The 118,224-nt window shown below is 31.3% G+C and overlaps 5 protein-coding genes, 5 long non-coding RNA genes and 1 other non-coding gene across 16 annotated transcripts in view; 9 read left to right on the top strand and 2 right to left on the bottom strand.

The window, feature by feature from the left end:
• LOC105324629 (PRKC apoptosis WT1 regulator protein) overlaps positions 1-1,244 on the bottom strand; it is an 11,076-nt gene extending 9,832 nt beyond the window's left edge. The window contains exon 1 of one of the 2 annotated variants that reach the window (XM_011423752.4): positions 665-1,244. In XM_011423752.4, the coding sequence (XP_011422054.3) occupies positions 665-988 (324 nt within the window). In that variant the 5' untranslated portion in view covers positions 989-1,244. The remainder of the gene's footprint in view (positions 1-664) is intronic. The other variant, XM_011423751.4, reaches the window with a different exon arrangement.
• Positions 1,245-3,736: 2,492 nt separating this feature from the next.
• On the top strand, positions 3,737-8,043 carry LOC117692149 (placenta-specific gene 8 protein). 2 transcript variants are annotated; one of them, XM_034479240.2, is made up of 4 exons: positions 3,737-3,877; positions 6,408-6,556; positions 7,208-7,347; positions 7,779-8,043. In XM_034479240.2, the coding sequence occupies exons 2-4, from the start codon at positions 6,427-6,429 to the stop codon at positions 7,872-7,874; spliced, it is 366 nt and encodes a 121-aa protein (XP_034335131.2). In that variant the 5' UTR covers positions 3,737-3,877; positions 6,408-6,426; the 3' UTR covers positions 7,875-8,043. The 2 variants fall into 2 exon arrangements, with proteins under 2 accessions (XP_034335131.2, XP_034335132.2); XM_034479241.2 differs by having other exon boundaries at positions 3,737-3,872.
• A 7,347-nt stretch (positions 8,044-15,390) lies between these two features.
• LOC105324041 (kinesin-like protein KIFC1) lies at positions 15,391-26,303 on the top strand. 4 transcript variants are annotated; one of them, XM_034479248.2, is made up of 17 exons: positions 15,391-15,447; positions 15,920-16,083; positions 16,571-16,775; positions 19,174-19,290; positions 19,458-19,587; positions 19,909-20,054; positions 20,544-20,579; positions 20,702-20,773; positions 20,898-21,049; positions 21,269-21,370; positions 21,527-21,607; positions 21,831-22,010; positions 22,309-22,470; positions 22,635-22,785; positions 24,524-24,660; positions 24,784-24,930; positions 25,025-26,303. In XM_034479248.2, the coding sequence occupies exons 2-17, from the start codon at positions 16,009-16,011 to the stop codon at positions 25,067-25,069; spliced, it is 1,938 nt and encodes a 645-aa protein (XP_034335139.2). In that variant the 5' UTR covers positions 15,391-15,447; positions 15,920-16,008; the 3' UTR covers positions 25,070-26,303. The 4 variants fall into 4 exon arrangements, with proteins under 4 accessions (XP_034335139.2, XP_034335137.2, XP_034335138.2 ...); XM_034479246.2 differs by having other exon boundaries at positions 15,422-15,456; XM_034479247.2 differs by having other exon boundaries at positions 15,447-15,579.
• A 1,981-nt stretch (positions 26,304-28,284) lies between these two features.
• LOC105343959 (uncharacterized) lies at positions 28,285-32,137 on the top strand. Its single transcript, XR_010709792.1, has 4 exons — positions 28,285-28,389; positions 28,515-28,573; positions 30,503-30,643; positions 31,696-32,137. It is a non-coding gene; the product is annotated as an uncharacterized protein (transcript).
• Positions 32,138-33,825: 1,688 nt separating this feature from the next.
• Positions 33,826-35,027, top strand: LOC117685376 (uncharacterized). Its single transcript, XR_010709711.1, has 3 exons — positions 33,826-33,943; positions 34,389-34,538; positions 34,684-35,027. It is a non-coding gene; the product is annotated as an uncharacterized lncRNA (long non-coding RNA).
• Positions 35,028-35,685: 658 nt separating this feature from the next.
• LOC105326405 (uncharacterized) lies at positions 35,686-37,002 on the bottom strand. Its single transcript, XR_010709712.1, has 3 exons — positions 36,706-37,002; positions 36,051-36,182; positions 35,686-35,844 (listed from the first exon to the last, which is right to left on the bottom strand). It is a non-coding gene; the product is annotated as an uncharacterized lncRNA (long non-coding RNA).
• A 22,654-nt stretch (positions 37,003-59,656) lies between these two features.
• On the top strand, positions 59,657-61,567 carry LOC117692152 (uncharacterized). Its single transcript, XR_010709880.1, has 5 exons — positions 59,657-59,738; positions 59,815-59,876; positions 60,564-60,732; positions 60,917-61,084; positions 61,160-61,567. It is a non-coding gene; the product is annotated as an uncharacterized lncRNA (long non-coding RNA).
• A 1,456-nt stretch (positions 61,568-63,023) lies between these two features.
• On the top strand, positions 63,024-69,651 carry LOC117692153 (uncharacterized). The gene is made up of 4 exons (XM_034479252.2): positions 63,024-63,162; positions 63,283-63,353; positions 67,208-67,348; positions 69,129-69,651. Exons 1-4 carry the CDS (start codon positions 63,098-63,100, stop codon positions 69,413-69,415), a joined length of 564 nt encoding a protein of 187 aa, XP_034335143.2. The 5' UTR covers positions 63,024-63,097; the 3' UTR covers positions 69,416-69,651.
• An 11,415-nt stretch (positions 69,652-81,066) lies between these two features.
• Positions 81,067-84,441, top strand: LOC136271585 (uncharacterized). Its single transcript, XM_066071904.1, has 4 exons — positions 81,067-81,214; positions 81,820-81,878; positions 82,548-82,688; positions 83,669-84,441. The coding sequence occupies exons 1-4, from the start codon at positions 81,144-81,146 to the stop codon at positions 83,962-83,964; spliced, it is 567 nt and encodes a 188-aa protein (XP_065927976.1). The 5' UTR covers positions 81,067-81,143; the 3' UTR covers positions 83,965-84,441.
• An 11,447-nt stretch (positions 84,442-95,888) lies between these two features.
• LOC117692154 (uncharacterized) lies at positions 95,889-97,301 on the top strand. The gene is made up of 3 exons (XR_010709143.1): positions 95,889-95,973; positions 96,784-96,933; positions 97,079-97,301. It is a non-coding gene; the product is annotated as an uncharacterized lncRNA (long non-coding RNA).
• A 16,725-nt stretch (positions 97,302-114,026) lies between these two features.
• LOC117685360 (uncharacterized) lies at positions 114,027-115,728 on the top strand. Its single transcript, XR_010709062.1, has 3 exons — positions 114,027-114,228; positions 114,373-114,431; positions 115,395-115,728. It is a non-coding gene; the product is annotated as an uncharacterized lncRNA (long non-coding RNA).
• Positions 115,729-118,224: the final 2,496 nt, after the last annotated feature.

Raw genomic sequence — 118,224 nt, forward strand, 5'->3', positions numbered from 1 at the left:
TGAGGTATTAAACTCCACGAGATGTGCTTCTTGCGATTTTATGTGGACATTAATTCCTCACGTTTAATTATATATAGGAATCTATGGTACATCAGTGCGTTGGCCATGATCATGATGATAAGTAAATGTAAGCGTTAACTGAGACTATCATTTGATATTTATTCTAAGATGTCCAGAACAATATGCTCAGTTGACTTTGTTCAAACTTCTCTATGTCTTTAAACTCAAGAGAAAATCAACTAAGGTTCTATATACCCCCTTTGAAGGACATTCAATTTCAAGTCTAAAGTCTTCATTGATCATGTTAATGCTTAATCTCACTTTAACGGCATAAAATGTTATCAAGGAAAGGAAAAGTCTTTGAGTGGACTTACTGGACAGGGGATGAAATCAAAACACAGGTATCATGTACATGATGTATGCACAGTGATAGCATGAACTTCAGTCCACTTCATATAAAGTCAAACTACATAATTATTACATGTAGGTGCTAATTGTAGTTGTAAACAACAAAAGACTAAGCTCTCTTAATGGTCTTGACTAAAATATCATTTATGGGTCATATGCTATCAAAGCTAGATCATAGCTGACCATGAGTTAAACTGCACTGTACTGTGTTAACATGTGACAGATGACATAGTGTGATTATTTCCAATACATGTACCTCTGTGGATTGTAGATTGACAACACCAGTGCTTCGTCTTTTTTCTCTCAGTTTACGTTTATCTTTAGGGAGTTTTCCTTTATGCAAGTGGTTTGGTCTTCTTTTATCTCGGGCTCGAGATGCAGCAGTTGTGGATCGGGAGGGGGACTCGTGTTCAGGAATTACATCACAGTCACTATCCCCATCCCCGTTCCGTGGGGTTTCCCGATCTTCGATGGGTTTTGGCATCATGGCTCGGGCACGCCTTACTCTGCTTTGACGTGAACTTATCGCTTCATAATCTTCAATATCCAAACTTTCTTGACTGACAGAACTTGACGCCATCTTTTAAAAATACTCCACAAAAAAATCGCGATCGCGGTGAATAAGTCCTTCGGTGTTTATTATGAGCCGGTCATTATGTCGTTGTCTTCCCTCTGTTGCCACCTATTTAAGACAATTCACACAAAACACAGTCTATTGTATAAAGTTCTAATCCGACATAATTATCCCATATATATATAAAAACACCGGCAGTATCAATACAAATTAAGCCTCGTTCTGAGATTGCACCTTTCGAAAATCAATATTACGTCATCCCTGCAGTTATTTTTACTTTCACTTTCTCAGAGAGAGAGAGAGAGAGAGAAACGAGTTTTAAACTTCAACTTTTTTGCAGTGAAAAAACTTGAACAATTTTTTACCTTAATGTATATTTCTGGTCATCTGTTTTCGGTCCATTTAAAGTGGACCGAAAACCCTTGGCTAGCGAAGATGATTTCTGGTGCATGATCTATAGAGGGGGTCCAACCCCGGCACCATCCCCCTGGTAAAATCAAAATTCATAGCAAAAAAGGCATCGGAACCTCCCCCTCCCTCCTGGCAAAGAACATTTTTCCTCCACCCCCCCCCCCCCCCCCGCATTTCCTTAAATATACATGTATACAAGTTTCAGAAGTTAGCCGAACATATTGAAGTTGCGGTTTTTAAATAAATCTTAAATAAATCTTAAATTCTAAAATAAATGAATAAACAATTAAAAATAATATTTTAAAAAAAACCCCAAAAATCGTGCATATGAGGACACATTGAACTTAAATTTCACGTACTTGTATAAAATTGGAGGAGTCGGTCAATAATATCGCTCTATAATATTCAGAATGAAAATAAATATATACATGTGCATGTACCTATGGTACGCCAAATTCACAAAAATGAGATAATCATAGCTTCACAGTCGATAAACTAGGTTTAACGGTTGTAATTAAACTATAGTTTACGGACAGAAAACTGTAGTTAACGTCGTTAATCTATATTTCACATCTGTAAACCAATTTAAGGTTAACGCGATCATCTATGTTGTAAAACTATCAGGCACGTAGCATCGGGGGGGGGGGGGGGGGGGCAGGGGGGGCCTGCCCCCCCCCCCCCTTTTTTTCGCAGCAAGAAATTTTTTAAAATTTACATATAAAAAAATGAATTATAATGGAGTTGCCCCCCCCCCCCACTTTTTTGGAAGTAAGTAAAAAAATTGATATGAAAATAAGGAAACGAGGAGTCAAATTGAAGTTACCTGTCTCCCCCCCCCCCCCCCCCCGGATTAGGAATTTCATGATTTGGAGGAAAAATAATTTTGGTAGGGAAGAATTTTTTGGAAGTATAGTTTAGTCTACCCCCTCCCACGGATTAGGATTTTGAAGATTTTTGGAAACTTTAAATTTCCTGGGTTTTTTATTTTTTATTTTTGCTTGTCAAGATATTTTTGATGGGTCTGCCCCCCCCCCCCCACTTTCAAAAACGATGCTACGTGCCTGACTATAGCTATATTTAACACTGAAAACAACCATTTGCGATTGCAAAACGTAGTTTATCAGATAAATACCGGTATAGATTAACGAATAATTGTGAAACTGTGATTAACAACTCTAAACTATATGTATAGTTGACGAATGTTAACTATATGTTACAGACATGAATCTATATTTATCAGCAAAATTTATCGTTTACATTATTTGCAGACACATAATCTTAGAGTATCATTCGTGTACAACCGTTAAATACAGTTTGTTGTTCGTAAACTATAGTACCAGTCGATAAACCCAATTTATCAATTTAATGTGAAACCATGTTTAGCTCATTTTTGTCTGTGATATGTGATGGAATTTGAGTTCTCACGTGTACACATTGTGGATAACTTGAAAGTTAATTCGGGCAGTAAAATAATTTGCCAGCATAGGGTAGAACATCTAGATCTGTCTACACTTAATTTTTAGACTGAAATAAAATACTACGATGAAAACAAAAATGTTAAAAAAAAAAAATGTGAAAAATAAGAAAATAAAATACTGAATACAAAATGATGTATATTTTTTTTTTGCCGTGAATAGAAAACACGCACTTTTAAAATTAATGTGTTATAAACTTATTACTATTAAGGGCGCAGAGTAGTAACTTAATTGCAATCGTTTTAAAATTTATTCTCTTTAGAGAAGTTGACAGGCATAGCCTACATCCACGTAGGATATGCCCGTCCACTTCTTTAAAGAAAATATAGTTATAATCGAACATTACATGTATATATGACTCTCTAAACAAATTTTCGCTAAAAGTTTACGCGCTGAGTCAAATTGAAGATTCTTTTGAAGAAAAGAGAGGGAGGTTAAATATTACGTATTATATGCTTAAATATCACCAACAGGAAACCGTGTCTTGATAATCTCGCGATGTCTATGTATACTCTATTTAACTACTTGACCTTCAAAGCTGTGTGTAAATGGGGACGAAGGGGGTTATAGAGTTACTATATAGACTTATGTAAAACGTCTGATAAAAGCTCTTGTTGCTCTACGCTACAATAGATATGAAGTGTTGTCGTTTAATTTCTCCTGATTAATAAACACTGTATATTCATATCACAGCAGTAAAAGCCCCCAAATAAAACCACACAGTTAATTTTATTCAACAAATTTAGCTAATGAATGAACTCTTATATTATAATTTTTTTAAATCAGTGTTTGTTGCGGAAATGTCAATTCAAATCTACACCGTGTACATTTCACAATACAGGATTGAAACATGAAACGTAATGTGCATCACATTTATATTTCGGAAAAACCTTTCTTTTTTCACGTGACCATGCATATACACTCCCTCCTGTAACTGCGTAAGCAGTGCATATAAAAAGCACTTGTTTTGCAGTTAGTCCTTTTGTTTAATTTCCAGAAAAGAGGTAAGGTATGTACATACGTTTATTAATTTTCAGGCATGCATCCAAATCAAAACATATAAATGGTAGATAACATTTTAAATCAATTATAATTAATTCTTGTCATGGCTGTGTTTTATACGATCACGTGAAGGTTTTTTTTTTTCATTTGTTATAACTTTGTTTATGTTTATGCATAAATACATATTCTACTTATACGAAATGGTGCTGTTTTAACACGCGATCGATTATGATTGTACATGTACCATCATGGGTAGATATCAAGTTAAAGTTATACCAGGATGAAAAATCGTGAAACTGGAGACATATTTCGTACAAAATCAGCTAGCAATTCAAAGGTCCTCGCCTATTGTATACCTGTGGCATTAATTTTGGTCCTTTTTATAACATCTTATAATATTTTTGAAATATTTTTCTTCGCCGAAGTTATATATTTGAGGCAACTTTCCCCCTAAAGGATTGAGAGAGAATCACCCCGCCCCTCAAGCTTATCTTATTTCCATGTAACAGTGATCATTTTTATGAAAATAATTTGAACATACGTATTGATTAAAGTACATCTCTACAAAATTGTTGTGCAGACGTTATTGTCCAAACCTTATTTCTAAACACCGTCCACATGCAACGACTTAAGTTTTTAACCTCTCCGACCCGCCATTGCGGTATTTGTATGTAAAGTTTATTTATAGTCGAACGCTATTGGGTCACATAATTATGCACATACTGTTCTTAATATACATAACGACGTAAGTATTGATGCATGCAGTCGTATGCTCATGTATTTAAAATGTAAATGGTCCCCTTCTTCTATATAAATATAATTGGTTACTATGTACAAACAGGTATGTTAAGGAAAAACAGATAGGAACAAATAAAAAAAAATTGAAAGGATAATCATGAGCCGGATACTTTTCATGATAAATGCAGTTTACCTCCTTTAATATTTACAATCTAAAGTCTATTCGTCTGTGATAACACTACAGATCGATTTTGTACTATGCAGTCCGATAAATTCAAATGACACATTTTTGGGGCGCAAGCGGGGTTTGCATAATTAAAAGAAATGAGAATCACATATATATTCTAATATCCAATCGTACACTTTGCGAAAATCATATAAATATGAGTAATATTAAAATGAAAGAATCATTCTTAAGATATTAAATTATATCGGGCTTTATAGGACTTGACAATGCAAGCCCCGACTAAAACTATCACTTCATAATATTCAAAGAATGATTTCACATTTCTTAAACGCCTAATATTTAGACTATTTACACACAGACGCATGAACTACACCAACTCAACCCATGCGTTACGTCAGAGAACAGAAGTTAAATATATCGGCCAGTATTTTTTTAAAATGGTCTCCTATTGATAAATCATTTACGCTTTGCAATTTTATTTTTTGGCGTAACAAGTTATGCATTTTCAACAAAAACAAGAAAAAAACCTCCCCACCATATAGTAGGTTGGTTAATAACTGTTTGGTCATGCATGCTTAAAACGTTGTAGCACGTACTCCTTATTCGAGATGTGATAATGAATGCATAATTTCCATAATTAAAAGCAAACCTTCCCCAGAACTAACTATAATTTAAGTTTGCATGTAAACTTCTAAACTTTGCAAGAGGTATAAGGGTCGAGGTACATGTTAAGGTGCAAAGCTTATTCCACCGCACTTCCTTGAGGGATCGATAAAAATATATATATTTTTTCCTTTTGAAACGACCTTAACCTTCTGGGGTACGGATGTAGCTTGACACGATTATTTTAGTGGTGGTTGTGTTGGAAGGTGGGTGCTTATCTATTTTAAAACAATTTTTGCATTTGTTTGACACATCATCGAAAATCACGATCAAAATACAAGGGGGGGGGGGGGGGTTTGGTTATTCCGTGAGTTTTTATTTTCGTGTGAATACGACTACACATAACGATTATTAAAATTTACAAAATTAATTAATACGAATCACTGATCTTTATAGTGTTTTATTTTTCAAAGAATTGTGTGATATTGCCACTATTCATTTTAGCATTGAATGCTTATTTTTCGATACAAATGTCTTTCCCTTACCCCTGTAACACCTTAAAATTAGAAAGGGGCTACAACAAGTAAATACATATAAGATACAGTTCGTTTATCGCTGCTGTACTTGCACTTGGCCACACTGACATTAATAAGGCCTATATAACTTTAACCCTTCTCTCGCCTACTTGATATGAACCAGTTATGAAAACACTTACTTTTAATAGGTTCCCCAAACCAACCCTTTAACTACATGTACTTCAAATCATAGTACTGTTACATTTTTCATGCCCATTAACATCTTCAATATTTCAAATCCCACTATGTCCTGGCCTATATACGTTAACATTTTTCACACACCCAATCAAGGATGCTGTGTGTTCAACAATTAAATTACACATCAGATCAACTTTTAAAAATGATAAATATTTTTGGTCATAAACTCTTATTAAGAAGAGAAAAAAAATCAACATATTTTAGCTTTAAAATTTGAAAATCTTCGTCTATAAAAGGAGGTAGATACACTTCGACATGGCCACCACTGTGATCGTTCAGCAGCCGACAGCAGGGGGTACTGGGAACCCCCTGATGGTCTCAACGATTGAGGGCCACAGAAACTGGACCACTGGACTATTTGACTGCTTCACCGACATCAAGTCATGTAAGTGACTTATATTCCTGAATTTCCCGTACACGTGAGTTAAATATGACATACAATGGTTTTTTTACCAATCGGATCAATGTACTTTAACATTTAAGATATTTGTCATAAAATATAATTACGGAAACAAAGAATCTGAGTATCTTAGCTTTATAATTTAAGGATATTTTCATGTATATTCTTTATACAGAGCTCTTCTTATTAAGGAGATTAATATAGTGTTAAAATGGTCACGACCTCGGGACCCCTAAAGAATTATCATTAATTATTTTGTAAATTTTTAACTAAGAGTTTAGATATAAAATTATCAAAAATATTGCAATTTTACGTATCATATCAGGCACGTAGCATCGTTTTTGAAAGTGTGGGAGGGGGGGGGGCAGACTCAAGGGTGTGAGAAGTTGGGGGGGGGGGGGCTGGCGTAGTATAGAACTTCAATTTCACTCCTCATTTCCTCATTTTCATATCAATTTTTTACATACTCCCCAAAAAGTGGGGGGGGGGGGGGCAACTCCATTATAATTCAATTTTTTATATGTAAATTTGTTGCTGCGAGAAAAAGGGGGGGGGGCAGGCCCCCCTGCCCCCCCCCCCCCCCCTCTGATGCTACGTGCCTGCCATATAGTATTATACATGTTCTAACACATGCAGGTATCCTGGGATATTTCTGCCTGCCCTGCACTGTCTGTAACGTGGCCACCAGGACAGGGGAGTGCTGCTGTATGCCTTTCTGTGTCCCCGGGGGCACGGTGGTAATGAGGACCAGAATCAGGACTCTCGGAGGCATCCAGGTATACTATTTATAGAACTGTCGTCAATTCCAAAATCACTGATTAGCATACCGACCATTTAATTGCATTTCTTTTACCATTTTTGATGGTTATTTTTAAAGTTTGGAATTATTGAAAAAGATATTGACAACTTACACTTTGTAACGAAAAATAGTCGTAGATAATACAAAGGTTTAAAATCTGTATTATTAAGTTTAGGTTTTCAGTTTCTTAAGTTTTGGTGGAGTCATTTTGTGTAAACGTGTATACGTACAGGTATAATAGTACACATCTTCACAATGTCAAGGCTTTGGTGACTATACGGAACTCCACAATCTTGTGACGTTGTGAAGATGAATAGTACAGTGCATTCACAATTATATTGATGCATTGTTTCATATTCGTCTGAAAAAGAGTAACTAAAAAAAAAATCAAATTTGCTCTCATTACAGGGCTCAGCCTGTAACGACTTCTGTGCGTTAGCATGCTGTGGTCCATGTGCAGTTTGCCAGATGCAAAGAGAGTTGGATAACATGGGGGTCCCCTGAACCTGGTGTCTGCAGATAACGGTAGAAGGGACCAAACAACCTGCCAACGATGATGCTTTCTCTATATGCTTTCATGTAGCTACAAAGTATAAACTCTTGCATGCAATATTATTGAACCCTGTTGAAATGTATGGACAAAGACATTCAATAAAATTTATATGCAACCACATATGTATCTTGTTAATTTAGATTTACGCTTAAGGTACAAAATAAAACAAAACTTGAGTGACGAGCTATTTGAAGAAATAATTATTTTGCAAAACCGGGACCATAGTAAATGTTCAAATGGATAATTCAAATGAGTGCTTACCCGCTATGTTGATACAGTGAACTACGTATAGAAGCTTTTAATCGGCGTTAACTCCAGAAAGTTTCAATGAAATGTTTTGACGGACCCTTCTCCAGGCATATCGTAGAAGGCGTGTAACTTAAATGAGAGAGAGAGAGAAAGAGAGAGAGAGAGAGAGAGAGAGAGAGAGAGAGAGAGAGAGAGAGAGAGATAATGGAGTAAATTATAGATGACGCAGCTCTAGTGAGCAAATTATCTATCAATAGGTATAACGTGACAAATCAAGGTCTAGTATATACTATAAAGTTATGTATATTAAGTTAAGTTTTTTTTTTTAAATTTCTTCTAACGGGAACGATGTCTATATACATAAAGACAGTGGCAGATCGGGGGGGGGGGGGGGGGGGGGGGATAAAGTTTGTCCTTCTGGTAGATGAAATGTGAAACTTGCGAGTCTAAATTATCAACTTTTTGAAATTCATGGGATTCCTCTAAATTAGACTAATTTCATGGGAGTAATAGTACGAAGAAAACCTGTTGGATCAATGGTGTAACGTACATAGGAAGCACATTCTAGTTACATTGTAAGTCTCCATGGGTTCAAATGTGACCAGTCACCCACCTTTAACTTTGGGATTTCTGTAGGTAAAAATCTACAAACATTTCAAATCATAATTCATAATTGTATTACTTTTAAGTACAGTAAATAAATGTAAAACGAAAAAATTTGGCGCATGCGTATCTTAGCGCAAACGCAAGTACGAATACATTGGCGCAAATAAACTTTAGCGCATGCAACTTTTATTTAAAATTTATTTATCATTAATAAATAATAAAAAAAAATGTTCTTGATTGATCAACATCCAAATTATATATTTTGTTCATCCAAGCACGTGAACACAAAGGTTTTGATTTTAACTCACGTACACAGGTAATCTGTCGATGTAGACAATAAACTTAATTTTGTCCAAAAAGTCGGTAGACTTTATTAATTCTCGGCAATACTGTTTTTGTTGTTGGTAAACAAGTTTGAGTTATCGGACTTTAAATTTAACATAGCGATAGTGATTAAATGCGAGGAAAATCGAATGACAATAGTTTCGATCACCACGAACAAATAACAGTACACATTATTTGTTGTAACTGTGCATTTAAAAACACACACAGAGTGGTATAGTTTTATTGTTAGAATGCTTTTTTAAAAATGTATTTTCATGGTTTGTCAGCGTGGATGGTCGCCACGTACGCTTGATCACATTTTCACCTCGAGGCGCTACAATGAAGTGGCACGGGGAGAAGGTTATAATGTAGTAGTAGTAGTTTATTGGCGTATACATTACATACATTGCCATAGCATACAATTTAACAGTACTTTACAATAATTGTGGGTACAGGTGGAAGGCAGGTTATATAAATATATATAAAAGGTATAAAGTGGATGAAATAATATCAAAAAGATCAACAAAGCAGTAGTTATATACAAACTTGATTTACGCTTATTCACGTCTGATGGTAAAGTTGTCCCTCTTATTAAAAGATTCGTACACATATTTACCCAGTTTTTTTTAACATAAATATAGAATCAGAATTGAGTAAATCAATAAATTTTGCCATACTTGGTCGTACATAGAAGTATTTCTTAATATATAATTTCCTTAACTCCGTGTAAAAATCACACACCAAAACAAAATGGTATTCATCTTCAACATCGTTTGATTTACAATATATACATTTCCTTTCATTTATAGGACATTTTTTATCATATCTACCAGATTCGATTCGTAGACAATGTGAAGATAATCTAAGTCTACTTAAGGCTTTCCTATGTTTATCATATAATATGTGATTTAGATACTCTGCCTGGTGTACAGGCAAGTTTAGATATTTATATAGACGTAAAGGGTGAGCATTTTCAATTTCTACCCTTAAATTTTGGTAAAAACAATCTGACAATCTTTGCTCAAAATATACATAAAACATTTTTTCATTTACCGACTCAGGGTAATACCACACATCACCGAAACCATTTGACAATAGGGTGTTCTTGACAAAAATAATCCAGCTTGATAACATGTTTTTCAGATCATAATCATAAATTGATTTCATAAGACAATTTTGGGAGCGTAAAACTTTAAACCAATACTTAATTATGCGTAATGTTCTAGTTAATAACAATGGTTTTCTTCCTAATTCACAATATACTGCAGGGGTACATGTAGAAGTTTTCACCCCGAGCAGTCTTTTACAGAATTTTAAATGAACACGTTCAAGGTCTTTCGCATTTGTATATCCCCACACTTCTGCTCCGTAGTTCATTTTCGAGGAACAGGCCACGTCAAATAGTTCCATCATTGTCTTGCAATCAAGAGACAATTTTTGAGTTTTGTACATAAACGTATTATATAATTGTAGTGTTTTTTCCGCAGTTATTTTCACATGTTTAATGACAGGTGCCATAATAAGCAATAAAATGAATAAAAATTAATTAATACTTTTTTCAGAACTTAATCGATTACCTGGTTACACTATTTAATTGTGTGACTGTGTACATACACACAGAATCGACCGTCTGATATTACGTAAAATCACACTAAAACGGACTGTAAAACATAAAAAAAATAAATACATATGGAAAATTGTTGGCGCACTATTAATTTAAGCGTTTAAGGGCTGTTGCGTCAAAGGCGCTAAAATTTGTAGTGCGTCATATCTTCTCGTTTTACAGACAGTATATAATCACGAGAAGAAATATCACAACAAATTTAAATTTAACATGAAAACCTCAGTTTTACCCTAAAAAATCTCTAGAATCCAGAAGCTTCAGGGAGGCTTCGCCCCCTGGTTTCCCATAGATATAAATAGTTTGATTGTTTGTTCTATTCAAATTATATGACATATACCATGTATACATTGATTCAAGTAAGCCCTGCATGGTGTATAGGAAACTTAACTCTTTGATATACAAGTTTAATTTAAATTTGTTTTGGATATAAATTTTTTTCTCTACTAAAATAGATATATAAATTGATTCTTTTATTTAGAGCCAATAAGAGGTGTTTACCAAAACCATTAATTAATAAGACCATGAAATAAATTTGAAAATGGTTACACAGACAAATGTGGCAGATTTCATGCCTTATAAAAAGAGAGTCCTCATTGTTGTGAAAAACTGCCTCCTTGAAACAATATTATTTAATCTTAGCTATTACATGTACTCGTAGAGTCAGACAATTCCTCAAAACTACCATAAGATTCCAGATTTTTGTTTTGTGGAGGCATATTTCTTAAAAAATTGAACTTTTGGAATAATCATTGATACCTTTGAAATCCAAGAACGCCGTGTTTTTAACACAATATAAAAATCATATCTAGGATATTCTAGTGGTTACTATTTAAGAATAAATAAAATATTAAACTACGTTAGAATAGAGTGTAACAAACTCCGACTTTTTTGGTTGGGTTCGAATCCTCAGAGGCGGATCCAGCAATTTGGAAAAGGGGGGGGGGGGGGGGTGTTCCATTTGATTAAAATCAGTATGTGCAAAATTCATCATTTGTCAATAAACAAGGACGTTTTGAACGTTTTCCTTGCGTATATATACAACTGTATTTAATAAACATTTATCTCATCACTGAGAAAGTGCGTCTATGCTTGATAGAAAAGAAACACCAAGAAACAAAAAATAGCTAATTACGACAAACTATTATAAAAATGGATATTTTAGTAATTTGTTTGTCTCTGAGGCTTTTAAATTCTGAACAATTTCTCGATTTTAATTTCTATGGATTGCCTTCTTGAATAAAGGTCTAAATGATAGGATATGACAAAAGAATGGGAATAATTTATCTGCTGAAAAGATGGTTCGTGTGTAAACAATGGTAAAAGCAATTGTCGTCCTAGTGAACTTGATGTGATCTCTTTAATGGGTGCGCTACATCATCCGGACTAGTACAGATGCGATCATATTTGGAATATTGAAGTTTTGAAAAGTTGTGCATTTTCATAATGGTTAACATATAAACCCTTTACATGGATTTTTTGTAACAGAATTTCCGATTCTTGGAAACAAAACAAAAAAGGCTTCTTCTTTTTTTGTGTTTCATGTGGGTATGAAGGTAGCTAACATTCCAGAAAAATAGCATTACCCGCATAAGTTGGTAATGTGATTTTCTTTGTTTTTTCCCTATGAAACGAAGTAAAACTCATCTATTATAATTATCTAAGTTAATTAACTAAAAAATACACTTTAAAGTAAAACGAATGCGTGTACTCATACTTGAACGTCGTTTTACTCAATGGCTTGTCAGTTCAAAACTGTATGAACTATAATCGATTTTTTTTAAAGAAACAAAGTAGAAAATACATTGTAGATGTTATTATAAATCTGTGAACTGCTAAATTTTATGTATTTATTCTTAAATTTTCCACATGTTTACTCGGTGTAGTAAACACCGGATGCTAAAGGGGAGTACAATGTACTTTATTTCGATAAAAAAATCGATAGGGTTTTTTCATATAAGAACAAAATCATGGGACGTAGTACAAAATTCTTTAAATAAGCAATTTTAAAAGCATTTATTTGAGACAATTACAGTATTTCTATTACAAATGGGAAAAATTGCCTATAAATAGGCATTAAACGTTTTCCAAAAAATTCATAAGTCCCAGAGAAAGGGGGGTTCCGATCCCCGCCCCCCCCCCCCCTGGATCCGCCAATGATCCTGGAACAGCTGGTTTTTTAAATACATATTTCTATTAATCGCTCAAAAAGTTAATGCATATATTTAATTCGAGAATGTCAGAATATAGTTTCCTAGGCCCTTGCACATTTAATATTCTCTATGCGTGTTTAGTTTTTCCCCCGAACATTTCTTACTGTGTAAAGTTCCCGTTATAAGCTTATAATTATAAACATTTCCTTAAATCTGAACAAGGAATTTTTTGAAAAACAATGTACGTAACAATATGGAATGTTTTCCCCCGCTTTTTATGAAATAACGGGATATGCCGTTTTTAAAGATACATGTATAGATTGTTAAAAGGAAAAAAAAATGAATTGGTGATGAAGAAATAGGTAAATGAAATTATGTACATTGTACTACGGATAAATTTGTTCCACCTTTTTATCCAGACTAGGCGTCTATCTAGGTACTGTAGAAACATGCGGTTATTATAATAATAACTCTGACTGTTTTGAAGATTATTAGATTATTATAAGATATGATATTTTAAACACACTGGACGGAAGAAATCAAACTGATATTAATATCTATACTACTATTAATATTAAAATAATAGACTCGAATTTTGGGCTTTATTACTGAGAAATCGGAAAACTTCTGCATGTCTTTTGTATTGTATATTTTAAACATTATTGGTACTTAAAGATTAATGATTTGCTTTTAATTTTTCTTACTCAACCCTCGCTAATTAAAAATCAACGAAAATTCCTTTAAAAAATCCGCAAAGCATCTGGATTTTTTGGGATTTTACAATCTTGCGCATGCTTATTACATTCACGCTAAATTACGAAAGACTAGATTTAATTTATGTCTGCACAATATCACATTTGCATGGAGAAACTCAGAAACGATAATACAAATACGTGTAAATTTTCATTGAAAATTTGCTATATATTCGTTCATCAAAGAAAATATGGGAGATAACTCTAACTTATTGCATTTAATATGAAAAATCCCGACAGTTACGAATATGAACATGGTGTATAAATTTGAAGTGAGTAAAAACCATTGGTAAAAAAGTGTTGAATTTTTCATTTACATTAATTAAATTTTTAGATGAAAGGTATATGTACAGCCACAAAATCGTGTGTTATGAATGATTTGACTGTTAATTTCAACACAACTTCATTAATTTTCTCCAAAATCGTTTCGGAGCGATTCTGCAAATTTTTTGCTACATTACGGGTATATGGGAGGCATTTTAACTGTGGTGAAGGCCTGTCCCGAGTCACAGTTAGATTATTCTAACTAATCAGAGTGTAGTGAAACTAATAGCAGTATTGTAGGCTTAAAGCTTGGTTATGTAAATGTCAACAAAACGGTGTGTCGATGAATCTATTTCGTAAATGTCCGATATCTTATGCAATGTCAACCCGTGCACGCACGGGTCACCCAAGTCTAGTGTTAACATTAAAATACAGAAAATAGGACCATTTTGCTAACTGTATTTATGAAAATCAAAGGGTGGTTGCCGTGTTCGATGTAAAAGCGCGTAAAATGTTAGTGTATTTTACATGCATCGAGAACATTATCTGCTATGTAAATAGAGTGACTGTCCTCTACGTAATGTGCCTACATCTAGATATTACTCTATTTTTAAAGTTTTCTTTCCACTTTAGGTAATAAATGTAACCGAGCAGTCAAGGAAAATGAAGATGGTGTACTGTGTATCTCATGACTTATTTTTATTTTGAATATAGAGGCATTGACCTACAAAGTAATACATTATATGAGAACACATACAAAATGAAAGAAATACATTAGCTATAAGTTACCACAAATACATTATACGTTTCATAAAAACATCAATAACAGTGCGTACTGTAAAGAAAGCTAACCTTTGAACTGTACAGACACATTCCAAGTATTGTCACTTCAATTACAAAAATACACTTTAGTATTGACAATGCAATTAAAATAAAACCAGAGACTAAGCATTTACACTGATAAGTAAAACATAAGTTCATATGAAATTTACATACCATACGATGCCACAGATATCAACCGGATGGTATTTTCTTGAAACGGTATACTGCTCTAACTTAATTAGAATTATAGGTAACTTATTTATACACCTAGCTTCATAATAATTGGTTAATGTTATGAACCAATGAAATTACAGATAGGGAGAACACAATTTACTTGCGCAGTAAAACTTTGACTGATATAATTTTAAGATTCTATTGAACAAAACTAAAAATAGAAAATACAAAACGAATAAATACACATAGACATATTACTCTACTATCACATAAACCTGCTCTTTTTTTATAGACATATTACCCTACTATCACATAAACCTGCTCTTTTTTTTTCCGACACCCTCATTTAGGAAAGTATGATTTTCTTCGTGCTTGTAAAAATATTCTTCAAGACTATAGTGAGAAACGTTCTTGGGAAATCATCCTAAATAATAAAAAAGACTGTTTCCCCCCCCCAAATACTTGATTCACATTTAGCAATTTAAAAAGCATCGTATTTAATCAGGTACGGGTATCGGTAGTTTCGGTTTCGTATTGATTAATGGCGAAGCTATTCAAGGTAATTTAAGTAAGTCACCACGGAGTGCCATAGTTTAAAAGAAATAATGCTTTGTAATGATTTACATTTATTACGAATGATAAAATTCTCTTGAAAATGGTACATTAACAATTTGCTGAAGGTAGAGAAAAGGTAGACATAAGGAGGAACTTGTTGTTTTTATCTCTTTATTACTCATATGTTGAGGTATAAAACAAAAGTAGATTTTTCATAGACAGGATTTTTGTATATATATTCGTCAGTATCCATTTATCGTATTCTTATAAAATACCTTGTTAGAGAAGTTGTCTTAGTTTTTTTCAATTGCCTTTAAAAAATATAGACTAGCAAGGCAAAAAATGAAAGTAAAAAAGACGAATGACGTAATAGATTTTTTAAGCCGTAGTATATAGAACATTGTGTTTTTTACCATTGGATATTGCAATAACGGTAGATACTTCATGAGACTCTATTTTTGTTACATTTGTTTCAGTAAATACGAAGCTGCAGTTTAATAAAGACATGTACGTGAACATTGTCAGCAAAATGAGAAAGCAGTGAACTGGGTCGTAGATATAAAGGATGAGATTTTGGAGGCTCATTCGACAAGTTAAGAGTATGAAGAAACTTGTCGTTATTTTTAGCTTCCTATGGCAGGTGAGTTTAATATATTACACTGTTTGTCCATATTTATCTTTGGTGGTATACAATTAATATTAGAGTACTACAGATTATTTACATTGTACAGAATATTTACATTGTACTAATCGCATCAAATTTGCTATTATTATTTTTTCTGTGTGTGTGTGTGTGTGTGTGTGCTTTTTTTGTGTGTGAAAGTCTTTCTTTCTGATTACATTCAAAAGTATTATTTTTAATCTTTCAATCAAAACTCATTAAGATTCCCTTTTGAATCTACAAATAATTTAAGCTTTATTTGAAATCTATTTCTATAATAACAGCATTGAATTGATAAGCATAAATATATATTTTATAAACACTTCTATATGTAATTGAATCATAGGAAGATATTGTAAAAATTATTAATTTTTGTTAGCAATATGAGATAAAAAAATGTTACTGCACTATAACCACATGTTTTGGAATTTGAAATTTTGTACTGACATAAATATTTATACCATAGTTCTCCACTTGTATTGGAGGATGCTACGACATGAAACAAACCATTCAAACTGTTTCGGATTGTCCCCGCACGGAGGCTGAATGGAATGTTAGGGCAGTGATGAAGAACTGTGCTGCAATGTGTTCAGATTTTAGTTATCATTGTCTGATAACTAAAGAAATGAATGCAACGATAGAAGTATGCGCGGAGCCAAAATATATTCAAGGTAAAAACCTTTAGAATGCGTGACCTTAAGGAAGGAGTGTTCTCGTTATCAAACATACTTCTTATAAAAAGAATTCCATAAAATTTTGGCACAAACAGATCATATAACCAAATGATTTATCAGTTAAATCAAATTTTACCTCCTTGTTTTCGCATTAAGGTCAGGTCAAGGTCATTACCTATTTCCTCAACTTAAAGAATGATTAAAATAAATTAAAATAAATGTAGTTATAAAAATCTGCAGTTATGTAGACACCTGTTTAAAATATGAAGATTCTATTTTTCAATGAAATTATAGAATATCAGAATGTTTATCAGACTATACTTCTAAATTGGAATAAATATTTAAACTAAAATTGATATTTTTCAGCCTGCATTTACTATAATTTTCTTAAATTTTGAAGATATTTTAATTAATTTTTTTATGCTTCCAATATTAAAATTGCATTATACAGACTGTACATAATGATATAAATTGATAGAGAAGCTAATATATTGACCATTTTATTAAAGAGAAAAACTGATTTTTCACGCTCATCAATATATAGAATTATCGCTTTAAAAATCTTATAAAAATGTAATTTGATAGGCAAATCATGTTTTCTAAATATATTTTGAAACCCAAGTATCATATTATTAGTTAACGGTAATAAAAAAAATTCAGCATTAATGTTATTGTTTAAAAATGCTAAAACAGACTCATTAATCTACAGCTATTATAAATATCGAAACATCTGATATTTTCCTACGCCAATATTCTGCCAAAAACATAGCCCTTGTTAGATTCTAAACATTGATTACTATTTCTATGCCAAGTTGTATCCCCGAATACCCAAACTCCGTCACCATAAGCAGAAAACCTCCCGCGTTTCTCTGTAAATTATTTTTTGTGTTTTTATCATTTGCAACCACTAAATATAATCTGAAACAATATAATTTATAAAATTATTAACAAAAATATTTTTATTTTTATTCAAATAAGCTCTCTGAATACGATGTTTATCATGCATGCTTATAATATCTTATGAACCTAACTCCGTCACCCACATGCTCTATGATATGGCAGGAAATGAAGACACATTAACGATTTAGTTAAAACTCCATTTGTATCTAGTCCAAGTTAAAATAAGTAAAAATGGTGCATACAATTTAAATTGTATTTAATTTCATCGAAATGAAATGATCGCCAGAATAAAAAATGGGTCCATGTAACAACAATCACAATGGCCTTTTCAGAATGTATGGATGCCGTTTGATTTATGTCCTTATATATTTAAAATATCTTATCTCATTAATTTATATATTATTTATTATATTATTTATTTATTACATTTTTAGAAATGTAGCATATTCTAAATAGCGATATACCGGAGATATCTATACCCTGTATAAGGCAAAAGTATCGGCATGAGCGATTTGACGTTATCATCAAGAGTAGTACATGGCTATTGCGGACTGAAAAAAAATGTATTAATTACCTTAATCAAAAATGTATCACATGTAAAATGTTTCATCTTGACCTCTCTAAAAATGGCTGACCACCGTAAATGGTCGAATGGGCCCGCATGTCAGAAATATCGATATTTTAGTGCACCTGTGAAAAAGTTTGAGCTGATTTCACACAATTAATGGTGCATGAAATGAACAAGGTTTAATTCTGTTATTTTTTGACACATTCTTAAATTTAACCGTTGCAAATTGTTGCAAATTGATTAAAAAAATTTGACATGTAAAAAATGACGTCATAATCGTACTTGATTTCAAACGGCGAGGAGTTTCCAGAAAGTGACGGAGTTAGGGTAGTGACGGAGTTAGGGGGCTATGCGATATAATTAATATAGTAAAAAAAAGAAAAATATACTATTTTAATTTCCTTTCATCTTGATTTAATGAACAATGAAATTTACGTTTGAAAAGTCAAAAACCAGAAAATATTCCTTCCTTAAATGTAACTATCATTTTGCTTAACAACTTTTCAAATTGAAAAACAAAATGTGTATTTAGGGCACAGAAATATTTCACAATAATAATTTAGTTAGTATCAAAACAATATCATAGCTGCTATTTTCTTTGCATACATGTACCTCTTACCATTGATTTAAAATTAATTTCTTTTAAATTTTCATTTACATGCGCATTAAAACCGGATAAGATACTGTTTGTCACTGTTTACTATTTTCGCACTGTCAACTGTAAAATGGATACAAATGGAACTTTTTACCTAAAAACACTAAAAATAATATTTTTCAGCATCAGCAACTGTATTCAGCCGAAAATAAATTGAATAAATTTGAGACATTATGTAATTAAAACACATCACCTCAAGATATACAAAAATCAAAGAGCGTAATGCAGTATGCCACATAATATTGACTATGCTCTGTTTACACCTGTTACAGGATACTGTACATACTTTGATACCGCCGACGAGAGAATCAAAGGCCTTTATGCTGCTGACTGTTCCAAGTACCAAAACCCATGTCCAACAAGATACCATTCCACAGAAGCATTTCTATGTGTGTCGACTTTTTTCATATTTGTATTGAATATATATATAAGAAAACGAATACATATATTAGTGATTAAATCCTTGAATGAAAAAAAGCATTGATATATAAAAACATAGAAAAGACATATTAGACATTTGTATGATTTAAAAAAAATGAATATTCCTTTTTCTCAGATCAAGATTGTTATGATATGGTGAGAGCATACGTCGCTGTTCATCCATCATCTACAAGCTCTACACCAGTCAATACCAACACATTAACAAATTCGACAGGAAACAGTTTAAATAACACTTCTGAAGACATGTAAGTGGTAAACCATCTTGGCTGCATTCTTGCAGCATGTAGCTTAGTTTTCTCTTGTTCAATTTACTCTCAATTAAGGTAAAGCCCCTTTTGAGTTGTGAAACAGAAAAATAAAATAAAATATTAGAAATACAAAATTTGAAATATGAATACGATTAAATGCTAGTATTGAATAACACGTCGAATATTTTAAATGATTATCTACCTTGCACTGTGTATTATGATTCTTTTTACTACCATAAAACAAGTTATTGAAATGTGATAATTGCAAAACGTGTTTAACGTCACATAATTCCCATATTTATTATATTTTATACTCAGGTCCATAACAATAATTGTTATAGCGATTGTGGTAGTACTGGTAGTCATTACAGTGATTGGGGTGATAATATTCATCAGACTAGGAAAATGTTCACTTCTGAAGAGGGACGCTGAAGCAGGAAACTTTCTTGATATAAAAATCACAGGTTGCTTTTTATGTCTTTCTTTCTTTCTTTGGCCTGTCTTTGTAGTAATAACAAATTAAAGAATAATAAAGTTTAGAAAAACTTTTACCTAAAATATTTTAGATTCCTTATTAAACGCGAAGAATTAATATCCGCGTTAATCGCGAGAATCAGCTATCGCCAACTTTAAAATCTCTTGTTTTTTTAGACTGTTTTGAACTTTATGAAATTAAAACAAAAATTGTTGTTCGTGATTTTATATCTCGCGGTTTGATGCAAAACAGAGAACTTGCGGAGTTAAGTACTTGCGTATAATAAAGAATTTACAGTAATTATACGCAACTGACAATTGATTATAGCATTTAAATAGAAAGTGAAATCATTCACGCTTTTTTGACCTGGATGCATTGCTTGCTTATTGGACACATAAATCTTAAATAGACGTTTAATGCATGGTGTATAATTAAAAACAAAATCGAGGGAATCAATTTTTATTTGTATTTTGATTAGAAGGAGGAGATTTGAAGGAAAGGGAAATTCTATTAGGTAGGTATCAAACAATAAATAATAAAAGAATAAGATTATTGAATAACTGTAAACTTTAAAGTATTCGATAAGGTTACTTGATGTATACATGTAGTTACATTGAATTTATTTTTGCATCTCAGACGGCAACGCATCGAAAGTCGAAGATGAGGCGCCTGACTTCACTGAAGAAATAAGAAGACTTAAAGAAGAATGTTAGACTATAAATAATGCATCTTTATTTTATTTCTAGATGAAATAGAGTTTGACTTTTTATTTGACAAAACAAATCTTTATATTGGTTGGAATGTGTTTAGTGTTCTGACATCTCTATTCTAGATGAAGCAAAAATAGCAGAATTTAATAGGGAAATTGAAATTTTGAAATGTCAAACTGAGAAGGATATGGACGATAAAGAAAAGTTAAAGCGACAAGTTTTGGAGAAAAACAAAGAATGCAAAACTCTTAACAATAGGTTACAAGAAGCAAAGGTAAAAAAATTTAATTTATCCAAAGCGCCTTTTTCACAAAAGTTACAAGAAGCAAAGGTTAATATTTAAATTTATTCAGACAGAAACACTTTCGATAATTTTTGCAGACTTACCATATAAAAAGTACAAATGTACTTAGTCATTAAAAGCTGAGAATTCTTAAAACTAAACTTTTTGATATATTTCAATAAAATGATGACGAAAAATTGTTTTGTTAAGGGAAACATTCGAGTACTTTGCCGCATTAGGAAAAGTGAAAGCACCAATTGTCTATCAGCCACAAAAACGACTGTTATAATTGACAGAAATACAGACCCACCGGTACTTTTATTATCAATGCTATTTAAAATGTTATTTTAACAATACTATTATCATAATAAATTTTAACAATAGTTACTCATTAAAAATTCCTTCGTTTTGTTGAATTATAATAATACGTCATACGTAACATATGATTACGTCTGTACACTGTTGTAGAAAAAATTCCCATTTGAAAGAGTCTTCGATGCAAACAGTACCCAGGAAGTAGTTTATGAAGAAATCAGCGAATTAATAAGAGTAAGTTCTAATTGATGCATGTATGTCAAATTATACATAATCACAAAAACCTTCATTTTTATATTAACGTGTTAAACAATTTGCATGTCATATTTTGATTGCCTGCATATTTAAGATAAATCTCAGGCAAACAGAAAGACAAAAAGTTAATAAAATTTTGGTGTCTTGGTGTGGCAAACATGCTTGATTAGAAAAGTTTAGTTGTTTTAAATATACTTTGTAGAGTTTCCTGGATGGATACAATTTATGCATCTTTGCCTATGGTCAAACAGGGTCTGGTAAAACATACACTATGGAGGGACCTCAAGAAAAGAATAAGGAAATGAAACATCAAGGGATAATACCCAGGGCAATGAAGCAAGTGTTTAAGAGTGTTGAAGACTTAGAAGTGTGTGGATGGACGGTACGTAAATGTTTAAATGGACTCAGTTCCTTCAGTAAATATTAAATGCTAAATTGATATTCTATTTTCAATCATTTTTGTGCAAATTAATTTTATTAACGGAAGAAAAAATTGTTCTTAAATTTGACAACGCTTCATGACTTAAAGATGGAATAACATGGAGGCAGTTTACCTCTGGTACTCAAATAAACGACAGTTTGATTGATATGACGATAGATAACATTGCATTCTTTTTAAACAGGAAATGTATACATTTGTTGTATATCAATATTGATTTTTCTGCGTTTATACAAAACAGTATCAATTTTGTGCATCATATTTTGAACTCTACAATGAGGATATACGAGACTTGGCAAAGGGTTCGAATGATGAAGGAAAGAAAGTGACTAAAGGCGTAACTGAAAATGCTAGAACATCAAAACCAATTATTACTGAAAAGGAAGTGAAAACCACGGAAGAGGTGAGGGAAAATATCATCATTGGAAATTGAAGACTCTCTGACCTGAACAATATTTTCTATGTCAGAAGTACATGTGGTATGGTTATTCTGACCAAATTGACCTAATTCCACGCCATAATTACTATTTTTTGCAAATGAAATCCTATAATGTTGTCATGATTCAGGTAATGAAGTTCTACGAAGAATCGTCGAGACATAGAACATCTGCTAAAACTGCACGCAATGAGAGATCATCTAGAAGTCATGCAATTTTTCGGCTCAATATGAGTGGAAGAGTTATTAAAAATGACGAAGGACAACAAGACACATGTTCTGGTATAAATAATGATATGCATCAAATTAACAAAGTATAAAGCCGTAGCTACGGGCATTTATATTAATGGGTTTTTCAACACAGAAAACTAAACAGCGCCTCCACAACTACATTGAGAAAACAGACAAATTTTATTATATCTGTAGTACTGAAAAGGGTCATAAACATTAACATTTTCGCCATGAAAGTTCTTGTAACAATGTAATGTCAATTATAAAAGAGCTACATTTACTTACAATTTAGATAATTTTTTAAATAAATGTAGTTTTAAAGACAAAGCTATACCTACAGGTATATAACTATCAAAATGTTTCTTACATTTTATAAGGTCACTGAATTACTCATGTGACCTATTGATATCTGTTTTTGTCCGTCGTCGCTAGTCGCCGGTGTACGTTGGTCCTATAAACATTTAAGCTTCTTCTCTGAAATCATTTAAACCAAATGTAGCATATAACATCAATGGATGGGGGGGGGGGGTAAAATTGTGAAATTTATGTGGTCACTAATGATTTTATTGTGAAAATACATCAATTATTTGAAAATCTTCTCCTCCGTTCCTGGGTATTATTAAGCACATAAAGTAAGTACATAGTTATTATGAGGAAGAACGCCTCTTCCAAAATTGTGAATTTCAAGGTCCCAAGATCAGAGGTATTGGTTTTTGGGCAGGGCTCTAATGATTATGTTGAGAAAATGCATTAACTCATCAAAAAGTCTTCTCCTCTGCTCCTGGATATTAAGCAGATAAACTGAGTACATAATGTGATGAAGAAGAATGCCTCTTCCAAAATTGTGAATTTCATGGACCCTGGGTCAGGGATTCTTGTGTTAGGGCGATGCTCTAATGATTACATAGTGAAAATTCATTAATTCTTTGAAAATCTTCTTCTATGCTAATTAGTAATATCTCAATAAATGCCTCTTTAAAAATGAGAATTTCATGGTCCCTGGGTCAGGGTTCTAGTGTGAGGATGGGGGCTGTTAATAAATTCTGTACAAGTTATTTGAAAATCTTTTCTGCTCCTGGGTTCTATTCTGATGAATTAGGTACATACTTAGGATGAGGAAGAATTTCTATTCTAAAACTATGAATTCAATGGCTTCTGGGTCAGGGGTTCTTGTGTTACGACAGGACTCTAATGATTATATAGGGTAGGATGGTGTAATTTAAAAGTTTGTTCAATTATGGCACTCTATACTATACAACAATTTTTTATAATTTAGAAAGGTTATTGGATTAAACAATACTGGAATTTTAAAAATGATTTCAGTAGCCCTGCAATTGTAATGTACATGAATATACATTGCAAAAGCCACACTGCAGTTACTCAGGTGACCAATAAGGCTTACGGGCCTCTTGTGTCAAAATAATAACTGTTATGTTGCAGATATATCGGGTTTCCATTAATTGAGTCTCCTTTTTTTGCACAGCAAGTTTCAACCCATTTAATTAATTTTTGAGATCTGATATTCAGTTTTATCCCATTAATGTGAAATATTGATATATGTTTTTAAATGTCAACATTGATATTTCTTTATCCATTTTAGAATTTAATTATTGCAAACAATGATTACAAACATACACATTATTTGTTATGACGGCCACAATACTCTATAATTTTGTTTAATCTTTTTTCTATTTAGAGTACTCTTCAGTCGTCTGTAATCAACTGAAATATTATTTACTGAATATAAGCATTCATTGAATTTATAGTATTGAATGGACATTTTTTGTAGGGACAATGACTCTGGTAGATTTGGCCGGAAGTGAACGATTGGACGATTCTGCGAACATTAGTACAAATACAGAAACAAAAAAGATAAACTTGAGTTTGCTGGAACTGACGAAAGTTCTTCGCTCTCTTCGGAGAAAGGCAATTATATTTAAAAACAAATGGACTCTACTACTGCATTAAATAAGATGGCTTACGCCCCCAATTCATATTACTAATAAAACTACTCTTTCATTATTTATTAAAATATTTATAATTTTCCAGGAAAAACCAGTATATCGCAATTCAAAACTGACACACTTGCTACAAGATTCTTTAGGAGGAAACAGTAAAACACTTATGATTGTGAATGTTTCTCCGTCAGAAGATTGTCTAAAGGAAACGGAGAGGACTTTGGAGTTTGGAAGAGAGGTTCATTAAAATTATCAATTTTATCTGTTTTTATTAAATTGGCTGCAATATTCCACCTATTCGTATATTACATTTTCATTATCTTTTTTTACAGGTCAGCAAAGTAGTGCTTGAAAACGTTGCACGAAAAAATAAATAATGCCATGTTATTTAAGAAGATTTTACAATGCTATTCTATTGTGTCCTCTGCTAATTTTTAAACTCATTATTTGTTGTATATTGATTTGTTAATTGATACAATGTGTACGATATCAGGACTAAACAAGAGATAATTCTGTTGAATTCAACTATATGCAAGTTCGTAAGTATTTCTAGTTTACCTATTATGTAATCGGTTTGTCAATATTTTATACATTGTATTCAGTTAAGTGAAAGTGAATACTATTGAAATATGTAATTGTCATTTACTTAGTATTCTAAATTTTTTTTGTCAACTTTTAGATAATACTCTCTCTCTTATTCTTCTTTAAAATATGATAAAACGCTTTTTTTTCCAACTAAAAATCATACAGATTAACATATTGTTTAATGCAATTACGATATTGTCTTATTGAGTGCAAAAACACTTCTAATGATCGATATGTTTACCTTTTCGTTGTAAAAGTGATGTACATTTATAATCACTATATATGCATTGCTGATTAAAACAATTTCATTCTAGGAAATCGAAATAAGTTTTTAAAATGAATAACTTTATTATACGCCCTCCCCAAAGGAGAAGGGGTATACTATTTTACCATTGTCTGTCTGTCTGTCCGTCCTTCCTTCTGTTTGTCCGTCTGTCTGTCTGTCCAAAACAAAAATTTGTTGAATTGTTCTCAGCAACTATTTATCGCAAATGCTTGAAATTTTAACACATTATTTTTAAGGCATATCTTATCGTGGGATATATTTTTGTACCAATCGAACGTCAACTTCCTGTTTTATGACGACTTTATTTATTTTTAGCCAATAGCTCAAACAAATTTTCCTCAAAGATTTCTCAGCAACTATATATTGCAGATGCTTGAAATTTTAACACACTATTTATTTATGCATGCCATATTGTGGGATATATTTTTGTACTAATCGGACGTCAACTTCCTGTTTAATGTCGACTTTGCTTATTTTGCATATTCACGTCAGAGCGGGGTTATTACTAGTGAGTATTAGCTCACAGAAATCTTGTTTAAATCTAGATTTTCCTAACAATGGCAATTTCATGTTCATAATTTTTTTTAAATATTTTGATAAGTATACGTACATTCGTGTATTTTTGTACTGGATCAAACCAGTTTCAAGACTTCTTCGTCTAATATTTTGGTCTATTTGTGTTCTATGTGGCAATGCTTTGAAAGTAGATTAACTCGAAATAAATTTCGTTTTTTGTTTGACTTATGTCTTGTTCTTGGATCTCCTTTTGTATAGTACATGTATAACATTCATTTTATCATCATCATCATCATCATCATCATCATCATCATCATCGTCTGATTGTGTCTTTCTTATAAACTGATTTTTCTTTACTCTTATTTCATATATAAGGAAAACATCTTTATAAGGTTGTTTTGCAAGAATATTAAAATCACAACAAACACCCATCTAAGTTTATTTTGTTTTTCCTTTAAAATATAAAAAAAAATCTTTTGTTTTTTGATAAAATGCAATAAAATGCAATCAATACAGAGGTTATTATACACATGATGATTAAAAAGAGGTCATTTCATAATTATTGAAAGCAAATGCATATAACAATAATTTTGTTATTGACAGTCATTATTTTCCATTAGTTGATTAGTATTGATTGCCCGTATGTGACCAAATTCTTATTTTCTTCATAATTATCCGTTCAAAGTATACATTGCATAGCTGCTCAGGTGTCATGCACAAATATGTTCATGATATATTAAATAAACACTCAACAAAACTTCTAGGTGATCACCCTGATAAATATAATAGTTTGAAAATCACGAAATCAAATAATGTAAAAATTTCAAAATTTTATAATTGATATGACCCTCCATCAATAGTACAGATAAAATAATACATAATCAACAATTGATATCAATTAACCGTGACGAACCATTGAATTTGTTTTTATCTACTTGAGATTATTATGATTGGCAATTTCATGAAATTAGTAGTAGTCTTAAGTGATAGATTAAAATATACTTAACATGATCAAAGTGGTCATTGAGAAAACGGCCAGAGCAGTTGAAATGTTTTTGTCTTCCTTGTTTCTACGAAAGATGGTACTCACTTCACATTTGCTCTTTATTTTTTCCTCGATATTGTTTTTAACAAAATTAAGCAATCCGAAGAAAATGTTATTTTGAAATAATTGCTCTCATCCATAAGTGTAACGTCATTTCAAACGTTAATTAAAAAACTGCCCAAATGATCTCAGCAAAAATCAATCAACCGGAAGTGTTTGTGATATTTAGCTTATATTCAAGTTCTCAGGTTGCAACCAGAGGACAAGGACAATGCATTGTTCTTAACTATTTGAAAGTTTAGTGGAAATCAGTCACCCCGACGAAAAATCAAATAAATGTGCTTATTTTGTATAGTAAATCAATTATAATTGGTGAACACTTACAGCTTTGGTTCAGTGTATATCAAAGTAAAACAATACTTGAGAAAGCATACGCTCTATGTTTCCTTGTCGAAAAGCAATCAAGAAACACTTAATTTTTATTCAAAACATACTTTTTTAAAAACAAAACGTCATGATGATACTTTGTCGTCATTAGGATAATTTTTTTTTTTACATAATTCCTCTCTAAATTTTTAAACTATTTAATCTTATGTTTAGAACCCTCGTTAGAACTTTCATAATTTGGACGAAAACCTAATAATTATACGGGCATATAGTCTTTTTTAAACTTTTAACCTTCTAAAATAAATCGAGAGTATGCTGGTAATATTACTGACTCTCTTATGTTACAAATTGACTATGCTTATCAATTTTATATAAACTTGGAAATATGGTTTATTATTTTTTAAAAATCTCTATGAACAAAAACTTGAATACACATGTAGGATGAAATGTATTATGATTAAATAATAAGTGTGATTATGTTGCGAAACATCAAAAAAGGCTTTTAACAAAATGTTTCCCAAGTCAAACATAAATTGTTTGATTATTAGGGAAGTAATAAAAGATGAAAATATAACTATCTGGCTATTCATACATCAATTAAATTGATTTAGATAGTGAAGTTCAACTGCTTGAGATGAATACGTTTAAGGAAATATTGATAAAACCCGTTCCATTTCCTTCCTAGAACCACTTTGCCGCATATCTTTTGCATGTACAAATATAAAAGTACTTTTAATAGCATTGGACTTTTTGGCAATTGTCAATTCAATTCAATTTCAATCACCCCGTGCATAACAAGAAATGATAAATATGACTTCAAATTATGAACCTGTGCTTATTTCAACTGTTCTGTTTGCAGATAGGATTTTATGCTAAATGTAACGTATTTTATTTTCTAAGGTTCTATATCGTCTATAAGCAGTATATCTATTCTTTCCAAGATTTTCATGTCCTTATTTTAATAACATTCTTGCAACAGTCTTCTGATATTTAAAAAATGTAGCTCAGCGATGCAGTGTCCAAATGATAAATACTTCCATCCTATGATGAATATCTGCACAGGTTTGTTTGTAATTATTTTGTACATCTCCTATGTATATTTATCGATTTATTGGTGTATTACTTGTTTGCAAATTTTTGCTGTAAGCCCGTTAGAAGAACCGTGTGTGTGTGTGTGTAAAAGAGAATGACATTCATTCCAATGAAATGACAAATATCACATGTAACAGCAATAATTAAAAAAAATACGAGCTCATATACTTGTTATTAAATGTCACACTTTTTAAACAATTTTATATTGCTTCAATAAAAAAGTGTGAAAAGTATTTGTTCTAATAAATAACCGAATAGAATGCAAACTCTTTTGATAATGTTACCATACAATAATCTGGACTTGTTTGAATAGTCAATTAATGTCAGAAAATTGCAGGTATACTAGTATATAATAAAAAGAGGATCCCATCTGTTATTCAATACGTTACGTATTTCATTGAATCTAATCTTGATGTTGAATTAATTTTAAAAAAATACGGAGTCTGAGTTAATTCACTTCATGACATGTATATAATCGTTTATAGTTGCATATTTTCTAGATGAATGACACACTATCATAATGACAGTTATATAAACTGGTGGATGATATCACAATGTTAATAGTTCCAAGATTTCACAAACCCGCAGAATATATTCTTTGATTTTAAATGTTATATAGTTCTCTCACGAAGTACAAAAATGTTCACATATTCTCGGTGGGACTGCTGAAAAACCATGTATTGAATAGGAAACTCGGTATTCCTAATAATAAATTCTTAATTTTCAATGCTGTTACAATGTATAACTATTTTTGGGAGTTGATTTTAATCAGCTCTCCTATGCAGTTACTCTGGCAAACCGAAAGTGAAACAGTGTTTGGACCTAAGCACAAATCATCACCGCTGACAAGACTTAGTTCTTGAAGATAATAGAAAAATTCGATGTAATGTATGCTGAAGCATTGTTATTCAAGGAAACTTATCTATAAACACTTTGAAAATAGTCAGATTTTATATAATACGAACAATTTAGATATTATTGTAGTCTCATGTGTTCCTACGCCAGAGTTTAATAAAGTCTCGTACAACCAGACGCTCGGCTGTCTCCGTAAATCTCCGACAAGCAGAGAAGCTCTCTTGCTTGTCGGAGATTAACGGAGACAGCCGAGCGTCTGGTTGAACGAGACTAGAGTTCGATATCAATAGTGCTTGGATCCATACGATTTTTAGAATTGTTTCGATTACTAAATAATATATAGTTTGAAATATATCTTTAAATATTACACAGCATGATTCATATGGGGTTTCTAGAAATTCTTGTCGGAAAAGTCTAAAATTTCATATAATAAAAAGTGCGTAATTCAAATACAGACTAGAAACTTCAGTACTTTGATTTGTTTATTGTTTTTACGTTGTAATTCACGAAAAAGAATTTCAAACCTCCTATATGAAAAGTGTAAAACTTATATTTATCAATTGCCCAATAAAAAATCAGAGTAGACACATGCACTGAAATTTGCATTTTTTTAAAGGCAAGTACGCACGATTGTATATGATTGTATACAGCAAAGTCTGACATTAGTTACCTCAATCAGATTTCTTGCATATATTGCACGTTAATACAAAGTCAATTGAGTGGATTCTGAGCTCACAATTTTACTTTTGATATCAAACTTTTGGTGAGTTTAGGGATATTACTTTGAATTCGTCTTTGACATTATTGTGATTATTGAAATAAATATTGTAACTTTCAGGATAGGAAAATAATATAACTGCCGTGACGTGTCTATAATATAACTATAAGTGTAAACTTCATTTAACAATATGGACAGCAAATGCTTTATAAGGAATTTACATGCTGAAATTGCTTTCGGTATCATCAACAATGATATAATGTAGACTGATCACAACACACAACTTTTGATGGGCATTTGATAAAATCCATTTTAGTATCTTGTAGATTGTACGCCTGGTTATTATGGACCCAACTGCTCGAAGCCATGTCGTTATCCTGGATATGGGTCATGGTGTCAGAAGGAATGTTTCTGTAATATGACAATCTGCAGTCACGTCAGTGGATGTTCTGAATATGACTTAGATGGTACAAATTTGAAATGCAATGAAAAAGATTGATACATTAAAGAAAATAGACCTACATTCTTCCCAACTCTAAACAATGTGTCAATTCTATAAGTATCATCTAGTGTATGTTATTCAAGTCCCTGAGTTTAATAAAGGGGCATGGTCACGATTTTGGTCAAAAATTATTTTTCCGATTTTTATATTTACAATGCTTCAAAAAGGCATTTTTAATAGGCAACCGAAATTTAGGTGTCATTAGTTGAGTTACAAGCGAGTTACAGAGCTTGGAATGCTTGGCTATGGAAACAAAGCGTTTGTTTACATTTTGAACGTCGAAGTAAAAATTTCAATTTTAAACCTAAAACGAATGTGTTAAACGTTAGGAACTCTTTATTTATCCTTAGAATAAATAAAAAGATAGACAAATAAGCTGGGAAAAGATTTTTTATTGGTACATTGAACTTATGTAAACAAAAACAGAGCACGAGCCTTGTTTACATGGAAAAGAATTGTGGTCCCTGTATCTGGCTTATAACTTTACGAATGACTCTCAAATTTTATTTGATCATTAGAAATGCATTTCAAAAAGCATTCAAATAATAAGAACATTAAAATAGAATTTGTCCAAAATCGTGACCATGCCCCTTTAAATTGTGTAAAAAGATTAAGTTTACTCAAGTCTGTCCCAAGATATGTTTGCCGAGTATTTTCTTTAATTATTCGATATTAATAAATACCCTTTGATTCAGACAATGATTATTCAATGTTATGAACAAATCCAAAGATTTCGACTTTGAAACGCCCCTCTAGCTTGTCAGGTTTCAATACACGGCTTAAAAAAGACTACTTGATTTTCCATTGCTAAAGAGATGAAGGTACCCGAATGATAGCATTGAAAAATTGTGCGAGGTATTCCGAGTGACTTCCGAATGAAGAAAAGATGTCAACATTCCCCATTGGAAATCTTTTTGTTCCTGTGAATTTTTACGAGGAAGAAATGATAATGTGGTAGTAATTTTTAAGAAACTACTTTGTGATGGGTAAATCGTAGATTTTCTTTATTTTCTCTAGGACATGAGAGTACAACAAGTAACAATGACATTCCGATGATCATAGGTCTCTCTCTGGGGTTTGGCATCGTATTGATGATTGTTGCTTTTTTTGTTATCACTGTGGCAAACAGAAAGTTCTACATGGGGCAAATAAGAGAAAATGCCCATTATGTTGGATCAGTTGTGACAGAACATAGCAGCACAACAAACAATTTGGATAGAAGTCCTGGACCATACACTCGTTATTGCGGTGCAAGTGAGATAACAGACAGCAGTATTTACATGTTAGCAAGTTCACTTCGATAACAAGACTCTGATCAAAAGTAAAATAATTTGATTCAGAAACTTCTTCGAATTTTTAACACGGTGAACAATTATGTTTACGTTAAATGTTGATGTTTTAACATTTTTATTTGAATTAATGTATAGTGACAATTAAACAAATGTACTTTTCCTTAATAATACACTTAACATTGTACAGTGAATAAAACATTTATTTCATGTTTGATTTATTACTGATAACTCTGGCATGTATAAAAGAAGTGGTGTGTTTGGGATATCAACTCTTTGGTTATAATTTGTCTCGCACAACGATGCTTTAACACGTACATGTAGAGAAAAATGTTTATGGCATCAGCACTGTTTTAATATTAAACATATTTATATGCACAGAAAGAGATTTATTATGGATAAAAAATAACCAGTTATATGAAATTAAAAACAATCTACTCATAAATAATTGATTATGATTTTTAATAGGCAACCAAAATCTGAGTTCCATTTGTTGAGTTATAAGCAAGTTACAGAGCTTGCAATTGTTTGCCATGTAACCAAAGCTTTTGTTTACATTTTGAATATAGGAGTGAACATTCCAATTTTAAACTTTAAATGAATGTGTTAAACGTTAGGAATTGTTATACCCCTGTAAAACAGTTACTATATAACTCTATACGAAAAAAAGTCCAGCATTTTGACTGTTGGACTGGAACTGTTAGATAGAACTGTTAAAATCGACTGTTAAAAAAGACTGTTGACCGGTGACGTCACATTCCGGGAAAACGTGTTATTGATTAGAAGGGGTATAACAAAACAGTTGTTGACTGTGTCTCGGGCAACAGTTGATCTGTCGGACCGGCTCGCAAACTGTTGCCCGCGGCCTTCGGCCTTGGGCAACAGTTTGCGAGCCGGTCCGACAGATCAACTGTTGCCCTCGACCCCAGTCAACAACTGTATACTGTTTATTTATGCTTAAAACAAATAAGAAGATAGAAAAGCTTGAAAAAGATTTTTACTGGTATATTAAACCTATGTAAACAAAAACAGGGCACGAGCCTTGTTTATATGACAAAGATTTGTGAGCCCTGAGTCTTGATTATAATTTTACGACTGACTGTCAAATTTAATATGATCATTAGAAATGCTTTACTAAAGCATTGTAAATAATGAAAACAGAAAAAATTGAATTTGACCAAAATCGTGACCTTGCCCCTTTAAAGCTAAAGGGCGGAATGTATGCAATAAACGGAATGCCAAAGGAAACAAGTCTACTGCATCAAAATCAGACAGAAGATGTTGCAGAGGTAAAGTGCTAATAGAAGCTTATAGCATATAGCTACTTAGTAATTGTGGATATGCGTGAGAGTTATGAACGGTAAATAACCTTGCAATGTAATGCTCGGCCTCATACCTCCGATATAGATATCTTATTAAGGGTTGTAGTTCAATATCATGATCTTATTTCTTTTTGGATTTAGGTGAACATTAAACTGTTTTAGTCAGCATTATTATGTTTTTCTTTTAAAGATTCATATTACATTCCGAATATATAGATGGAAATGCATCTTTTTGTAGAACCATAAAATGAACATCTTTCAAAAGTAATTTTGAAAATTGGTTATATTTGATAATCACATAATAGCAATTTGCTGGTTTATAGCGTTAGCAACAACAAAAAATTAAGTATTTTTAAATTTAGTAGACTATGAATACCAAGAATTGCTTCCTATTGCAATAATAGAAAACAAACACACGGAAAACATAAATAAATACAATGCCTGTTTTGACTTCCGTCATGTAATAGTTACACAACCACAAACAACAAAATGATTTCACAAATCCAATTTCATTTTCATTTTTTCAAGCACCAGAATTGAAAGGAAAGGGGAAATGATTACTAACACCTTAACACCTCAAACCAAAGACCATTAAACTGAAATACCAAAATTTCTTGGCAGTTTTTCTGATTTTCAGCTCTGTAGATTTGAAAGGTAGGGCACATAAATCTGTTTTTAGCGTGACGTTAAGGAACGTAAAACCCTAAAAAGAAGTAATAAAATGAATTTGATTTAGGTTTTCGTTTCTACAATAAAGTGAAACGCCAAAATTGTGTTATCACTGATTGTTCTACGTTTACCTCGTTTATATGGCAAGTAATTCAAATATTGAACTTTACTAGGTACGTACACCTTTAATTTCTATTTCACTGTTTATTTCCTTATTTTCAATTTAATTTTTTACATGGTACCATATAGATGGGGGGGGGGGGGGGACTCCATGTTGATTAAGATTAATCGTTGCTGCGCAAAAAACTGCCCCCCATGATAAGTTCCTGTTTACAGATTTTTTAATGAATTAAAATTTATCTACAATGGATTAAGTATAAATCTTTGCAGTGTACCTCATATTGTCTTAAACATAAGCTTAATTTTATAGACTGTCGGATTGGTTATTTTGGAAACAACTGTTCGATGCAGTGCAGATATTCAAATTATGGAACACATTGCCAACAAGATTGTTCTCACTGTGAAAAAGAAGAATGTGATATAAAAATCGGCTGCGTTACAACTGATATAAATCCCAAAGGTAGTCTAAAATATTTTAGAAAAAATGACAATGTTAATGAATATTTACAGTGTGGTCAAAGTTAGACTAAAACGTTTAAACGAGTGAATGATAAATTTGACACTTTTCTTTAAAACAACACGTTTTATCATTAATTTTTATCTAGATACTGCTAATCCTGAGGAAATCTCTGCAGGCTCAATTCATGTCATTTATGTCACTATAGGGATGATGTCTTCGGGATTGTTCGTGATGTTTGTTTCTTTTTCCTGTGTCTTTCTGAGAAGAGTACTTTTCTTCAGACTTGAGAGAAGATGATCTTGTCATGCAGCTATAGACAGGGTTTGTTTAATCGAGATTAATATCTGTGAAGAACATTTACTAATATTTAAAGAATTGTTTTATATAGTAGTGTATATTTGTCTTGTCATTAATCGTCATACAGATTTTTACGTCTACTGTAAATCTATGACGTTTAGTTAAATCTGCACTCCTTTAACATTTTTCAAGATGTCGAATTATAGAAATTATGTACTATGATTGTGATAATTTTAAAATGAAAGTGAGGAAAAATGACAATTTTGATTTGTGTTCATAGCTTGAATGGTTATTTTTTGTAATGATTAACGTATTATTGATGATTTTGTACATCTTTTAACATAATTTCTTTCTAGTTTGTGGACTATAACTTTGTCCTTTCAATGAATAAAAATGAATAGAATGAAAACAATAATCGATTAGCAATGCACCTAATGAATCGTTAAGATAATATCAATGTTCAATTATATTTAATCTTGTTCAAAGTAAAATTCAAATGTTTGATAATCAGTCGCATATTTTAGAATTCTTACAAATCATATGTTGAGAAACAAATCACCCAATTTAATCTTATTTTTATTGCCAATGGCAGGACAGTCAAAATACAATATACGATGTACGATTAAATCATGCAATTAAATAAACATTAAAACATCATATTCCTATAAGCAATTGAAACTAAAGCTTCTCGAAATATTAATGTTGGTACATTAGTTTGTCATTCACCTCCATATAGTCCTTTTGTAACAGTAATTACATTATTTCAAACAGAGTCATCATTTCTCTCTTGTTCTTCTAATGAGTTTTGTAGAACAGTATCGGTAGGTGAACGGACGTCAACATTTTCTTTGTGTGGACTGACGGTTTAATTTTTGTCTGATTTCATAGTAACCCCTATAGGATGGGATCAATTTTATGACCTTGAAGATGACAAGAACCAAAAGAAGACATACGATACATCCCAGTAAGAAATTCGATGTTGGAAATTCCACTGTCATTTTACCACTACCTGTTAAAGATAAACGTAATCAATAGTATAGAGAACATAGAAATTCATAAACTTTATGTGCTCATTATTATTTTAATTTGAGAAACGTATACGACCAGGATTCTTATAGAGATTTGAGTTATTAACCGTACATTGGAATTTCGACATACATTTTATGAAATTTCTTTTGCTTTGATTAAACAGGCCTGTTAATGCAATTTACCCACCAATATCTACGCATCCTATGATGACATGACACTGGTATTCAGCACAGTAACATTTTTGTTGACAATCAGTGCCATAGCTTGGATAACGACACGTTTTTGTACAGTTGACGCCATAGAAACCGGCCATGCAACCTACAAATACCAATACAGAATATCAACAAAACACGACTATTGAATACACATTTAACCACCTTTCACTAACAAAATTTTTTTCTTATTATTATCTGGTAACTCTGGTAATGTTTAAGTTGAACTTTCTCTGAACTTCTTTGTACGTCAAATTTAAATTGATTAAATTCCTTCTATACAATTATGTATCAAATTTAAATATTTGCCAAATATGTATTCAGCAAACTTTTTTGCTGTCTGTCATTTGTCAGATTTTATTCAAATTCGTTTTTGCACCCATTTTGGCTTAAATGTAGATAGTTTTTTCGTAAAACAAATTCATGTCAGAAATATCTTTTTACAAATTTAATTTATTTTAATTGAGAGAAAAGCTTTGTAGTCCTGAACAGTTGTGAAAATGAAATGTTTTCTTACAGACAGTCGACACATGTACACAGAAACCTTACTGTCCTGAATTTAAATTTTAAAATAAGTTTAAATATGATATGCATAGCACGAATAAAGCAGCACAAATTTAATTACTTACGGACGCATTTTCCCATTTCCGCGTTCCAGATGTAATCAGTGCAACAAGGTTGAAACGTTGATCTATATATATTCATTAAGTGGTAATTATTTGATATAAATAATATTACTGTACTCGAATGAATAGACCTTAAAAAATAAAGACAAAGAAACTCACCCAACACATTTACCACCCGCAAATATATTACAATGGAACATGATCAGAAAAACTTTAATCACAAATAGAAAAACTGATTTTGTCCTCTCTTTTGCCATCGTGTATGTTGTTTGATTCCGAAATAACCAATCCTTCCCATTCCGGTTTTAAACAAATAGTAAAAATTACACATATATATACACACAATGTTAAAATTTTGCATCCATGGGAATTTTGATCGCATCAAGCATGATTTATATACAAGTTATGAGAACACGTACTTTAAAAATAAAGATTTTGAATAAGATTAAAAAAAAACAAAAACAAAAAAAACAATCAATTATCTTACAAAAAAGCACATAGAATGTTTATGACTCTATTTTTAAGCGCTAAATATAAAAACGTCAAAGTGCAAAAAATAATCAATTTATTTAATACTAGAAATATTTCGTTGACGACAATATAAATGACTGGGTAATGTGATAATCTTACTTGAAAATTTTTGATTCATGCCCTTTCTAAACAAAAAACTCTAGAATTCAGCGCGTATTCTTTTGAAATGTGCATTATTTCCTATTGTTTTTAAAACATCCTAAAAATGTATGGAATTGGCTTTCTGTGTATGCTGGTATGCAGTTTACTATACCAAATGATATGATAACGAATAAAGAATTAAAGAACACATGAAGCGAACGTGAACTCTGTAGATACATTTATATTGTTACACATAATCAATAGAGGAAGCCCTACTCTTTCTTTTCACCCTTTCCAGAGACTTTAATATTTAAGGTATTGGATACGTTAAATAAACCATGAAAATACTGATGATGCATTTTCGAAACGTTAAACTTGTGTAATAGTCATCTATAGAATACTGTTCCGTTTATTTTTGCTTAAATTGGCCCAGATTAAAGATGAATGTTTAAACGTATGTCATTATGCTGCGTGTGCATGAACTTTATCTTTAAATGTCTATATAGTTAAGGTCTTCCGTTTCCAACGGAAGACCTTTCTATTATTGTGCGGGTTAAGATTATTCTTATTTTTAGGGTCTTCCGTTTTCAACGGAAGACCCTCTTGTTATTCTATTGTTTCTTTTTCATTATTATTATTTTTCTTTTTCTTTATTTTTCTGACTTTTTCAAAGCTTAATATCTCAAAAAGTTTTCAACAGATTTACATGAAACTTTCAGGGATTATGAAGCATTTTTGTGCCTCAAAGTTATAAAATTTTCAACTACAACGTCACTTCCGTTTTTACGTTACGTCAATTTTTAAATTTTAAAAAAGTAATTTTGTCCAGGGCGTTTTTCAAAAACGGTTCAAGATAAAGACTTGGAATTTTCTGTGTTGAAGCAATGATCGTTTTTATTTGGACATAAGACTGGAAATTAGTTTCCGTCACTTCCGGTCTAAACCGGAAGTGTTTTAAAATTTTCGAATTTTCGAATTTTTCGTTTTAATTTAAAATGTTTACGAGGTTTGTAGAGTTTGTTATGCTGAACACGAATCTGAAATCCGTTTGAAAATCGGACGATGCATTACAGAGATATCGGGGGTTAATAATTGATTTTTCCGGAAATTTTGATTCCGCGTCCTTGGTTTAAAAAATAGCGTAATGTTTAAAGTAAAATTAACTCGTACCAAAAATAAACGCTAAGTCGTACTTGAACACATTCGGATTTTTTTGTTAAGTCGTTCTTGAAATCAGAAAGGTTTTTGTTAAGTCGTACATAAAATCATTCGTATTTTGTTAAGTCGTACCAGGAATAATTCGATTTTTTTCATCTTTTTATTTTAGTTACTCTTGTTATTGGTTTAAGGGCTCTGCTTCATACAGGAACTTCCAGCTTTACTTCCGATATTAACGGAAGACCCACTCGTTGCTTTGCAACGAGCTTTGCTCTAGTTCTTTTTTTTTTTTTCTTCCTAGACGCGAACTTTGAGGCTTCATATCGTGCTCATTTCTGAACGGTTTTTGCTCAAATTTTCAGGGCTAATGGACTTTACAAAACACTATCTTCATCAATTCATAGAAGTTAGAATTCCCTTTCCGTTAACGAGTTATTCCCCTTTTAAATTTTTTTAGGGCCTTTGGTTTCCAGACAAAGGCTCCGAGACTATAATAGCAGGGAATGGGAATCCAACGAATTTGAATAACAAAGACATTGAAGTTGTATACATCGGTTTTTGTTTTTGGATTACTTTCCTTATTTAGGAAAAGGTAGGGGGTCAAAAAACAGGATTCCAAAAAGTGCAAAAATTTAGACATATTTTCCTTTATATCTTTTTAACGAAAAATATTTTGTTAAGACATGTAGAATAAAAGTTGTGCAGAATATCAAGGGCTTTCATTTGACACCAATAAAAAAGGGCTGGCCCCTTAGATTAAGGGCCAATAGCCCCTAAAAGTTTTTGCTTAATAACTCAAAAACGGTTAGGATTTTGATATGGATGTCGCTGGAAAAGTTGTTTGTTGGGATCTCATAAAGGTCGTAACAATATTATTTTGTAAGTGATTTGTGTAGTATGAGTGTAAAAAGCTTTACATGTTGACATGTACCTGTTTTCATTAGACAAGTTAACGAAAGTCTTTGTGCGTACAACTGGCATAAAGTTGCCGCAGAAAGTATGCTGGTTTATACAGGAGGCATTAATTTATAAGAAATTTGTTTTTGTTGGAGTACATGCTTTTTTAAGGAGTTTAAGTCATTGTTGTTAAGTTCTTATAGTGCAAAATCATTAAAAACGGCAATTGGAAAACAAAACATTCTTTTTCTTTTCTATTTAACCACAAAATATGGAATTAAAAAACTATATGCATTACATTTTATTTATTAACTCCATGCATTTAAAATCTACCTTGAATCAGAGCTGTGTGTGTGTGTACCATTACGTAAGCTCTCCCTCGCCCGCGGCCGAGAAAATCGGTCACCATGCTCGCGGCTGTAGCGGTCAGCGGTTATCTAATACACGAGAGCTGTGTCTCTCATATACATGTATGAGTTTATTTAGCCGCGAACTCGATAATTGGTTTCGTTTTGATTACACATAATTTTTTTATGGATTAAACGATTGGGTGTCAATTAAGAAATCGTTCAGTTAATTAATAAAAGCAATGTCACTCTCAATCTAAAGCAATAATAGACACAGATCAATTGTGGGTTTTAAGTTTAAAATAAATAACTTTTATTTGATAGAGTATGTTCATTATACTGCAAACTTTTCAAATCTTCCTGGGTTCTGAACTGTGCCTGTCTGTGCGTTGTACATATACCTTTACGTAATATATCCTTCGCCAACGGCCGATGAGATCAGCCACGGCTGCACTACCTAGCGGTTATTAAGCGGGTTTTAATACACAAGATTCTCACACTGCGACGCACACTTACATGCATATGAACGTGTTTGAGTTAATATAGCCGTAAAAACAGGAACTGTTTTAATTTAATCCTATAAAAGTTTGTCCATCTTGTATTTATTCAATTGAACATTTGAGTGTAAATGAATATTAATGAGCGATATTACTCCAAATCGTAAACATCGTACATTTAAGACATAAATTAATGGTTAGTTTGTTTATGTAAAATATTTTAGAAACTGCACAAATAATGTTTTGAATCAACCCCCCCCCCCCCCCCCCACACACACACACACAAATAGTAAACCTTTAAATGATGATCATCCCTCGCACATGGCTGAGGAGAACCGGTGTAATGAAGAATAATGACCCCCGTAGAATAATGACCGGGGGTCATTTTTCGACGTAGAATAATGACCCCCCGGTCATTATTCTACGCAGAAAAATGACCCCCCGGTCATTATTCTACGTAGAAAAATGACCCCTTTGCCTGAAGAATAAGTGTCATTTTCATAAAAATGAGCACACTCCACATGAAGAAAAGTGACCCCTGTAGAATACTGACCCCCCTTGTAGATTAAAGTTTTTTCAGTATATTTTTTTATTATTTGTGAAATAGTCTGTACACTATTGTAATTCAACGCTGCAGTTTACAGAAAGTGACAGAAATTATAATTCATATTTAAATAAACTTAAAGTAAAAAAAAAAGGGGTATATCTTAGAAAATAAAAATCCTTCCGTTATAACAAGACATTGACGTGTTGCATCGGGGTATGGTTGTCATCTTAAACGGGCATGGTCACGATTTTAGTCAAAACTTATTTTTCCGATTTTAATGTTCACAATACTGCAGTAAGGCATTTTTAATAGGCAACCAAAATTTGAGTGTCATTCGTTGAGTTATAAGCAAGTTACAGAGCTTGCCATTCTTTGCTATGTAAATGAAGCTTTTGTTTACTTTTTGAATATTGAAGTAAACATTCCAATTTTAGACCTAATGAATGTGTTAAACATAAGGAAATGTTTATTTATGCTTAAAATGAATAAGAAGATAGACAAATCAGCTTGAAAAAGATTTTTTACTGGTATATTGAACCTATGTAAACAAAAGCAGGGCACAAACCTTGTTTACATGACACAGATTTGTGAGCCCTGTATCTTGCCTATAACTTTACAACTGACCCTCAAATTCCATTTGATCAGTAGAAATGCTTTCCTTAAGCATTGTAAATAATGAAAACAGAAAAATAGAATTTGACCAAAATCGTGACCATGCCCCTTTAACAATTACATTTACATATATCGATAGGGCCACTTCGACCTTAGGGCGAAGATGCAAAGTTGCAAAGGCGATTGTGTGAAGGCGAAGGAGCAAAAGTGCGAAGATGCGACGACGAAGCGCGAATATGTGATGCCTAAAGTGCAAAGGTGCGAAGGCAAAGGAGCGATACTAGCTACTATCGCTCCTTCCCAACTTCGCAGTTTGGCCTTCGCCTTTTTTTATTGCATTCAGCAAGTATCGGTCGATTACATAGAATTTAATGCAGACACCGTACTTGCCAAGGTTTTACGATCAATCCAGGCTATTATTGGTACGCATCCGCTAGGCCATCGCGCTTAAAATGAATGTTTATAAATATTTTGATGTGTACATGTGACATATACATGTATGTTTACCAGTGCTGGCTATGCCTAATCATTATATAGTCCACATAAAATTTAATGTTCAAAATAATGTGTACATTTGCACTTCCAGACTCATGTCACTTACCAGCTGTCTGTTTACCGTGGACCAAACACAGTAACATTCTAATTTCATTATGCGACACTCCTTGCTCATGCATGGATCTAGAGGGGGAGTGGGGGTCCGCGGAAAATTTAATATTAATAATTTCACGCAGTAAAAGGGGAGAGGGGGTCCTGACCCTTTCCCCCTGGATAATTTAAGTTTATCAATTTTATAAAATTCAAATTTCTAAAATATGCCTCTGAACCCGAAAACGATAGAGAGCTCCGCAATTATAAAACATAGGTAATCACAGATTACAAAGCTCACCAAGACGAGGCATTATCTTTATGAGGCATCAACTTAATGAGACCACATTTATCATATTATATGAAAACCATCCTTTATAATCTTGGATATTCATGGATTCTTCGCCTCGCCATCTATGAGATTGATCAACCCAATATATTTCCGTAGTAAGTCAGTAACTAACCTAATAAGTAATAATATTGTATAATATAGTATGATATTGTATTGTATGATATTGTATCATGTTTTATAAATAATATGACATTGTATTATACATGTATGATACAATATAATTTGATACAATATTGTATCATATCGAATGATACAATATAATGGGATAAAATAGAATATTATATAATATCATATCAAATGATACAATATCATGGGATAAAATAAAATATATATAATACAATTATATTATACATATTGTATCATATGATACAATAATTTATATAACAACATCATAAAATACAATTTCATGTGATATGATAACATATCATATAAACCAATATCATATTATACAATATCGTAGGATACAATATTTTATAATACTACAATATCATATATACAATTTCATTTTATATAATTCTATATTACAGAAACCAATATCATATTATACAATACTGTATGATACAATATCATAGAATATACAATATTATATCATAGGATGCAATATTATATATTGCAATATCATATATAATAGTATCATGTGATTAAATAATTAATTAATAATACAATATAATATTAAACATTATTATGTCATAATATACAAAACTATACATAACAATATCATGATACAATATCATATCATAAAATATAAAAAAGTAATACAATATTATACCGTATCATATAACGTTTTACAATATAACATATGGTATTATATTTTCTCATATTAAACAATAGTGTTTCATGTCATACAATACTATATCATAGGAATCATGTTATATCATTTAACAACAACCTCATCAATCTATCAAGCAGGTTTGAGTGAGGTAGGAGATTTCTATAGCATCCTTGATAATGGAGATCAGACTCTGCATCTGAAGCAACCTCTGCCTTTCATTTATAATATAGTTAAATCAACTATGCAAGCTATCATCTATAAAACATGTGACCTGTTCCAAAAAAAAAAAAACCTAATCAAGCATCATCAACCTATGGTTCAGATTCAGCATTCAAGCCTGTCAGGTGCATCAGTATCATAAGACGCACCATCCATGCAAATTTGGTGAGGTTAGGACCAGTAATAACTACGATATCATCATCAGAGGACACCAGGAATTAAAACCTTTACCTCCTCCAGCATCCCCAACCTATTGCTCTGATTCAGCTTCAATGCCTGTCAGGTGCATCAGTATCATAAGACACACCATCCATTCAGGTTAGGTGAATTTAGCAAGTTTGATGAAGATGAGACAAGTAATAGCTTGGATACAGGAGCTGCAACAAAAACTTTAACCAGCTCCAGACGCCGACGCCGGGGGTATAGCATTAGCTCCTCTTGATTTCGTCTCTGTGAGCTAAAAAGGCGAAAGCGCGAAGATTCGAACGCGAGAGTGCGAAATTCCAAAGGCGTAGCGGTAGTAGTATCACTTCTTCGCCTTCGCAACTTAGCTGTTTCATCTTCGCGCTTCGCCGTCGCATCTTCTATATTCTTCATAATTTATTGCTCATGCATTATACTTGCATTGAGGATTTTCACTATTACTTTGGACACAATAAAGATCGTGTGATCAAAATCAAGGGGGATATAAACCCCTAACATGGGCCCTAACCTCTTATCAACGTTTTTAGAAACAATCTTTTCTTATTATAATCGATCAGTGTTTATCATCTATTAAGATTTACTATAGTCAAGTACTCTTCACACATTTGCTATAAAAGAATAAAGTCTATTCATGATCACAAATACAACATTACAACAAATGTTTAGAATATTGATGTCCATGTATTATGTAGAAGAAAACAGAACTAACGCAAAATGATTTTTTAAAAATCACTTTCCTCAAGAAATGTAAATAAGAAGTATTCATATTCATACGTTACATGTATCTGCCCCCTTAGTTTTTTTCCATAAAGATATATACATGTATCATTCTAAGATTGACAATGAATATTGCTTAATATATTATTACAACAATTATTCTTTCATGATTATTGTTCGTAAATTATCACACAATACCCTCATTGTGTATGAATCTTTCTTTATTTGTGTCATTTCGTGTGCTTGCTACGGATATGAAAAACTATATACAGCGATTTATTTACGGGACAGCCTATTTCTTTTCATGTTTACAGGGGGGTCATTTTTCTATGGGGGTCATTTTTCTTCATGTTTAACATGAAGAAAAATAACCCCTGGGTCTTTTTTCTTCAGAAAAATCCAATTATTCTTCAGCTAGGGGGGTCATTATTCTACGTTGAAAAATGACCCCCGGTCATTATTTTACGGGGGTCATTATTCTTCATTACACCGGCGCCAAGTAATCCGGGGTAGATTCGTGTTCTTCTACATGTACCTTATCGCGCGTTCATGTTTCATATTTTGCACGGACACAACTATATTTTATTATTTTTTCAACTATTATATTCGTTTAAGATGAAAAGATAAACAGGTAGTTTAAAAATCAAATTATAATCAAAGTTCCATGTAACATGTTTGCAGTAGGTGCTAGCACGATAAAAAATGTCCTGAATTGAGGCATTCGATGATTTTTTAAAAAAAAATTCACATGAATTTTAAACAACTTTAGATTAGATTCTATCGGTCACATATTAATCACTTCTGTAGTTTTTCTACATGGTCGTTCGTTTCTTTGTAGAAGCGAACTCATTGCTGCCCCCCCCCCCCCCCGCCCCGCTGACAGGAGCTCGCGCTGGACTTTTTTAATTGTCAAAACGATATCAAGATCTATCGAAAATCATTTTTGGTGGCTTCTTCTCATGTGTAACATTTTGTTTCATATTCCCACCCGTTTGTTTATTCGGTCAGTCTGTGTAAATTCAATCGCCACGTGCGACCGAGAATCTTGTGTCGCTTCAGCGCACACAGCTCGGAACATATATAGCCCCAGATCATCATTTGTTATATAATTGAGTAACTGTTGGAAGGGTGCTTTTACATAAATAATAAATAATAAAATCATCCAGAAAAAAAGTTACCGTAACTCAATAGTCAATACCAAAAATAAAATCCGTATGATTTCTAACTGAAATCGGTATTTCAGTATTCGGCGGGATTTGATTTTTCTGCTAACATTAGTATTTTTATTGGTTTCAGAGATTACGATGTAAAAACACAAACAGTAAATACACCTGATATTATTTACATTGATAATGTTGAAAAATATTTAAAATTAAATTAGTCACATTCGTAAGATAAAAATGTTCTACGAACAACCGATTATTTTTTTCCTATGTCGTGTCATTCGCGCGTAAATAAGTATGTTCTGTACACATATATACATGAACCCAGAAAAAATTCAAATGATTACACAAAAAAGAAAGTTGTAATTAGTATTTCGGAATTTTTTTCTGAAAGTAATTTCACATTGTATTGAAAAGAACAAGAAATAAAAATGATTTAAATTTTTGACTCAATATTCGTATATATTACCGGCGCTTCGTACATGTGTAACGGCGTACAGTGTATAGATTATTATAATCTGTTCGAATTAAGTACCATGCGTAAAGATTCCCATAATAATTACTAGTAATTGCATGACTGTGTACATTGTAGGCAAATCCCTGTGTGTTAATTACTTCTAAGACTCTTTGTTTTCCATTAACAGTGGTTTAAATAATTTTCAGATAATTAATAAAAATTTTGTCATTTGAATTGTATGCTTCATCAAATACTGATTCCGATTACCTTGAAGTCATTAATTTTCGATTGGCTATTGACAAAGAAAGAGACGCTTGACCATCCAATGAAAACAAATACACAGAGGTTGATTGACAGGTTCAGCCAGGTGCAGGAGACACCCGATGTTCGAGGTTATGTGTGCTGCTTGTACAAAGTCGAATGGTCTCAGTGAGAGTTATCGATGTGAATAAATAAAAAAATATATATGCTTATCAAAACATGATCGTTTAAGTTACAGCGAAGTACATTGAAGCGTTTAATAGGGGTTTACGCCAGAAAAGTTTCTACCTAATGTTTTCACTGACCTTTGTCCAATCAGATCGTAGCTGGGCGGAGTTAAGACATTGCCGCTCGTGACTTGAATGAGAGAAAGAAAAGAGAGAGAGAGTTGAGTAAATTATAAGTGGTGCTGATAAAGGAATAATCATTAGTTATAAACTTGCAAACAAATTAATTAAGGTCTGCATATAAAAATTACATGTGTATCCTATATTGTATAACTTTAAAGCTTTTTAAAGAACGATTGTGAAAATTTCTTTGGCCGCGCGCCGTCGACAACATGCACATGGATAAGAATGACGTAGCTTATATTCAACTAAATTTCCTAGCATGGAGTCCGAGAATACGGACATTAAATATTTTAAAATGCGAACGAGTAATCACTTATGAACATGATGAATTTAGATGTAGTGTAAAGGAAAGGCAACGAAGGCGGATGCTTAGTGGAAAAGTAAAACGTCTAAGGTAAAGAATGTTTCACACTGAGTAACCATGAAGAAAGATTTTATACAAAGTAAATTTACAACCTTTGTTTAATTCCAGGAAGATTCGGCAAACTTTGATTTAATTATTAACGGTAACACTTGTAATAAAAACAGTTTCTTAAATATTCGTACAGTCTTCGATGTTTGACATTACCTTATCCTATTACTGATCTATATATAGACATCGTTGTTCCCTGGTTAAAGAATTTCAAAACACTTCAAAGTTTCATAAATTTATAAGATATACTATGTCCCGAGTTTTTTCTTCCACCACGTTTTGCTTGATATTTCAATAATAGTAAATACCTTTGTGCTAAAACTACGTTCGTCCAGATTATATGTGTTGAAACGCCCCCTCTATCGCTTCAGGTTTCAATACACATCCCAATATTGAAAGTCTACGGGGATTTTGCATTGCATCAGCCATTAATAAGCCCGGATGATAACGTTTAAATATTGCGCGAGGTATCCCGAGTACTTCCGAACGGAGAAAAGATGTAAACATTTCCCATTATAAATCTCCGTAAAAAAATTGTTTTCGTTCCTGTGAAATTTTATGAGTGAAAATTGTTCAATGAAGATATCTTGGATATATTCCCTTTCATCAATTGAAAGTGAATTGAAGTGACAGTGAGTTCCGAATGAAATCTGATTAATGTTTCACGCGGTTCTCGCACGCTTTGCCCGAAACGATTTACACGCTTTGCCCGAAACGCTAAACGGTTTACACGAAACGCTTCACAATCACACGAAACGCTTAACGGTTTACACGAAACGTTTCTCGCAAGTAAGTCGCACGTTTTTTGGTGTAGTAGTAAGTTTCAGGGTCTGTAAATTTTGTCATCACGCAACAATTCTAAACTTGCACATAGTTTTCAAAAATTTAGAAATATTTTTAAATAAAGAAGTTATCTTAGAGAAAAGGTTACGTGTTTTGTAGGCGGGTTCGGTTTTTAAATCAAAGTACTGATGTACTGACAAGAGTTGATTTTATCGAATATTATTTATTTTAAAATCAACGATATGCTAGTTTGCTTGGCAAGTAGTTTATAATCTGCATTTGAATTATGCACATTTCTATAATATGAATTCTCTGACTGTTCCGACTAGAATTTTGAGAAAACCTCTAATGAATCATGTTGTGTAATATTTTAAAATAGAATTGATTTCATCAAACTATGTTTTGGTATTCCAAATATTTCAAAAATTGTATGGATCCAACCAATAATGAACTCTAGTCTCGTTCAACCAGATGCTTGGCTGTCTCCGTTAATCTCCGACAAGTAAGAGATACCAGGTCACATGATAGCTTGATGATGCGACCTCTAAATATAGACTGACTCTCTACTTGCCGGAGATGTAAGGAGACAGCCGATGGTTGAACGAGACTATATATTGAACTCTGGCGTAGGAATACACAGGACTAAAAAAAACTTCAAATTGTTCCTACCATTTAAAATCTGACTATTTCCAAGGTATTTATAAAAAAAGTTTCCTTTAAAAAAATACTTCATTATTTTCAAGAACTAAGTCTTGTCAGCGGCGATGATTTGTGCTTAGGTGCAAACACAGTTTCAGTTTCGGTTTGCTAGAGTAACTGCATAGGAGAGTTTATTAAAATCAACTCCCAAAAACACAATTCCTCACATGATTCATGAGTACATGTAACAATGCTTGCTACCCTCTGAAAATTTAACTCGCCATTAAACATCTCATTTTTTAAAGAATGTTTGAAACGATTACATAAACTGTGTTCGACAGATAGTTTTCCTAAAACATTTTCTTTCTTTCTTTTTCAAAACACGTTTTATATACAGGCTTTCAATCACAACACATTTTTATAACAAAAGCAGAACTGAAAGTTTAGTCATTATAAATTATTGACACCATATCACATACATTTTCAACTCGCAGCAACAACGGAAGACCTACTCGTGGTTTTGCCACGAGCTCTGCTCTAGTTTATATATTGTTTTAAATCTTTGAACACATATTACTTTAAATCATTTAATAAATCAGCTCTTAATGTCTAAGGTAGCGAACTTTAAGGTTTACTAACGTCAAAATAGAATTATACATGTATAAACATTGCCACATGCAAACCACCATTAACCACATATTGATTACTTCTTGTTTCATTTATGCTGATGATTGAATTTGCTTTGTTCCTGTTAAAGTTATGATTCTGGTATCAAAGTGCATTTAGCGGCGAAAAATTCCACATTCTATATCTGTATTTTAAATAACGTCACATGTGTTTGCCATGTATATGATTGGATATCATCATAACCATACAAACTTATCGCAGAGAAAATTTAGAGATAACATTGGAAACCAATTGATTTAAATGGCTATTTTGAGGTGTAAAATTAATTGTTTGAATGGTAGTGAATCCACTGTTGTTTTATTCAATTGACAAGGCATAATAAGGCAAATGAACAACATACATTTTTGTGTATGATCTTTGTAATAAGTTTGAATCATCAAACCAATTAGAGTATCATACATGTAGGTATGCCCTGTTATAGAAGAGCAATTTTAGCAATCTATAAAATTTAAAAAGATGTTTCAGAAATGATTTCATATCAAACATTTAAAGCTCAAACAAAATATTAAAAAATAGATTATTGAATATTTTGGAATCAAAAGGCTAAAACTGTAATCTCTCCAAAATGAATATAATCAACTGTAAGAAAATCGCTATTGATAATCCTTTTTGAGGCAAAATATCATCAATCAAGATTGAACTGCTATATATTTCTTAGTGGTGGAATCTTTTTTCTGATAATATTTTCTGATTTATTTTTATCTTATTTATATATATCATAACGGTTAATGTTGAATGCAGAATTGTCATAAAAGCAGAAAACTTTTAAAATACAGTTCATACTGCATTAAAAGAAACAAATGTTGCAGTAAATACTGTAAACGTATTATATTTGGCGTGTACGATATTTGGCGGAAATTAGTTTTTGAACAAGTTGGCGTGGATTTGAATTAGCGTATTCCTGAATGTGACTATTCTTATACATATTTGCATGCATTTAACAATGTACTTGATTTTGCAGAAGCCACATTCTGCCAAAAGCGCTAAAAATGATACACAGCGAAATGTAGTACGTTTACAGTATGCTCTATTTAAGTCGAAAGTAATTCGCTGTAAGACAAACAAGAAAAGATGAATTTCATCAATAAATACCTTGAAGGGATCTTATATATATCATATAATTTGCTTCAGTAGGTATATGTAAAGGATACAGACTGTGTAAAACAAGACAATCAAAAAAATCCCCTTTATTATTTTATATTAAATTAATCACAAACTCATTACACATGATCCCTACCGTTCAATTCAGGATAATAGTTTGTCACGACATTAAAAGTAAAATGTAAATATTTGAAACAACTTTTTTTAAAAGAAAGCCGTTTTTCCCTTTATTACAGAAATGGAAATTAGGAAGTGATATGGCATATCTAAATGAAATTCTAGCCTGTGAATTCAAGAGGATGATTGTGTCTAATAAATGCCTATAAATTAGGGATGGTGAATATAACAGTTGGTCCATATAAGAGATGTACTGACCAACGTGTTAGGAACTTCAAGGAATTACAAAGATAGTTAACAATTAATCTGCACCGATCACTGCGGCAGTCGTTTACACATCAAAGATTTTCAAACTATACAAGTTAAATCAAAAGGTGGAAAGTGTTGCATTAATCTTTCTGATTAATTAAAACTTTTAAAAAAATTACTCAACATCTTTTCCTACGAATTTTGAAATAAAACACAAAGCTTATATCCATAAATACACAGCACTATTGAGATGTACTATAAAATGTCAATCAATTTAAACGACCCATTCCCCAAATAAAAAATAACAGTAACAAAACAACAACAAACAATGCATTTAATACAAAAATATTTTTGTTGAGCTATTGAATTATTATATACATTAAATTTTTATATTTAATGAAACAGTATAGTACAGTCATTTCATGCATATCTTTTACAATTGAATGCTATGCTATGGTATGCGATTTTAATGATATGCTATGAGATTTGTATGGTATGCTATGAGATTTGTATGCTATGCTATGAGAAATTGAAATGAAGGGCTTAATAATATGGTATGCTATGCTATGCTATGGTATGCTATGAGATTTGAACAAAATCGCCTCCATACACAGAAGAGTTCCACACATTTCGAAGTGAAATAATAAGAAGCCAAAGTTTACAACAAATCTATCATGTAAACATTTATTTTTTCAAATAAAAACATTTAAAACCGAGTTAAAATAATGTTGTATGCTATGCTATGGTATGCTATGGTATGATATGAGGAATGCGATTCTATGAGATTGTATGCTATGGTATGAGATTCCAATGCTATGCTATGAGATTCCAATGCTATGCTATGAGATTTCAATTCTATGCTATGCTATGGTGTATGTTGTAAAAGATATGCTTGAACTGACTGTACGCACTACTCTGTGTTACATGTAATGCGTTTCTGGTCACATAATACAAGTTGGTTATTATCCTTAAAGATGGTCATAAACAAACAGCAATGTTATAAGGATATACTCCTGATAAAATGAGAATTCTAATGATAATTAAATTTTATCTAAAATGTGTATCTTGAAAAATAGTGTTTCTTTCATGTCAGTTTTTAGAATTATTTTCACAGAAATGAACTCAACGTGTTTGTCACGCCCTTTGCTTATTTTTTTACTCATAAATTCAATCATTCTATAAATTTCACTAAGCCATCAGCACTTTTAATTACTTAAACGTTTCCTTATGATAATTGTATTTGAACAAATACTTGAAAAATCAATTTAGGATCGGTTTGCCAAAATTGAAACACTAAATATTACCATAAATTACGTTAAGAGGTTTGAAAATTAAGATACAATGGTAAAATTTGTTCAGAGCAATCGAGTAATGTTAAAATTAACAAGCTTTTTGTTAATGTTTGTAGTTACAGTTATATATGATTCCAAAGGAGGTCGTCGTATGATGATCAGATATGATAAGTGTTGTAGTTGGTTTCAAAAGAAGGCGTTCTTCGACCACATTGCTTTCTTATTAATTGAGTCAGAACAATGATGACAAGAAGAAATGCGATTATTATTGTTGTCAATATTCCAATATTAATATCTCCCGACGAATCCATTGAAGAATCCACCGAAGAATTTTCAAGTTCTTCTCCTTTGAAAAAGATATTGTGTATTTTTAAAATATGTGTTCTTTTGTAATTTTAGTTCCCATTTTCTAAAAATATATAAAAATGTGCTAACTTCTATACAGATATCAAAAACTATTTCAATTTACCTAGATGTTCCACTTCTGTTACAAATTTGGTGGAAATTTCCAAGATGCATCCTCTTACATTGCTACAGATTGTCTCGTTGCAATCACACTTGTTTTGACATAATAGACCAAAGTTAGGATATCGGCATGGCTTTAAACAATTGAGCCCATGATAACCAGCATTGCAAACTATTTGCATTTCCAAAATGAAAAAAAAAAATAATAATTTAGAATCACACAAAAGCATTGTCATTCACATAATTTAGAAACTGGCTTACGTGCCGAAATCAACAGTGAAGTTTTGGAAAAACAAAAACTGATACAAATAACAAACATACCTTTTATGAATGTATAACATTTAAGGGCCTATTTTACACAATGATTATAAGCACGCAAGCAATTTCATGAAGAGAAAAAAATAGTCGACAAATTAACAAACACATCTGCCATATAACCTTAGATATGACAATATTTGCCCTACATATATCTAAGTAAATGAGCTTTTGATCTAAAGGAAATCAGTAAAGTATATAATAGTTTGAATGAATTTATTTTCGCATAAATTCTTCAATAAATAATCCGATTTTAAAAGGTATCAAAAGAATGTATTTTCATTCTAAGCCTCAATTCGGCAAAAATTGTAGCCTGGTTAAAGAAAACATGTATATAGTGAATTTGCTATAGTTTTTATTACGAATTCGTTATATGGATAAAGCGAATAACGGATAAAACGAAATAAATCATTGGTCTTTAGGACTTCGCTTTAACCGAGCTTTACTGTATAAAATTAGTGATGACCATCTAGCGGACCTAATTTAGTTCAATCTCATTATAATGTCTTATTAATTATAAGATGATTAATTATCCCTGAAAAATCTTTAATGATCATAATGTGTTCATAAAAATGGTTTGGTCTACGAAAATTGAGAATTATAGGCAAACAATGGTTTATCGTACTTGATCATGTCTCGCATGGATATAATGCTTAAAGAATCTAGTTTAGGATATGAGCCTAAAGTGTTCAAATTTACATTTTACTTTGTATTGTTTATGTATCTTACACTACATTTTCTCTTTCACAATTCACTATGCGATTGATATCGTGGGTTTATCGTATATCAATCGTAGCTGTCATATCGATTTTTATTAGATTTTAAGGGCTGTCACATCAATTGCGTCGATCGTAAAAATCGTTTGAGTGTCCTAATGCTAAATGATGACTGTCAAAGACATATTTCTTATGTACCCTTTTCCCCCAATCCTTTTTCTCTTCTTCTGGCATAATTCATGTTGCATCCCAAGATATTGCTACATATCTGTTCACTACAGTTGCACTTGTTTCGACATTCAAAACCATTGCTTGGAAAGCGACATGGGTTTGAGCAATTGAGATGATTAAATCCAGACCTACATTCTACAAAAAAAGGAACAAACTAAAAATAATTTTAAAAAAACCAGTGAAATGTATATACATGTAATACATTAACACATAGAATACAACACACAGTTTAAATGAAAGTGATGAAGACATCAACAATCTCACGAAACGTTTTTGTGTCAAACAAAGATGTGTTGTTTGACACGAGGTATTTCTCAATCTACTTTTATCCATAATTGATAGTTTTTAAAATAGACCATTACTGCATATAGCATTTTTCCACGCATATTCATGAAATAATTAACCTCTATCTGCTCGAAATTGAACCAGCTGAGCCCTTCACCTTTGTACAGTAAAACATCACATAACAAATAGGTATGAAAATCATTTATGTTCTTTCTATTCTTTAAAATTTTGTTTCCCTACTTTTGCCGGATATATTGTAATTAGTTTTCGAGCGACTGAAACGTATACACGTATTTGTTTCTTTCAAATGTTATTTCCAAAAGATATTTTTCATATAAGACATTTTTGAAATTATATTTAAATCATTTTTCAAGATAATGACAGTTTAAGCACACAATACACACACTTGTTTTGTACTTTTTTTCACGAAATCAATGTCGACATTTTTTTCGGCATAAGTGTGATTACACTCTTTATATATATATATATATATATATATATATATATATATATATATATATATATATATATATATATATATATATATATATATATATATATATATATATATATATATATATACACACACACACACACAGTGGGGTCTCAGATATCCGGACGCCAGATAACCGGACGCATCAGTTTACGGACGATTTTATTTGGGAACAGTTTTTTTTAATACGTTATTTTGTCTCATTTATCCGGAATTCCGCGTTCCGGATCCGGACGGTCTGTTTTTACCACAAAACACTGATTTACTATTAATATTGACCCTACTCGGTACAAAAGATTACCCTGTCAATTAAGTTTCATACCTTTTTTACGTGCTAGACCCTCATGAGTAGCTTGTATAAACACACAGACTTCCCAAATAAAAAAAAAAAAAAAAAAAAAAAATATATATATATATATATATATATATATATATATATATATATATACCTGCCCATAGTGAATGATATAGATATATATAAAGTACAGAGAAATTCACTTTTGTTGGAGCTCCACCTCCGCCCCGACCGAGGCTTGAACTCACGACCTCTGAAACCCATTCTCCTAGCAGTGGGCGGCCATCGCGCTACCCACTCGGCCATCTAGGCAAGGCGAAAATCTTGCTTTCGATGACGAACGGAACCTAGCGCGCTGGCCGCGCACTACACAGTCGCTTGAGATACAGGTGGAATACAGTTAAACGAATGAAAACTTATAGTAAGTGCAACCATATTCATAATCAATTGATGATACTTTCACAGAGAATGTGAATCGTTTTCTTTAATCTTAAATGTCGTGAAAAATAAATTATATAAGATGAATGATTCTGCCTTCAAATAATCAAACTATACATTTGTTTTATTTGTAAATTTCTGTCACCTGTACTTGCTGTTTGAATTTGATTGAGTCCAACGAGAAAGCATATAATATGTAATCGGAAATGCCCACATTTTAATATGTTTTCGGTGTAAAAAAAAATCACTTATTTAAACGTTTTTGCAGCTGAAGTATTCACAAGTGTTAAAAAAAAATGGAGACACAATTCTATGGTACTTTAATGTATACATCCATACATGCGGAAATATTCTGAGTGTTTTCATGGGATCATTATACGATAGAGAATATAAAAATCCTTAATTTCTTTTTAGTAAGATTTTGAATTAGATCATGTTTTCTCTCCATATTGAAATTCAGGTACAACTTACATTTAAACACACTCATTAAGCCATGTTTCTTACACCCCTAATGTGTTGCAAAACATAACTATAACAAGATTTGTATGCTTTATATTTGATAAAAATATCTATTATATGCATGAAATGTATTCGATGGAAAAATAAAACAAGGCTCCAATTACTGTTTTTTTGTTGGCTTCTTGATATTTTCTTGTTCAAAGTGACTTCTTTCTATTTTCTCAATAACATAGCTCTTGTTCATGACTGAACAGAAGATTTAAAGTCAATAAAATATTGGAAACTACACAAATAAGAAAAAGAGTAAAACAATGCATTTTACTATTAATCTATACTAGTATTTTCTAATATTCAAAAGACACTTAACGAAATTTTTCTTTGCCATATTCCGTATAATGTTGTGTGTCCTTGTTGATATATGAGGAGAATCGTTTAATAAGATAGATAAAAATAGATATACATTTTGAATCATATCTTTGTCAGCAGTTAAGAGTAACACCTAAAACAATTTTCCTGTGGGATTCTAATTGAACCGTTATATTATTAAATGTATATCTGCACGCATATCATGATCATATTATCAAATGTACTTGTGTTTTTACAACAAAATGACAGAGAGTTAGCATCCAGAATTAATTTTTTCGATTTAGATGATGCAGAAAAGAAGAGTATAATCTCTTTTTCTTAAAACACGCAAGTCAAATAAAAAAACGCGTTCTAGATGTTATTGTTTACCCAATCGTATGCCGTGTTATACAACCATGATTGTTTGTTTGTAAAATATTTAAATTTACCTTTGCATATTCCTGCAACATTGTCCCAATATCTATCTAAAGGACAAATCAAAGGGCGTTCTCTGCACAAAAGCAAAGAAACAAAGATAATTAAGGGCGATGATATGAAACTAAATCGATTAATTAAATCATGATGAAAACCAAACTTCATACTTACGATGCTGGTACAAAGGAAGAAGCTATTGAAACGGAAAACAAAGAATAAATCATATAAATATTCATTATAGTTTTTTTTAAAATCTCATTCAATATCGATCCGGATGGTGTTTGACATAGAAGATCTATCAATGAGGAAAATCATTGACTGAGGATATCGGAAGTAATTAGCTCTATCCTACGTATTTTAGTTAGTAAATTGTCTTTTGAGAATATATTGAATTCTTCTTGAAAGAGTTAACCGAGCAAAGAAAAAATTGTTATGACCTCAATTCATATATGCAGCTTCCATCTTCAGGATAAAACGCTTATACTATATAGAGTTTATTTAAGTTTTTTTGAATAGCAATAAAGCAAACATATTATAAGACTACTGATTATGTTTAACTAAGCATAGACACAGTACCTGTTGAGCCACAGGGGTTGAAATTAGATTAAATCATATTCAAAGTGTAGCTTTGATATTTTTTCTTTATCATTACATGCTATTTGGTGTTTACATAACATAACAATTATATGATTGTATATGTCGAAATTTAGTTAAATAACTTTAAAATTAAATTTTAGCGACCTGAACCATGGGAATGTGCGGTTCTATAATTATTGCGTAACGACACGTAGCTAGTTCTTTTCGAAACATGCATGCAACCACTTTTCAGTACACATATTTTGAACTTTATTACACTTTACTTGTTACTCTAATGCTCAATCAAGGAAACATTGTACATGATTATATACATAGGCCAGCTAGTTCCTCTTTCAATATATTTTGTCGACTAATATCGAGTTTAACTTTATAAAGTGTTTCTATAAACGAATAATGATATAGAATACAGAAGTTTTGAATGATTTTCATGGTTTTTATTCAGACCAAACTAAATACAATCGGGTTTTTTTATCAAACAAGTCAGCGTCTGGGATCGAATATGATTGATAGTCTGATTAATATACAAATGATACTTCACATCCAGGCTTCATTATTCTACTATGTATTTCAAATGATTACAGTAATTTCTAAGTTTCGTGTTTTATTGTGAAGTGACGAAAGGTAATACTAGTTGTTATATTGACCGCATGTTATTACTGTCATTATATTGACTGACCATATTGGCTGATAAATGAACATAACTTTGCTAGTTTGACTAGATGACATTTGTTCTTCAAATATTATTTAATTCAACTTAATTTCTATTGCGCTTGTAAAAGTAAAAGATTTAACTCATGAAATTCATCATTAGCTAAGAAAAATAGAAGGCATTAAAACCTAAAGACAAAGGTCTGCAGTTACTACTTTGTATTAAAAAAGACATTTTGAAAGAAGAAACTTTATCAAAGCAGCTAGTATTTCCATTGATTTTTCCTTACTCCTACCAAATTGATTCATCGTATTTTCTATGTATAACATTAGTTGGATTATATACCTCATATTTGTGCTGAGGTATGACCTTAAGCTTCGCCTTATATACAGATTCAAACAGATTGAACTTCATCTCAATCGAAAGAAGTGTTAAACTTTTGCGGGAAAACATATTCTTCCCAACCATGAAGATTGGCACTTATCCACCCCTAAGAAGTGAACCGTCCAGATCTATTCCCAGGACCTCCCACGCGATCACATATTGGTAAGGGTTATTATAATGCGTTTCCACCAGATGTGATTGCTGCATGTTTCATTTAAGAATATATTGAAAATACACTTTAAACATTCCCAGTATTTAGTTTTTGTAAACAGGTGTCAGTTTTAATTTTGTGTTTGTTTGATTGTTTTTTCGTTGGTTTGTGAATTGACGAAGCAAGTAATCATTTAATGCGGTTGATTGTTCTTTACAATGTATGTGTAAATAGCATTTATACAAATTTAATGTGATCTTTTCATACAAAATTTACTCACACGAATTCTCAGCAAAACGGTTTTCCGCAATAAGATTTATTCCAAACTCACTCCATCTAAATTTCTATAATATTACTATCATACTAAATATTCATGAGTGTTCGTTGCTACTTAAAGTTGATAGCTTTAATTTGTTATTTTTACGATTTTTATATTAAAATGACAACCTTACTGTTATAAATTGGGCATACATTAGAGAAATAATCTAATGAAATGACAATGAAGAATTTGTTAAATACCCTATTTAAACTGTTTTGATGTAATAAGAATGAAAATAGCTTAATATGCGATGCTTAACAAGAAACATATATAGTTAGCAAAAAACCTTCTATTTCTAAATTGTCTGGTGCTAATCACTAATATATATCATGATAAATACACAATTGCATGCTACAAATAAAACATAAGGATTAAAAGAAACAAACTGATCTACAAAAAAGTATAATGAATTCCTAATTTGATTTATATGAAAGTAAGTTTTTCAATCAAATAATTATTTTTAAAACGAAAGTTTTGCTTTCAGAAATCTAAAAATTTCTTCATTGAAATCGGTCTCTATCAGTTAAAAAAATATTACTTAACGGCCGATATGGGCAGAAAAGTAGATAATCACATGTTTACGTTAGATATTAAAGTAAAATTTTATGTTTATTCATATTTGTTAATTATTTTTTGAAACGTAACAAAGCAAAATGCTTTTTTGGAATGTATTTTGGTCTAAAAACATATGTCTCCCCAATGAAACGACAAATTCTTTGATATGAATATGCTAAAAAACAATATATAAAAACCCCCAAATAATTTTTTTTGTTTCACGGGGGAAGGGGGTAGAGGGTGTTTAAAACAAAAAATTTAGTTTTCCGTTAGTTTGTATTATGAAGTGAGCTAATTTAGCCCAAAATACAAAGTTATCCCAGTTATCGCTCTTTGTTTGACCAAATCATTCATAGTTAATTATATATACATGTATACGTTATTTGAAAAAATAATTTAATTAGTCAATTATCAAAAAAATAGTAACACGGCTAGACAATGCTTCTAAAGAATCCTTAATTTTTGGAGTTTAAACGGACAATTTTGAATATTTGATTGAATGTTTGTGTAGATTAACGTTTCCTTATTGATATATTTTAATTATAGAACACATGGTTTTACTAAAAGCTTTTATAATAGCTTGTATTGTATGCATTATGGTTTGTTCAAATATAGTTCAATTCTACAAGTTCAATTTATCATTGAAACTGACTAACCTCACAATAATAAGACTACTATATTCCAGAAATGAATTTAATTAGTTCCGTTGATCCACAGTTGAATTGTTTCCTGTTATATGCATTTCCTATGTTAACCATAAAATCTAATTTGTTTAAATCATGTTTCAGAATAAAATGTGAAAGATGCTGAAAATGTTTCTGATGGTTTATTTTTCATTTTATTCTTTTAAGGGTTATGATTTTTTACAATTATCGTAAGTAAAATGTATCCACTCGAATATATTTTTTTTATCATTCCTCATCTTTGCTTAGTTAAAATTTGTTTCCCAGGAACATGTCTACACTTTGTTCACCTGGCAAATATTGGGACAATACGATGGGAATTTGCAGAGGTACATATTACTCCATGTTATAACTGTTACTTTATAAATATTCTTTGCATTAATATTTTGTGATTTAATAAAGATTTTAATCGGTTTTAAGAAATACAACCACACATTACAATAACATTAAGTTTTGTGAATATATTTTAATCCGTATACATGATTTTTGAATTTTCAATTTTTAATGCTTTATTGCTTCAAGTTTTTTGATTACTGATGGACAATTGATTAGATTAGAGAACAGTAGTTGTTTCATTACTTAAAAGAATCAAACAATAATATCTTAGAAATGTACTTGGTAAACCAAATTAAAGTAATGCCGGTAGCAAACATCTTGTATTAATTAGAATGTTTTAATAACTCGATGGGTCTTGATAAAAGATTGCAAAACCTTTTCCTAAAACTATTTAATGCATGCAACTATTTAAAAGAAACCTCTCAGATTTCAAAACTTATCTAGCGGGTAAATAAAGTAACTTTTAACAATTCTTATTCACATAATTTGAATCTTGTATACAATGTATCATGTCCTTTATGAATGAGGTATTAAGCAAGAAATTAATCACGGAATAAGGTTTAAATCATGCGTGTATTGATAGCACTTTTTATGACATTCAGTATAATTTGTAAATCAAATTATGTTTTAAAATAACAGACTATTTTATAAATTTCACCTGTGTATTTGCCTCCTCATAGAATGTAGTCCTGGATTTTACGAGAAGAATTGCTCTAGTCCTTGCAGATATCCTAACTATGGGCTTTCCTGTCAGAATAATTGCCAATGCAGTAGCGAATTTTGTAGCAATGTATTGGGATGTCACAGTGATAATATCAAAGCATATAGTTAGAAAGTTTATAACACAAGGTAAATTTGAACGTTTTCTTTCATTTCAAATAATACACAACAATTAATTCTGTAATAGAATCAAAATCAACATTCTCAATTTCTGATATGAAGATATATTGGGATTTTCTATGTTCGTAAAACATAATTTCGCTATATTGTTTTGGAACAATTTTGTTATTTTTTTTAATTTCAATATTCATAGAATGTCCTATTGGTTTTTATTGACCCACTTGTTCAAAACCATGTCGGTTTCCAAATTATGGTTTAGGATGTCAAAGAATGTGCAGATGCAATGAATCGGACTGCAACAATATAATAGGATGCACCGTTGGAATGGATACAACTGTAGTTACAGAGTCTTACGAAATAGGTTATGATTTATTTATTTTGAATATTTTCTTGCAATTAACCGAAAATCGTACTATATGTTCTTTTCTTTTTTAAGGGGACCAGTTTGAAAATTCCTCGATGGTTGTGAAAATTACGATATTAGCATCAACAATAACCAGTGCTTTGCTCATCATACTATTAATTATAGTTGTAACTGTTTTAATGAGAAGACGATTTAGACGGAGAGTTTTTACTACTGAAAACCGTTCTAACATATATTACATTTGATGATTTTACGATGCTAACGTTGTTTCTAATGTTCTTAATGTGAGCCTAGGTAAAATGTAAAATGTGTTGTATCTTTTAAACGGATCGATTTTATTATATTTGACTAGTGGACTTCTGGTACATTTTGAAAAAAAATGCTTGAAAATGTTTTTTTATGCTCTGATGCTGATTAGAATGTAAAAGATTATTGATCTTTGAAATTGTTATTGCAAAAGATCATGTTTTTCAATATATTTGAAATATTGTGAATTACTTTAAAAACTGTCATTAGTTTTTATCAACATTTTTAGAATGTATTATTGATTATATTTTTGTTTGTACATATTGATGTATTCGTATTCATGTTTGGATGTTATTTAAGTATATTTGTAGGTTGTATATTATAAATGCAATTGTAAAACCAAATTATAAACCATCAAAAATTAATTATAATAATGTTGACTTCCAAATGTCAAACTATTTTTGTCATTTGACATTGAACATATAAAACTATGAAACCACCCAATTACATATATAGATACTACAGTGCATTTAAAATCAAGTACAAGATCAAGTACTCGTTGAAATGGTTATATTCGCTCGGCAAGCCTCGCGAATATATACACCATTTCAACCCGTTGGATAAAGCAAATATAAAATCACACAATATAGATATCCTATATATATATAGATATCCTATATATATATATATATATATATATATATATATATATATATATATATGAGCATCAGTAGCGTTACATTTTGAAGAAATGCTTTTGGTTTGGAACAAATACAAACAAATGATTATTTTAGCGAGTGAAACTTCTCTTCTCTCAAATTATATGCAGTTATATTTACGATTAATAAATGCGTTGCAAACCTGTTACCGTTGGTGTACTTTGCTACATTCAACAACATTCAATTTTTTTCTTAATGAATAATAATGCATGATTTTAATTAAGTCAATGATAGAGGTACAATAATTTTGCATGATGTTAATGAAGTCAATGATAGAGTTTATTCTAAGTACATGTACCTCCGCAGTTAGATTACATTATCTGACTGTTAATAAAAAGTTATTTCCTCATTCCAACAGTTTGAGACATCTAAAAAAGAGTAGCTCAACAAAATGATTTTATTAAACTTTTACATTTAGTTTGTACATCTGACTTTTTATTTTTGTAAGTTGGTACTTTTTCTTATAGAAAATAAGACTTCTATCAATTGTCATTCATTTACAAAACATTTGAAACTAATTTACAAAGTACATCGATTAAGGTTATCATACAATGTACTCAAAATAATACTGTTAAACCATATCCCTTGTTATTTTTACGTTAAAGTGTACATTTATTGTACAACAGTTACACAGTGTATCTTAATCCTAATAATGTTAGTTGTAAACCATATTTGTATAAATAGCAAACCTACCAGGATTAATCTTCGTAGAAATATTTCAAACGAGATTTATCATTCAAGGCATCTTATCTATCTATCGATCGATCGATCGATCGATCGATCTATCTATCTATCTATCTATCTATCTATCTATCTATCTATCTATCTATCTATCTATCTATCTATCTATCTATCCACTTTTACAACCTATGGGAATCGTACATGTATACCATAATTAACAATTGCACGACTTCCCTTAAATGTTTTAATAAAAAAAAACTTCCCTACGAACGCTTTCCTTTCCGTGTTGAGTGCTTGACAATGTGTTTTGTCCACATACGTGTTCGGCCTTTGCTTATTTTTATTAATTTATAGATGGTGAACCATGTTTTATCAACTTACGAGCATATGTTTACTGTTGTATTTAAATGCAGAGGTATTCTGCTCGAGGTAAGGTAATTTTTGGTTTTAAGCTCACGTTTCTTGACAATTATACATTATAGCATAATACATGTTAAATACGTGCATTGACTTTAAAATGTGTACATGGTATTCTCTGTCAACTTGCAGCTCAGCCAAACAGTGCCCATCGGATCAATACTATAATCCAAAGATTCACAATTGTACTGATAGATATATAGGTACGTTTGAATTATCAGCTATATGCATGCTTTAATCAAGTAAATAAATTGATCACTCCATAGGTAAGATATACATGTATATATACAACTAATTGTCCATAATTACTGTAATACAATGAAACAGAAATTGATTTATAATTAAGAGTAGAATGTTAAAACGCGCGATCAAAGTAATGACAAATTTCTTACCCAAAGCATATTTGGTTTTCATTCTGATATACGATGGGTTTTCAATTAATATTGTCACAATCACATTCTAATAAATACAAGGTTCAATTGGCCTTTTGATTTTTTTTTCACTCATAATTTGGTACATATTATATTCACGGTCGTTTATCTGACCACGTTCTATCATCGAATAATCCTTTGAGAAGCTGATATATAACCCTTATTCAAGACATATGAAGATATGACTGGTAAGTCATTATCCAATAAGGCTGAAATTAAAGGCTACATAAAAGCATGTGTCAGACAAGGTAAAGACTTGAATAAAATTTCAAAGGACTGTGTATGAAAACAAGTGTATGTCATTGAGACCAGTTTACAGGTAGGTTAGCTAATTTAAAAACAGACTTTAGGGATATCAACGTCTGGCGCACCTAGTTTGAATGGATGCAATATTTGAAAAAAAAATATAACCGATCACCTTGGCCTCCAAAGGGATAGTGCAAGCTCAGCCAAACATCTATGAACAAAAAAAAAAATAAATAAATAAAAAAAAAAACGATTGCAGGTTGAAATAAATAAAAAAAAACTACTTATAATTTACAGGAAAATTGATTACAAGATGGGGTTGACTAAAAAGGCAAAAAAACCTTTTATAGCAAAATGACACCAAAGTACAAAGAAAGTATCATACGGAATTTTTTTTAAGGTCAAAATCTAGTAAAGGATTCCAGAATGTCTTTTTGGCACTAGAACCATTATGATGTCATAATTGATTTGAAGAATTTTTTTCCCGTACTTTACGGCTTCGAAGGAATTATATAGAAAATTAAACAATTTCTTGACATTCTACGTTAAATCATGGGAAAAGTAATCGCGATATATTTAATTTGACATTTCAAAAAGGACGTTGAGAGCTTGTTTAATTCCGTTTTTTGGGAGACTGTAGGCATTCTAGATATATTTTATTAGTCAAAAATAGACAAAACTCTGAAATTTGTTCCTCAGTTCCTTCATATGTCATTAAAAACGACAGTTTAAAACATGATTTTTCATTGCGTTTACCAAAACTTTTAGCCCCGGTACACCCTATCAAACAAAGCTATTGTTATGAAGCATCATTGAAAAAATTGATATCTTAAATTTTATGAACCTGTAGTCACTACCATTTACTAGATCTTGACCTTAATATTAAAATTCCTGCAAATTCAGTTGCTAGTTTAAAAGACAAATCAATCACCGGACATGTATACAGAAATTATGTGCTAAAGAAAATTAAGAAACGTTACAAAGGGAATAAATCAATACCTGGAATTTGCATCATTCGACTTCATTATGAAACGACCCAGCAGATAAATTCCAAATTGTGGGATCATTTTTTGAAAAAAGGAAAAATTCATGCTTTGTCCCATCCTCTCTTTACATCCGACTTTTTCCCCTGTGAGTTTTTTTGCTTTGGGCTCTGCCATTCATCAGTAAATGAATCCCCTTGCCTAAAACATTATATAAATGCATCCAATGCTTAGATAAATCGATTAAAAGTATGTGTGTCTGTAAAAAAAGAGTTTTTTTAAGGTAACCATTTCATAATTGAGTTACATGTGTATTTTTTTAACAACGATGGCATTATTTGATATTTACTTCTTATGTTTGCATTGGAAATCTCATACGTTCATTTTCCTTTGAATACATTTAGTTAATTTATGCGCCATGATCCCACATATCAACGTCATCCATCGTTTTGAGTACATTTATTTTTGTAAGAATAAATGAAACGTTCAATCTTAAATGACAAATTTGATATGTTCTGAAAAATAATCATTAAATAATATTTACTCGTTGATAAAAACAAATTTTTCTCTGCAAAGTTTCTGGCACTATATTTTAAGTCGTGGAAGCGAACTAAATAAAATGTTGGTATAGCTGTCCCATGCATATTTTATGGCCCTGACTAAGTGTCGCCCTACATCAACGGTAAAGACACACATTTCATACAAATAGACATCAATATGACTATAAATTTAAGCATTGAATGCTTACGCGCGGTATTCAATTTGTCAACTTTGCTTAGTGTGTTACAGGACCGAGGATATTCATTTAATGCTTCATTAAACGCCCATATACAATAAGAAGGGCGTTTACTGTTAAAAATGAACAATATTTTCAATGACATATATGTAGGCAAAAGACTCTCCCGATTATTGTACATAAATACGATGATTCAATTTTATATAAGAATCATAGATTAGAAAAAGGAGTCCAGCCACCCAAAGTCACTAATTTTCTTTTTATTTCATACATAAATACACATACAAGCCCAATGGTACTAAAGATGTTTAAGTAATGTAGAAACCATTAATTTTAAAATCCTTTAACGATGTCAAATGTTAACATGAAAACCGCTAAATACGAGGGTTGATCCAAAAGTAATGTCACAGATGCGATAAAATCGTTAAAAATCCAAGTAAAGTGACAAAAATTCGCGCTGTAAGATATCTACCTAATCCAATTCAGACTTGAACATGTTAAAGGATTATTATAAATATTTCTCAAAATTAAACACTTTGTAGAGCGTGAGGTATGGATAGTCGCCGCACGCTAGCGACGTCATTTCTAAAACTTTGGGGTTCTGGTAGAATTTTGTAATTTAGTACTCTATATAAATTCGCCACTATGCTATATTTTACATTTAATAAGCAATTTTTAATAAAGTATCTAATTAATCTTTTGTAATCGATGGAGTAGTATATTGGATAATTTAATGTGCGATCAGTTTGTCGAGGTCTTTTCAAGAAGTCATGAACGTAGCTTTATAATATAGCCATTGACATAAGAACCCAGTTTTAACTTCCCTTCAGAGCAAATGTCATCTATCTATTGTTTTTTTTCATTAACATGACACATGCTTTTATTAGGTATTGGAACCACGTTAAAGGTACACTGTTCACTCGCTTTCAATTTTAGATTGATATATCAATTCCAGTAAATTTTTTAATGATTTCTATCCATCGAAGCAAAAAAAAAATGCATCGTATCACTATTCACATGTCCAGCCTTTTCATCTCTTGATCTAGAGACAAAAGACATTGCGTAGATATCTGAAATGGACGGTAACGGTCCCTTATTTTTCAAAACAGTTAGAAAAAGTTTATAATATATCTATTTTAAAATATTGTGTTTTAGGCTTTTTTAAATTTTGAAGCATCTCATTTATTCATATATACAAACTTAAAAAAAGAAAGATGTAAATTCGTGACGCGGCGATGTCACGTATATATCAAGCTATAAACATCAATATCTTGTTAAGTATTCAACGAAATTTAATAAAAAAAATTAATTAGAATTTAAATTTAGGTAAGGAAAATTTTTAAGTATCATTTTACACAATACCGCGCCAATAAATAGGGCGGTGCATAGTATGACATTACTTTTGGATCGACCCTTGTATTTGTGAAAGTGTATCAATACCTGGAAATACATACCATAAAACTAAAGTTTTGTTTCCGCATCAGTGTATTTATATATTTTTGTTAATGAAATGACATTTACAATAAAATATATTGCATTTAGGTCAACTTGTAATTAATTAATACTTAATATGCAGTATATCAATTCTCATCTTTACAAATACACGATGCAGATCATTTTGCAATCGACTTACATCGATTTCAGTGCATTTGCTTTTTTAGGTTGTCCCTTGGGATACTATGGATCAAATTGCTCGGGCTCTTGTCGTTATCCTAGCTATGGTGTTGAGTGTCAGGAAGAATGTCTTTGTCCAAAGAAAGTATGCGATCACGTCTTTGGATGTTTAGACTATACGTTTGATGGTAAAGAAAGAGAAAGAGAAAATGAGAAAGAGGGATACTTGCTATTAAAAATGTTGTTCCGTTTTAAGATAACTGAACTAAATCTAAGGTTCTGAAAAAAATCTTTTTTAGCGATTAATATTAATGTCAAATCATGCCTTATGCATTTTCATATTTATAAAACAGGGACTATAAAATATGCAATCATTAAAGATAACAGAAATCTTAAAATTAACTTATCCAGAACCATAGGTGATGAAGACTTAATAATCAAAAATATATGTTTATATGGTATTAAGGTTTTAACATCAATTTAGATTACAATCTATAGACTCTGAAAAGTAATTACATGAATACTTTTTAAATCACCTGAGTACATAGGTGACCCATTGCGTCATGTCTTCGTCTGTCGTCTTGCAATGTGCGACATGCGTCGTAATTTAACAATTTTACTTTTTTAATCAATTTCGTTTTGAACACTACAAAACAAATTACCATTTTTGGTTTGAAGCATTTCTTGGATATCAAAAATAAGAACTGTAAAATTTTTGACCAAACACCTCCCTACGCATCTCATTAGCGTAGTCAAAAAAAAAAAAAAATGTCAAAATTTTCAAAAATGTTCTTCTGAACTTGTTAGAAGAATAACTAATTGCGTGATTATAGGTAATACGTTAATGAAACCCTCTACAAAAATCGTGATGCTCCTGACTCGGGGGTTCAGGTGTGGCTAATATAACTGAACAGTGAAAATGTATTTTATTTTAGAAAACCTTCTCTTCATTAACAGCAGAGGAAGGTAAACTGAATATATAGCTATGATATTCCTAATTTTGAGAGTCATGACCCCTGTGTCAAATGTTCAGGACCACTGGGTAGGGCCTGTATCACAACATAGGGAAAATATATTGAATTATATATTTTTTTCTGTACTTTCAGCGTCGTAGGAGAAAGCTAAACACTTTTTTTGTACATAATGTACTGTTCTACTGATGATAAATTGCAATTATGAATGGGGTTGACGCTTTTTTTTTGGGGGGGGGGGGGGGGGGGGAGAAGTGACAAATGTGAAATTATAGAGAACATGTAATTTTTAGCTCCATTAAGTCACTTTGGTAACCCATTGCCACATAATCATAGGACATCTACTTTAATTTCATATGCGTTGTACGCCTGTGGAGAACACATACGTATGCATGTTGTATGTATTATAATTATAACTAAATGTTATATAAAATTGACTATTAAAGACACTCCTTTTCTTGAGAGTGTAAAGTGTAAACTTTTTGGCACCTGAAGCTAGTATATAAATAACCAGAGATTACTGTAAACGTATTATAATTGGCGTGTACGATATTTGGTGGAAATTAGTTTTTGAACAAGTTGGCGTAGATTTGAATTAGCGTTTTTCAGAATGTGCCTTTTCTTATACATATTCGCAAAGCATTTAGCGATGTACTTGATTTAGCGGAAGCCCTATTCCGCCAAAAGCGCTAAATAGAATACACAGCCAAATGTTGTACATTTACAGTATTTTGACCCCCCCCCCTAAATAAATGATTTTTAAACCTGAAATTCAGGGATTATACTCCTTAATGAAGCTTAAATTGGAAAAAAGGAGACCACCTGGTAGAACAATTTAATGGCTACAGTGCTCAGGTGAACATCAATACCTTTAGGTCTCTTTTTATGCACTATTTTGTTGTACATTCTAATTATTTGCGATTCAAAGAGTAATGTTTTAAAATAAAATTTTCATTTTGATCTTACATTTACTAATTTTGTGGATTTTCATTTCTAGGACATGGCATTATTAAGGAATTCCAATTGATCGTCTGTCTTTTGGTTGGGATTGGAGTTGTGCTTGTAATTGCTGTTTTCCTTCTTAACAATGTAGCAAACAGAAGATTCTATGCTAGGCATATCAGAGAAAATGTCCATTACATTGGATCGCTGATGAAAGAACATAGCATAACAACTGATATGTATAAACCCCCCGAGTTAAGTGAAAGTGAGCCAACGGACGGTGGTGTGAACATGTTAGCAATTGCAAGCACACACAGATATGAAACTGTAAACCTCGAATAAATAATTCGTAAAAGACGTTCATCAACGACTTTATATCAGTATCATAAACACGACATTGACTTTAAAGAAGCATTTAAAGAACAGAATCAATGTTGAGTGCTTTACCGGCTCTGGGGACAAACGCTATTTGTATATACTAAATAACGTCAACATAAAGATAAAAGATAATATGAATTTTTTTCTAATTTGTTTTGCTTGCTTTTTTCAATGATTGAGTGTAACTATATATGTATTTATATATTTTAAACCTTTAACACAAAATCTTCTTGGCCTAATTTCTGTAAGAACTACACATTCTAATCACAATTGTTGTATACAATCCATGGAATGAATAAATATGAATGAAATGTGTGATTTCAGCTACACAGTTCTTGTTTTAGTATGAATGCTTACCATTTCTTTGCAAAGGTTTCATGAACTTGTACATATATAATGTAAGATTTAACTTTTTAAATTGTTAACGCGGTGACAAATACAAAAATTCTATTAACAGAACATAATAGCATAACATGAAAATAATTTTTTTTTATGTTCTCAAATATACTTTCCTTTTTAACATTTTACAATATTGGAAATTTTCTGTTATCGGAATTATCGAGTGCGTTTGTTTTATTTTTTTATTCACGAATATTAAGTGCAAACTGTTTTTTGTAAGTCATTTTTATTTCCTGAGAAAACCTAGAGTACAAACAAATTCAATGGAACAGTTAAATACAAAGCGTGATTTGTTTATTGTATTTTTATTTAATTGGTTTATTCTTTTAATTCCTTGTAAAACATTTTGGCACAAACAGAATTTCCACAAATGGTTTTCCTCTTTCCTATTTGCATTTGTATTGATCGTTTTAGTACGAAAGATAACTCTGAACTAAACAATAATAGTACTTGAATTACACATATTTTGATATTTTTAGTGTGTGGAAAGCTACTGCATTTTTTTTTTAAAGAAATAAGATATCAATTTTGGATGGATATTGTGATATCAATACGGGTTGGTCATCGTGATCAAACCCATAAAGCGATCGGAAGCTGAGTTAGAGTCTACTTATGCATTTTCAGATAAATTTTCTCGGAGAATCAGATACAAGAGCATCATGACTTTCCTTGGACATATCGGAGGCAAGTTTTTTTTAATTTCTTTTACGGGACAAGACTAACAGAAAAGGATAAGGAGTTAATTTGACCGTGAATGGACTAAACACAAATTGACAAAAGTTGTGTGATATCGCGTTTGCAATTTTGATCGAGACTTGTTAGTCAGAAATGAATTGTACATGATTTTGACTACTTTGACAAATTGCGATTGTAGTTTTCAAGAACGCTTTGTTACGAAGTCGATCCAAAACATTATTTTACGTGAATCTTTTGCCTTGATCATTTCTTTCCGAATTTAATGTTATATATTGTACATAATGATGAACAGAACCTCGTAAAACAAAATACAGATAATTTTCTTTCTTTGTGTCTTAATTTTTTGCATTCATTATGTTTTTATAACCATATTATGTTTACCCAGATTGTTCATGCGCTACTTTGACCTTTTGACCATAATGATGTTATGCAGGAATAACAGCGGACTGCACAAACAGTGATGACGTTACAAACGTTAAACGTTCTTAAATTGCAACGTTGCAAGCAAAATTCAAAGTTTACGCCTGTGGCTATTACAGTAGCCCTGTCATTAGTTAAAACTAATTAAAAAGATTTTTTAGACAAAGTTTCTGGCACTATATATTATAGTCGCGATCTTAGCAACATGTTAGCAACATGTTAGTTAACATTACTACTCCATGTATGTTTCATATCCCCGACTAAGAGCGTATTTACACTGTAATGGTTGTTTTATGCTGAAAAAATAAAATATCATTATTTATATTATTATTTGAAATAATCATTGTAAACGATAAAATCTTTCAATAGAATTGAAATATTTGAAATCATAATGGAGATTGGTCAATTTTCATTAACCCATCCTATAATTGTTGACATTTTCATGTATTTTACATGTATAGATTTTTTATATATGTATTCATATTCTTGTTTAGATGTTGCTTGAGTGATTTGCAGTTTGTATGTAATAAAGTCAATTGTAAAATCAAATGATAAATATTGGGTTTGAAAGGGAAACAGCACGTTGAAGTGTAAAATATTTTGTCAATTATTTCATTTTTTCGGCTTGTTTTAGTACATTAACATTCAGACTCTACATCTTGTATATCATTTTCATGAATACTTTCTAATCTTGCAAAGAAAAACTGTTGATAGGAATTATCCCTCTTTTCTGGCATTGTAAATTTTTTTGGGCAATTTCAATTTTCGGAGATAACTTTTTTTATTTGATAGAATTTATTTGCAAATTATATTCAATTATTTTTTGAACGGACTTAAATTTCAAATTATTTACAACATTGGCTTTTTTTCAAAGCAATGTTATAATTTTATCAAAATTTTGCTTAATTCATTACTTTAAAATTTGGAGTTTTTGTTTTAAAGGACATGTGCACTTATGGTCCCCGAAAAAAGTGAAAAAATGAATATTCAAATTAAACATAATTGTTTATCTTCCGTCATCTATTGATATTTAAACAGTCAAAAAGTTTTAGCGCCGAATTTAGTGTATATAAAAAGCACGAAGCTTAACAACATAAATATATTAGGGATCAGCCGACATTTGTGATTATATTTAGTAAATCTAGGACGGGCATTCAAAACTCTGATTGCTTTCATCCTAACTGTGTAAAAACTTGGGGAAAAGACAAAAGAAGCATCATACATTCAGAAAACTCCTGTGAATAAGAATTTTATACAATATAAGGCTGATACCCAAAATATGAAAATGTATGAGAATTTCAAGGGTTTCCCTTTAGCAGGTAACAACTATAACCTCGTGACCCGTGATTGAACCCACGTATGGAAAAAAATTTCAAACTGTCACGTGTATTCTATCCAAGTAGTCTTGTCAGAATGGGCTCACTGTGAAAAATTGACACGTTTTAAATCGCTTTCCATCGACTTTGTATGGTCAGGAACGTCTGTTTGATCGCAATGGTAACATGCAACTTCAAAGCTTTATTCGAGTTTTTCCAGACTTAAAATAATGCATAAAGTATGATTCAGCAAACGCACAGATCGATCCACTAACAGAATAATGTTTATTTAGATGTTTATCTAGATTTAAATTGAAACAACTCAAGTAGGTTCGGTACGATTTTTCTGATTTTAATTTTATATACATGTAGGCATTTAAACACCTCAATTGTTTAAACTGTACGCTAAATTTGGTAAACTTAAGCGTGCATACAAAACCAGAAGTATCCATCAGTGTTAAAATATTACAGAAAAAAGCAGTTTGTTGATAATTTCTACATAAAAAGGGCACTCAAAAACTTAAGGCTTATTTTCTACATCAAAAGTGTTCTTTTAACAAAATGTGATGGCACAAAAAATTCTCACTGAATTTATTTTTTGATCTCATATATCAACCTTAGAATTTGCTTTATAACTTATAAATTTTTATGGAAACATTTTCGGCATTCAAGGGAGATACATGTACATATACTACAGAGAGAATAACCCCTACCACCTATTCTGGAATTTTCAACTTTTGTGGCAATTTCTATTTTTAATCCTCCAAAAAATTAGACATTCTTTAAATATATTAATTACCACGAACAAGAAAAATAACTAAGATATACATGCATTTGATTATATTAATCGCTCATGATTTTGTACATTAATATTTCTAAAATCAAAAATTTTTAATTTGTGTCCAATTCATGTTGTGACACTGCTGACAACCTCGGGGCCGTAAAGATAGCCAAGAATTCAGTGTCTTGTATCTCCTGTAAAAATTTTCAACTTTCAATATATGAAACTTTATCTAAAGGGACAATATCACAATTTTGGTCGAGTAATATTTTTCTATCGTTATTGTTTATAATGCTTCAGCAATGCATGTCTAATGATCAATCAAAATTTGAGTTTTCTCATAGAGTCATAAATATGATACAGAACTCACAATATTTTGTTATAGCTCTTGTCATTTTTTGTTTACATTGGTTCCTAACTCCAGTTAAAGTTTTTTAAAGTTGGCTTTATTCCATCTGCTGATTTGTTTTGAACATAAATCAAAAGTTTCTAGCGTTTGTAACATTCATTTTTGTTTAAAATCGCTTCACTTTAATTTGTCAAAACTCAAAATTTAAACAAAACATGACACATGAGCTTTATTTAGGTAATGAAGAATTGTAAGCTCTGTAACTCGCTTACAACTCGATGGCTGACTCTCAAACTTGGTTGACTATTATATATACCTCACGAAAGTATCGTTAGAAACGGTAAAAAAAATTTCGACCCCAATCATGGCCATACCACTTTAGCCATCCAATAACATTATATACATAAGGAATCGAATATATTATCTGTTTCCTTGTTCGACGTCGTCATTTGTAAAACTCAGGCTGGAAAAATAGGTAAATGATAACTTCTCAAGGTTTAGATGACTACTACTACTTTTTATGCTTCTCCATTTGAAATGATATAAGTTTTTCATATCATTTATAAACAATGGCTCATTTTGCTACAGTCAACTATATGCTTTGTTTTACGATCCTATTTAACCGCCTTAATGTTTGTTTTACTTACTTTGCTTATGCAAACATGTCTCAATTTCCTTCATATATACAAACAATTCTAAAAATTCGAGCCTCATAATATTCAACCTTCATGATGCCTAAAACTAAAGAATTTGTTTTAGCATAGATTAACTAAAAAAACTAAATTAAGGTTTCGCATGGTTAAAATATCGATTTTGACCATCATCGTAGAACATATATTGCCTGTTTTCTTTACAAAAACATTTGTACAATGTAACAAAAAAAGCAACAAATATCATTCATTTACATAATATTTAAAACTTAATTACATGTATACAATTCATCAATTAAGTTTATTGTATTCATAATTATTATGTTAAACCATAACACCTGTTAGTGTACCTTAATAATGTAATAAATATTACACAATCTATCAAACTTCAACTTACATAAGGTGTACTCAATTTCGTATAAGTAGCCAATTTACCAGGGTTATTCTTGTAAAAAGTATAACGAGACTTCTCATCTAACAATGCCCTTTTAATTGGGTTCTTTTGGTTTTATGTATCCTTCTTGCATTTTTTTTTTACTGACAATGTTTTCTCGCATTATCACCGGTGTGAGATCAGTTTTTCCGGTGTGAGACAGCAGTTTGAGATTTTTCTGTTTTACACTTTGTATAACTACGCCTTTATAAAACGTAAACAAACGTTGTCTGCTGTAGAGAAATGCAAAATGGTGCGTTGAAATTATCCATTAAGTAATTGTGTTGCTTAATTTATTACAATTTATCATATTTTTATAAAGAAAAAACTGTCGAATGCTCTCATTTTGACTTGCACCATTTGAAGCACGCGGAGGGATAAACAGAAAGTTATCTTTTGAACATCATATATAACAGAAGGTTGTCAAACATTTTTTTAAGGTAATATAATGCGAGAAAAATAATCATTCATTATATGCTCGTGTGGGTTAGTGAAATTCCACCTCAGGACCAATTTTCACGCTCTATGAGTCGGCAAAGCCTCGTCCTAGACCGTGAATCTTGTCCCCTTGGAGGAATTTCACTATCCCACACTCGTTATAATGAATGATTATATCTATCTATCTATCTATCTATCTATCTATCTATCTATCTATCTATCTATCTATCTATCTATCTATCTATCTATCTATCTGTCTGTCTGTCTGTCTGTTTTTATCTTTCTATCTGTCTATTTTTATAATTATTCACATTTACAATCGATGGGTATCGTATACAGCAATAAAGAATCGCATGACTTCCCTTTAAAGTTCAAATAATGAAACATTCTCTTTAACTACCGTATAACAGGTTTTTTCCGCGTCATGTTTTTTCCGCGAATCAGAGACTTAAACGGTATACATGTATAAAATTAACGTGAATCAAATTTTCACTTTTTCAAAGTCACATTGAAAATATAATTTACGATTGTTTAAACATGTGAGGTTAGAGGGGAAAATGATCGAAATAGTCGCTCTGTCGGACAATGAAACCAAATAAACGATTTCCTTAACGTGATATAATTACTGATAATTTTTTTCAGAGACGCAAACAGTCATAGATAAATAGATCATGTACCGTAACATATACCAGTAGCTCAGGTATAAATAGACATCAGTTTACGCCAGGAAAGCGACCGTTTTAATTAGCTTGTCAATGGGTTATTAAATAAACAACGAGCTTACAAATCCATTATCTGGCGCTTGTTCTCCGATCCCGCAATTTGTACCTTTAACTAAACTAACTGAACATAGTTCACCGTACTTTTACCTACATATTTACTTTATCAGGAAAGAGTGAACTCTATTACAAAAATGAAACTTTGTATCAAATTTACGCTGATTTATTTTCCGCGATTCGGAAATCGTCGCGAACAAAGCGGAAATTGGATACACGCGGAAAAAAACCCTGATATACGGTATTTCTTTTACGTGTTTAAGTGCTTTACAATGTGTGAAGCAAACCATATGCGTGTTTAACGTATTGCTTATCTTGATTATATAGATGGTCAACTATGTTCAATCAAATTACGAGTTTTTGTTTATTGCAGCTGTGCGGTAGCCTGCTTAATGTAAAGTTATTTTTGCTTTTTGCGTTTTTATGCATTCATTCCATTTATACATTTGATAATAATGCATGTTGAATACATCATAGGATATTGAAAATGTGCGTATAATATGCTATTCTTTGTCTTCAAGTGAAGGAATTTCTTAATAAAAAGAAATATCCCAAAGGCAGCATTCGAAGTAATGACACATTTTAACCTTAAGGCATGTTTAGTAATACTTTTTTTTCGATATATCTCCCACACTACAAATGACGTTTCCAGATGAACTACAATATTCCAATAGCTTATAACTATCGAAACACTCTCTTGTATTTGTAGTTAAATACATGTCACAATGTATTAAGACCTGGAAATACGTGTCTTAAAACGAAAATGTGGTTTTTGCTTCAATGTATTAAATTAAACAAATAAACATATTTCTTTGTTGGTTCATGCGGGATACGAGGGTAGGAATAGAGTAAAAAAAATTATTTATTTTTTTCTGCCGTGATTGCATTAATCATCAATGAAAGCATTTTATTGTTTATAGTGAGATCTTTCTTCACACCAACTGAACAATTAATCGAAAAATTAAGTAAAGATACTTGAATTATTGTGAATGAAAATCAGTACGTAAGATAAGTGAAATAGCAAAAATCGTCTTATATGGAAATTGGAGTCTGACATCATTGTGATTATTTTGTGCAGTCCGTGATTTCTTTAAAGCTGCTGAAGGTTTCGACTGATTGATAAACTAGTTAGAACTGCATCGTGTAGATTTCAGTCCTGTCAGTTTCTAGACTGAATTGATCAGTATGATCTAGTATGATCTAGTGTGATAGAGGGAATCATACTTAATGGATTTGAATATGTATTCATGCTTTTAAAATTAGGATTAGACATAAAAATGATATAGATATAGTATATAGGTTTTCTTGTCATCAAACAAGTTTTAAAATGCTGTATATATATTTTCATTTTAATCAACCATACAGCAAGCATACAATGCAAATTAATTATTAAAAAAGACAAAGTTGGATATTATATACTAAAGTTCTTAGTACATGTATATCTAATGATTCAAATTCATGTTTTTGTTTATATTGTTCTATTTTAATTGTTATATTGCTCAAGATGTGTATTTTGACTATCACACACAAACCAAATCAACAACGTTTTGTTATTCCCTCTTATGACATTTTCCCGATTTTGACTTTTACTTCGATCTTGACATGCCCTGTTGTGACAAGTAGCACACGGCGGGTGTGACCGGTCCACGGGGGATGCTTACACCTCCTGATCTGATCCCACCTCTATATTTTCAGAGGTCCGTGTTTGCTCTGCTTTGAATTCTTATTTTGCTATACGGGTTTTTGAAACTGAAGACAGATCGTTATTTTATATTTCATTGATTAAATTTTAACAATAAACGGTGGGCTACAATAACTACTGATAAGATTTAATCTGAAGTCATACATGTAAGCAAACCAATAGCATATTTTTGGAGACATTTGTAATGGATTTACATACATCTCAGCTTATTTGTTTTTGTATTCTGTCAGTTTGGATACTCTGAACCAAACTGCTTGGTTTCTTGTCGTTATATCCTGGCTATTGTGTAAGGTGTGAGGGAAAATGCCATTGCTCAAAGATGGCATGCAGTCAAGTTATCGGATGTATGGACAATGCGTTAGATGGTAAAATAAAAGAAGGAAAGAGAGCGAGTAAGGTAGCCATTTTGCTATTTAAGGTTTTTATAAAATGGCTCACATTGAATCAAATTTGAGTCAACTACAGATACCAAGAACAAAAACCCCAAACCTGAAAATTCATAAAGAATATATAACAAAAATGTGTATAAGGGAATTTTTTATAAGATAATTATCAAAAAAATATCGATAAAACATGTAACAATTTCTCAATTTCTTAAATGTTAAGAATCTAAATGGTTTTTCCATCTTGAGGACATTTCAATGATACGGGACTCCAATTGATCATTGGTCTTTCGGTAGTGTAAGGGTTTTCGTGTAATTACTGCTCTAATTGTTATCACTGTAGCAAACATAAGAATTTATGCAAGACATATCAGAGATATTGACCATTATTTTGGATCGGTGGTGACAGAACATAGCATAACTACTGATATGTATACACCCCAGATGTCAAGTATTTGTTATTGCAGTGGCAGTGAAACTACTGACAATGGTGTGAACATGTTAGCAGGCACTCGTCTTTATAAATCTGTAAACCTCGAATAAAACATTAGCAACAGTCATGAATTACTTTATACTTAAACACGACATTGACTTTACAGATGTACTTAAAAGACAAAATCATTGTTAAGTACTATTCCGGCTCTATGAACACAGACTTTAAATATACATAATCTATAAAGCCAATATAAAGATTAAAGACAAGATGAATTCCTCTACAGTATATTTATCTGTTTTGGCTTACTTCATTGAATGTAATTAAGAATAGTTTTATATATCAACCCTTAATTAACAGATATTTCTTTGATTGTTCTTTGTCGTACACTATGTACTACAAATGGTGCATACAATTCTCTGAACGAATAAATGTTAATGAATTGTGCGATTTTAACTGCATTTTTTAAAGTATCAATGCGGTTTTATTTATTTGAGAATTTGTAACTACTAGTACAAAAAAATGTATAATTCAACACGATGTTTTATCCGACACGGTGATAAATTTTTAAGACAAATTCTATGTTAGAATCAAAGATTTATAAAAGGGTCTGGCCACGCATTGTCACCAATTTTCCTTATATTTCATACATGGACACACCTAGGTGTAAAACGCAAAAAAAACACTAAAAGTTGGTTGCTAGGGGTAACCGTTGCCATAGTAATCGAGGCTAAAGATGGAAAAAAATAGCAAAATATACATAATTTGAAGCCATATTAGAAGGTTTTGCCCACTAATGTAAACTATCAAACACATAAAACAGCATTTGTCCTATTTTTAATTTTTTAATTATATCAGAAAATTCATGGAGAAACCAATACTTTTAAAATGTTACCATTGAAACCGTTGCAAATTTTTGAAATCAGTTCTTTGCGGTTTTTTAATAATCCGAAATGGAAAACTGTTAGATTTTTACATCCATATCAATGGATCTAATATGATGATTTATATATGCTTTAATTCCTGATTTTATAATTTTTTGCAATTTTTTTAGTTGGAACTCGTACACTGTAAAAATATATCTATATTTTCATTATATACCTCAAATTGATCATAAATATTATCAGGAAATATAAATGTATAATTTGAAAAAAACCCAAAAAAGAATTATTTTAGTACAAGTATATGATTTCCTTTTTTAATGCGACTAAATTGTTGCATTGTTCAAAAACTGTAACAACATGATTTTTTTATTATCGTGTTACTAACAGCGTGCCAGTTTGCTTGTCGGGCAACGCGAAAATTTTGCATGCTAAATATCATATTACTCATCGATTGGTTGTTCGATTTCATTGATGTGAATGCGAATTTGCGTATCAAACACAGAACCGAGAAACGCACTGACCAATGACATCACACGATTTTTTGGCAGTGAATATCAACACGTGATGGACAGTCCAAAGCTTGTTGTTTGTTAAGTGTATTAAGTATATATGGTACCATATGCAGAAGGCCGCGTGGAGTAGGTCCAAGTAAAACTGTGTACGCATACAACTAGAAATCACTTATTTCTAGGCATAAATGTTTCCTACATACTAGGTTAATTTGAAGGCAGCGCTTATTTTCTCGGTATTTAAATGAATACATGTAAAGCCGGTTAAGTGTATAATGACCCCATTTGGTTTCTAAAAAAATTAAATGTCCTTATTTCTATCATACTAGCAATTGTAAGGCATTTTAAAATAAGAAAACCCAACAAATAATTCATTTGTTGGGTTATCGTGAATAAAAACGCCTTACAAATGATCAGTTATGTCACATCAATTTTACATGGAAATATATTACCAGCGCATATGTTTTTAAGATAATTTATGCATACAGCCTTTGTCTATAAAAAATGTGAAATAAAATAAATCATTTATATCATATTTCACAAAAAAAATGTTCTACCTTTTATCAAGATAACTCTTCACAAAAGAAGTTTAAAATATTAAAAATGCAAAATGGTCGGATTTATATATTTTATTTGTCAAATATATTTAGTTCACTTTACATTGATGGATTTCTAGCAGTACATATCTAACCAATTAATTAAAACGATTGAAAAAAATTTCTTTTTTTTCTTTGCTAAACATTGAATGTCAAAATATATGCTTTTTATTGCCCGCAAACCTTATCGAGGATAAAAGCTATCATTTTCGTGATTTTAATAATATATTTTGTAAATTTAGCCCTATTTCAATATTTCATGTATAAAAAAATTGCAATTAACTAAAGATTAGAAGATGTGTGGAAAAGAAAACCCTTTTTTAAGTAAATGTTTTAATGGTGATTATGAATATTAGATATGTTCTTCGCCACTCAAAAACGATAGTGTATGGACATGCTGTTGGATCAACAACTATTATTATTAATAATATTAGCTATATACACATTTTTTTTAAGAATCCTCTCTGGAAAGTGACAAAAGATTTTGTATAATGATTGTTTAAACTAAGTGAGCATTTTCTTGCATCGCGAAAACGTGTCAATGTTAGCTAGAATTCACGCGGATGTCTATTGCAATCATCTTTTAACATGTTCTCTAAACATTTTGGAGGAGTTATGTTTATCAATCTCACAATTTGCAAAATTGTAATATTCTAATACTGTGTTTAAACATAAGGTCAGGTTCTAAGTCTCAAATAGCGCCATCAATAATGTTTTTAGAAATTTTTATGATTAATTCATACAAGAGACTTTAGAAATCGTATTTTGTAATAAATAATTTAGTTTGAATGACTTCCTTTTAAAGTTATAATAATAAAACATTTCCCCAAAACGATTTCCTTCCCGTGTTTAGTGATTGAGAATATGTAATGTACATCGTATGTATGTCCAGTCTGTTGTTTTTCGTGAGTTTATAGATGGTTAACGATGCTCAATCTAATGACTGGCATATGTATATTTCAGCTATTCTATTTTAGTGCTGATGTTTTCTGTATGAGGTAAGATTTTTGGTTTTAAGTTCAAGATCTAGTAAATGAAAGATGCCTACAGGCTTATGAAATTCATGATAAAGATTCTTTCAATGATGCTTCATAAAAATAGATTTGTTTGAAAATGTGTACCGGGGCTTGTAATTTTTGGTAAACACAATGAAGACCACGTTTTTACTGTCAATTTCAATCTAATATGAAAAAAAATAATATTACAAATCTCTGAGTCTTGTCCATATGTGATTAATAAATTATATCTAGAATGCCTACAGTCTCTCAAAAAACAGCATCAAACAAACTCTTCACCTCCCCTTTAAAAATATCAGATTTAATATTGGTATTGGGGTTACTGTTCCTTTGACTTAATATAGAATATCAAGAAACTGTTTTATTTTCTACACAATTTCTTTGAAGACATAAGGGAAAAAGATTTAACAAATCAATTATGATGTTATAATGGTACCGGCATAAAAAAGACACGAATCATTTACTAGATCTTGTCTGTAAGTTAACTTTGGTGGGTTTTTTTTTTTACATTTATCGTTAATGTATACTGCTTGTTTAAATACATTAAAAGGTATTGAAATGGCGTCAATAATATTTTTTTCCTCTAGCAATGCCATACAATGCAAAGTGGATAAATACTATAACCCAAATAAACACAACTGTACTGGTAGGTATTAAAATACGTTGGTAACGATAAACTATACGCATGCTTAAATAAACTTTAAAAAATTGACCATTGACTTAATACTTTTTACATGATTGTATGTATACAGCTATGTGTTTAGAATTAACTACACTTAATCTATATAAAAGAGGTCTTGTAGGAAAATTGTCATAGGGAAATTCAAAGCAGACATTTTCTTTACCTAAAGTCATTTTTAAACTTACATTTTCCCTCTGAAAGACCTCCAAAAATAAGAATACGCAATATTCAAATAATTTTAATGACGTATATGTATCAAACACTGTTTTACAATCGTAATCTAATCAAGTGAAATCAAGTCCTGGAAAAAACCTCTTGAAATCAAAATATGTAAAACATTGTAATTTTAATCTTTATCAAAATTATTAGGCAATTCAATAATTGCAATATGTTTTTATGAGAGGCAAAGTTAATACAAGACGTTTAAAAGTTATAGTATATCTAATGATTCAAATTTATTTTTTTCCTGTCAAGTTTAGTTTTTAAATTCGTATTACTCAAATGTAAACAATATTTTCTTCGATAAGACTCGCCATAAACTAGTTCACATGTACATGTACATGTATACGAACCAATAGCATGTTTTAAACCTTTGTAATAGACATGAAACCATTTCCATGTACATATTTTTAGACTGTCTGCCGGGATACTATAAAACAAACTGCTCGGATCCTTGCAGATATCCTAACTACGGTTTGAGGTGTCAGAAAGAATGTAATTGTCCAGAAAAATCATGCCATCACGTCTTTGGATGTCCAGACCACAAATTAGATGGTAAAATAAGTTTGAGAAAAAAAACAGAAAGAGGAATATTTACAAGTATTTACAACGCCTAGAGTAGATCGAAACTCACAGTCTTGAGAGTTATTTCGATTATGAATAAAATAAATATTGATGTTGTATTTTAAGTTTAAAAAAATATTACAGGTAAATGCTGAGGTGATCTGGAAACCTTTCCATATTAATGAGAATAGAAGTACATTATAAACAGATAGCTTCAGCGGTTCCGAATTTTACAATGCCTGATCCCAAAAATGTGTTGGGGGAGTTGTTGTTATTTTTTAAGGCGGGGGAGGGGGAGAGGTAAAAATTACAAAGGCAACAGCGGGAATAGAATTAATGACTTACAGATTCGAAGCATTGCACTGTGTTGATAAGTAACAAATTTGTGAAAGGAAATTATTGTTAAATAAAACTTGATTTCGATAGGAAGTACATCACAATATGGGAATATGCTTTACTTCCTCAAATTTTATTTATGGAAAGAAAAGACTATACATCTGTGATATTTGAAAACTTTTAGATTTGTGAAAACTTTGAAAAAGAATTTCGATAACTCATTAATATTTAATGTGCCCCAACACCCACCAGAGGAAAGTTACCTGTAAAACATTTACACAGATTTTTCTCTTTTTATAAATCCACAAAATTTTGGTCATTTTTCTATCTATTCCTTACGTGATTTACCGCATTTTTTCGTAAACAGAAATGTCGTTATAAGCATAAGATACTTTTATTTGTCTTTATTTTAGTTCAGTTGGACAGTATATTCATATTAAGTGAAATTTTGTGTCATTAGGAATGGGCAACACTACGCTTTGCTCCGCTCTGCCTATACTTCATGACGAAGATTTTTATTCATATGATCTTACTATTACATATGCAAATGTATTATTAAGCGTTTAAACGTGGGTTTTTCTGAGTTTTTGGTTGTTGTTTTTTTTTTGGTTATTAATTATGTCATTTACATCTAGGATCCTACAACGATAATGGTGTCCAACTGATTATCGGTCTTTCGGTAGGGTTTGGAGTTGTACTGGTTATTGCTGCTTTCCTTGTTATCAATATAGCAAACAGAAGATTCTACACTAGGCATATCAGAGCCAATGCTCGTTATATTGGATCGGTGGTGACAGAACATAGCTTAACAGCAAACATATATAAACCCAAGGAGTCGTATTCTTGTCATTGCAATGGAAGTGAAGCTACAGACAGTAGTGTGTACACGTTAGCAGGGACACTTCGATATGAACATATGAATCTCGAATAAATCATCCATTAACTACAGTCTTGAACGCCTTTATATTGGTATCATGAACACGACTGACTTTAAATATATATTCAAAGTACATACATGTACTTCTTAATTGTTTTGTTAGTGAAATATACTCGAAATCCGTACTACAATTGTAATATACAAATGTTTGATTTTTTAGGTCTTACTACATTTTAACTGTGTTGTAATATCACATGAGATAAAGATCAAATTTTCTTGGCAAAATAGCAAAAAACTAATATAAAAACCAAATATGTCGGAAATTTTACAAATGAAATTGCAATCTAACTTGGTAAATAATCATTTAAATGTACTTCAATATGTTTACATATTTACATGCATGATTTACTCCTTCCGCGACCAAAGGGTTTCATGGTTCAAAATATGTAACACCATATAGTTTTAATAAATGTGTGAATTTATGTTACCGGAATCCCTTCATGTGTTTAATTTGTAAAACACAAATACAAAAACCAAAATTTGGTTGTTGTTTTTTTTTATTTGTGTTTCTGAAATTTGAAGAACAATTAAATTTAATCATGAAATTGACAATGCAGATGGTTTCAATGTGTTTTGATTTGATCGGTTTTTGCTCGTGTTAGCTTGTAGGAAATTGTAGGGGAACAACAATTTTCAAATAGTATTCTTCTCCTTGTGTTGCATTTATAAAATATACGTTGGATGAAAGATAACTCTGATTATTTTATAATTTCATAAAAAAACATACACAAATATAATGAACAAGCACGGTACATAAAGAGTTTAGGAATGTATGAATTTGTTCCATATTTAACACAAAGGAAATTAGTCTCTCAGAGATTGTGGATTTACATCAAATTAGTACATTGTACCCAAATAAATTAAACAAGGCAACATATTTTCATATAAAGTGTTTCAAATATTGTAAAAATTATTTCACAAAAAATGAAATTTATGGACAAATGTCATTCGTATTCAGTTAAACATGCTTGTGCAACAAAGAAGCCACCCACGATTGTCTAAGTACGAAAAAAATTCCGTGAAAAAAATGTGATTTGTTTCAAATATATGTTCCGACATTATTAGATTTGTCTGGCATTTTCTCTATAATATTCATTTTTAGGGGTTTTTTGGAACAATAGATACACTTTTTTTTAAAAGTAACGACAACACAATTCTTCATAGCAAACGCATATGCATGTATAATTTATGTAAATGGTACAGATCTAGAATGACACTATGCATGTAATTTAACTTGAAGCACTATGAGCTACAAATGTACATGTTTAATTTTTTTTTTTGCGCAAATATTATTTTGTTTATTTATATAAAATATATCATGGGTTTTTAATTTCTGTAAGCCTTATTGTGTGAAAAAGCCGTTAAAAGCCTTAACTGGAAGAAAATTAAATTATTGTCGTCCTGTACACAAATTGATATGCTACATATTCCTTAGAAGAAATTGTTTTCCTTGACAAAAATATACAATTTGTTCAAATCTTATTTATTGATAATTGATTTTCGTATGAGGGGATTATAACTTATGTAGTTTACTTAATTATGACCATCCTCTCGATCAATCTTGTGATACATAATACAATGTATATTAACAACACAAGACATGATATTTGTTGCTCTTTGCCACCAGCTTGACTTTAATTGTTACACAACATTAAAACACATTGCGTAAAATTATACAAAATAATATTGCGTAATATTACAATTAAAATTGATTTGAATTATGTCACAATTCTGTAATTGATTATAATATGATGTAATTATAATTAATTTCCGAATAGTAATTTATAATCATATACAAATATGAATTTTATCAATTGGCTGTATTGAGAAATTGACATCGAAAATTGGTTACGTAATATCGTCAAAAAATGTCCTTGTGGTCTGAAAACGCCATGGACTTGATTAAACGTATTAATCAAGTTTAGACCCCAAGGAAAAATAGAAGAAAGAAAAAAATATTGACGGGAAAGAGCAAACTCACAGCTAACGGGATAATATTACTTATTAGGTTCGTTATTGACTGTTTACAGAAATTTGTGGGGTCGGTAAGGTCCATAGAAGGCGAGGCGGAGCCGAGCCTTCTATGGACTTTACCGACCCCACAAATTTCTGTAAACAGTTAATAATGAACCTAATAAGTGTTTTGTTTTGTCAAGGACCTACAGTTTGATATGTAAACAAACAAAAGATAATATATAACGATTAAATTCATAGCTTAATTCTCTAATTTTTTACCTTCCTCGTCAGTTGTTTGTGCAAACCTCGATGCTATTGTAGGATCATAATATTACGTCACGGGCAAAGGGGGGTCACTATAAATATTTTGGGGCTTAAAAATTAAAGGTATGGTTGAACGTTTGTGTAAAAAATCAGCTCAAATAACGTTACGTCCGCCATGTTGCCGTTTAAATTTTGACGCTTGCCCTGTAAAGAAATTTATGAGGCAACCACGTGACGCGATTCATCCAATGACGTCGAGACATTCTAGTCCGAGGCAAAACAAACATATATCCTGGGCTATTTCAATATTAGAACTACAAATTAATTACCATTAACCTAGCTTCACAAACAGTGAAATAAACATATATTCATTGCAACAAGACAAATAACGTACAAAAATATAACTGGAGGGATAAACATATGCTCTTCAGTAGCCCAACAATAATGTCATAAACATACGCTCTGGATACAGCGTGATAGAAAAGTAAAAACACAGAATTGACTAGACTGAGTATTTGCATGTAATTACACAAATTAACCGGTCTGATGTACGATTTACATGCATCTGATTTCCAACGTCCTAGGAGTCTAATTTTACCGTCACTCATTCCGCAGTTTGTGTAGTGAGAAGCCATGGCAATTCAAATGAATGACTAGTTAGTTCACCCATCTATATATTAGCGAAAGATAAACAATTCTTCATTATCACCGATAATTTGTTTCTCGTCACAGGTGTGCATGTTACGTAGCAAATTAAAGGATCCTCTTGCACTCCTCTTTGATTAATATAATTCGTAGGCACTGCATTTGGCAATAATCTGAGTCCTTAGCCCCATGTACTGTTAGAAGGAAAGGCTTTCCCATGCTATACTTATATGAAACAAATGTAATCAATATTTTGTAATTTACGATAGAGATGTGGTTAAAATGTAGCAGATGTTTATTTGGAACGGTTAAGCTGGACGTAATTTTGCCGATTCTCAAAAAACCCACAAAAGGCTTACAAAAACACTCGAAATGGAATTGTTCATATACATTGGATATAGTATGATGTAAAGAATAAAGGACTTTGTGTAAGATAGCCCTAGTATTTGGTATTCGAACATCATTTGTCGGTTTGAGCTTTCGAGCCCCAGTTAATACTTTTTGTACAACAAATGATGAGCATGGATCTTGAAGGCCGTTGAGTCTTTGAAAGTGACTGATGGCCGGAAGATACGATGTTATCGTCGACGGTGCGTAGTTTTGTGAGAAATGGAAAGCAACATAGAGAACCAATATGTGGTGTTCGACGGGATATCCGTTTGTAAACTGTACTTTTCCGCAAACTTCCTAAACGTGGACCATACGCCAGTGTATGATGATGACGTTGACGCAGTCAAACTGGAATACATGAGTTTGTCCACAACCAGGGTCAACTTGGATAATGCGGAAGACGGGAAATCTCGACTGGTTATTTGTCGGCCCAATGTGCTTATTGTAGAAATTGCTGTACCTTGGAAGATCGAGAGAGCAAGTCAATATAGTATATTTTCTTTTGATTTTAACTGTTTTGCTTTAAAATAAATATTTAAATTCAAGACAACTAGCAACGAGCTGGCAAACAACAGGCATGATATCTTAATCATCACACGTTTGTTTGTTTATAACATGCACCAATGCCTGATTAACAATGGTAAATTAAATACATTTGTTGGTCAACATTTTTCCATACACTTTTATTGCCAAAACCATTGTGTAAAGTTCTAAGACTGCGATATTATTATGTTGCCAATTACTATCCCAGTTTCCATAAAAACACTGACTACCGAATACCGCTGCATAACCGATAGAACCCGAAGCATCTGTGTACAATTTAAGCTCATGCGAACTTGACCACGTATCTTGGAGGAAAATTGAGGATCTTCAATTTATCAAGAAAACATTAGAAAACCTTCAAATCCATCCTCATTCACCTCTTTTGTCCTGCTTATTGTGAAAAAACGGCTTACTTATACCTATGGTAAGGTCTATGACTCTCCCAAGGAATGCTCTGCCTAGCAAAACAACATTACATGCAAAGTTGAGTAAACTTTTGAGCGACTGTAATTGTTTAAGTGTCAAGCTCTTTTGTGTCTTTGCAAACCTTATTTTATCTATGCACTTCAACTGTCTAACACATGTTAAGGGACAATTGTGGATAATAATAAAATCGTCTAACACATGATAAATACAGGAAATACCCAGTTTATTTATCGCTATCCACTCTAGCGCCGTCGAGAAACGCTCGAATACCCTACATGAAGAATTAAAAGAAAATTGAAGACATGTATCCACATAATACTTGTTCTTCTATCTTAAACAAACGTATTTGAATTGAGAATAGTTTAAGTCGATTATCCTAGTAGATTTTATATCCGTTTTGCAACAATAAGCGCCAACTCCACAGCTCTTGATATGACTGATGGCATCTCCAACCGAAGAATATTGAACACATGATTCCTTGCGTAGAATGTCTTCGTTAACTTATTTGTTTCTAGGATAAGATAAATGATGAATCATTCTACAGTCATTTCATGCATATCTTTAAAATTTAATGCTATACTATGGTATACGATTTTTATGATATGCTTTAATATTTCAATGCAATGCTATGAGATCTCAATGCTATGCTATGAGAAATTGACATGAAGGGCTAAATGATATGGTATGCTATGCTATGCTATGGCATGCAATGAGATTTTAACAAAAACGCCTCCATGCACATACACATTTGGAAGTTGAATGATAAAAATCCAAAATTAACAATAAACTGCAAGGTGAGCATTTATTCTTCCAAATAAAACCATTTAAAACCCAGTTTAAATCATGTATGCTATGCAGTGGTATGCTTTGGTATGATATGACGAATGAGATTCTATGAGATTGCATGGTATGGTATGAGATTCTAATGCTATGGTATGAGATTTAAATGCTATGCTATGCTATGGTGTATGTTGTAAAAGATATGCTTGAACTGACTGTATATTCAAATGGTTTAGAATCGAATGGACCGAACACTCTATCCGTTGAAACATCTTTAAGAATGTTTCTTCAATTATATCCGGACAAAAAATGGTGATCAAAGATTTTGTGATTCTACAACAGGACATTCAGCAACAAAACCTTATGAAAAAGCATTTAAAAAACCATTTATTGAATAGTTTGTCTCAGTTTCGTCGTAACCAGACAGTCAATCTGCAAGTCAATTTGGTTTGTTTGGTGTTGGGCTCTTGTTTGGTAAAAGGGGGTGACTTAGACGAATTGGCAAATTTGGTTGGTTGTGTTGACTGATACTTAATTTTTTTTGGACACGAAAGGGCCGCTGAACCTGTTTTGTGCATTGGATGTAAGGATGCGAGCCACCACAGTTGTAACACATGTGCTGAAAACGACAGGAAAGACCCGCATTGCACTGCTTACCTGAGTGGAACTGGAAACAAGCTCCTCTTGGGATTGTTTTACTCAATTCTTTGTGTGAGTTAGGGTTCCTTATCGTAACTATACCAGTTACCTTTTGCATCTGCAATGTCCCTGACCGCTTCTAGATGTTTTGTCAGTTTAGCTTGCTCGTTTGGATAATTTATGCAATATATAGCCATATACCTATTCCAAGCTGTAAGCCAGTCGTTCATAGAAGACAATTCTCCATCAGTATCATCTCTCTCCACCCTTGAATTGTAAGCATACATTGCTTCATCGAATTCACTACCTGAAGAGAAAGTTTGTCCTTACCTTGTTTGTTCCAGAGTAGCAGACTACCGAAATCCACGTTCTGCTTTGACCATATCTTCGATTTCAATTTATCAAGTACACGAGCTTCAATGGAGACTGATGTACTTATAAAACCACTACTGGACCTACCTGATATTATTTTATCAGATTGATTAACAGTTTCTGCCTCGACAGTTTTCTGAATTGTGTTGTCCCTCTTGATATTTGAGTTAATACTAGATGTACGTGCAATACTCCCCTGACTGGTGATGGCAGTTGGCTGGAGAGCATTGAACATATTAGAAATTTCCTTCTGCAGGTCCGCGGTGACTTTTTTTCGTGCCCTCTTTTGAAATGGTTTCCAAAATCTCTGGAGAGATGGTAAAAGGAGAACTGGATTGTGGTACCGAGGCATCACGAGATTATTTTCCTCTTTTGGCAGATGTTCGTTTCGTCAATTTCTGTAGATTTCCGCTTAGGTGCCATGATGAACACTATTAAAAATAATTGCTGGGCTGGTATTAGCAAATGGTATTTAATACACCTTTTAAATGAGGTGATAATAATGCACTTTTGGGAGGGGGGGGGGCTTAATTAATTGTAAATATATGTCTTTAATCATACAGCATACGTGCAACGTAATTATTACAAGATAAGATAGAATGTTGATATATGAATGAACACAAAACAAATGCAGTCTCAATAAGAGAACAAAAAAAAGGCCTCGTTAAGAGAACCAAATACGGTCTCGTTGAGAGAACAAAAAAGGCCTCGTTTAGAAGACTCAAACGGCTTTATTAAGAGAACCAAAAACGCCCGCGTTAAGAGGACCCAGACGACCTCGTTTAGAGAACAAAATACAGTCTCGTTAAAGCTGACATGAATTCATAAATGCGCTTTATTTCCCTTTTATCTCCGGATACCGCCATATTAGTTGTCGGTTTCTATTGTTCTGTTTATCGCTACACACCCTCTATATACAGTACCGTCAACGCGGATCCCGTATTTTCCGCGCACCCCCGCGGTCCAAATTGCAACGCGGTTTAAACACATGTCTCAGGTAAAAACCGCGTGCCCCCGCGGTGCAATCACCCATAATGACAACACCCCCGCGGTTTGAACGATCGATTACAGGTGTTAAAAAGTATCGAAAAGGAACACGAGTTATCTCCCTCGATCAAAATAATATATAACATGCATTAAACGTAAATGTAAGTTAACAAATGCATAAAGATAATCATGATCCTTTAATAGAAAATCACATATTTTGAAGGTAAATTTTTTTTTTAATATTTGCTGTTTATTTCGTAGTGCTGGGGTAATATTTGAATTCTAAAGCTGTTATCTGTACAATCCAAGGTGAAATGAGCCATGCCCGCAGGTGGTTGAAAAACCATGCTTTGCTAACTTATTGATCTATCGATATACGATTAAATTAAATTTTAAATTTAACAAAAAAATGTAAAATTAATAAGACTTATTTACTTAAATTAAATATTTAACTTTATAAATATTCAGGTATGTTTATTTTTATTTTTAATATCATTTTATCCTATGAAACCGTTAAAAATTCATTAAAATTTTAAAAGTGGCTTAATCGCTCATATTACGGAAAATCACGACTTTATAATTGCTGTAACAAGCGTCCTTGTTTTGATAAAAAATTTATAATTTGTTCCGAAAATTGATTTCAACCAGCTCTGTAGATCGACTAGTTGTAGCCTTATAAGAGAGAGAGAGAGAGAGAGAGAGAGAGAGAGAGAGAGAGAGAGAGAGAGAGAGAGAGAGAGAGAGAGAGAGAGAGAGAGAGAGAGAGAGAGAGAGAGAGAGAGAGAGAGAGGGTAATGCTCTTTAGCCCCCCTCCAACGACGCCACTGCATTCAATTGAAATATACTAATATAAAATTTGTGTTTGTGAAGTTTAGTTCGTATACAACGTTATTTAAAAAGAAAACTAATTCTCTCTCTCTCTCTCTCTCTCTCTCTCTCTCTCTCTCTCTCTCTCTCTCTCTCTCTCTCTTTTCGGGGGAAGAGACATGTTAAACACCTTTTACAGTTTAAGAAGGCAGTAAAATGAAACAATTATTTATTATTACTGTTAGATAAATTGTTTGATATACGGGTAGAATTCCTGGTTGTCACTTGTTGCAAGGAATATCCACCTGCCTCATACCCGTGCGTTCAAGCGAAGAGGGATTTCCTGTCAGTGCGATGGTTTCACATCTTTGTGTAAAACAGTTGGGACAAATACAGTTAACTTTGACATTCATTAAAACGTTGGAAAGTGGGGGTGGGGGGGGGGGGTACAAAAACGTTATAATTCGCTACAGATACGACGTATGTGTAGTAGCTTCATATTCAACACACATAAAATGATATCAATATCTTTTAATATTTTAAGGGTAAAGTAAACTTTTCATATTTTGCCGTTGATCGTATGGTATACGTACACCGCGTAGCGTGTGCTTGTCACGGACTAGGTTAATTGTCTTGAGTATCGACAGCCTCTCTCTCTCTATATATATATATTGAAGGTTTTAAGTTTTTTGCGGAGGGGGTGCATCTTAAACACGTTTAACAGTTAAACAGATAACAGTAAAATGAATAACTATTTATTGTTATTGTTGTTAGTAAAATTGTTTGAAAAACAAATGAAATTCCTGATGGTCACTCGTTACACGGATTATCCACCTGTCTCATATACATGTACCAGTGTATTCTGTGCATTCAAGCGTAGAGTGATTTCCCGTCAATGCGATGGTTTCACACCTTTGTGTTAAACAATTGGGACTAAAGTCAAATACAATTTACATGTACTTTCACAGTCATCAAAACGTTGAAGAGGTGGAGGGGGCGGTTACGAAAAACGGTATTCGCAGCTGATACAACATGTACATTTGTGTTGTAACTTCATATTGAACTCACATAAAATTATGTCAATATAATTTAGTATTTTAAGGGTTGAGTAAAATTTTCATATCATGCCGTTGACCGTAGGTAAACGTTCTCAGTGTAGCATGTGCCTGTCACGGACTAGATTAATTGTCTTGACCATCGAGAGAGTGCCGTAAAACGAGCTACAAACTGATATGGATTAAAACATTTTTGTAGTCGGAAATGTTTAAAATCATTAAAAAAGTGAAAAATAATATTTTATAGTTCTAACCCTCTCCGTCATGTAGATTACATTATAAGAATGATTAAATAATTTTGAAATAATAGTTATATCAACAGTTACATGATATTTATTACGGGAGCAGATGATTCTTTAATTAAAATATCTCTAAAATAATCGATAAGGAGTTTTTAAAAAGTGCATTAAAAATACGTAATCATTTTAATATGTGAAATGAAAGCAATACAGCATTGCCACTGCATTGGCAAGGAATATCCAATGAACGACGAAACAAGACAAACTGAAATCCAGATACAGATACTTCAAAAATCCTCCATAATTGTAGACCGTTTTCCTGTATATGTTATAACATTGCACATGCGCAATCACACACTGTGGTAGATCGAGCATTGTCAATGATTGCATGAATTTTTTTTTGTAGAAACCGATGGAAACGATGTTATTTTCTTGAATTTACTAACATTTATCTACTGTGTTGGATGTAGTGCCGCCGGGTTTTTCAAAAAAGATTCAGACGTTATACACTCTGTATGAACGAGACACGTGTTCGATGTGCATGTGAAGTAAAGCAGTACTATTTGTGCAAAATAATACGGATACCTTGGAAATTCTTTCAAAGAATAAATATATTTTGTATTTTATTGATTGCTGTTTCCTTTATTCTTTCCTACAACGATTTTACTACAATATGTCGTTCATGCATTTAGAAGTCCGTGTAACCTGAATGCCTCGATCGGAAAGCAACGGACCGTAACTTTCTCGACCGGTATATATACCCCAGTGGCAGTAGAGGAGCGATCAAAACTAATATGGCGACCAAACGCTTTTTCGAGTTCACGTCAGCTTTAAGAGATCAGTCTCGTTAAAAGCAACACGATTCAAAAAGGGAAAATATCCGAAGCTACACATAAAGTTTACTCATGTAGAGAGAAACATAGATATTATAAGCAGTAGTTAAACGGATGAGTTTTTTAATGATAATTTTTTTTTAAATTATTATTATTTTATATTATTTATATTTTTATTACATTTGTATCATATTTTTATTACATTTGTATCCTATCATTTGCTTTGCAAATTTGAAAGTATACTTAATTGTAGAAAAATTCTGAAGTGTCTGTGATAACATAATGCGGCCAATTTTACTTAGCGAGCCCTTGAAAGAATGAGACCACGCAAGCTGCGATAAAAATGAACATTGCCCTGCTTGTTTAAATGGACGCCGTCTGCTAAGAATTTATGATGGCAATATTTGTCTGATGCTGGTGAAGGAAACAATCCATTATGCTCCCAGAAGGACGCATAATCCACATTGGTTATGTCCTTCTTGATAAGAGCGTTGGCTGCATCGACAAATTGATTATAATCGAATGACTGCCTAAATCTTGGAAGTAATTTACATACAATTGAATCTGTGAAACACTACAACTTTTATGCAAAATTGATACAACTCCTAGGAGTTTGCATGCAAGTTCCTGCGGTGAATATAATCGTCTTACGCCATTGCCCCCAACCATAAGAATGATATGATCCGGCTGGAATGTTTTAATGAAAGGTACATCGTGACGTAAAATTTCTTCAATAGTACGACCCCCTTTTCCTTTGTACCTTATTTGATGTGAGTTAATACCCAGATCATCTATATATTAAATTAAATCTTCATCGATAAGAAAATGATGGAAACGACGGACAATAGAGTGTCCGAGAATCAACACTTTGGTTGAGCTCATTGTTAGCGTATAAGATAATAAATTAAAATTGTTTGTAATTGATCAGTGACGAACATACAAACATAAGACTTATAGTATATACAACGCTTACCGTTTGAATTTTTAAAGAAATAGTCCGAAGGAACAGCATCAGTATTCAAAGGTGTTACCCGTGCGGCTTCCTGAAAGAAAGTGAATTGGCGCGTCTTTCTAAACAAAGAGAGTCGTTAAAATTCCCGCGTTTAATTTCATTGGTCAAATGATGACACCAACATTACATGACTAAATAGAGCACTCTCTACTTCTTGAAAATACACATTAAAAAGTGCGAAAACTGGTAGGGCAAAAAATTGCAAAATCTATATATATAAAGCATTTTAAGTAAACCTAAAATTCCTAAAATTGGTATATCCAGTAATCACATTATTTCAATTGACTTGTTTATAGCTTTAGCAATAATTCAAAGTCAATGACGTGGTATTTTATAAGGCATTCACTAACTGACATTATTCTAGAAAAATTTCATTACGAAAAAATGATACTTCGTCTCTTTAGTTATATGAATTTTTGTTCGCTGAGTTTGAATGAATATTTTTTTTAAAATATAAAATCTAATAATGAAGTATACACCAAGTCAGTTGACATTATTCACTTGTTCTTAAATGCTTAAAAAATTGAATAAGAGAGTGAATAAGCTCCTGGTATTTTGTATCTCTTTATTTGCAATTGTAACATATAATGTCAATGATATCTTTGAAAACGTATTGGTTAAAAGTTAATGATTAATTTGTTTGTGTGTTTGTTTGTTTTTTTTGGTTTAGTTTTTGTTTGTTTGTTTGTTTGTTCTTTTCTATATATGAATATAAATTTAGAACTTTACATTAACTGATAAAATTCAATATATCTAAATTTAGTACACTATAGATACCATTTATTGCTTCCTTATGCAATAATAGGAAACAAACTCGCGGAAAACATAAATAAATACAATGCCTATTTTGACTTCCGTTATTTAATACTTACACAACAACAAACAACAAAATTATTTCACAAATCCAAATTCATGGTAATAATAACAAGCACCAAAATTGAAAGGAAAGGGGAAATGATTACTAACACCTAAACATTTTAACACATAGATCATTAAAATGAAATACCAAATTGTCTTGGCAGTTTTTCTGATTTTCAGCTCTGTAAATTCGAAAGGTAGGCCACATAAATGTATTTTTATCGTGACGTTAAGAACGTAAACCCCTAATAAGAAGTAATGATATAAATTTGATTTAGGTTTTCGTTTCTACAATTAATTGTAACGCCAAAGTTGTGTTCTCACTTATTATTCTACGTTTACCTCGTTTATATGGTTAGTAATCCAATAGTGTAGTTTACTAGACACGTATACCTTTAATTTCAATTTCACTGTTTATTTCCTTATTTTCAATTCAATTGTTTGACATGGTCCCATATAGATGGGGGGGGGGGGACTCCATGTTAATTCAATTTTTTTGTATCTAAATTTAAGAAAAATCTTTGCTGCGCAAAAGACTGCCCCCATGCGACGTGCTTGTTTACAGATTTTTGATAATTTTTTAATAGTTACTTTTTTTTTTACAATGGAGTATGTCTTAGGAATAAGAAAAATAATATAATTAATGACAAAATTAGTTTTTGGTATTGATTGGTATAATACCATATGAAATAAAGTATAGTACTTGATTTTTATGACCATTGCTTATTTGTTGTCAAACTATTTTTAACAGTTTTCTGTACCCCCCCCCCCAAAAAAAAATCATAGAAATGTCATAATTTTGTTATAATTAAAATTAAAAGTAATATGAAAAAGACATTAAAATCAAATAAGGGCATATAATACCGATAATTTCTTAGAAATGTGAAAACCATGCTAAAAAGGACTAAAACAATGAATTAAAATTTATCAAAAATATCTACTATGGATTAAGTACAAATCTTTGCAGAGTACTTCATATTGTCTTAAACATAAGCTTAATTTTATAGACTGTCGGGTTGGTTATGTTGGGAACAACTGTTCGATGCAGTGCAGATATCCAAATTATGGAAAAAATTGCCAACACGACTGTTCTGACTGTGAAAAAGAAGAATGTGATATAAATATCGGCTGTGGCACAACTGATATAACTCCCAAAGGTAGTCTGAAATATTTTCGAAAAAATGACAATGTTAATGAATAGTTACAGTGTGTTCAAAGTTAGACTAAAACATTTAAACGAATGAATGATAAATTTGACACTTTTCTTTAAAACAACACGTTTTATCATTAATTTTTATCTAGATACTGCTAATCCTGAGGAAATCTCTGCAGGCTCAATTCATGCCATTTATGTCACTATAGGGATGATGTCTTTGGGATTGTTCGTGATGTTTGTTTCTTTTTCCTGTGTCTTTCTGCGAAGAGTACTTTTCGTCAGACTTGAGAGAAGATGAACTTATCATGCAGCTATAGAAAGGATTTGTTTAATCGAGATTAATATTTGTGTTTTCCAAAAATGGAGGAAGAACATTTACTTATGTTTTAAGAATTGTTTTATATAGTCGTGTATATTTGTCTTGTCATTAATCGTCATACTGATTTTTACTTCTATTGTAAATCTATGACGTTTAATTAAATCTGCACTCCTTTAACATTTTTAAGGTGTCGAATTACAGAAATTATGTACTATAATTGTGATAATTTTGAAATAAAAGTGAGGAAAAATGACACATTTTGATTTGTGTTTATAGCTTGAATGGTTATTTTTTGTAATGATTTACGTATTATTGATGATTTTGTACATCTTTTAACATAATTTCTTTCTAGTTTGTGGACTATAACTCTGTTCTTTCAATGAATAAAAATGAATAGAATGAAAACAATAATCGATCAGCAATGCACCTAATGAATGGTTAAGATAATATCAATGTTCAATTATATTTAATCCTGATCAAAGTAAAATTCAAATGTTTTGATAATCAGTGGCATATTTTAGAATTCTTACAAATCATATGTTGAGAAACAAGTCACCCAATTTTATCTTATTTTTATTGACAATGGCAGGGCAGTCAAAATACAATATACGATATACGATTAAATCATGCAATTAAATAAACATTAAAACATCATATTCCTATAAGCAATTGAAAAGACTGTGTTGAAACTAAAGCTTCTCGAAATATGAATGTCGGTACATTAGTTTGTCATTCACTTTCATATAGTCCTTTTGTAACAGTAATTAACTTGTTTCAAACAGTGTCATCGTTTCTCTCTTGTTCCTCTTAATGAGTTTTGTAGAACAGTATCGGTAGGTGAACAGACGTCAAATATTATGGAATCATACCTTCTTTGTGTGGACTGACGGTTTAATTTTTGTCTGATTTCAAAGTACCCACTGTAGGATGGGATCAATTTTATGACCTTGAAGATGACAAGAATAAAAAGAAGACATACGATACACCCCAGTAAGTAATTAGATGTTGGAAATTCCACTGTCATTTTATCACTACCTGTTAAATAAGATAAACGTAATCAATAGTATAGAAAACATAGAAATTCATAAACTTTATGTGCTCATAATTATTTTAATTTGAGAAAGGTATACGACCAGGATTCTTATAGAGATTTGATATATTAAATGTACATTGGAATATCGATATACGTTTTAAGAAATTTGTTTTGCATAGATTAAACAGGCCTATTAATGCAATTTACCCACCAAAATCTGCGCATCCTATGATTACCTGACACTGGTATTCAGCACAGTAACATTTTTGTTGACAATCAGTGCTATAGCTATGATAACGACATGTTTTTGTACAGTTGACGCCATAGAAACCGGCCATGCAACCTAATAATACCAATACAGAAGGTCAACAAAACACGACCATTGAATACACATTTCAAAACCTTTAACTATCAAAAACGTTTCTAATTATTACGGGATAACTCTAGTAATGTTTAAGTTGAACTTTCTCTGAACGTCTTTGTACCTGAAATTTAAATTGATTAAATTCCTTTTATACAATTATGTGTCAAATTTAAATATTTTCAAATATGTATTCAGCAATCTTTTTTGCTGTCTGTCATTTGTCAGAATTTATTCAAATTCATTTTTGCATCCATTTCTGCTTATGTAGATAATTTTTTTGTAAAACAAATTCATGTCAGAAATATCTTTTTACAAAATTTAGTTTACTTTAATTGACAGAAAAGCTTTGTAATCCTAAAAAGTTGTGAAAATGAAATGTTTTCTTACAGACAGTCGACACATGTACACAGAAACCTAACTGTCCTAAATTTTAATTTTAAAATAAGTCTAAATATGATATGCATAGCACGAATAAAACAGGACAAATTTAATTACTTACGGACGCATTTTCCCATTTCCTCGTTCCAGATGTAATCAATGCAACAAGGCTGAAACGTTGATCTATATTTATTCATTAAGTGGTAATTATTTGATATGAATAATATTACCGTACTCGAATGAATAGTCCTTAACAAAAACAAAGACAAAGAAACTCACCCAACACATTTACCATTATCAAATATATTACAATAGAACATGATCAGAAAATTTTTAATCACAAATAGAAAAACTGATATTTTTCTCGTCTTTCGCCATCGTGTATGTTGTTTGATTCTGAAAAAAACTAATCCTTCCCATTCCGGTTTACAGCAGAACTCTAATATAACCAAGTATAGAACAATAATGTAAACAAATAGTAAAAATACACGTAGATAGACACAAGTTGTTAAAATTTTGCATCCATGGGAATTTTGATCGCATGAAGCATGATTTATATGCAAGTTATGAGAACACGTACTTTAAAAAATTTGAAGATTTCGAATTAGATTAAACAAAAAAAAAAACCCAATCAATTATCTTACAAAAAAACATATAGAATGTTTATGACTCTACTTTTAAACGCTAAATGTAAAAACGTCAAAGTGCAAAGAAATTAATTTATTTATTTTGCTACTAGAAATATTTCGTCGACGACAATATAAATGACTGGGTAATGTGATAAGATAGGCAAATCTTACTTAAAAATTTTTGATTCATGCCCTTTCTAAACAAAAAACTCTAGAATTCAGCGCGTTTTCTTTTCAAATGTGCATTATTACGGACCGCCGGAAGGCGGTACGTTATTTGATATACATTTAAATATTGTTACTGCGTTTTTGCGGAATAGTTTTTTTTAATAGAATTAATATTATGCTCCTTTTAATGCATTAAAAATAAATTTGCATGTAGATATATGTTTTATGCCTTTTAAAAAATATCACATATTTTTTGTTTTACTCGTAAATGAAAAAAAGGTCATACTTAGTAGACAGTCGCAACTTCTCGGGTGTTTTTCCAAGCCTGCCGGAAAGGCCCAAGAAGTTGCGATTGACTTAGTAGACTGTCGTGCTTAGCGCGTTTTTATCGAGACTATAATCTATTCGGAAAATTTCGGAGTTCTTCATTCTTTTCAAAACAATGCATCGGGATAGATATGTAGGACCTACTAAAGACCTGAAATACTAAAGACCTGAATGTCATTAAATTTTATGTAAATGCTGTATGTGAATTTCTATGTGCTGTGTCAAATAAAATGACTTTGTATGTGTATTTATTATATCTCCATGTAAAATGTGGTAGAAAATATCATGAAATGAAATACACATCAATTATTTACGCAAAAAAAGACATAAATGAAATTTTAAATTGACTGGAAAATTTAAACTTATCCATTTTTATTTTATCATGTGGTCCCTTGAAATCATATAAACTAATGCATTAAGTTTTAAATTAATGCAATGCAACAACAAAAATCCAAAATGGTTTGAAATACATAATCTCCAAGAGAAAAATAATGAGTTGAACTTTGTCTTAGAGTAATGTACAAATCAATGCGTTCTCCATTACTTCAATCTATGGCAATGATCATACAATTACCGTTAGAAATGCTTACAGTAACGAACTCGATTCTTTATGATAATAGTAAAATGTTAAACTTCAAAACAAGTTGCTGAAAGTATATTAAAATTTACCATAAAAATTAGTACAACCAACTTTTATTTTCTTCTTTGTAGTGTGTTTTAATGTAAACGACCAATGATTCATACAACAATTATATTTTTTGCGGCCCATTTGACGCTTGCGTCAATATGATTTCTTGCTTCTAAATGTTTTAAAACATCCTAAAATTTATGGAATTGGCTTTCTGTGTATGCTTGTATGCAGTTTACTTACCAAATGATATAAAAACGAATAAAAAATTAAAGAACACATGTAGCGAAGGAGAACTCTGTAGATACAATTATACTGTTACGCATAATCAATAGAGGAAGCCCTTCCCTTTCTGTTCACCCTTTCAAGAGAATTTTATTTGTAAGGTATTGGATACGTTAAATAAACCACGAAAATACTCATCATATGTTTTCGAAATGTTAATCTTGTGTAATAGTCATCTATAGAATACTGTTTTGTTGATTTTTGCTTAAATTGACCCAGATTAAAGATGAGTGTTTAAACGTATGCCATTATGCTGCGTGTGCATGAACGTTATCTTTAAATGTGTAGAAAGTTTATATATTGTTTTAAATCTTTAAACACATATTACTGTAAACCATTTAATAAATCCACTTTTAATGTCTAAGGTAGCGAACTTTAAGGTTTGCTAACGTCAAAATAGAATTATACATTTATAAACATTGCCACATGAAAACCACCATAAACCATATACTTTTTGTTTCATTTATGCTGATGATTGAATTTGCCTTGTTCCTGTTTGAATAATGATGCTGGTATCAAAGTGTATTTAGTCGCGAAAAAGTCGACATTCTATATATGTATTTGAAATAATGTAACTATTGTCGTTCAATTTGCCGTGTTTATGACAGACTATCATCGTCACCATACAGACTAATCGCAGAGAATTCCGAAAATTAAATGAACACTTGGAACCGATTGACTAAAATGGCTATGTTGAGGTGTAAATTGTCTAAATATTATAAACGCCGCTTTTGTTTAGTTCAATTGACAAGGGATAATAAGACAAATGTACAACATATATTTTTGTGTATGATCTTTGTAATGAGTTTGAATCATCAAACCAATTAAAGTAGACCCTACATGTAGGTATGCTCTGTAATAGAAAAGCAATTTTAGCAATCTATAAAATCAAAGACGATGTTTTAGTAATGATTTCATATCAAATATATAAAGCTCAAACAAAATATTAAAACAACCTTTGAGACTATTGAATAGGAATTCAATAGACTATCATTGTAAAATCTCTAAAATAAATATAATCAACTCGTCGCTCAATATAAATGATTTTAAATCACATTATTTTTTTTATCAAAAACAGTTGAACAGATTTATGCTACAAATCAATATTATTATGTTAGAGTATACAATGAATTATATGATAAAACATTATGACACCATTTTATACATATTAACCAAAATATATGTCGAAACTAGATATTTTTATTTCCCAATGAAGTTACATTAGGCATGAGCTGCAAATTTCTTGCTGGAAATATTTTTTGTGGAATTGTTGTCAAAGCATTGCTCAAATGACACAATTGAGTGGAAGCTGTGGAAAAAAGCCATTAATAATCCCTTTTTGAGGCAAACTAGCGCCATGGTTGTCCTATACAATGATTAAACTTGCTATTTATTTCTTAGTAGTGAAATCTTTCACCTGGTAATATTTTCTGATTTATTTTCATCTTATGTGTATGCTCTTTATATTGCTTTATATAGAATATCACACTGCTGTTTTGATCTCGTCCCTGGTAACAGCCGTCGGATGGTATCGGCCCAAGCCCGAAGGGCGCGGGCCGATACCATCCGAGGGCTGATGCCAGTGACAAGATCAAAACAACAGTGTGATGTTGTTTATATCATATATCTAAAATCAAAGACTTTTATTCAAATTCAAAACAAGGAATGTAATTTATGATAAAGCTATAGATTTTCCCATTCCAAAACTAGTTCGTTTTTATTCTTTTTTATTTGTGTTAAGAACAGTAAGAGTTGTCGGACTTTGTTGACAAACCATGGTCGTTTGAAATACAGTAGAAGAGAGTCTATCGTCTGAAATGAAGCATTATCTTCTAGATATCTTCAAAATAATCGAGAGAGAAATTTCCATCCTTCGCAACGAGTCAAATTCCTTCACAGGGATTTCGTTAGTTTCCTGTCAGATTCCATTCATGAAAATCCATAATGTTTTAGCATAGCAAGTTGTTTAAGAACGTTCATAAGCGCGTCTGTTACTTTAAACACTTAATTTTACAGTTTAATATGGTTTTCTAAGATTTAGTCTCGTTCCATCCTTCTCGATATCCTCCATAATTTAAATGTTGATTGATATTAAATAAAGCGTGCTATTGTTCTGAATACACAACCGTTGTGTAGGTTACCTCCCCTTGCTTAGATACATATCACTCTTTGGCGCTATTTTTGATATATTATTTTTCAATTTTCAGCAATTAATAAAAATATTCAGACGTTTCAGCTGATGCTTGGTATTATTTATTTGTTATTCTATCGTTATTTTACAAACTACATGTAGTCCTAATTTAAAGCAAAGATATTTGGGAATAAGCGATTTTAAATTTGAGGGCAAAAAACCCCCTTGACGACGGACTGAGAAAGAGAAATATCAGCCCCAAGGGTGATACAGCCCTAGCTTCCAGTTGCTTTCTCACCTAGTGCAAAACACGTGGGCTGATACACTACTAGGTATATGATATAAAAGAATATTAAAAAGCTGCAGTAAATATGCTCTATTTTAGTGAAAGGTAAATCGCTGTCAGACAAACAAGAAAAGATATATTTTATAAATGAACACCTTGAAGGGATCTTACATATAAAATTTGCTTTAGTATATTTCCGTGCATACAGACTGCCTAAAACAATACACTAAAAAATATTGTCTATTTTGGTCATTACGTTAACCACATACTCATTACACATGATCCCTACCGTCCATTTTAGAATAATAATTTGACACGCCATTAAAAGTAACATGTAAATTTTGGAAGTTTTTGTTTGTATAAAAAAGGCTGTTTTCCCCCTTATTAAAAAATAAAAATATAGAAGTGATATGGGTATATGGGGGCTAATGCAGATAATAGTTGGTCCATCTAAGGGATGTGTAAGGAACTTCGGGGAATTATAAAGATATTAACAATTAATCTGCACCGATCACTGCGAGAGTCGTTTATCCATCAAGGATTTTCAAACGAATTAAATCAAAGGTATAAATTGTTGCATTAATCCCTTGATAAAATCTCCTATCAGTCGCTTGAGATACAGGTGGAATACAGTTAAACGACAATTTGCTCACTGCTAAGAGAATGGGTTCCAGAGGTCGGGAGTTCAAGCCTCGGTCGGGCCGGAGGTGGAGCTTCAACAGAAGTGAATTTCTCTGTGCTTTATATATATCTATATCATTCACTATGGGCAGGTATATGTTAATTTCAGAGTTATTGCAATGTTTGTGCTTATAATATATGTGTGTATCTATGCAATGTGTATCGTTCCGATCCTCTCAAATTGTCGTTTAACTGTATTCCACCTGTATCTTAAGCGACTGTGTAGTGCGCAGCCAGCGCTCTAGATTTCGTTCGTCATCGTAAGCAAGATTTTTTCTTGCCTAGATGGCCGAGTGGGTAGCGCGGTGGACGCTCACTGCTAGGAGAATGGGTTCTAGAGGCCTCGGTCGGGACGGAGGTGGAACTCCAAGAAAAGTGTACATGTATATATAACTTTCTTCATTGACGTTCAATTAAATAACAGGGTCTTAAAACTTATAGTAAGTGCAGTCATATTCATAATCAATTTATGATACGTTCACAGAGAATGTGAATCGTTTTCTTTAATCTTTTAAAATGTCGTGAAAAATAAATTCTGTAAGATGAATGATTCTGCCTTCAAATAATCAAACTATACATTTGTTTTACTTGTAAATTTCTGTCACCTATAACTTGCTGATTGAATTTGATTGAGTCCAATGAGAAGGCATATAATATGTAATCGGATATGACCACATTGTAGTATGTTTTCGGTGTAAAAAATCAATTATTTAGACGTTTTTCAGCTGAAGTATTCACAAGAGTTTAAACAATGGATACACATTTCTATGGTACTTTAATGTATACATCCATACATGCGGAAATATTCTGAGTGTTTTCATGGGATCATTATACGATAGAGAATATAACAATCCTTAATTTCTTTTTAGTAAGATTTTGAACTAAATTATGTTTTCTCTCCATATTCAAATTCAGGTACAATGTACATTTAAACACACTCATTAAGCGATGTTTCTTATACACCCCTAATCTGTTGCAAAACATAACTATATTTGTGTTTTAAAAGATTGAACAAGATTTATATGCTTTATATTTGATAAAAATAACTATTATAGGCATTAAATACATTCGACAGAAAAATAAAAGAAGGCTCCAATTACTGTTCTTTTTTTTTGGCTTCTTGATATTTTCTTATTCTAAGTGACTTCTTTCTATTTTCTCAATCACATAGCTCTTGTTCATGACTGAACATAAGATTTAAAGTCAATAAAATATTGGAAATTACACAAGTAAGAAAAAGAGTAAAACAATGCATTTTACTATTAATCTATATTAGTATTTTCTAATATTCAAAAGACACTTAAACATTAACGAAATTTTCCGTTGCCATATACCGTATTATGTTGTGTATCCTTGTTGATATATGAAGAGAATCGTTTAATAAGATAGATATAAATAGATATACATTTTGAATCATATCTTTATCAGCAGTTTAGTGTAACACCTAAAACAATTTTCCTGCGGGATTCTAACGGACCCATTATATCATTAAATGTATGTATGCACGCATATAATAATAATATCATCAAAAGTACTTGTGTTTTTGACTGCCTAAATCTTGAAAGTAATTTACATACAATTGAATCTGTGAAACACTACACCTTTTATGCAAAACTGATACAACTCCTAGGAGTTTGCATGCAAGTTCCTGCGGTGAATATAATCGTCTTACGCCATTGCCCCCAACCATAAGAATGATATGATCCGGCTGGAATGTTTTAATGAAAGGTACATCGTGACATAAAATTTCTTCAATAGTACGACCCCCTTTTCCTTTGTACCTTATTTGATGTGAGTTAATACCCAGATCATCTATATATTAAATTAAATCTTCATCGATAAGAAAATGATGGGAACGACGGACAATAGAGTGTCCGAAAATCAACACTTTGGTTGAGCTCATTGTTGGGGGTTAGATAATAAATTAAAATTGTTTGTAATAGATCAGTGACGAACATACAAACATAAGACTTATAGTATATACAACGCTTACCGTTTGAATTTTTAAAGAAATAGTCCGAAGGAACAGAATCAGTATTCAAAGGTGTTACCCGTGCGGCTTCCTGAAAGAAAGTAAATTGGTGCGTCTTTCTAAACAAAGAGAGTCGTTAAAATTCCCGCGTTTAATTTCATTGGTCAAATGATGACACCAACATTACATGACTAAATAGAGCACTCTCTACTTCTTGAAAATACACATTAAAAAGTGCGAAAACTGGTAGGGCAAAAAATTGCAAAATCTATATATATAAAGCATTTTAAGTAAACCTAAAATTCCTAAAATTGGTATATCCAGTAATCACATTATTTCAATTGACTTGTGTATAGCTTTAGCAATAATTCAAAGTCAATGACGTGGTATTTTATAAGGCATTCACTAACTGACATTATTCTAGAAAAATTTCATTACAAAAAAAAGATACTTCGTCTCTTTAGTTATATGAATTTTTGTTCGCTGAGTTTGAATGAATATTTTTTTTAAAATATAAAATCTAATAATGAAGTATACACCAAGTCAGTTGACATTATTCACTTGTTCTTAAATGCTTAAAAAATTGAATAAGAGAGTGAATAAGCTCCTGGTATTTTGTATCTCTTTATTTGCAATTGTAACATATAATGTCAATGATATCTTTGAAAACGTATTGGTTAAAAGTTAATGATTAATTTGTGTGTTTGTTTGTTTTTTTTTTGTTTAGTTTTTGTTTGTTTGTTTGTTTGTTTGTTCTTTTCTATATATGAATATAAATTTAGAACTTTACATTAACTGATAAAATTCTATATATCTAAATTTAGTACACTATGGATACCAATTATTGCTTCCTTATGCAATAATAGGAAACAAACTCGCGGAAAACATAAATAAATACAATGCCTATTTTGACTTCCGTTATTTAATACTTACACAACAACAAACAACAAAATGATTTCACAAATCCAAATTCATGGTAATAATAACAAGCACCAAAATTGAAAGGAAAGGGGAAATTATTACTAACACCTAAACATTTTAACACATAGATCATTAAAATATATTGAAAATACACTTTAAACATTCACAGTATTTAGTTCTTGTAAACAGGTGTCAGTTTTAATTTTGTGTTTGTTTGATTGTTTTTTCGTTGGTTTGTGAATTGACGAAGCAAGTGATCATTTAATGCAGTGAATTGTTCTTTACAATGTATGTGTAAATAGCATTTATACAAATTTAATGTGATCTTTTCATACAAAATATACTCACACGAATTCTCAGCAAAATGGTTTTCCGCAATAAGATTTATTCCAAACTCACTCCATCTAAATTTCTATTATATTACTATCATACTAAATATTCATGAGTGTTTGTTGCTACTTAAAGTTGATAGCTTTAATTTGTTATTTTTATGATTTTTATATTAAAATGACAACCTTACGGTTAAAAATGGGGCATACATTAGAGAAATAATCTAATGAAATAAAAATGAAGAATTTGTTAAATACCCAATTTAAACTGTTTTGATGTAATAAGAATGAAAATAGCTTAATATGCGATGCTTAACAAGAAACAAAAAACCTTCTATTTCTGAATTGTCTGGTACTAATCGCTAATATATATCAAGATAAATACACAATTGCATGCTTCAAATAAAACATAAGGATTAAAAGAAACAAACTGATCTACAAAAAAGTATAATGAATTCCTAATTTTATTGATATGAAAGTAAATTTTTCAATCAAATAATTATTTTAAAAACGAAAGTTTTGCTTTCAAAAATCTAAAAATTTCTTCATTGAAATCGGTCTCTATGAGTTAAAAAATATTACTTAGCGGCCGATATGGGCAGAAAAGAAGATAATCACATGTTTACGTTAGATATTAAAGTAAAATTTTATGTTTATTCATATTTGTTAATTATTTTTTGAAACGTAACAAAGCAAAATGCTTTTTTGGAATGTATTTTGGTCTAAAGACATATGTCTCCCCCATGAAACGACAAATTCTTTGATATGAATATGCTAAACAACAATATATAAAAACCCCCAAATAATTTTTTTTGTTTCACGGGGGAAGGGGGTAGGATGTGTTTTAAACCAAAAAAATAGTTTCCCGTTAGTTTCTATTATGAAGTGAGCTATTTTAACCCAAAATACAAAGTTATCCCAGTTATTGCTCTTTGTTTGACCAAGTCATTCATATTTAATTATATATAAATGTATACGTTTTTCAAAAAAATTAATTTTATTAGTCAATTATCAAAAAAAAAAATAGTAACACGGCTAGACAATGCTTCTAGAGAATCCTTAATTTTTGGAGCTTAAACGGACAATTTTGAATATTTGATTGAATGTTTGTGTAGATTAACGTTTCCTTATTGATATATTTTAATTATAGAACACATGGTTTTACTAAAAGCTTTTATAATAACTTGTATTGTATTCATTATGGTTTGTTCAAATATAGTTCAATTCTACAAGTTCAATTTATCATTGAAACTGACTAACCTCACAATAATAAGACTATTATATTCCAGAAATGAATTTAATTAGTTCCGTTGATCCACAGTTGAATTGTTTCCTGTTATATGCATTTCCTATGTTAACCATAAAATCTAATTTGTTTAAATCATGTTTCAAAATAAAATGTGAAAGATGCTGAAAATGTTTCTGATGGTTTATTTTTCATTTTATTCTTTTAAGGGTTATGATTTTTTACAATTATCGTAAGTAAAATGTATCCACTCGAATATATTTTTTTTATCATTCCTCATCTTTGCTTAGTTAAAATTTGTTTCCCAGGAACATGTCTACACTTTGTTCACCTGGCATATATTGGGACAATACGATGGGAATTTGCAGAGGTACATATTACTCCATGTTATAACTGTTACTTTATAAATATTCTTTGCATTATACTTTGTGATTTAATAAAGATTTTAATCGGTTTTAAGAAATACAACTACACATTACAATAACATTAAGTTTTGTGAATATATTTTAATCCGTATACATAACTTGGTTGATTTTTGAATTTTCAATTTTTAATGCTTTATTGCTTCAAGTTTTTTTAATTACTGATGGACAATTGATTAGATTAGAGAACAGTAGTTGTTTCATTACTTAAAAGAATCAAACAATAATATCTTAGAAATGTACTTGGTAAACCAAATTAAAGTAATGCCGGTAGCAAACATCTTGTATTAATTAGAATGTTTTAATAACTCGATGGGTCTTGATAAAAGGTTGCAAAACCTTTTCCTAAAACTATTTAATGCATGCAACTATTTAAAAGAAACCTCTCAGATTTCAAAACTTATCTAGCGGGTAAATAAAGTAACTTTTAACAATTCTTATTCACATAATTTGAATCTTGTATACAATGTATCATGTCGTTTATGAATGAGGTATTAAGCAAGAAATTAATCACGGAATAAGATTTAAATCATGCGTGTATTGATAGCACTTTTTATGACATTCAGTATAATTTGTAAAATTATGTTTCAAAATAACAGACTATTTAATTTCACCTGTGTATTTGCCTCTTCATAGAATGTAGTCCTGGATTTTACGAGAAGAATTGCTCTAGTCCTTGCAGATATCCAAACTATGGGCTTTCCTGTCAGAATAATTGCCAATGCAGTAGCGAATTTTGTAGCAATGTATTGGGATGTCACAGTGAAAATATCAAAGCATTGCATATAGTTAGAAAGTTTATAACACAAGGTAAATTTGAACGTTTTCTTTCATTTCAAATAATACACAACAATTAATTCTGTAATAGAATCAAGATCAACATTCTCAATTTCTGATATGAAGATATATTGGGATTTCCTATGTTCGTAAAACATAATTTCGCTATATTGTTTTGGAACAATTTTGTTTATTTTTTTTAATTTCAATATTCATAGAATGTCCTATTGGTTTTTATGGACCCAATTGTTCAAAACCATGTCGGTTTCCAAATTATGGTTTAGGATGTCAAAGAATGTGCAGATGCAATGAATCGGACTGCAATAATGTTATAGGATGCACCGTTGGAATGGATACAACTGTAGTTACGGAGCCTTATGAAATAGGTTATGATTTAATCATTTTGAATATTTTTCATGCAATTAACCGAAAATCGTACTTTATGTTCTTTTCTTTTTAAAGGGGACCAGTTTGAAAATTCCTCGATGGTGGTGAGAATTGTGATATTAGCATCAACAGTAACTGGTGCTTTGCTCATCATACTTTCAATTATATTTGTAACTGTTTTAATAAGAAGACGATTTAGACGAGTATTTACTACTGAAAACCGTTATAACATACATTATATTTGATGATTTAACGATGCTAGAAATTGATTCTAATGTTCTTAATGTGAGCCTAGGTAAAATGTAAAATGTGTTATATTTTTTTAATCGGATTAATTGTATTATAAATGACCAGTGGACTTCTGGTACATTTTGGGAATAAATGCTTGAAATTGTTTTTTTTATGCTATGATGCTAAATAAAATGTAAAAGATTATTTAACTTTGAAATTGTTATTGCACAAGATCATGTTTTTTTTAATATATTTGAAATGTTGTAAATCATTATTAAGACTGTGGTTAGTTTTCATCAACACATCTTATAATATATTATTGATTACATTTTTGTTTATACATATCGATGTATTCATATTGATGTTTGAATGTTACTTAATATATTTGTTGGTTATATATTAATTATATAATATATAAGAAGACCACTTGGACGGAGAGTTTTTACTACTGAAAAACGTTATAACATATATTATATTTGATGATTTAACGAAGTTAGCAGTTGTTCCTAATTTTTAAATGTGAGCCTATATTAAATATTCAATCGGACCGATTGTTTTATAATTGACAAATGGCATTCTGGTATATTTTTGGACGTTTGCTTGGTATCTATGCTTTAATGCAAAATGTTAAAGATTATTGAACTTTGAAATTGTCATTGTAAAAGAAGCGTTCTTTAATATATTTGAAATAGTGTTCATCAGTTGAGTCTATGATTAGTTTTCATTAACCTGCTTTAGAATATATTATTGTTTTTATTTTCATTTATACATACTGATGTATTTATATTCTCGTTTGAATGATGCTTTGGTATATTTGCAGTTTGTATATCATAAACGCAAATGTAAAACCATCAAATGCTAATGTGGACTTTTAAAGAAAGTAAAACTTTTTTGGTCAACCATTTGTTAAACCATTTAGACCATTTAATTTCATACACGCATTGGAGGACGTGTACTAGACCATCTTTATCTTGTTCGACGTCGTCATTTGTACAAATTGTTCTTAGATAGAATATTCAAAAGTATTAAGCTGCAATTCATTAAAAAAGGCTAATCATTTGTGCTAAACAAAATGTGTCTTTGTGTTGTTATGATAAGGACAATTCTGTTAAAAAAGGTGTTCTATATTTTATTTCCTTCCTCGTCGTCTTTAATTTATAAATTTATTTGATTATTACCGTAAACAAATTTTAAACCATCGCAATTGCTATGTTTGTCATTTAAAAATACGCCTTAAAATTCGTAAAAAAATTGTGTGCTAGATATATATTTAAAAAGTTTTATTCAGATTTTAACAAGTTTTGTGATGCGCATGATTCATTTTATTTAAGTATTTCTCGTAAATATTGAAGGCTTTTTAAATTAGCTATGTCTCTCAAAAATATTTATAATTAAAAAGTGGTAATGCCTTTTCCATTATAAATGTGATTTTTTTTTAAAAACGATGTATTGCCTCTTGCCTTGACATGTTATACACTACGATAGGATTATTACAAAGAGTTTGCTTTGTTGCACTATTAACTTTAATGACGTTCATTTATTTATCAAAAAATGTAGGCGTCACTTAAGAAATTCTCAATTTAACGGATCTTAAAATGAATTAGGGCATCAGTAATGTTGTTTTATGATGAAATGGTTTTGAGATTGGAACAAAAAGGAAAAATATCAATGGTAACATTGATGACTACTTTCAGTTATTTACGCACGTTCATAAAAGGAATCCTTGTATCTTTTATACCATTTGTTAGCATAGCATACTTTGCATTATCCGAGTGAATGCATTGTTTTACGGCATTTGTAGGCTAATGTTCGATTGCTAGTTCTTAAGTAAAGTCAATAAAGTGTAATTCTAAGCATATGTATCTACGAAAGCCGAGAAGGATCATTCGAGATTCGAGATTCGAAATACGAGATTCGAAATACGAGATTCGAGATTCGAAATTCGAGATTCAATATCTAAATTAACCAATCAAATCATGGATCTGAAACCTGTATCCTAGCAACATCAAACTGTTCTAAAAAAAAATCATTCGTACATGCTCTTTCCTACAAATAAATGTCTTAATAGCTCTTATATAGTGGTTATAAAATGGTTAAATTAACATTGATGAATTAACCCCACACAGTATAAACAATTACATTAGAAATAACACTGTTGGCTTTGCGAATCTAAGTGGTTTTGTTTGCCCTGTATGTATTTCCCCCCGAATAATTTTAACCCGAAGTGTATTCGCGCCAACTGTGTAAAAATCGGCTAGCGATGAAAGATCTGTTTAATCTAAATGTTTTAGCTATGAAACGAAACTCAATGAAATAATTGACATGTCAAAATATAGGTTATGATAAAGTTTTAAACCATAGAAGATATAATGATTTACAACCTCAAAGACAAAAATCCAGATAAGAATAGTGTATTGTAGGGTATGGCAATGCCATTGTCGATATGAGAGAGAGAGAGAGAGAGAGAGAGAGAGAGAGAGAGAGAGAGAGAGAGAGAGAGAGAGAGAGAGAGAGAGACAGACAGACAGACAGACAGACAGATAGACAGACAGAGAGTTTTGTAGTGTCTAATTCAGTTTTGATTTAGAATTTGAAATTGATTTGATTTGTTACAATTATATATAGACAATAATTAAGCCTCTAAAACGAGAAAAGAGAGGAGGTAGCTAGGGTAGGGCAGACCAACTACATGTAGCAAGCTTTAATTTTAACGGTGTTAGCGCACCTGTGATTTAAATACCTTAGGGTTCAAACGCATCAGGTGGAAATGCACCAGGGCAAACAAAATCACTTAAATCCGCGAAGCACACTGCATTATTACTAGTCTACTTAGATATTCTGTGTAAAAGTAAATACAAATAATTATTTAGTAAGGTAGGGAGAAGTGAACATAGCATTTATTTGTATATAAGAGCATGTACGTATGATTTTTATTTAGAACAGTTTGATGTCGCTAGGATACATATTTTCAGATCCTTGATTTGATTGGTTAATTTAGATATTGAATCTCGAATTTCGAATCTCGAATCTCGTATTTCGAATCTCGTATTTCGAATCTCGAATCTCGAATGATCCTTCTCGGCTTTCGTATGTATCTGTACATTTTCTGTAACTTTTGTATATATCTAACGGCCTGAATGGTTATTTTTGCCATTTTTGATCCAGTTTGACTAAAACTGACTGATAGGAACTCAAAACTATTGATTGCCTAGAACTGTTTTTTCTGTCTTCTGTTGATATTAACATTATATAAGGTAAATGATCAAAATTTCTAGATATTTTTATCTTGAATTAATTTTTATGTATATTAAATGAAAGATTTTTCCAATCGCATGCCCGCCAGTAAAATAAAATAGATTTGAACTTTGTAAAAATATATTATGAAATCTCAAACCTCGAGTAAACGTAATCCTTAAGATTCAATGTTTTTATGATTATGATGGGTTTTATATTCGAATCTTTTCTTTTCTAACAATAACAGAATCAATCTCTCTCTCTCTCTCTCTCTCTCTAACTATCATTTTATTTTTTTTTAATTATTCACATTTACAATCAAAGGGAATCATATATTTTGACACGAATAACTTCCCTGTAAAGTTCTAATAATAAAATATAACCTCAAACGATTTCATTTCCGGGTTTTTGTGCCTGACAAAGTATAGTACACACCACATGCATGTTCAACCTATTACTTATCTTGAGAATATATTACATGATTAACTATGTTAATGCATAGCGATATCTCAACTGTTCTATTTTAGTGCACTTGTATTCTGCACGAGGTAAGGTTATTTTTTGGATTTTAGTTCACTTTGCTGTTGTATATTTTTTTTAACTCATACATGTTAGTATAATGGTTGTTAAACACATATAAGATATATTGAAAATGCATACATAATGCATACATAATATGTGTTGTCTTCTAGCATAGCCAAAGAGTGCCTAGTGGATAAACACTACAATCCAACGATACAAAACTGCACAGGTATATTTATAAAAATGTGAATAACAATCAACTATACACATGCCTTAATGAAGTCAAAGAAATTGACCATTCGCTTAGTAAAATATACATGTATGACTGTACAGAATTACTCTGATACAATGAAACAGGAATTGATTGATTTAAAAAAGGATAATTGTAAAAGTCCGCACTCAAAGAAGTGACAATTTCTTAAAATAAAGGCATATTTAAGTGATATTTTCTTCTTGATACACCTCGTACAATTTGAAAACGTTTCCTTCTTAGGAACTATACTATTCCCAAGAGTATCAAAACACCCTCATAACATAATTATACTCATATACTGTGGTTTCATCAATTTTGGTTGATTACCAATTTTCGTGGATTTTGTTTTTAAGTTGATCCACGAAATTAAGTGTTTATTGAAGGGCAATTTCTATTAACATTTTGTATTGATCCTTGAAACTGTGATTTTCACTTTATCCACGAAAATTGATACCCTTGAATATTAATGAAACCACAGTACACCTGACAGTGTATCAAGACTTGGAAAGACATACCTTAAACTTAAAAGTTTGTTTTCGTTTCTTTGTATTCATATAATCATGCTTATTAACCGATAAGTCTACAGAGAATTTACTGCGCATAAAGGTTCTTTTGTCATTAATTGATTCTTTATATGCAATATATGTATATTTTCATCTTTATCCACTATTCAACAAATATACAATGGAAAATATTTTTTTAAGAAAGACAAAGTTTTATAGACTAAAATGTTTAGTACATTTAGTATATTAATCTCATATTTTTGTCTATGCATTTTAACAGTTACAATATCTTGCTTAAATTTTTACAATAGACGTTAAGTAAGAATTGTCATCGTAAAGATTCAAACTGAACTAATACATGTTAACAAACTAATATCATATTTTTGGAAACATTGTTAATGGACTTTCATTCATTTCAGCGTATTTGTTGTTGTAGATTGCCCTTCGGGTTACTATGGATCAAATTCCTGGTATTCTTGTCGTTATCCAGGCTAGGGTGTAGAGTGTGAGAAAGAATGTCATTGTCCAAAAAAAGCATGCAATCACGTCTTTGGATGTTTAGACTATGCGTTAGATAGTAAATAAAGAGAAAGAGAAAAAGGGATACGTTGTTATTAAAAATGTTGTTATGTTTTAAAATACCTAAACTAAGTCGAAGGGTCAGGGAAGGTTATTTTGGTTCTGAACAAATCGATTTAAAACAGAATATGATTAAATTATGATGTAAAAGCATATCTTATGCATTTTCATATTTATAAAACTAAGACTTTAAAATATGCAATCATTGAAATAAACTTCAGATATCTAAAAATTAACAATATCCAGAACCTAAGTCATGAGGACTAAGGAATCAAAGAATAAAACTAGAAAAAAACTAAATGCTGATTATATGTATGATGTGAATAAAAAAAAACCTCTATAAAATTGTGACGCTTCTGCGTCAGGGGTTCAAGCCCTAGGGTAGGTCTAATATGACCGTATAGCAAAAATGTATTTAATTTTAGAAAATCTTCTCTTTATCCAAAGCAGATTGAGGTAAACTGAGTATATGGTTATGATATTCATGAAACCCACTTCCTAAATTTTGAAATTTATGACCCTGGGTCAGAAGTTAAGGATCATTGGGTTTGGCCAGTATCACCACAAATGTATTCAATTTTGTATTTTTTCTGTATTTTCAACGTCCTGGGACAAAATCTAAATACATTTTCATGTGCATAGTGTACTCTTCTACTGGTGATAGATTGCAACTGTGACATTCACTGCCCATGGGGTTGAGGCTCTTTATTTGGGGAGGGAGTGACAAATGTGGCCGTTAAGTATACATGTATGTTTGTGATCGGCTTCGGCCGATCACTACTGTGTCCATATGAGGCATCCGGCAAATGCTTCCACGTGCGCACACATTCCGCTTGCATAAGTAGTTCTTATAAAAACTTGAAGTTTGCTTTAGTATTTATATAACATTTTACTCAGTTTTTTTTCAATTCATTTACTTTAAGAGATGCAAACATACATAAAATACAGTTTGACCTGTTAATTCAAGAATGCCCATTTTGTCTCACGCATAAGAATTTCGATCGAACGATTCATTCAGTAATGCAGGTGACCTCGATGAACTGACCTCAATCATAAGAAGATGCTCCATGAACTGACCTCGATCTATTGATGTTGCATAATAGTAGCTAGGAAGAAGGCTTGATTTATAAACAAGGTTACGTTATAATGCGACTTCAATAGCAAGTTATGATGGCATTCAATGTTTTTCAGTCGCATTGAATTATTTAATACAACTTTTCTTTGTATACGTGATAATTAATGCTCTTTGAAGAGCCCTATTCAGTATTCTGAAGATACATTATAATTTAATACTTACGTTAAAAATATAAATCTAGACAAGGAGTTTACGAACGGTTTTCCCCAAATTTATTTCAAAATTAAATTTGTTTACGGTTTATAATGATGAAATTATGGTGTACAGATTCAAAATATTCTATATTTTGTAAAAAAAATAATAAAAATACACATCTTCGCTAGCCAAGGGTTTTCGGTCCTCTTTGCTGATGAAAAATACAGTACTTTTTAAATTATTTTACACCAAACTGATCATGTTGATTGCTTCTAGCTATCAATATATCATTATTGCCGATCATTCCTTTAAAAGGAAAACTTGTTTTTATCTCACTTTAGTCATTTTGGTAACCTATTGCTGCTTTATCGTAGAAACTCTATGTTAATTTCAAACACATTGTGCGTCTGTAGAGAAAGAAGACATGTCTGTATGTTGTGTGCGTTATAATTAGAACTGAATAGTATATAGAATTTGACTATTAAAGTCCTGCAAGTCTCTTTTTACCAAAACCTTACATTTTTGGCCCCTGAACCTAGGATATAACTTATCTGAGATTTTTTCAATTTGCCCCCCCCCCCTTCCCCGTCCCATGAATATATGCTTTCCAAACATGAAATTCAGATTATGGTTTATATTCTTTAACAAAGCTTAAAATGGAAAAATGAAACTCTCGGACAAATCAATTTAATGGCTATTGTACTCAGGTGAACGTCAATGACTTTAGGCCTCTTGTTTATACACTACTGAGCTCGACATACTCAATATTTGCAATTCATATGTTAATGATTGAAATATAAAATGTTCATTTTGCTCTAACCTTTACTCTTTTTGCGGTTTTTCATTGCTAGGACATGAGAATGTTAAGGGACTCCAACTGATCATCAGTCTTTCGGTAGGAATTGGAGATGTACTGGTCATTGCTGCTTTCCTTGTTATCACTGTAGCAAACAGAAGATTCTATACTAGGCATATCAGAGAAAATGCCCATTACATTGGATCGGTGATAACAGAGAATTGCATAACAACTGATATGTATAAACCAAGTCAAGTACTCGTTATTGCAGCGAAAGTGAACCAACGGTCAGTGGTGTATGTTAGCAATTGCAAGCACGCGTAAATATGAAACTGTACACCTCGAATAAACCATTCGTTAACAAGAGTCATGAAAGACGTGATACCGGTATCATGAACACGCCATTGACTTTAAAGATGTATTCAAAGGAGGTCTTTTTTGGTGCTTTACCGGCTCTTGGGACAAATGTCATGTGTATAATATAAAGATAATAGATAATAGGAATTTTTTGTTATCTTTTTGGATTTTTCTTGATTGAGTGTAGTTTAATATGTATTTTCATATCAAATTTTAACAGATATTTCTTTGATTGTTTTCTAAGTGTTTTACACTGTATACAAT

Source organism: Magallana gigas, chromosome 9 (assembly GCF_963853765.1).
Source record: "Magallana gigas chromosome 9, xbMagGiga1.1, whole genome shotgun sequence".
Lineage (NCBI taxonomy): Eukaryota > Metazoa > Mollusca > Bivalvia > Ostreida > Ostreidae > Magallana > Magallana gigas.

Coding starts and splice junctions, on each gene's coding strand:
- LOC117692149 (XM_034479240.2), top strand. CDS start 6,427: ATGGCCACCACTGTGATCGTTCAGCAGCCGACAGCAGGGGGTACTGGG. Junction 6,557..7,207: donor CTTCACCGACATCAAGTCAT/GTAAGTGACTTA, acceptor TAACACATGCAG/GTATCCTGGGATATTTCTGC. Junction 7,348..7,778: donor GGACTCTCGGAGGCATCCAG/GTATACTATTTA, acceptor CTCTCATTACAG/GGCTCAGCCTGTAACGACTT.
- LOC105324041 (XM_034479248.2), top strand. CDS start 16,009: ATGAGATTTTGGAGGCTCATTCGACAAGTTAAGAGTATGAAGAAACTT. Junction 20,580..20,701: donor GGAAAGGGAAATTCTATTAG/GTAGGTATCAAA, acceptor TTTGCATCTCAG/ACGGCAACGCATCGAAAGTC. Junction 21,050..21,268: donor ATAGGTTACAAGAAGCAAAG/GTAAAAAAATTT, acceptor TGTTTTGTTAAG/GGAAACATTCGAGTACTTTG.
- LOC117692153 (XM_034479252.2), top strand. CDS start 63,098: ATGTTTTATCAACTTACGAGCATATGTTTACTGTTGTATTTAAATGCA. Junction 63,163..63,282: donor GCAGAGGTATTCTGCTCGAG/GTAAGGTAATTT, acceptor GTCAACTTGCAG/CTCAGCCAAACAGTGCCCAT. Junction 63,354..67,207: donor TTGTACTGATAGATATATAG/GTACGTTTGAAT, acceptor TTGCTTTTTTAG/GTTGTCCCTTGGGATACTAT.
- LOC136271585 (XM_066071904.1), top strand. CDS start 81,144: ATGCTCAATCTAATGACTGGCATATGTATATTTCAGCTATTCTATTTT. Junction 81,215..81,819: donor GCTGATGTTTTCTGTATGAG/GTAAGATTTTTG, acceptor TTTTTCCTCTAG/CAATGCCATACAATGCAAAG. Junction 82,689..83,668: donor TCCAGACCACAAATTAGATG/GTAAAATAAGTT, acceptor ATTTACATCTAG/GATCCTACAACGATAATGGT.